This window comes from Patella vulgata, chromosome 4, assembly GCF_932274485.2.
Source record: "Patella vulgata chromosome 4, xgPatVulg1.2, whole genome shotgun sequence".
Taxonomy (NCBI): Eukaryota; Metazoa; Mollusca; class Gastropoda; family Patellidae; genus Patella; species Patella vulgata.
Genome location: NC_065882.2, coordinates 64,439,696 through 64,583,874, shown reverse-complemented (window position 1 = coordinate 64,583,874; position 144,179 = coordinate 64,439,696). Strand labels below are relative to the sequence as shown.

General features: G+C 36.5%; 6 protein-coding genes and 1 long non-coding RNA gene across 7 annotated transcripts in view; 1 reads left to right on the top strand and 6 right to left on the bottom strand.

The window, feature by feature from the left end:
- The window catches only part of LOC126819594 (uncharacterized), a 15,390-nt gene extending 13,597 nt beyond the window's left edge, over window positions 1–1,793 (bottom strand). The window contains exon 1 of the mRNA XM_050547714.1: window positions 1,713–1,793. Coding sequence (XP_050403671.1) covers window positions 1,713–1,770 — 58 coding nt within the window. The 5' untranslated portion in view covers window positions 1,771–1,793. The remainder of the gene's footprint in view (window positions 1–1,712) is intronic.
- Window positions 1,794–15,786: 13,993 nt separating this feature from the next.
- LOC126819599 (uncharacterized) lies at window positions 15,787–20,260 on the bottom strand. The gene is made up of 6 exons (XR_007679698.2): window positions 20,133–20,260; window positions 19,411–19,608; window positions 18,693–18,911; window positions 17,726–17,917; window positions 16,404–16,604; window positions 15,787–15,910 (listed from the first exon to the last, which is right to left on the bottom strand). It is a non-coding gene; the product is annotated as an uncharacterized LOC126819599 (long non-coding RNA).
- Window positions 20,261–41,936: 21,676 nt separating this feature from the next.
- Window positions 41,937–51,986, bottom strand: LOC126818005 (trace amine-associated receptor 5-like; the record flags this gene model as incomplete). Its single annotated transcript, XM_056100265.1, has 5 exons — window positions 41,937–41,958; window positions 47,005–47,066; window positions 47,442–47,498; window positions 51,399–51,516; window positions 51,844–51,986. Coding segments are annotated over 5 exons (402 nt in total), but the record flags the coding sequence as incomplete, so codon positions are not given.
- An 18,753-nt stretch (window positions 51,987–70,739) lies between these two features.
- Window positions 70,740–88,595, bottom strand: LOC126819596 (mitochondrial substrate carrier family protein ucpB). Its single transcript, XM_050547716.1, has 6 exons — window positions 88,457–88,595; window positions 84,524–84,686; window positions 82,487–82,626; window positions 77,989–78,194; window positions 75,481–75,646; window positions 70,740–74,982 (listed from the first exon to the last, which is right to left on the bottom strand). Exons 1-6 carry the CDS (start codon window positions 88,542–88,544, stop codon window positions 74,804–74,806), a joined length of 942 nt encoding a protein of 313 aa, XP_050403673.1. The 5' UTR covers window positions 88,545–88,595; the 3' UTR covers window positions 70,740–74,803.
- Window positions 88,596–91,053: 2,458 nt separating this feature from the next.
- LOC126818415 (endonuclease 8-like 1) lies at window positions 91,054–95,753 on the bottom strand. The gene is made up of 6 exons (XM_050545829.2): window positions 95,175–95,753; window positions 94,628–94,747; window positions 94,167–94,312; window positions 93,722–93,874; window positions 93,227–93,282; window positions 91,054–91,937 (listed from the first exon to the last, which is right to left on the bottom strand). Exons 1-6 carry the CDS (start codon window positions 95,648–95,650, stop codon window positions 91,383–91,385), a joined length of 1,506 nt encoding a protein of 501 aa, XP_050401786.1. The 5' UTR covers window positions 95,651–95,753; the 3' UTR covers window positions 91,054–91,382.
- Window positions 95,754–96,295: 542 nt separating this feature from the next.
- Window positions 96,296–123,819, bottom strand: LOC126818218 (HEAT repeat-containing protein 1). The gene is made up of 42 exons (XM_050545499.2): window positions 123,652–123,819; window positions 123,371–123,472; window positions 122,758–123,018; window positions 122,174–122,262; window positions 121,584–121,844; window positions 120,864–120,974; window positions 120,074–120,293; window positions 119,364–119,456; window positions 119,041–119,111; window positions 118,552–118,745; window positions 118,218–118,333; window positions 117,332–117,499; window positions 116,430–116,586; window positions 115,739–115,887; window positions 115,454–115,625; window positions 114,710–114,891; window positions 113,774–113,953; window positions 113,003–113,236; window positions 112,579–112,710; window positions 111,934–112,028; window positions 111,506–111,652; window positions 110,758–110,864; window positions 109,658–109,776; window positions 109,330–109,458; window positions 108,805–109,065; window positions 108,014–108,149; window positions 106,734–106,903; window positions 105,858–106,025; window positions 105,011–105,154; window positions 104,668–104,835; window positions 103,841–104,019; window positions 103,413–103,512; window positions 103,213–103,289; window positions 102,853–102,937; window positions 102,138–102,272; window positions 101,658–101,765; window positions 101,217–101,284; window positions 100,412–100,509; window positions 98,658–98,815; window positions 97,645–97,809; window positions 97,185–97,293; window positions 96,296–96,426 (listed from the first exon to the last, which is right to left on the bottom strand). Exons 1-42 carry the CDS (start codon window positions 123,817–123,819, stop codon window positions 96,338–96,340), a joined length of 6,075 nt encoding a protein of 2,024 aa, XP_050401456.2. The 3' UTR covers window positions 96,296–96,337.
- Window positions 123,820–126,179: 2,360 nt separating this feature from the next.
- On the top strand, window positions 126,180–142,307 carry LOC126818756 (regulator of MON1-CCZ1 complex). The gene is made up of 23 exons (XM_050546306.2): window positions 126,180–126,292; window positions 127,995–128,122; window positions 128,609–128,685; window positions 129,168–129,252; window positions 129,910–129,972; window positions 130,236–130,322; window positions 130,827–130,898; window positions 131,828–131,896; window positions 132,127–132,230; window positions 132,529–132,612; window positions 133,618–133,723; window positions 134,641–134,752; window positions 134,957–135,007; window positions 135,566–135,619; window positions 135,851–135,909; window positions 136,579–136,752; window positions 137,414–137,518; window positions 138,152–138,229; window positions 139,265–139,369; window positions 139,781–139,849; window positions 140,527–140,597; window positions 141,211–141,365; window positions 141,670–142,307. Exons 2-23 carry the CDS (start codon window positions 128,012–128,014, stop codon window positions 141,747–141,749), a joined length of 1,971 nt encoding a protein of 656 aa, XP_050402263.1. The 5' UTR covers window positions 126,180–126,292; window positions 127,995–128,011; the 3' UTR covers window positions 141,750–142,307.
- Window positions 142,308–144,179: the final 1,872 nt, after the last annotated feature.

Genomic DNA, 144,179 nt, shown 5'->3' with positions numbered 1-144,179 from the left:
CTATCAACGACAGATCATCTTTTGATCTATATAGCGTACATGTTAGACCATTCACCGCCTTCCCCATCCTCCATCCATGTGTCTATAGAAAAGGGTATATTCCTTTCAATAATTTAATGTAACTTGGTATGATCAATATACATCAACGAAATATTGTTATTTTTGCGAGGGTTCAAAATGACCGACACATTGACTGAGATTGTTTAAAGATGCATTATGTAAGAGTTAAATATGCCTAATTCAGGTCTTGTTTCTGGCTTTAATGGATTGAAACACGATCACCATTTAGTAATTTAAAAATGGATAATCAAGACTTTCTTTATTATTGTAAAACCGGTATTTGACAATTGAGGATATTTAATAAAACTGCACACTCATAAATTCGCTCAGAATAGAGTAATTTGACTGATATTTTCAGAATAATCATTTTTTTTTATTTATCTAATTTTAAACTGTATTGTAGCAAAAACGGCTAGCTCTTTATTATCTTGCATAATTCATCTTTAAAGTGAGACAATCTAATTAAAGGTATGTTATGGGAGATTAGATAATGAGTTGCCTTTTCTCGCTATAATAGTTAAGAAATACATAACTTAAATAGAATATGTTGAAAATTCCAGTCAAATTGCTAGACTTTCGACTTAGTCATTATTTTGTATTTATTGATGTCAGTAAGAAGGCGCCAACACGCATACCAAGCCAAAATGCAACTCGAAAAGTAGAAATTAGGAAATTAACACACCACGCTATTAGCCACTTTTCGCCTCGTAAGTTGTTGTAGTCTCAGTTAATTTCCTAATTTCTACTTTTCGAGTTGCATTTTGGCTTGGTATGTGTGTTGGCGCCTTCTTACTGACATCAATAAATACAAAAATATGACTAAGTCGAAAGTCGACAAGACGGTATACAAGCCAAAATGCAAGTCGAAAATAAGAAATTATGAAAAAACGAGGGGCGCTATTATCGCTGTGTGTTATTTCTTAATTTCCTATTTTCGAGTTGATTTTGGCTTCTATTGCGTGTTGTCGCCTCACATTTTGTCGCAACTTCTACTTTTCGACTTTCGTGTTTTGAAGAGGCGAAAAGTAAAAATTATGAATGGTAGTTATAGGCTTCCATAGTATATGGCGTATGACCGTCTTCATTATCCCAGTCGGTGCAGAACATTAGGACATTAAACCCCATTTCACCCATTCATATAGAAAACTTTCGAGTTAAGTTTGTTTTTGTGGCTTGTACCCAGTATACATTAAAATTTCGTTTCTTCGGTTCGTTTGTCCGCTTCTAGGTTTTTGTTGTTGTTTTTTTTAGTTATAAAGCACGAAATTAGAAATAATACGAAGCGAAATTGATTTTAATCAGTTTCAAAATCTGAAAACACCCCTATACAAAGATTCTAAAGGGACTGTGTGCATAGAATTCTTGGGGTTTTCTTTGACGAAGTATCGACATTCCAAAATTTTTATGCTGACATGAATTATTTGGAATTGTACGAATGTTCTTTGAAAAAAATGCAGTACCACATTTGGAGACGCGGTGGGCCAATTAATAAGGAACTGGATCAGTAAACTGGTGGCATAGGTTCACTCCCAGTTCCTTGTTTTCCCTTGGAGAAAGTACCAGTAGGCCAAGAGTAAGAGTAGACTGTGTATGCCCGTCTTCATTAGCCCGTTTGGCGCAGATAAGTAGGTCGTTAAACAGCTTGTACTTACCCCCGTGTGGAAGACCGACGCCGAGCAGCAAGATAGAAACTATTGGTGTTAACAACATATTTGCACCTTCGTCTTCTGGCTTTCAGAATGAACGCAAAATAAAACTCAACAACTTTATAGAAGAATGTATAATATGCTGTAGTCAGATGTAAATTATAGAAGGGGGCTGAGTTTCCATATTTGATTTAGCGCCGACAGTGAACAATACATACATTAAATTAAAAATGATTATTTAAATTTGACGATTGCCACCATAATTAGTTATCTGCATTATTAAATTTTAACTGGGTAAATTATACGAAAGAGAATTCTAGATTAATATCCTTTCCATAAAACTTTTTGTTATCCAACTTAAAGCTGCTGATTCAATTAAAAACGAAAATGTCTTACTCTTCTGCCCCGACCGAGGTAATGAAGGCTGGCACACACCATTCAATGACGGAATTTTGCCCAAAGGTTTTTTCGTGCACGCCAATGTGTACACGGGACCTTGTTTTTTCGTACCACACGAACGACTATATGTTGTCTTGTCCCAAGTCCCGTTTCCTTCACCACTGGCAAGGGGGAACCACGCCGGAAAATCCTCGTTGGAATTTTTCGGCCAACACCGGGATCGAACACGGTACCTCCAGGTTAGCGAGTCAAAGTCTTAGACACTGAGCCACCGCGGCACCTCCAGCTTGAATCCGCTGATCGTTATTTGAGGGATATAGAATGCCTTTCAAACTACAATATTTTAAAAGTATTATCAATTCAAAATGATCCAGTTCCGTTTAGTATTTACAAAATTCTGGCAATATTCGGTCTTCACTGTAAAAGATGTATACAAGTCAGCGAGAGGAAACCAGAAAACCAGGAGAAAACCCACGAGGATGGACAGGGGACTGTGATCCTTGTCACGTACACTCTTGGGATCGAAACCACAACAATTGCCACAATGACAGACCTCATGAACTAAAGCGCACGCATAAGACCACTCGACCATCCGACACCGCGTGATATGAAAGATGGGGACGGTGAGACGAAAAATATAGTTACACAAGGGTATGCATTGACAGTGACAAATCAAAACTCCCCTCATAGCACATTACGTATGCCCGTTTTCATTCGCACGGTTGCTGTGGTACCCCTTTTCATTTCACTGCACAGTGTAACCAAGGGTTCTTTTACGTGCATGCCAATGTGTACACGGGATTGCTCGTCCCATTCGAACCACACCGAAATATCTAGAAGAATCTTTTCGGCCTACACTGGGATTGAACACAGAACCTCCAAGGTAGCAAGCCAACGTCTTACTGCAGGGCGTTGGATGTCTGAATGGTTAGCGTGCGCGCGTTGTATCAGAAGGTCTGTCCCTGAGTCAACTGGTGTGGTTTCGATTCCCCGACTGTACGTGACATAGAGTAGGGTCCCCCTCCGGTTTCCTCCCACTGCTAAAGACCTCTACGCGCAAAGCGAATTATTGAAATAAAATTGAGCCATGTGTTAGTCCCGAAATGGCCAAGTTTTTGTCGAGTCGACGTTAAATGCGATTTCTCTCTCTCTTACTCACTGAGCCACAGAGCCACAGCGATTTCCCTTAAATCTGAAGTAAAAATGCCCATGTGCATCTGCCCGTTTTGTTAGTCCCAGAATGACGACGTGGTCATGCGACTTTAAATCTCATTCATCCCGTGATTAACATATTAGCATTCTGGCATATCCTAATATCAAATAACAGAAATTCGTAAAGAATTTAATTAAACTTTTAAAATCAAATCACAAAAGATCACATTTACATGAATAACATCTTCTAATTTAAAGGGACAATAACAAACTTGCTGGCTTGACAGCTCCAAAAAATAAAAAATAGCCTTATTCTAAGTACTAGATGTGTTATTGTCCTACCTGTTGACTAAATTATCCATTAAATCCTATTTTACTTGTCCAGAGGGTTCAAAAATATTTTTAAATCCAAGTCACGTTTGAAAAGCTTTACGTCAGGCTTTTCAAATCATTTAGTTGAATTTTTCCAATTTTTTAAATTAGGTGTGTTAAGATGAAATTTGTATCATCAATTAATTGGAATATTCTAAAATATTGCAATTTGTTGACAAGAATAAAAATTGGGACATATTATTCAGTTACAGCAATAGTGGTATTGAGCCTTTAATATATTCATTGTCTATGGTGCATAACATCATTGAATTCAATAAAATGAAATCAGAAAGGGTGGGACGATTAGATTTCTGCACGATTAAATGGAAGTTCATTTAGAACAACTGTTTTCATTACACACGCTCTATGTAAGTTGTAACGTTACTTTTTGGCTCATTTAATATACACGCTCTTGTTTTTATTAAAATAAATATCAAATAACAGAAATTTGTAAAGAATTTAATTAAAATTGACTAAATTCATTATACACGCTCTTGGTCTTGTTTTTTTAAAATAAAGACAAGTTTCAGTAATAATGTTAATATTCTGTATTTGGCCAACCAGTTTGTGTAATAACTCCTGTTGTGGGCGGAGAGTTCCCCGGGATTTTCCAGCGTGGTTTTCCATTTGTCGGTAGTGAAGGTTGGGTGGGGGGGGGCTTAAGAAGGAACGGTGTCTGTTCCTTCGGATTATTCGAAAAACCGAGGTCCCGTGTACAGTAATAAGAGCAGGCTGTGAAGCCAAAATCCGGATAAAATTTCCCCACAGCACACTATGACGTATGCCCGTCGTCGTTATCCCGGTTGGAGCAGAACAGCTCTGCCGTTAAATTCCATTTCATTTCATTTTTCATGGAGTTTTGGGGGGCATTATTAATCTATACCCAACTTTATTACGACCTCTGTCCTGGTACCGGCAACGCTCCTGTATTACAATATATAAGATATTTTTATTGCCTTAAATCTCCATATTGTACCGTGGAAAGTAATAAAGGTCCGCATCAATTGGACTGTTGAAACATTATATTTCGTATTATGTTTGATTGACAGCTGTCATGTGGCTGGTAGATTTTCGCCCACAGTTAAATACGATTCAAAGACTGGCAGTTTGACAAATATTTCCAGAGAGACGTCTTTGGATTGACTGTCAAACAACTGATAGCTTGAAATTTAAAACCCAGCGAAAACACGACAGGTAAGGAAGATAGCTGTGTACAAGGCCAGGGCGATTGGGGTGCAGATCACCATTAAGTTCCCCATTGACTTCAATGTTAATTCTGGTCTCTTTGCTGGGATTCAATTTTTCCCCAAAATTTTCGTTGAGCTGAAAACTTTTCACTACTGAAAGAGCAACAGATGGTCTGTATCCATTACAATATCTCTTAAAGGGTCATTTTGTTAGATTTAGATAAAGAGAAAATGAATACATGTATATTGAACATTTTATTCAAATTACTTTATTTTGAGGGAAGTTAACAATGGTTGTAATTTTGTCAAGATGTGTGCATTGATCGTAACCACCGTACTGGCCATTCTAGTCTTAGCCTCGCTTCTCCATTTTAAATCAAAACATTAAATGACCGAACCGTTCTAATCTATTTAACATCAGAGCCACCCGATGATATCGAGAGTTGATTATGGTCTTGTCATGTTAATAAATGTCTAATTAATAATTTATATAACATTTAAGAAGCAAAGAAAGACCTGCAATAGGCGGATTAGCTCTTATATAATGCCTCTTTAAAGTTTGTTCGCTTTGTGGCGTCTGATGTAAGACGTTAAATCCGATTTCATTTCACTTCACTCTTTCTCACTTCTGTTTAAAAATGTTCATATTCGAAAAAAAAAGTTAAAATTGGGCTTAACTTCTCGTCAACACAACTCTTCGGTCGCTTGATACTAATATATGGTAATGATAGCATAACGGCATCCCGTCTACTCTTCATCGAATCCCAACTGTCTTCTTCTTCTATTAGTGTTTAAAGTCTGCTTCCACCGAGGGTGATATTGCAGACAAGTTGTGTTATTTTTATCATCGTAGGAGTCTTTCCTGTGGGAGGAAACCGGCGTTCTCGGAGTAACCCAAGCCTAACACCAGGTATAGAAACCACGACTGCCAGCCAGAGGTGACCGGCCAGCTGTCAAGGTTTTTTCTTAACGTCCAAGTGGATGGGCGGACTTACCTTATATAATTACCATGAACATTCTAGTAAGCAATCTACTGCCCCTGCAGTGCTACTACCACGCCCCCACCGGAACCTTCCCTCCCAAAAAAGAAGCCGAAGCATGCATATATCTTTCCAAAGTACCACAGAAAAAAGACTCCCCTACCTGCAAGCGAATTATTGAAAAAAGAAATGTACCATATGTTAGTTCCGAAATGACCAAGTTTGTGTCGCGTGGACGTTAATGCAGGAAACTTTGCTCAGATATCGACTTTACGGTCTACTCTTTTATTACAAATTTCAACTGTTATGGGTTCTTTTACGTGTATACCATTAAGTATATGTTACATCAGTTTTCCGTACGGCTAGACGTAGTTGTCTGTCACATTCGCCGTCCTACTCCATTAGCAAGGAGAAACCTTGCATGTAAAATCCCGAGGAAATGTGTCGACGTCCTGGCTCGCCACCCAATGCCATACTCACTGAACCATCGCGGCTCAACGTGCTGAAAAAAAAGCGGACATGTGGCGTTTCCGCCTAATCATCATCGGATTCCAACAGTTAAACATACATTAAGCAAGAGCTAAATCTGCCTATTGCAGGTCTTTCTTTAGGCCCGACATGTTATTTAAATTATTAGACATTAATTAACTTATCCAGACCATAATCAACCCTCAGTGGCATCGCTAGCCTGCGATGTTTATTAGAATAGGTTCCGATTTCCTGTTCGACTTCCATTCATAATTTAATCATGAAATGGATAATCGTATTGACTTTAGTAATAATGAAAGAGATTAGGCAGACATTTCAATCGCTAAAAGCTCGGTTCAGACTGGATCAATTGGACTGAAATGTTCAGCAAATCCCCTTTACATCATCTAGTTTTTAACTATACTCTTCAAATAAAGTAGGGGATATTCAGAAACAATACGCACCGCTGTTTTTATTAGAGGTAACCAGTGTATGTTAATAACAGTCCAATTGCCTGCACATGAACATAAACAGTTCATATGGGCGGCCTATCTGATGGCCCCATTTAACTCGCAAATTGATACCCTGTCGAAAGTGAAAATGGACGTTTTTGATTTTTGTCTTAATAATGAGTAAATGTTTATATAAAGGTAAGGATTCCTTCTTCGGGCGAGACAGCAAACAACTGATGTGAATCCCCTGATTTATTTAAATTTTTTTATTGATTTCTTATATTTTCAGTGGATGGTAAACAAAGATGTATTTAGCTGTTCAATTGGTTTTACTGACGGTCATCAGCTGTTGGTCTGCGACTAGGGGTCAACCATGTACCAAGACATTTAGCGCTGGAACCTCAGTACCAGATGCGGAGTTGATGAACGCCCTGTATATAGCTGACCCCAACCCTGCCACCGGCTATCTTAGCTTCAGCATAGATCCTCTATATCCCCGACGAAACAAAATGATTGGAACCTTCCAGAATTCAAACTTGACCTATAACTCCTGGCTCTTGGGAGAACATGACGGTGTCAAAGAAATAGCGAATCTCTGGGTTTATCTGTCGCTTCTGGTGTCGTCTGATATTGATGACCTGAACGGCCATTATCGCTCGCTTTCAACTAGGGGCACAGGAACACCAAAGGCAGCCATTCATTTCAAGAATTTGGAAACGAAATTTCAGCAAGTCTGTAGTGATTTTAACAGTTATAAAACCGTTTGGCCGTTTTCATGTTTTGATTCCAGCTTCTTCTGTTCTTTTAAACAGGCACTAGAGAAATTATCAGCCGTAGTTCAGTACACGAATCCTTCATCATCTTCGCACCAATGCCAACTAACCACCCAACGTGTTAACGAGATGTCTAACCTGGCCGTAGATAATGATGCAAGGCACAATGTGATGGACAAGCTATACCAGACCGCTATTGTGGATTATTTTAGTGCAGACAGCGTAAAAAGGCCATTTGAACATTCGGGTCTGGTAAGACTAGGAACCAATTACCTTACAAATAGTGCCACTACCGAAAAATGGAGATCCAGAGCATACACTCGTATCACAGCTATTCAGAGTAGAATGAGTACTGCATGTTCCGGTGGAACTAACGCGAAACTTAAAGCTGAATATTATTGCAAGGCCAACGAGTTCATACAAAAATTGGACCAATGTCGAAATGACAAACACACAACAAAATGTGGTTTCAAAACGTACTTCCAGAAATACTTTGAAACTGGCCGCTTTATCAAGCCTTCAGATTTTGAGGTACTGAACGGCGTGATATCTGAATTATATGTACAAGGTAGTGCGATAGTCGCTGAGGTCGTCAAACAGTCAGATACCCAAATGAGTAGTTTGGTTACTACTCATAACAGATACGTAGACGTCAAAAGTGAGGATTGCAAGCACGACTGGCCAAACGCTTTTGATTGTGGCACCAACAAGGAATGTAAAGTAAAGACCATTTATCGACCAGATTGCGTTTTACGTTTTATCATCGATGCCGTGCAGAAGTTTATGGATAGGAAAGGAAATGGCGACTGGAACACTAAAAATGTTAACAACCTGAAATATGAAACTCTAACTATATTCCGTGAGCTACCTCTAACCTACTACTCCGGTTTGACCTCTGCCGAAATAAAAGATATTCTTCCATCCATACATAAGAAAGCTGAAGAACTTCGAGCTAATTTCGATTTGAAGGGATTTAAGACGTGGCTCGACGGCGTCGCACCCGTCACCTTCGTGCCCAGGTGGGCATATCAATTAGCCTGTGACAATCACATAATAAAAACAGAATACACAACATACTGCATAATGTCATCTTTAAAAGATGCCATTTTTCTGTTCATTAAGAGTTCCGGGGACGAAACAGGTGTAACAACAAAAACTCTGGATCCTATTACAAACTACATCCTACTTCTAGAACAACTGCAGATAAACCGTGTATCGGAAATTCTCAGCATGCAAGCAGCAAACTATTTTGATATTCTGAGTGGTAAAATTGATGATATTGCCAGCTACCTGCAGGATAACTTTTCTGCCCTCGGAAACTATTTCTCGTCCCTGGCCACCTATGATACTCAAAAATCCACAGCCGATGTCGCTTTTGTAGAAGGGATGTTAAATACCTTTGATTCTCAAATAAAACAAAAGTCAGGACCACTGACAAAGAAGCTTACCCTTCTTCTTCAATTAGCATTCGGTTCCACAATAGCCGACATTGTATCTAAAATTGCTGCATTGGTTTTGGCAATTGTTGGTGCATGCAATCCATTAGAGTATATTTTAGGGAGTCCCGATTTGACGGATATAATAGATCGTGCTAACGATGTGGCCCAAGCTGGTGTGAATATTGTTAGATTAGTAACCCTTACATTAACCATTTTACCTAATTTAGCCCAAAAGGCCCAAGATTTGAATACAGGCTTTGCTAAAAATAGTGCATTTTTGAAAATTGTCGGCGATTTGGCTTCTGGGTTGAATGGAAATGATCCTGGTATCGTAGACAAATCCAACATGTTCCTACGGATGTACAATGACTACAGTCCCGCAGTGCAACAAAGTCAAATAGCTGCGCTTGGTGCGGCTTGGGAGACAGCGATAGAAGAGGTCTGTGATATTGCTTTTGACGGTTCAACTGTGGCATCAGCGCTTGTTGAAGCTGGAATCGCAGGAAAGGGTGATTGTTTGACCATTAAAGAGGACATGGCCGAATATATTTCGATTAACGAACAGATTTTTGAATTTCAATTTGAACTGATAGAGTCTCTAGCAAAAGCTGTCAGAGCTAAATTAGCTTTCGGTATGGCACAAAATTTACAGATAGCTTACCAGAACACACAGCAAATCGATAGTTCGTTTTTGAAGCATACAGCTGTCGTCTCCCATTTGGTCTCTACTCTACACATTTGGGGAATTGTCAACGAATACTGCAATGTTCTAACCTACTCGAATGGCGGGGCAGAGGCGAGCGTGTGTACAACTGCCTTGAATTTGCCATCTCATACGGCTATCGCTCAGGTCATCAGCTACAGGTCTGACATAAGTTGTACCAACAAAGAATCCTTCTATATGACCATACCGACAACCCCTTCAGTTGCCGGGGCCAAAGATTATATTGACCTGGGCACACTATTCAAAGGCGATGAAGTCACTCTGAAAATACCAAACTTCCAGTGGTTGCAAAATAATGCACCGATCACATCCGGGGAGTCGGGGAATTCTTTCTTCGTTGAAAATTTTGAACTGTACTTGCCATTGGAGGTTACTAGGCAGATTTTGGTAAATGTCAAGGTCGATCCAGGACAGACCAACGTTCTACAACCAGGTGGTACCAAATACATCATTCCATTGAGCGGTTACGGCACTAAGTATCAGATGAACTCTCCCAGTTGCTATACGAACATCTTACAGTACTTACCCTATGATCTATGTAAGTCTAAAGACAAGGTCTGTATGATTTCAGAGGGTAAGAGAGTGAGGCCTATCCAGCCCTCTATATACAATACATGGACCTTCACAGCCTCGATACCTCCAGATACACCTGCTCCGGCACCTAAAACACCCAATTTTAAACTCCTTGCAGGTGTAACTGTCTGCTCTCAGGTTGCAGCGAGCGTATCAAAACGGTCTACAGTGCAGCAAGGACTGGGTATAATGGAAGATGGTCAGGCTTTTGAGGGACTGAGGAGACATAAACGTTCATCTTTTTGTTGCACAGATAACAAATATTGGGCTGGTGATAATTGTCAAAATTGTCCTGGTGGTTCTTCAAGAAAGCTATCCGGTTATTATTGCGAGTGACACGGTTATCCGGTTATTGGCCTCGGTTATACGGTTCTCCGGTTATATCATTTATATAACAAGCCTCTGGATGTTTAGACTGATTCGATTAAAATGTTATATGTGTAACAACAAATGAAAAGAAGCTCTAAAAATTGAATATATAAATAAAATGTGTAATTTTGTATTGATACCAGTGGGACACAGTGCCCTTTAGCCATCCTTCTGTTTACAATCCCGAACCCCTCCTCCACTGACGCGAATCCCGGACCTCCCTGAGAAAAACTAAACATAATACACATCAAGCATACTTAACCTGTTAAACACGTCCACTTTTACTAGCCAGGTGTTACCGGGTTAGACCCCAGTGTTGGTCGACTAAGTTACTATCTGGTTTCCCCATGCTAATAGAGGGTTATTCGTTCAGATGGGGCGAAAAACCGGCATCAGTTTTTTGAGTAGATTTCAATTCTGGGTTGTTAACGGGGGCTTTTCGGAGATATTTGGAGTCCAATGTCTAAAATTTGGTGGAAATGTGGTAATATTTATGATCATAATTTTAAATTTTAGGTAATGCCACATTTTTTGCAAACTGCTGGGCTAATGAAGACGGGCATACGCATAATTTTTTTTTAGAATTTAATTTGTCGGAGGAAAAAAGTTAATATTTGTTGCTCCTTAAGTCGCATCGATGTCATCTTTATCAGTGATTGTCGCGGCCTAGCGAATATTCACTCCGGATCATAACAGAAACCTGGAACAAGAAATTGAATTTAGAAACACGCAACTTGGGCAACTCTACAATTGTTTTAAAAAAAACTTGTAAAAGTAAAGTAAATGAAATGAAATGGGGTTTAACGTCCTACTGTTCTGCTCCTATGCTGGGCTAATGAAGACGGGCATACGCCATACAGTGTGCTATTAGGGAAATTTTGTCCGGGCAGCGGCACTATCGCCTACTTTTTTACGTGCATTCCAATATATACACGGGACCTCGGGTTTTCGTCTCATCCGAAGGACTAGACAGCTGTCCTTGTCAGGCCCTCCGTCCTGCATCACTGACAAGGGGGAACCACGCCGGAAAATCTAGATGAACTTTCTCGGCCAATGCAGGGATCGAACACCTGACCTCCAGGCTAGCGAGCCAGCGTCTTACCCACTTAGCCACGTGATCCCCCCCCCCCCTTGTAGAAGTAACATGAAACTACTGCTAGTATCATGTTCTTGCCTAACCCAAGTGTTTCAGAGATATTATTTGTACTAAACCAAAAGATGCCGTTCCTAACTATATAGTAAATGATAAAGTAATTTAAAAGAAAAAACGAACGTAATTTCTAAAGCTGCTGTAATAACCAACCAGCGGCTGCCAGGCAGGATACGCCCACATTTTCGAGAGATGGATAGAGAACAAGCTAAAAAGAAAGTGATTTTTCCTACAATCAAGGACCATAATTCCGGAAATTACAATTCGATATGCCAAATATAGAAAGAATCCGAGATCTTTGGGTTATAAACTTACATTTCAAGTTTCAACAAAATCGAATAAAAATTGTGACCTCTATAGGGTCCACAACTTTGATATACCATATTTTTACGCTATTGGAGGACGAGGGTCGGCCATTTTGCCAGTCAGTTTTGGGCCGATTTTCACAAAATTCGAACTCAGCCGTCCATAGGGTGTAACGACGATACATTAAAACGATTTTTAAATCGGATAAAAATTATGACCTCTATAGGGTCCACAAGCTAAAAACGCGATTTTCCCTACAATCAAGGGCCATAATTTAGGAAATTACAATTCGATATGCGCAAATATCGACAGAAACCGAGATCTTTGTGTTATAAACTTACATTTCAAGTTTCAACAAAATCGGATTAACATTCCGACCTCTATAAGGTCCACAATCTTGATATACCATATTTTTACGCTATTTGAAAACGAAGGGCGGCCATTTTGTCTGTCAGTTTTGGTCCTATTTTCACGAAATTCGAACTCGGCCATCCTTAGGGTGTAACGGTGATATAGTAATACGTTTTTTTTAAATCAGATAAAAATTATGACCTCTAAAGGGTCCAAAAGCTAAAAATGTGATTTTTAGTACAATCAGGGGTAATAATTCAGTTAAATTTCAAGTTTCAACAAAATCGGATAAAAATTGTGACCCCTATACGGTCCACAACCTTGATATACCTTATTTTTTACGCTATTTGAGAACGAAGGGCGGCCATTTTGTCTGTCAGTTTTGGGCTGATTTTCACAAAATCAGAACTCAGCCATCCTTAGGGTACAACGGTGATATAATAATACGTTTTTTTTTTAAATCGGATAAAAATTATGACCTCTATAGGGTCCACTAGCTAAAAACGCGATTTTTCATACAATCAGGGGCCATAATTCAGGAAGTTAATTCAGGAACCGAGATCTTTGGGTTATAAACTTACATTTCAAGTTTCAACAAAATCGGATAAAAATTGTGACCTCTATAGGGTCCACAACCTTGTTATACCATATTTTTACGCTATTTGAGAACGAAGGGCGGCCATTTTGTCTGTCAGTTTTGGGCCGATTTTCACGAAATTCGAACTCAACCTTTATTACGGTGTAACGGTGATATACTAAAACGGTTTTTAAAATTGGATAAAAATTATAACCTCTGGAGGAACCACAAGCCAAAAATGCGATTTTTCGTACAATCCGGGGGCATAATTCAGGAAGTTACGATCCGATATGCGCGAATATCGAAAGGAACCAAGATCTTTGGGTTATAAACATTCATTTCAAGTTTCATAAAAATCGGATCAAAATTGTGACCTCTAGAGTGTCCACAAGCTAAAAATGCGATTTTTTGTACAATCAGGGGCCATAATCCTTGAAGTTATGGTCCGATACATGCCAATATCGAAAGGAACCGAGATCTTAGGGAGATAAAGCTATGTTTCAAGTTTTGTTGAAATCGGATAAAAATTGTGACATGTAGTGTGTCCACAAACAAATTGTGGACGGACTGACGGACGGACGGACAAACAGGGGCGACGACAATAATATTAACGTCCACATGAAAATGTGGGCGTATAAAAAGCTAAATATTACTGTTATTCAGAATCGTCAAGAATAGATTTTTTACGGTTGTAATAGTTGATAGATGTATAGAGAATTTCACGTGCGATCGCTATTTAGAGACTCTAGCGCTTCGAGACAAACCACTGAAGAGTGCACATTCGCCGTGCCGGGTTCAACTTTCTATAGTGAAAATTTTCGCTGCACGGGGCACCCTATCAACGACAGATCTTTTGATCTATATAGCGTACGTGTTAGACCATTCACCGCCTTCCCTATCCTCCATCCATGTGTCTATAGAAAAGGGTATAATCCTTCAATAATTTAATGTAACTTGGTATGATCAATATACATCAACGAAATATTGCTATTTTTGCGAGGGTTCAAAATGACCGACACATTGACTGAGATTGTTTAAAGATGCATTATGTAAGAGTTAAATATGCCTAATTCAGGTCTTGTTTCTGGCTTTAATGGATTGAAACACGATCACCATTTAGTAATTTAAAAATGGATAATCAAGACTTTCTTTATTATCGTAAAACCGGTATTTGACAATTGAGGATATTTAATAAAACTGCACACTCATAAATTCGCTCAGAATAGAGTAATTTGACTGATATTTTCAGAATAATCATTTTTTTTTATTTATCTAATTTTAAACTTTATTGTAGCAAGAACGGCTAGCTCTTTATTATCTTGCATAATTCATCTTTAAAGTGAGACAATCTAATTAAAGATACGTTATGGGAGATTAGATAATGAGTTGACTGTTCTCGCTATAATAGTTAATAGATAACTTAAATAGAATATGTTGAAAATTCCAGTCAAATTGCTCCACTCTGAACCGAGATATTAGCCTTTGAATTTTAAGCCTAGCCTCGATCATCATTACTAAAGTCGCTACGATAAAAAACATTGTCTCGGTTATCCATTTTAGGATTTAATAATCATTGAGTGTTAAGCAGCGGATCGGATTCAAATCCAGTGAAAATCCGACACATAGCTATATAACATTTCAGGCCTAAAGAAAGACCTGCAACAGGCAGATTTAGCTCTTGCATAATGCATGTTTAATTTACTTTCGGGTTAGTGGCCACACTGGCTCGGTGAATAAGGCGCTAGCTCACTAACCCTGCAGTTACGTGTTTGATCCCGGTGGTGACCGAGAAAGTTTCCCAGGAATTTCCAGCGTGGTTTCCTAGTGGTGCAATACTGGCGCCGTGACAAGGAAAGACGCCTTGTCGTTCGGAAGTGACTTGTTACGCCTTCGCGTACTATTGTATGTACCCATTTACACTAAATACTTCAAAAAATATTTTAGAATTTAATTTGCAGCCGGATAAAGGGTAATACTGTGAGCGAATTTTCACTACTGATCAGTTTGGGCATGCATGTAAAAGAACCATTGACATTTAGAATCCAATTGCAGTCCGCGCAAAATTGTCATCATAGCTGTAATACAATATCATTTGGGATCTAAATTTTATTATTGTATTTTGAATTCATATTTTAAATTATATTTTTCATTTGTAACTCATTTTGGACATGTGACAGATTAATTGTAAAATGTAATCTGCATCAGGTGTGTGAGGGTTATTTCATAGTATTAAGTAAGATATAATGGGTTACTCAAACAATGTATAGCCGGCTTGTCTTAGACAAGTATATTATGATATAAGGTTTAGGTAACAAGCATTAACACATATTGTCTAGAGATAAGATGTGTGAATCTTAATAATTACTTTTCATTGTTCTGATTACTAATGGTATTAACTATGGCGTGCCTTGACCGATATCGAAAACCGCAACATATATTCAATTGGTTTTACACTGCGTGGACAAAAACCCTTAAACAAAATGGTAGGCGACATGGCTGGTCGCCACTGCGCACGCAAGGGAGTAGTGCAAATGAAGAAACTGGATCTGACTAAACATCCCGAGAATTTGAGAGAGTGTGATAACCTCCTAATCACCACCGATGGACGCCAGGCCGGCGGTAACCCTCACCCCCAAGTATCATCTTGACTAATTTTATGGGCGAAAATGTCAGTATGATTGACTAAATAACCGGATCGGCGGCGCCATACGAGGCCTCGTATCTTGTTCCGGGCCACCTCGTCCATGCCCAATGCATCAAATCCTCTAATTTCGTCGACAACACAAAACAAAAATCTTTGCTAGAAACGTGAACTTATATTTAGTATAGATCTCAGGAGTTTTGTTAAATCTCAACTTTAATATGCATATGTTTGGTCAGTTCCCAACAGTTTAAATTTACTAAGCTGCAAAACAATCACTAAAGATCTCATCTGAAAATAAAATAATTATAAATGAAAAGCATATTTTGTTGACCTGTATTGATATAATTCTATATGATAGATCAATGCCGGATTTACCTTGTCATAAGCCTTTCTTTCACGCACTGCAATCTTAAATGCCCGTCGTCATTCTTGATTTTACTAAATTGGGTTTAAAACACAACTTCATTTTTCTTTCTCTAGTCGCGAGGGTGACGGTTTGGAAGGGGTCCCGTCACATATAAACCCGACATCAAACTGACGAATTGCATAGTGAAGTCTGTATCATTACAGACCCGGGACTGTAAAACGCAATGGACGCCTAATTCTGGCCCCTTGATCCATTCACTTGATTTGATATTTGTTGCAATGCTTTTATAGTTTGCCTTGTCCGCAGGTTTGTCTTGTTGGTTCCTGCACTTACTAATATAGACAACAGGCCTACAGCGCATGCGTTGGGAAACTTTGTCACCCAACCTTCTGTAAATGTAACTAATATAATTACCTCCATTGATTTTGAGATCACAGACTGCTATTTTATTATTCCTTGCTACCAAATAAACTGATCTGGCTGCAAGCGGTACTGTGCTAGACGAGCATTTACCGATAAAGACATTTTCAGAAGCTGCTTCACTTGAACATAAGACCGAGGATTTGAAGCCTTCAGCACTGCAACTACTCTCTGTGCCCAACCTTACTTCAAATGCTGAAATTGTAATCAAACAAATGTTAAATGACGTTAAATGGACCAAATGCAAATCCTTGTGGAACACTGACTCACTAACTAAGGTTTCCCTTTATACCAATGGTGCAGGGCAGAGGGTCTGGCAAGGAATTTAACAGTATCTAGTCGAAAAGATGGCTCGCTAGCCTAGACTTCTCGGATTCGCTCCTGGTGTTGGCAAGGAAAGATGCTTTGAATTTTCCGGCGTGGTTTCCTCTTGTGAGTAGGGCTGGGCGGAGGGCCTGACAAGGACAGTTGTCTAGTCTTTCGGATGGGACAAAAACGAGGTATCTTGTATACATTGGCATGCACGTAAAAGAACCCTTGGCAGTTGGAATTCAATATCAGAATAGGCCATAGCTCTGCTGTCCTGCCAAAAATAACCTCATAGCACACTGCATATCACAATCCCGTTTTCATTAGCCCAGTATTAGCAGAACAGCAGGAAGTTAAACCAGGTTTCATTTCATTTCATTTCTTTAATTCAGAAATGTAATGTAAACACAACAAGTACGACCGAGTTATATAGAAACTAGAGTCCATACTGATCACATCACATGACAGTGTGCCTTAATGGGACCGTGTCGGCCATGTTAGTTCCTGGGAGTTTGAACGTAAATACCCGGATGTTCACTATGTTATTGCATCAATAAATCTGTGTCCAACTATTTTAAAACTTGCACAAATATTATTAAATTTTCCCACCTAAATATTTATTGTTTAATAAAAATGACAGAACAATTTAAATTTGACATATTGACATCTCGACCGCAGTGTTTCTATCTCTACTCTACCTTCACTTTCTCTTTTAATTTTTAGCAAAATATTGATCTTTTAAATTAGTACAATGTCCACAATATATATTACTATTCAGTAAATTTGCTAATTTTGCCAAATTGTTCTTGAAATTTTTGGAAATAATTTATAAAGATTGAAGAGAAATTGACGTTATTTTAACAATAAAAGTGAGCGGAAATCATTAGCCCGCAGAATTATATATTGATATCCAAAAGAAAGTATACACACTAAAAGTATGACTAAAAGTACGATTATAATCCAGGAAACAAGCATGGCGGCCTCGCAGCCATTGCGGAAATACGTACCTTGGGATTGTTGAGCTAAGGAAATGATGCTAATTTCGTAGTACCTCTCTAGATCAACACACAACCAAGCGGCTGCCTCGCTATTCGTACTACTACACGTGGCACGATCACTATCTATCGCTAAATCTGCAGCCAGGTTGCCAGCAGTGCTCGACTGTACAATACCTTTTCCATGGGCAAGATTTGTGGGCTCTTATCAACATAAAAAGTAGAAATAAAACTCATGTAATTAATTCAACTTGACCGGACGTTTACTTGGACGTGCGTTTGAGTTTAGCGGAGGGGGGGGGGGTAAGTGGTTTAAAGCGTGCGCGTGAAATCATTAGGTCTATCATTGAGTCAAGTGGCGTGACAACGAATGTTTTCTCCTGGTCTTCCGGTTTACTTCGCAAACAAATTATTGAAATATATTCAACCATATGTTAGTCCAGAACCACCATTTCCCCCTCTTCTTAGATAATGATTATGACTAAGCTGATCAGTCAGATTCCAGAACTTATGTGAAGGGGAGTAATGACGCGCTTTGCGTTCTGTGTTGGGGTATTTGCCGATAGGGCATACGTGACAAGGAGTGTAGGGTGGCTCAGTGACTAAAGTACTGACTCGGTTCGACACAGTTCCTCAAACTTTACAGCGTGGTTTCCCTTTGTTAGTTGTGCAGGAAGGAAGCTCTAGCAAGAAACGGCGCCTTGTTGTTCGGATAGGACGAAGTACCGAAGTCTTTGTACACGTTGGAATGCATGCAAAACAACCGTTGGCAAGTAGAATTCGATAAAGAGTGGACAGAAGCATGGTTGTCCAGGCAAAATTTCCTTAAGAGCACATTGTATGGCGTATGCCTATTTTCATAAGACCGGTTGGTGCAGAAAAGCAGACCGTTAATCCCCGTTTCATTTCAGAGTTTCGATATTATACTTACTAGACCTGTAACACTAGTTTGTCCTTTTGTATATATATTTTTGCTTACCTTTTATCAAAACCTGCATTTCTCGAAAGGATATGAGATTTGGGTTGGAGATGAAAACTGTCTGACCGGCAAATTCAATCTTACCCTGGTTACAACCAGATACTGTATATGTCCTCTGAACCCCGGTTGAATCACGGTAGCAGGGGGTCGATGAACTAAAAGCAGTACAATCATCAGTATAGCCCAGGTTAATCCTGAAGCCGTTTAGGTTGTTCATAGCTTAAAATAGGAGAAAAAATAAATATATCTGTGAAAGTTAAACATAAAAATAATAGAGGCGATGAGACATATCCCAATAACAGACAAATCACGCATTTTATCAAACATTTGAACTATTGATTGTTTCAACAACATTGGAAATGTCAAAATAAGACACGCCACCTCATATTATATCGACTACAATATATGGGTTATGACAGTTGCAATTCGAAATAAGAGTAGGCCACTGTCCAGGCAAAATCTCCCTCATAGCACACTGTATGACTCATGCCCATCTACACTGGTCCAGAGGAAATAAACGTTTAACTGGATAATTAGATTGTAATAACTCTTATAATTAAATTGTATTGACTGCTGTAATTAGATTGTAATGACTGTTATAATTAGATTGTAATAAATGTTATGATTAGATTGTAATAAATGTTATGATTAGATTGTAATAACTTTTATAATTATAATTAGATTGTAATAACTCTTATAATTAAATTTAATAACTTACTGTGATCTGTGTCTTTATTATTGATTATAATTTTTTCTATATTAAAAAGCGTCTTTAGATTGACACACCACCATGCAGTGGAACCCTTGGCCGTTGTTATGGTTCTATAATCACCATCGTTCCCATTAGTGTAACCATCTGGACCCCAAACTGTACTACTGATAACCGGGGGTTTGTTAAGTGCCACATTAGAGTACTCTATTTAAGAATAAAATTAAATCTTAAGACTATGATGACCTCCATGATTGAAAATTACAAAACTTGTTTAAAACCGGTTTGATCCCAAAAATAATTTGTCATACACAAACTTCGACACATTTGCTTTCAAAGTAAAAAGCCACACTCTCTACTTTAACGCGGAAAGATAACCATTCGGTTAACTCAACTAAAATTCGATTGTCTGAACAGAACCCATGCGGTGGCCCAACGAAGCTAGAGGCGGTGGTGTTTAATATTTGACTTTCTTTGTCGAAATTATATAAAAAAAAAATTTTTCAACAGAGAACACATTACTGCATGTTTGTGTTGGAAAGTGTTTACGGAAATTACAATAAAACTAGAACTAGGCAGTAAAACTATCTTCGTGAAAGCCAGATAATGATCCCTACTGCCGACGTATCTCACTATTAAATATCAAATACATGTTGGTTTTCAGCAATAATATCATAAAACATTCTCAGATTTTAACAGCGCTTGTGATCTTCACATGGTCCGTCACTTACCGGCATAAACTTCAAATTCGCCAAAATGTAGATATTCACTGGATCTAACCACAAAAACATATCTTCCAGAAAAGGCCCCGCCGTTATTACATCCGTTGATCTCATACTTGGCGGAACCGGAACTCGACGTGTCTGTGTAGCAAAGTCTAGCTTGTGAATATGAATGTGATCCGCTGTCAGTCACTTTGATGTGAAATCCTTTAATTCTGTCAAAGGCTAATAAAAATAATAATAATAATAAAATATTATTTTCAAAAATATAGAAATTATAACAAAATATAGAATTTATAACAAAATACAGAAATTATAACAAAATACATATATAAAATTATGACAAAATATAAAAGTTGTAACAAAATATAAAAGTTGTAACAAAATATAAAAGTATAGACAAAAATATAGAAAATTATAATAATACATAGACATTATAACAAAATATAGAAATTATAATAATACATAGACATTATAACAAAATATAGAAATTATAACAAAATATTATAGAAATTATTACAAAATATTATAGAAATTATAACAAAATATTATAGAAATTATAACAAAATGTTATAGAAAATTATAACAATACACAAACTAGGTCATTTCGGGACTAACATATCATTCAATTTTATATCAATAATTCGCTTGAACGCAGGGATTTTTTTTAGCAGTGAGAGGACACCTTAGGACCCGGAGATAACCCACGACATACCCCCCCCCCCCAATTATAACAATATATAGAAATCATTTCAAAATATAGAAAATTATATCAAAATTTAGAAAATTATAACAGAATATAAAAATTATAACAGAATATAAAAATTATAACAGAATATAAAAATTATAACAGAATATAAAAATTATAAAAATAATAAGAAATTATAATAAATAATAATAAGAAATTATAATAAATAATAATAAGAAATTATAATAAATAATAATAAGAAATTATAATAAAAGAAATTATAATAAATAATAATAAGAAATTATAATAAATAATAAGAAGAAATTATAATAAATAATAATAAGAAATTATAATAAATAATAAGAAGAAATTATAAAAATAATAAGAAAATATAAAAACAAATATAGAAATTTATTTACAATCATACATGGTTAAATATAATTGAAATCAGTGCCGGATTTACCGGGGTGAGGTCTGTGCCGGAATTACCTATATGCTTGGTAGGCTGAAGTCTATATGGCCTCAAAATCTAAGGTGTATATTCATAGCCTGTTCTTATACGTACTGCAGTCTTAAACATTCATCAGCATCCTCGGCTTTAGAACATACTTTCATATTCGTCTAGTCTTTTATGAGATCGTTTAAATTTTGGATATGATGCATAGAACCAATCTGATTAAAATACAGATCTATATTTCGTTTCGTTTTTTTTATACTTTCGATGGAAATGAAATGAAATGCAGTGGGATTTAACATCCTACTGCTCTGCTCCGACCTGGGCTAACGAAGACGGGCATACCCCATACATTGTGCTATGAGGGTAGTTTTCACCTGACAGCGGCATACTTTAATATCGAATTCCAACTATCAAGGGATCTTTTACGTGCACGCAAATATGTGCACGGGGCCTAAGTTTTTCGTCCTATCCGAACGACTAGACAGTTGTCCTTGTCAGTCCCTCCGTCCTGCATCACTGACAAGGGGGAGGGGGGGCACGTGGGAAAATCAAGATGAACTTTCTCGGCCAATGCAGGGAGAGAACACCCGACCTCCAGGCTAGCGAGTCAGTGTCTTACCAACTTAGCCACCATGACCCAAAGCGCCTGTAACGTGGAAAATATTTCAAAAATAACATCAAACTATGACTAAATATATGTCTAAAGTCTGTTACGTCTATGTTCGTAAGCGAGATAATCAAATAACTGGTCTGATTCCAATTTCTAATTCCGGGGCAATGTTTACAAATTGTCCACTTGACTTAAAGAGGGTCGAGTGGATAATTTTAAAAAGGCATCGAAGACTCGATTGTCTACCTAGCGAAATTTAGTGAATATTGCCACTAGTTGACGGAATCTAGAATAGTGAATTTGACCCCAATTATTTAATTCCAACCCGTTTCTCACCTTGGTATTATTATATCTACTGAAAGAGAATCGGTTTCAGACAAGTTTTTTGCCCCTGAATTAGAAATTGGAATAAGACCAGTTATTTGATAATATCGCTTACGAACAAGGACTGAAGAAATTAAACATATACATGTACTTAGGGATAGCTTAATGCTTTTTTTGAAATATTTTTCACGTTACAGGTGCCTCAGATCTTCTGCTTTTAAGAAATCTTGGTTAATCCCCAAGAACTCACACCAAACTTGCCGTTGTCTCCACTGCTGCTCTAATTTCCGAGCACATCCCTGAATTTAAATATTAAATAATATACTCACTAGCAGAATAGTCTCTATTGTACATAACAATCTTCTTAATCGTGTAAATGTCTTGTAGATCAACACGCCACCAAGGTGTACTGCTACTTTTGGTGCATAAATATGTTTTCTTAATTCCATCGTTTGCACTTTCGGGAGGGTAGTAGAACTTGTAGATACTCTCAGAGGTCGTGGGCTTACCGATAGCAACGTTAACTATATCTGTTCCTATAGAGAGGGCGAAAAAGGGAGAGGGAGAGAAAAATTAGATTTAACGTCCATTTAAAACAATTTTATTTCAACAATTGGTCCCGAATGAAACCCACGAGGTTTGACAGGCAACCCTGCTTCCTGTCCCGTACAAGCGTGGTCTCGACACCACACCACTTAACTCAACGATAGGGTGCCCCACCATAAATAAATATCTCCAAATATCTCGACAATTACACAAATATATATATATATATATATATATATATATATATATATATATATATATATATATATATATATATATACCAAGCCTTAAATCAGTTTCGCACATTTATAGGCACGAAATAAACGGTCATGTTGCACTTAATAAGCTATGGCCATTTAACCATCCATGAATAATAGACTGAAAAATGGTTACGAGTGTCGGCCATAACATCCGGGAACTTTTGAGTAACAACATGGGTTACGTGCCCTTGTTTTGAAATTAGTCTCGCTTAACCAGTCCACTAGTCTCTATCACCCAGAAAAATATTCTACGACTATTAGTCTGGATGCTTACTGGATGCGTTGTAAACAGTTGTGAAAAATAGGTCATCTGCTAGATTATCCGGTCTTTTATATTATCATAGACAAAGTCTAAGGGAGGTAACTAGTCTTAAAACAAGACGTTGACGCTAATGAAATCAATTTAAGAATGTCATTTAAAAAAATCCATTTGATTCCATTGCCAGTTCAATATCCAACACTCTTATTGTTTTTTATTATAAACTTTCTCTCTTCATGGGCCATATATATGTTTTTTTTAAATTAATCCTAATCGTCACGATTCATGTTTGTTTATATTAATGCAAGAATAGTGGGATTTATTGCGGGAAGGGGCAACACTCTTACTTGACTTGACCAAAGATACTGGATAAACAACCACATTAAAAATCAAGCTCCTGGTTACGCACGGCAATGGAACCTTTTGTCAAATATTGACAACGGTCCCAGACCCTCCGTACCAATCTGTTTCACAGAGTATTACGAAACTCATCTAATATCTCTGTAAAAGATGACTGCCTTAATACATGATGTCATATCACGCGGGCGGGGGGGGGGGGTCACGTGGCTAAGTGGGTAAGACGCTGGCTCGCTAGCCTGGAGGTCGGGTGTTCGATCCCTGCATTTGCCGAGCAAGTTCATCCAGATTTTCCAGCGTGGTTTCCCCTTGTCAGTTATGCAGGACGGAGGGCCTGACAAGGACAGCTGTCTAGTCGTTCGGATGGAATGAAAAACCGAGGTCCCGTGTACACATAGGCGTGCACGTAAAAGATCCCTTGGCAGTTGGAATTCGATATAAGAGTAGACCGTAGTGCCGCTGCCCGGGCAAAATTTCCATCATAGCACACTGTATGGTGTATGCCCGTCTTCATTAGCCCAGTTTAGGAGCAGAACAGTAGGACATTAAACCCCATTTTATTTCATTTCATTTCATATCACGCGGCGTCAATCATTGGCTCAATGGCGCGTGCATTGTTTACATAAGACATTACAACTGATTCGAGTAGAATGGTGCCTTTTACTCATTTTAATAAGCATTTACACTAAACTAAAAATGGAAATAATTTTTGCCTACACAAATACTTCAAAAGTCTTTATTTATTTTTCTAATGCATAAAATTGTTTTTAGAATTTAATTTGTCGGAGGAAAAAAGTTAATATTTGTTGCTCATGAAGTCGCAGCGATGTCATCTTTATCAGTGATTGTCGCGGCACAACGAGGGTCAATCCTGCTGAAGTGTGCATCGGTGGATGGTTCGTCCGTTGAGATTTATTTGTAATAAAATTTATGACTTTCTAGGCGTTTGTTTTCATCCTGCCTGTATAAAAGTGTTTGTCGGAAATGAACAGTACGTACTGTTCATTTCTGATACACGGATAGTTTTATGCTTGTATTGGAAATAAACAGAACAGTTTTATCAAAGGTTGCCACTGGCAACGAGGTAGAAGTGGGATGTAATTGTACTAAACCAAAAGATGCCGCTCCTAACTATATAGTTAATCATAAAGCAATTTAAAAGATAAAACGAACGTAATTACTGAAGCTGCTGTAATAGCCAAAAAGCTAAATATTACTGCAATTCAGAATCGTCAACAATAGATTTTTTACGGCTGTAATAGTTGATAGATGTATAGAGAATTTCACGTGCGATCGCTATTTATAGACTCTAGCGCTGAGTGTTATCGTACTGCATGATTAACTAGAAATCACTTCGAGACAAACCACTGAAGCGTGCACATTCGCCGTGCCGAGTTCAACTTTCTATAGTGAAAATTTTCGCTGCACGGGGCACCCTATCAACGACAGATCATCTTTTGATCTATATAGCGTACATGTTAGACCATTCACCGCCTTCCGCATCCTCCATCCATGTGTCTATAGAAAAGGGTATATTCCTTTCAATAATTTAATGTAACTTGGTATGATCAATATACATCAACGAAATATTGTTATTTTTGCGAGGGTTCAAAATGACCGACACATTGACTGAGATTGTTTAAAGATGCATTATGTAAGAGTTAAATATGCCTAATGCAGGTCTTGTTTCTGGATTTAATGGATTGAAACACGATCACCATTTAGTAATTTAAAAATGGATAATCAAGACTTTCTTTATTATCGTAAAACCGGTATTTGACAATTGAGGATATTTAATAAAACTGCCCACTCATAAATTCGCTCAGAATAGAGTAATTTCTCTGATATTTTCAGAATAATCATTTTTTTTATTTATCTAATTTTAAACTGTATTGTAGCAAAAACGGCTAGCTCTTTATTATCTTGCATAATTCATCTTTAAAGTGAGACAATCTAATTAAAGGTACGTTATGGGAGATTAGATAATGAGTTGCCTGTTCTCGCTATAATAGTTAAGTACTTAACTTAAATAGAATATGTTGAAAATTCCAGTCAAATTGCTCGACTTTCGACTTAGTCATATTTTTGTATTTATTGATGTCAGTAAGAAGGCGCCAACACGCATACCAAGCCAAAATGCAACTCGAAAAGTAGAAATTAGGAAATTAACACACCACGTTATTAGCGACTTTTCGCCTCGTAAGTTGTTGTAGTCTCAGTTTTCCAGGTCGCATTTGAATACGTGCAATCAGGGCTCAAACTGTATTTCATTCTTTTCCGTCAATATGGATAATAATTTTTATATAAAAAAATGTTCATATTTTTTTCCCGCCAACTGGGGTATTTTATCTGCCAAAAATGTCTGATAAAAAAAAAACACACCTTAGGCTACAACAATTTAATTAATTATATAGGCCTATTATAAAACAAATTTCCCGTACCAATATATACAATATACAACAACATACATGGGGATTGGGTGGTCTAGTGGTTTAACACGTGCGCGTGAAATCACAAGGTCTGACACTGATTCAAATGGTGTGGTTTCGATTCCCCGCTTAAACATGACAAGGGAGTAGGGTCGCTTGTCCAACCTTGTGGGTTTTCTCCGGATACCCCAGCTTCTAAAGACCCCTACGTGCAAACACGTGTGAGCCCTGATTACACGTATTCAAATGCGACCTGGAAAACTGAGATTACAACAACTTCCGAGGCGAAAAGTCGCTAATAGCGTGATGTGTTAATTTCCTAATTTCTACTTTTCGAGTTGCATTTTGGCTTGGTATGCGTGTTGGCGCCTTCTTACTGACATCAATAAATACAAAGATATATCTAACTCGAAAGTCGAAAAGACGGTATACAAGCCAAAATGCAAGTCGAAAATAAGAAATTATGAAAAAACGAGGGGCGCTATTATCGCTGTGTGTTATTTCTTAATTTCCTATTTTCGAGTTGATTTTGGCTTCTATTGCGTGTTGTCGCCTCACATTTTGTCGTAAATTCTACTTTTCGACTTTCGTGTTTTGAAGAGGCGAAAAGTAAAAATTATGAATGGTAGTTATAGGCTTCCATAGTATATGGCGTATGACCGTCTTCATTATCCCAGTCGGATAATTGATTTTAATCAGTTTCAAAATCTGAAAACACCCCTATGCAAAAAGTCAAAAGGGACTGTGTGCATAGAATTCTTGGGGTTTTCTTTGACGAAGTATCGACATTCCAAAATTTTTATGCTGACATGAATTATTTGGAATTGTACGAACGTTCTTTGAAAAAAATGCAGTACCACATTTGGAGACGCGGTGGCCCAATTAATAAGGAACTGGATCAGTAAACTGGTGGCATAGGTTCACTCCCAGTTCCTTGTTTTCCCTTGGAGAAAGTACCAGTAGGCCAAGAGTAAGAGTAGACTGTGTATGCCCGTCTTCATTAGCCCGTTTGGCGCAGATAAGTAGATCGTTATACAGCTTGTACTTACCCCCGTGTGCAAGACCGACGCCGAGCAGCAAGATAGAAACTATTGGTGTTAACAACATATTTGCACCTCCGTCTTCTGGCTTTCAGAATGAACGCAAAATAAAACTCAACAACTTTATAGAAGAATGTATAATATGCTGTAGTCAGATATAAATTATAGAAGGGGGCGGAGTTTCCATATTTGATTTAGCGCCGACAGTGAACAATACATACATTAAATTAAAAATGATTATTTAAATTTGACGATTGCCACCATAATTAGTTATCTGCATTATTAAATTTTAACTGGGTAAATTATACGAAAGAGAATTCTAGATTAATATCCTTTCCATAAAACTTTTTGTTATCCAACTTAAAGCTGCTGATTCAATTAAAAACGAAAATGTCTTACTCTTCTGCCCCGACCGAGGTAATGAAGGCTGGCACACACCATTCAATGAGGGATTTTTGCCCAAAGGTTTTTTCGTGCACGCCAATGTGTACACGGGACCTTGTTTTTTTGTACCACACGAACGACTATATGTTGTCTTGTCCCAAGTCCCGTTTCCTTCACCACTGGCAAGGGGGAACCACGCCGGAAAATCCTCGTTGGAATTTTTCGGCCAACACCGGGATCGAACACGGTACCTCCAGGTTAGCGAGTCAAAGTCTTAGACACTGAGCCACCGCGGCACCGCCAGCTTGAATCCGCTGATCGTTATTTGAGGGATATAGAATCCCTTTCAAACTACAATATTTTAAAAGTATTATCAATTCAAAATGATCCAGTTCCGTTTAGTATTTACAAAAATCTGGCAATATTCGGTTTTCACTGTAGAAGATGTATACAAGTCAGCGAGAGGAAACCAGAAAACCCACGAGGATGGACAGGTGACTGTGATCCTTGTCACGTACACTCTTGGGATCTGCCACAATGACAGACCTAATGAACTAAAGCGCACACAAGGGTATGCGTTGACAGTGACAAATCAAAATTCACCTCATAGCACATTACGTATGCCCGTTTTCATTCGCACGGTTGCTGTGGTACCCCTTTTCATTTCACTGCATAGTGTAACCAAGGAAATACTTTTATATCGAATTTCAAGGGATCTTTTACGTGCATGCCAATGTGTACACGGGATCGCTCGTCCCATTCAAACCACAGAAAGTCTGTCCCTGAGTCAACTGGTGTGGTTTCGATTCCCCGACTGTATGTGACATAGAGTAGGGTCCCCCTCCGGTTTCCTCCCACTGCTAAAGACCTCCACGCGCAAAACGAATTATTGAAATAAAATTGAGCCATGTGTTAGTCCCGAAATGGCCAAGTTTTTGTCGAGTCGACGTTAAATCCGATTTCTCTCTCTCTTACTCACTGAGCCACAGAGCCACAGCGATTTCCCTTAAATCTGAAGTAAAAATGCACATTTGCATCTGCCCGTTTTGTTAGTCCCAGAATGACGACGTGGTCATGCGACTTTAAATCTCATTCATCCCGTGATTAACCTATTAGCATTCTGGCATATCTTAATATCAAATAACAAAAATTTGTAAAGAATTTAATTAAACTTTTAAAATCAAATCACAAAAGATCACATTTACATGAATCACATCTTCTAATTTAATATATTCATTGTCTGTGGTGCGTAACATCATTGAATTCAATAAAAAAGAAATCAGAAAGGGTAGAACGATTAGATTTCTGCATGATTAAATGGAAGTCCATTTAGAACAACTGTTTTCATTACACACGCTCTATGTAAGTTGTAACGTTACCTTTTGGCTCATTTAATATACACGGTCTTGTTATTTTGTTTAATAAATATCAAATAACAGAAATTTGTAAAAAAATTAATTAAAATTGACTAAATTTATTATACACGCTCTTGGTCTTGTTTTTTTTTAAAGGACAATATTGGTGTCAGTCATTATCACATATGTGATAGAACTAATTAAACACGTTCCAAATATAATTTTAAAACAGAGATCATTGCTACGAAAGCTGAGTAATACAGCTTTCCTGAATCGGAAGTGACGAATGCCAAAGGAAAACACGAGTCATACCTCTATATAACTGACTGATGTGACGAGTAATAACAGATACACGGCCGAATTTCTGCTCACCAATAAAATGTCCCCACAGCACACTATGACGTATGCCCGTCGTCGTTACCCCGGTTGGAGCAGAACAGCTCTGCCGTTAAATTCCATTCCATTTCATTTTCCATGGAGTTTTGGGGGGCATTATTCATCTATTTCCATGGCTTATACACAACTTTTTTACGACCTCTGTCCTGGTACCGGCAACGCTCCAGTATTACAATATATAAGATATTTTTATTGCCTTAAATCTCCATATTGTTCCGTGGAAAGTAATAAAGGTCCGCGTGAATGGTCATCGCATCAATTGGTCTGTTGAAACATTATTTTTCGTATAATGTTTGATTGACAGTTGTCATGTTGCTGGTAGATTTTCGACCACAGTTAAATACGATTCAAAGACTTGCAGTTTGACAAATATTTCCAGAGACTTTGGATTGACTTCAAACAACTGATAGCTTGAAATTTAAAACCCAGCGGAAACACGACAGGTAAGGAAGATAGCTGCGTACAAGGCTAGGGCGATTGGGGTGCAGATCACCAGTAAGTTCCCCATTGACTTCAATGTTAATTCTGGTCTCTGCTGGGCTTCAATTTTTCCCAAAAATTTTAATTGAGCTGAAAACTTTTCACTACTGAAAGAGCAACAGATGGCCGCGTCTTTGCTCTGAAATTTGTATGGGGTTAAAAACATGTAACTATTCGCAGCATATATTACCGTGAATATTTACCCAATTCTTCCATTTTTGACCAACAAAATCAGCTAAATTGGCCATGCAAAAGGGTAGAAAAGGGAGATAGAGAGAATTTCAATATATAAAGATGTTGAAATATAATTGTGGTCTGTATCCATTACAATACCTCTTAAAGGGACATTTTGTAAGATTTAGATAAAGAGCTGGCTTTTTTCATTATAATATTTCAAAAAGAGATAATGAAAAATGATTACATGTATATTGATAATTTCATTCAAATTACTTTATTTTGAGCGAAGTTAACAATGGTTGTAATTTTGTCAAGATGTGTGCATTGATTGTAACCCCCGTACTGGCCATTCGAGTCTTAGCCTCGCTTCTTCATTTTAAATCAAATCATTAATTGACCGAACCGTTCTAATCTACTTAACATCGGAACCATCCGATGATATCGAGAGTTGATTATGGTCTTGTCATGTTAATAAATGTCTAATTAATAATTTATATAACATTTAAGAAGCAAAGAATGGTATAGAAACCACGACTGTCAGCCAGAGGTGACCGGCCATCTGTCAAGGTTTTTTCTTATCGTACAAGCCGATGGGCGGACTTACCTTATATAATTACTATGGATATTCTAGTAAGTAATCTACTGCCCCTGCAGCGCTACTGCCACGCCCCACCGGCCCCGAATAAGAAGCTGAAGCATGTATCTTTCCAAAGTACCACAGAAAAAAGTATGGTGGCTGATTGGTATCATGTCGTGATGTCGTGAAAACGGAAATGGTAGACTAACGCCACCTATGTTACTCCCCGGTCCGAGCTACCCTTATACCCCAAATTTCAGACTCGGGGCAGACCTAGTGTAGCGGCCAACCCCGAACAGACCGGCTTCGCTCGGGGGTGATAACTCCGAAACCGGAAGGGGTAGACTAACGCCACCTGGCCTATGTTACTCCCCGGTCCGAGCTACCCTATACCCCAAATTTCAGACTCGGGGCAGATCTAGTGTAGCCGCCAACCCCGACAGACCGGCTTCGCTTGGGGGGTCATAACTCCGAAACCGGAAGTGGTAGACTAACGCCACCTGGCCTATGTTACTCCCCGGTCCGAGCTACCCCTAGACCCCAAATTTCAGACTCGGGGCAGACCTAGTGTAGCCGCCAACCCCGAACAGACAGACAGACAGACAAACGACAGTCACAAATATATATATAGATTTCAAATGTTATGGGTTCTTTTACATGTACATCATTAAGTATATGTTACATTAGTTTTCCGCACGGCTAAACGTAATTCCCTGTCACATTCGCCGTCCTACTCCATTAGCAAAGAGAAAACATGCCGTAAAATCCCGAGGAATTGTGTCGACCTCCTGGCTCGCGACCAAATGCCATACTCACTGAACCATCGCGGATCAACGTGCTGAAAACAGCGGACATGTGGCGTTTCCGCCCAATCGTCGTCGGATTCCAACAGTTAAACATACATTATGCAAGAGCTAAATCTGCCTATTGCAGGTCTTTCTTCAGGCCTGAAATGTTATCTAAATTATTAATTAGACATTAATTAATTTATCCAGACCATAATCAACTCTCGATGGCATCGCTAGCCTGCGATGTTTATTGGATTAGTTTCCGATTTCCCGTTCGACTTCCATTCAAAATTTAATCATGAAATGGATTATGAGTCTATGTTTTTTTTATCGTTCTGACTTTAGTAATGATGAACAAGACTAGGGAGAAATTTCAATCGCTAAAATCAAGGTTCAGAGTGAATCAATTTGACTGAAATTTTCAGCAATTTCCCTTTACATTATCTAGTTTTTAATTATGCTCTTCAACAAAAAGTAGGGGATATTCAGAAACAATACAAAACTACAAAAATGCACTGCTCTTTTTATTAGAGGTAACTAGTGTATGTTAATAACAGGCCAATTGCCTACACATGAACATAAACGGTTTATATGGGCTATCTGACGGCCCCATGGAAGTTTTTGATTTTTGTCCTAATAATGAGTAATTGCTCCACCACACCTCGGACATTCAGCAATTCTTCGTGGCATGCTCCGAGTCGAACGTCCAATCACGATTTGGGGCAATCTGACCCACTCCTCTTGCAGTGCCACGTCCAATTTTTGCAGTATTGTCGGTTTACGTTGACGTCGCCGAACACGTCTCCCAATCATGTCCCAGACATGCTCTATAGAGAAAAGGTCAGGACACATGGCTGGCTAAGGCATATGGACAATAATGGTGACGCTGAAGATAGTCATTTCCGACACAAGCGCGGTGGGCACGGATATTATCATCTTGAAAGATGAAACGTCGACCTGCACGTTGAGCAAAGGGCAGAACTGTCGGTGCCAGGGTGTGGTCTGACGGTAACGTTAGATTCAGAGTAAATCTGGACTCATCTGAGAACATTACCAAGCCCATCGACGATTACCCCAATTTCTACGCATCCTACACCATTGACGCCTGTTTGCCATGTGCTGGCGAGGTAATGGAGGCACAACACGCCGTCGTCGCCCATGCAAATGGGCTGAATGTAGCCGATTTCTAATCGTTTTGGGTGTAACTCGAATTCCTGTAACTTGGTAAAAGTTTACAGAAAGCTGATTCGCAGGACCTGTGTACGAATCTATCGATCCTGGGCTTGTGTAGTGGCTCTAGGACGACCTGGACGAGGTCTATCATCAGCATTGTGTGCTTTGTACCGGTTCCACAATCTGCTGATCACAGATTGTGACATATTAAGCATGTCGGCTTCTGCTCGCACGTAGACGTTCATCATGTTGAAGACGTCTCATTGCAAATTAAACGTAGCACACTAAAGCAAAGATACGCTAAACAGTAAATCGTATGCAAGTTCTTCGTCTGTGAACATACTCTCATAGCATGTCAAGTGTCAATGACTATTTATCATATCACAACCTGCATAGGTATTTGCATTGCAATATCCCCTACTTTTTTTGAAGAACTGCCAGCTCTTTACCTATTCTTCCATAATGTATCTTTAAGCGTTCTTTTATGTAAACGGGGCCTCGGTTTTTCGTCCTCGCACTCGATTGATTAGACACTATTCATTGCACCCCTGATATATACGAAAAAGCTGGAAAATCCTGAGGATCTTTCTCGACCAACAACAAGATCGAATACGGGTTAGTGAGCCACTGCCCTAATCACTGTGCCACCGTGGACCACCAATCAGTCAGTCAGCTAACCTGGAGGTCTCGTATTCGTTCCGTCATTGGCCTAGAGAGTTCATCGCCATCTTCCGGCGTGGTTCCCCACTTTCTATGTCGCAAGACGCGGGGTTGGGGGGTTGGGGGTCTGGCAAAAGGAAAAGCGTATAATCGTTCGGATGGGAGGAAAAACCGTGGTCCCATATACACATTGGTGTATACGTAAAAGAACCCCTGTCTGTTGGAATTCAATATAAGAGTAGGCCGTAGGGCAAAATTTACCTCATAGTACACTCTATGACCTGTCATTAGCCCAGTCGGTGCAGAACAGTAAGACGTTCAAACGCCATTTCCTTTCATTTCAGTCATAATGCAACACTCGAGTTAACTTGTCTCGAGGGAATCCCCTGATTTATTTAATTTTTTTATTGAGTTCTTATATTTTCAGTGAATGGTAAACAAAGATGTATTTAGCTGTTCAGTTGGTTTTACTGGCGGTCATCAGCTGTTGGTCTGCGACTAGGGGTCAACCATGTACCAAGACCTTTAGCGCTGGAACCTCAGTACCAGATGCGGAGTTGATGAACGCCCTGTATATAGCTGACCCCAACCCTGCCACCGGCTATCTTAGCTTCAGCATAGATCCTCTATATCCCCGACAAAACAAAATGATTGGAACCTTCCAGAATTCAAACTTGACCTATAACTCCTGGCTCTTGGGAGAACATGACGGTGTCAAAGAAATAGCGAATCTCTGGGTTTATCTGTCGCTTCTGGTGTCGTCTGATACTGATGACCTCAACGGCCATTATCGCTCGCTTTCAACTAGGGGCACAGGAACACCAAAGACAGCCATTCATTTCAAGAATTTGGAAACGAAATTTCAGCAAGTCTGTAGTGATTTTAACAGTTATAAAACCGTTTGGCCGTTTTCATGTTTTGATTCCAGCTTCTTCTGTTCTTTTAAACAGGCACTAGAGAAATTATCGGCCGTAGTTCAGTACACGAATCCGTCATCATCTTCGCACCAATGCCAACTAACCACCCAACGTGTTAACGAGATGTCTAACCTGGCCGTGGATAATGATGCAAGGCACAATGTGATGGACAAGCTATACCAGACCGCTATTGTGGATCATTTTAGTGCAGACAGCGTAAAAAGGCCATTTGAACATTCGGGTCTGGTAAGACTAGGAACCAATTACCTTACAAATAGTGCCACTACCGAAAAATGGAGATCCAGAGCATACACTCGTATCACAGCTGTTCAGAGTAGAATGAGTACTGCATGTTCCGGTGGAACTAACGCGAAACTTAAAGCTGAATATTATTGCAAGGCCAACGAGTTCATACAAAATTTGGACCAATGTCGAACTGACACACACACAACAAAATGTGGTTTCAAAACGTACTTCCAGAAATACTTTGAAACTGGCCGCTTTATCAAGCCTTCAGATTTTGAGGTACTGAACGGTGTGATATCTGAATTATATGTACAAGGTAGTGCAATAGTCGCTCAGTTCGTCAAACAGTCAGATACCCAAATAAGTAGTTTGGTTACTACTCATAACAGATATGTAGACGTCAAAAGTGAGGATTGCAAGCACGACTGGCCAAAGGCTTTTGATTGTGGCACCAACAAGGAATGTAAAGTAAAGACCATTTATCGACCAGATTGCGTTTTACGTTTTATCATCGATGCCGTGCAGAAGTTTATGGATAGGAAAGGAAATAGCGACTGGAACACTGCAAATGTTAACAACATGAAATATGAAACTCTAACTATATTCCGTGAGCTACCTCTAACCTACTACTCCGGTTTGACCTCTGCCGAAATAAAAGAAATTCTTCCATCCATACATAAGAAAGCTGAAGAACTTCGAGCTAATTTCGATTTGAAGGGATTTAAGGCGTGGCTCGACCGCGTCGCACCCATCACCTTCGTGCCCAGGTGGTCATATCTAGTAGCCTGTGACAATCACATAATAAAAACAGAATACACAACATACTGCATAATGTCATCTTTAAAAGATGCTGTTTTTCTGTTCATTAAGAGTTCCAGGAACGAAGCAGGTGTAACAACAAAAACTCTGGATCCTATTACCAACTACATCCTACTTCTAGAACAACTGCAGATAAACCGTGTATCGGAATTGCTCAGCATGCAAGCAGCAAACTATTTTGATATTCTGAGTGGTAAAATTGATGATATTGCCAGCTACCTGCAGGATAACTTTTCTGCCCTCGGAAACTATTTCTCGTCCCTGGCCACCTATGATACTCAAAAATCCACAGCCGATGTCGCTTTTGTAGAAGGGATGTTAAATACCTTTGATTCTCAAATAAAACAAAAGTCAGGACCACTGACAAATAAGCTTACCCTTCTTCTTCAATTAGCTTTCGGTTCCACAATAGCCGACATTGCATCTAAAATTGCTGCATTGGTTTTGGCAATTGTTGGTGCATGCAATCCATTAGAGTATATTTTAGGGAGTCCCGATTTGACGGATATAATAGATCGTGCTAACGATGTGGCCCAAGCTGGTGTGAATATTGTTAGATTAGTAACCCTTACATTAACCATTTTACCAAATTTAGCCCAAAAGGCCCAAGATTTGAATACAGGCTTTGCTAAAAATAGTGCATTTTTGAAAATTGTCGGCGATTTGGCTTCTGGGTTGAATGGAAATGATCCTGGTATCGTAGACAAATCCAACATGTTCCTACGGATGTACAATGACTACAGTCCCGCAGTGCAACAAAGTCAAATAGCTGCGCTTGGTGCGGCTTGGGAGACAGCGATAGAAGAGGTCTGTGATATTGCTTTTGACGGTTCAACTGTGGCATCAGCGCTTGTTGAAGCTGGAATCGCAGGAAAGGGTGATTGTTTGACCATTAAAGAGGACATGGCCGAATATATTTCGATTAACGAACAGATTTTTGAATTTCAATTTGAACTGATAGAGTCTCTAGCAAAAGCTGTCAGAGCTAAATTAGCTTTCGGTATGGCACAAAATTTACAGATAGCTTACCAGAACACACAGCAAATCGATAGTTCGTTTTTGAAGAATACAGCTGTCGTCTCCCATTTGGTCTCGACTCTACACATTTGGGGAATTGTCAACGAATACTGCAATGTTCTAACCTACTCGAATGGCGGGGCAGAGGCGAGCGTGTGTACAACTGCCTTGAATTTGCCATCTCATACGGCTATCGCTCAGGTCATCAGCTACAGGTCTGACATAAGTTGTACCAACAAAGAATCCTTCTATATGACCATACCGACAACCCCTTCAGTTGCCGGGGCCAAGGATTATATTGACCTGGGCACACTATTCAAAGGCGATGAAGTCACTCTGAAAATACCAAACTTTCAGTGGTTGCAAAATAATGCACCGATCACATCCGGGGAGTCGGGGAATTCTTTCTTCGTTGAAAATTTTGAACTGTACTTGCCATTGGAGGTTACTAGGCAGATTTTGGTAAATGTTAAGGTCGATCCAGGACAGACCAACGTTCTACAACCAGGTGGTACCAAATACATCATTCCATTGAGCGGTTACGGCACTAAGTATCAGATGAACTCTCCCAGTTGCTATACGAACATCTTACAGTACTTACCCTATGATCTATGTAAGTCTAAAGACAAGGTCTGTATGATTTCAGAGGGTAAGAGAGTGAGGCCTATCCAGCCCTCTATATACAATACATGGACCTTCACAGCCTCGATACCTCCAGATACACCTGCTCCGGCACCAAAAACACCCAATTTTAAAATCCTTGCAGGTGTAACTGTCTGCTCTCAGGTTCCAGCGAGCGTATCAAAACGGTCTACAGTGCAGCAAGGACTGGGTGTAATGGAAGATGGTCAGACTTTTGAGGGACTGAGAAGGCATAAACGTTCATCTTTTTGTTGCACAGATAACAAATATTGGGCTGGTGATAATTGTCAAAATTGTCCTGGTGGTTCTTCAAGAAAGCTATCCGGTTATTATTGCGAGTGACACGGTTATCCGGTTATTGGCCTCGGTTATACGGTTCTCCGGTTATATCATTTATATAAAAAGCCTCTGGATGTTAAGATTGATTCGATTAAAATGTTATATGTGTAACAACAAATGAAAAGAAGCTCTAAAAATTGAATATATAAATAAAATGTGTAATTTTGTATTTATTCCAGTGGGACACAGTGCCCTTTAGCCATCCTTCTGTTTACAATCCCGACCCCCTCCACCACTGACGCGACTCCCGGACCTCCCCGAGAAAAACTAAACATAATACACATCAAGCATACTTAACCTGTTAAACACGTCCCCTTCTACTAGCCAGGTGTTACCGGGTTAGACCCCAGTGTTGGTCGACTAAGTTACTATCTGGTTTCCCTATGCTAATAGAGGGTTATTCGTTTAGATGGGGCGAAAAAACGGCATCAGTCTTTTGAGTAGATTTCAATTCTGGGTTGTTAACGGGGGCTTTTCGGAGATATTTGGTGTCCAATGTCTAAAATTTGGTGGAAATGTGGTAATATTTATGATCATAATTTTAAATTTTAGGCAATGCCCCACTTTTAGCAAACTGCTGGGATAATGAAGACGGGCTTTCGCCATACATATTGTGAAACGATCCTATATTAAAGGTACATTATGGGAGATTTTTATAGAGATTTGGCCATTCGTGCTATAACAGTTCAAAAGTAGACGATGAAAGAAGAATATATTGAAAATTTCAGACTAATTACTTTATTCTGAACAAAGTTATCATCGTTGTAATATTTGACTAGAAATGGTAGTCAAATATATCTTCACCTTGGCCGATCGTTTGATTGACAGGCGTTAGCTCCACCTACATAATCTCGATTATCAAGTAACGTTTTCAATGGCTTGAGACGGGGTTGCAATTCAATTTGTATCACATTTATTTTTACTACAAATTAAAAATAGGACTTTTATTATATAGATAAGAAGCGAAAGTTTGAAAGGAATGGACCAAATCAATGAGGCATAATTATGGCCGACTTCTTGTTAGCCTGCGTGTACACTTGTACTGTAACGTGACTACGTGACTCTCGAAGCAGACAAATAGGAAACACTACAGTGATCCAATGGGACGGCAATTCAACTAGGGTGATGTTAGCTACGACGTTTATCAATTTCCATAACTTTTCTGTAAACGCAAGTGACAAAAGAGTGTATAATACCAACACCCAAACTCTCATTTTAACCACAACTGAACATAATATCAAGGCCGTATATACCGAACTTTCAATCATTTGGCCTCGATCTAACTGATGACGTCAACGTAACGGTTAATAATCTCCGCATGGGGCGCCATTTTTGATTTAATCAATCAGTGAAATCCTATTTAAATCCAAGCTGTAACCGAGCCATCCGTGGGTCTACAGAGTTGATTTTGGGCTTGTTGTTTAAATAAAGATCTAATTTATAATTTCTATAAGATCTGAAGCCTAAATTAAGACTTGCAATAATCGGATTTAGCTCTTGCATAATGTATGTTTAAACATACATTATACAAGAGCTAAATATGCCTATTGTAGGGTCTTTCTTTGGGGCCTGAAATGTTATATAAACTATTAATTAGACATTTATTAACACGATTTGAATGCGATCTGCTGCTCAACGCTCATTAATGATAAAATCTAAAAATGGATAATCGAGATTAAGTTTTTTTTTATCGTACCGACTTTAGTAATGATGATCGAGGCTAGGCCTAAAATTCAATCGCTAATATCTCGGTTCAGAGTGGAGCAATTTGACTGAAATCTTAAGCATATTCCCTCTACATTATCTAGTTTTTAACTATTATAGTGAGAACAGTCAACTCTACATTTAATCTTCCATAATGCCCCTTTGAGCATGGATGTATAAAATGACCATGAACATTTTCACATGCTCTGGACTGGAGAAGAAAAGTAGGACGTTAAACCCCTTTTTATTCATGTTTCATTACTTGCCGGCTATTTAGATCCCTACGATCTATATAAAAAGGTATTTTCACTCTGACCAAGAAAATAAATAAATAATTTTGAATAACATCATAAATAATCCCCTAGACTCAAGTATGTATATTTAACATGTATTGGTCCATGTGTCATTGGTGCAGAGGTCCTGGCAAACAACCGCGTGCATCTAGTCGTTTAGATGGGACAAAAACGAGGGCTCCGGCAAAGAACGATATCTAGTCTCGCGGAAGGTCAGTACAACTTAAGTCTCGTGTACACGCTTGCGTGCACGTAAAAGTGCCCCTGGCAGCTGGAATTTAAAATAAGAATAGGCGAAAAACTCCGCTGCCCGAGCAAAATTCCCCTCAGAACACAATGCATGTTGAATGCCAGTTTTCATTAGCCCGTATGGAGTAGAAAGTAAGACGTTTTAAAAACACCAATTGCATTATATATATAGAGATAAAATCTTCTATTCGCACTCGTTGAATAAATTCGCACTTGTTTAAACGATGGGGTTTGACGTCCTACTTTTCTCCGGCCTAATGAAGACGCCAGACAGTGTAAAATGTGGTTTGACGCCCTACTTTCAGGGCTACTGAAGATGCCATACAAATTGATTGAATCATTCAATAGTCGTACCATTACCCAAAATACCAGTAGTTTATTCCTAGGGAGATAACAATCGTTGACAACTTTATGTGGGATAAACAAAAAAATATACGTCAAGATTCCAGCCTAGATCACCCTGAGCACATGGCTACGTCCACAAGACTAGAGTGGTCTCATCTTTGTGATCAATTTTACTGAACTATGGGAGGTAACCCCATTTAAGAACCCACTCCTAGGGGTCAGGCCTACATATAACTTCACTGCAAATTGCTGCAGTGACATGGCTCCTCTAACTGCTACAGATAGTAGTTACAATAATGGATTGCGAATTCTTAAGTTTTATAAGAATATCTGAATGGACATGATGTAGACGAAATTACCCCTGAATCAAACAAACATTTAAGATTTGTTATATCACATAAATCACTGGGTACATTTGCACATGACGAATATCTTGTCATATTCCCGAACGAACACAAATACTTACATTCCAAACCATAATATAGTACTAAGTTTATCATAATCATCACAATGGTATCAGTCAACAATTTTAATATAAGTCACAGCGAAATGCATCAATCTTTTAAAGGCTACTCCCGGCAACTTAATCACTATAGGGCTAACTTAATTTGACCGTTCGTGATTGGATTCCACATTAGGGTTTTCAGACTCGCATACATTTTCAACGTGTAAACAGAGCATATATTCCACAGTTGATAAATGCTCTTGGTTTAAAGTTTAAACAAGACCCGTACGGGCAGATGAGAATCCAGTGTGACCACTTCTCGTCTATGAGGTGGGTCTTCATAATTGTTTTAAGCGATATTTCATTTCGAACCATCTCATATCCGACTTCCCTTGCTGCCACAAGGCACAATTTATTCTGTTGTTAAACCCCAAATTCCTGCCCCTGGGTCTATAGCTTGCTGGAGCCACGGTGACCAAGTGAATAAGACGTTGGCTCGATAGCCTGAGCGTCGCGGTTTGCTCCCAGTGTTGGCCGAGAAAGGTCATCGAGATTTTCCGACGTGTTATCTCCCTTATCAGTGGTGGAGGACGAAGAGCCTGACACGGACAGCATCTAGTCGTTCGGGTGGGACGAAAAAACGAGGTCCCGTGTACACCTCGGCATGCACTTAAAAGATCCCTTGGCAATTGGTTTTCGATATATGGGTAGGCCGTAGCGCCGTTGTCAGGGCAAAACTTCCCCCATAGCACACTGTATTGCGAATCCCCGTCTCCATAAGCCCAGTCAGAGCAGAACAGCTGAACGTTAAACCACATTCCATTTCATTTCATTTCTATGTGTTGCTGTTTGAAAAGCACGTGTTACTATGGATAAATCAAAAACCCAAACCGACTTCAAGGGAACTGCACAAATTGCACAGTTTATTTTGATAAATTGATTCATCTGTTATTTTAAAGTTTATAGTATGATATTATTTCTTATGAAAAATACATATAAATCTATACAAGTTGATTTATAAATTTATAACGATCAACGACAAGAGTTTGTCAGATGACATTTCGTGTCGGTCAGTGGTCACAGCGTGTCGGATAACAGCTTGTTGTTAGTACGTAAAGAGATATATACAATTTAGTGCTGTAGTTAAGTTGTTATAGGCTATTCACACATAGCTTATTGATGTGTTTTTCATAATAACGGGACTTTTATGTTTGAAGTAGAATGGGTTTCCGCTACTAAATGGTGTTTTCAGCAAAAATTTTCATACTTTTAATATGTAGATTTTGATTCATTTCTACCGACGTAGGTGGTATTAATTCATACCGATGATTTATGCAACTGAAGAAAAATAAGTTCAAAATGTAAGTATGATCCAGCGGAAATTAGAACTTTATAAAAATTTAATACCACCTCAAGAGTAAAATCTCTAGCGTATATCCGAAAACAATAAATTCGGTTGAATCAAGAAGAACTGGAAATAAACGTGATTCTGATTGAATACAATCTAGAGTGAAGACATCGAACTCCTATTGGCTGATCTTAATGGCAAGCCATGGAACAGGTAAATTCTAGCAATCTCGGGTTTTATGAGAGACTGAGTGAGATTGGACACACGCTCGACGTGCAGTATTTATAGCGACACAACAACAAATCATAACTCGTATGGGTTTGGTACAATGTGTAGTACTATATTAGGTCGAGATTTGTGCAAAACAACACATAGTTCCAAGATGATCCATTCTGAATTCTAGTCTGTAGACAAAATACAAAAATTGGGTGGCTTTACTCCTGGGAGTAGGACATGGACAAATATAAATATCTACAACCCTATGATGGATCATACTGAACTGGGTCCAAATCTGTTAATAATTGCAACTTGTAGATTATTTACAGACAAAATATTAAAAAAACATTGCGAGTGGCTCTGTCCCTGGGGGTCGGGCATTCAACAAAGACAATAGTGGTCATCCTTTGGGTATAAGGAAGAGGTATGCAAAGCTTCAAAGGAATCTGTTAAGAATTGTGGCCTATAGCCGACAAAAAGACACGCGTGGCTCAGTCCCAGGTGGTCGGGCATGTACCAAAATAATACAGGTCATACTTAGCGTATATCAAATTCCAAGATCCATTAAAAATTGTGGCTTGTAGGCAACACACAGACACACAAAGAAAAAAAGAAAAATGAGCGTGGCTCAGTCCTTGAGGATCGGGCATTCACCAAAAACTATAGAGATCATCCTTAGGGTATAAGGAATGGATATGCAAAGATTCCAAGGGATCTGTTAGAAATTATGGCCCGTAGGCAACGCACAGTCACGCAAAGAGAAAATGGGCGTGATTCTTAGGGTATAGGGAATAAGTATGCAAAGTTTCAAGTTGATCCATTAAGAATTGTGACCTGTAGGTGACAAAAAAAACCAACCCAAATACAAAAATGGGCGCGGCTCTGTCCCGGGGGTCGGGCATGTACAATTTTTGGTCTTCGAAGGAATTATTAGTGAGCAGAAATTCGCCCGTGTTAGGGTGACCCCTGCACCCAAAATTTTCTCCGTACAGAAAGTTGGTCTCGACACGGCGAATGTACACGCTTCAGTGGCTTATCTAGAACTGATTTCTCGCTTACTACGCACTATGATAATACTCAGCGGTAGGGTCTATGATACTATAAATAGCCATCGCACGTGCAATTCTCTACATATCTATCAACTATTACAGTCGTAAAAAATCTATTGTTGACGATTTTGAATAGCAGTAATATTTAGCTTATTGGTTATTACAGCAGCTTTAGAAATTACGTTCGTTTTATTTTTTAAATTGCTTTAATATTAACTGTGACATTAGGAGCCGCATCTTTTAGTTTAGTACAAATAATATCTCTGAACTACATGCGTTCGGCAAGAACATGATACTAGCAGTAGTTTCATTTTAATTTTACAAGGTTCTTAAAACAATTGTTGAGTTGCCCAACGTGCGTGTTTCTAAATTCATTTTATTGTTTCAGCTTTCTGCTAGGTTTCGTAAAAAAGTAGTCTTGATTATCCCCGCCTGTTAATCAAACGTAGAATGGTCGGTAGACTGGTTAAGCGAGACTAATTCCAAAACAAGGGCACGTAACCTATTTTTTACTCACATGTGTTCGGATGTTATGGCCGACACTCGGAACCATCTTTCAGTGTATTATTTATGGATGATTAAATGGTCATAGCGTTTAAGTACAACATGTCCGTTTATTTAGTGACTATAAATGTTTGAAACTGATTTAAGGCTTGGTGTATATATAGATATTGTGGTGTAATTGTCGAGATATTTGGAGATATTTATTTATGGTGGGGCACCCTACCCGTGTATCTGTTATCACTCGTCACTTCAGTCAGTTATGAAGAAGGATAACTCGTGTTTTCCTTTTGCGTTCGTTACTCCGCTTTCTTGAAAGCTCAATAACGCATCTATCGTAGCAATGATCTCTGTTTTAAAATTATATTTGGAACGTGTTTAACCAGTCCTATCACATATGTGATAATGACTGACACCAATATTGTCCTTTAAAGATACGTCCTAACTATTAAAATATGTAGCAAAGAAGAGAATATGTGTCACACGTTGGATGTGGGGAGTTTTTACGGAATGAGCTTTCTCCATCTAACCGAACTGCATAGTGATATCTAGCGCCTTTTTTGTCCAAATTGAAATTTTCTCAGTCTTTTTATTTCTCAGAGCACGGTAGCACGATAAAATGGGCTCTGATGACAGCAGCAACAGTTGTTTTCTAAATAAAATCTTTCCTACTGGCGGCTCTTCGCTCCTTTGTTTTTGCCCCCCACCTTTCGAAGAAAGCAGGGAACTATTAAAATGGGTTCGTCCGTCTGTCTGTCTACCTGTCACATTTTTTTGAGACACAATAACTCTCTTGAGCTAGAATGTTCAAACTTGATGTAGGTGTTTATTAGGTCATTGCCTTGATTGAGTTCGAAGATGAGCATTTTTTGCTTAGGGTAAGCATAGATAAGCAATTTGATTAGTTGATGCTTTGGGACACGATAATTTTAGTTCTAATTAAAGATACATTGTGGGAGATAAGATAAAGAGATGGCAGTTCTCGCTATAATAGTTAAAAACTAGATAGTGTAAAGGTAATTTGCTGAAAATTTCAGTCAAATTGATCCACTATGAGCCGAGAAAGAAACCGGTGAAATTTTTGCATAGTCTCGGTTATCATTACTAAAATCATTAATATAAACAGCATAGTCTCGATTATCCACTTTTTCTGATTTAATTATCTTTGGCCGTTAGCGGCATATAGGAATCTAATCCAGCATTACATCGAAGGCTAGCCTTGACATCGAGAGTTTATTAATGTCTAATTGACAATTTAGATAACATTTCAGGCCTAAAGAAAGACTTGTAATAAGCAGATTTTGCTCTTGCATAATGCATGTTTAAGTGAGAGTGAGGACACTCACATCAATACCTTGACTAAGTTTGATAATGAGCACCTTCTGCTGAGTGTAAGCAGAGCGATAAGCAATTTGATTGGTCGAGTTTTTGGAACACAAAAACTCTCATTCTAATTGAGTTAGAATGTTCACAATTGGCGTAGGTGTTTATTAGGTGAATGCGTTGATGGAGTTCGAAGATGAGAATTTTCTGCTTAGGGTAAGCAGAGATAAATAATTTGATTCGTTGATGCTTTGGGACACGATAACTTCAGTTCTAATTAAGTGAGAGTGAGGACACAATCTGATAGATTGTGATGAAACTTAGTGTATAGTTTGATTGCTCGATACTTTTGAAGAAATTAAATATGCTATTAATTCAAATGTGTCATCTATTTAATTTGGGATTTCGGCGGGGGACATCAGCCTCACTGTTGGCTTGTTTGTTCGGAAATTTTGATTTAATAAAACAAACAATTCGCTCGGTCGTTCCTTTGTATTAGCTGAAAAACCCAAAAAACTAAAACGTAATATTGATAAATTCTACTCCTGCATGCCGGGTAACACAGTTTGTTTACTGATATACTCTTCAAAAAAAAGTAGGGGATATTCAGAAACAATACAAAACTGCGGAAATACACTGCTGTTTTTATTAGAGGTAACCAGTGTATGTTAATAACAGGCCAATTGCCTACACATGACCATAAACAGTTCATATGGGCGGCCTATCTGACGGCCCCATTTAACTCGCAAAGTGATACACTGTCAAAAGTGAAAATGGACGTTTTTGATTTTTGTCTTAATAATGAGTAATTGCTCCACCAATCCTCAGACATTCAGCATGCTCCTAATCAACCGTCCAATTACGATTTGGGGCAATCTGACCCACTTCTCTTGCAGTGCCACGGCCAATTCTTGCAGTGTTGTCGGTTGACGTTGAGGTCGACGTCTCCCAGTCAAATTAAACGTAACGCACTAAAGCAAAGATACGCTAAACAGTAATTCTTATGCAAGACCCAATAGGAAAGCAAACATGGATAGGATAAACCAGCAAGCGACAGTTTTCATCAACTCTTCCTTGAAGTGTCAAATTTGACAATGAACCCCTCCCAAGTGTATGGCGCTACTGCGTGTCGGACGAGCAACTCAGTGGCTCTGTTGGGGCCATAAGTTCTTCATCTGTGAACACTCTCAAAGCATAGGTATTTGCATTTCAATATCAAAACTACTTTTTTGGAAGAGTATATATAGAAATAAATAAATGTATATTCATGTTAGCAACAAGTAACCACTCAGTCGAATAATACTATATGCTATTTATTTGCTACTTTTTAAATGTAAAATTTAGGTCAGGTTAACCAGCCAATGTAGCTCCGTTGGTAGCTCCGTTGTTCAAATCATGGTTCAGGGGAAATACGACCTTCATCTTTCATTAGAATTTAGCAGAATGTACTGGTATACAATCAAAAAATAGTATTACCATACAGCACGCGTGTTCAACATACCTTATGACCATCTAAAATTCACATTAATTTTTACCATGTTCATATCGCCATTATTTTGGTCCTAAACTTGTAAGATAACATTGGGATTTCTATTTATAAACATGGAATGGTGGCATCTAACCCGCGTCTTTTACTTTAAAGATGCATCAAGTAAAATTTAGATGCAGAGCTGGTTGTTCTTGCTATAATAGTTCAAAAATAGATAATGCAAAATGTATATATGGAGAATTACATTCATATTACTTTATCCTGAGCGAAGTTATCACTGTTTGGAGTTTTGACAATATGTTTATTGATTGTTTATTATCGTAACAACGGTACTTGTTATTAGAGACCTAGTCTCGCTTCTCCAATTTTAAATTAAATCAGTAAATGACCAAAGCGTTCTAATCTACTTAAAATCGGAGTAATCCGATGAACTAGAGAGTTAATAAATGTTTCAATAACAGTTTATATAACATTTGAAGCCAAAATAAAACCTACAAAAGGCGGATTTAGCTCTCACATAATGCATCTTATCATCTAGATTACCATGTATTTAAAGAACAACATTTTGGTTAAGGGAACGTTTATTAGCCTTTGGACATTTGGTGTCTATCAGAAATTATTCCTCATTCTCCGGTTCGAACTGCTAATGTAGATTATCTGAACACGGTATAAATATCGTTATTTAATAGATGACCACTTATTGATAACTGTTACTGACAAGTTAATGTATTGATTTTTTTGGTTACATTAGCAAGACAATCAGCTGAATTGCCCCATGGTTACTATTAATCAAAATCATTTGCAAGAACAGTTTGATCTAATTATTTTAAAAAAAGCTTTTCTCATCCTCGGGTGTAAAAATGGATAAAGGATTGGATTTAATGCCGAGTTACACCACAATATCCAAAACCCGACTTCAAATAATACAGGGTTAATAGCAAATGGCCAGACACTGGACAACATGGACATAACTTCAAACGGCAACCAGCATACAACAAAGCAAAACACGAGAATAAATAATGCCTTAGCAGCCTTTCTGTCGCGACTAACTTCCCGTTGAATTGGTCTTGATGAAGTTACTACGCTGGTCCTAGATGGCAGCGGTATGGTTGCTACTTGGGGTTTTATTGGTCCAATTATTGTCCCAACTTTTGCTCTGCGACGGATATTAAGGAATATAATCACATTAAGTGTAGCGATAATTAGTAACGGTATGACGAATTCTACGAATGCACCAAGCATAAGATAAGGCAAGTTGTTGTAGAATGGTATCCTACACACTGTTTCTGGAAGGTCATCAACCCCGGCAACAATCTCCCACAGTACAATAGCCGGACAGTATACCAGAAATGTGATTATCCACGGAATGAACATCATCATTAGATGGACTTTGCGGGTCTGTCTTGCTTTATAAACTAATGGATAAACCACCAGACAATACCTGTCAATACTGATGACACACATACAAAGTGTTGAAGCCGCCGGGGTAACATAGTCGAGGACCAACCAAAGTTTGCAAAAGGCGCGGCCACTCGACCACACACCTGTTAATAGGTAAGGTATATAAGGTGGTATGCAAATAAAACCAATAATAAAATCGGCACATGCCAAATTTAAGATAAAGAAATCACTAAAAACCCGTAAAGATTCATTCTTGGCGAACGTGATGAGCACTAGAAGATTAGAGCCGGCCGTGAACAGGGCTAACAAACTTGATATTACACCAATGATAATTGTTGTTCCAATCGGAAAGACAAAAGCGGATGCGTTAACAGTATGGTTGCTCATCTTGGATCTGAAATAAAACAAATGAATATTGTTTAGAAATCGTAGGTACCACAAGCTCAGCTGGTTAATCTAACTAGGGCTCTGTCTAATTTCCGTTTACTAATCTGCGCGCGCAGATTTAAGTCTGCTTTGGGTATTTAGGTATGCGGGGGTGGTCGGTGTTTGGCCCCTGCAAGTCGGTCTAAACCTCCATATCCATCCAGCCCGCTTTATATCGGGGTCCTGCGGCAACCCGGACCAGACTGCGCACGCACGCCAGGCATAGCCCTATAAAGTAGCCTACTTGTGCTCAGTTGCAACGCCAGTGATTTTGCAAATTATTAAAACAAAATCACCACAGGACGCAGGACAAAGTCAATAAGTGGTGGAAAATTCTACACGGGACATCTGACACCCTACTTTCATCTTTAAACGAGAGCATCGCTAACGCTGCAATATACGTCCACATTCCAGCTTTAATTGATATGGTACTTTTTAAAATGAAGAGAATGAAATATAAAATGGCTGTAATATGACAAGAGGCAAAGAAGGCTAGGCGTTGGGTTTGTTTTGCCAAATTTACAGACAAAATATTAAAAAAAACGTGGGAGTGACACTGCCCCAGGTGGTCAGGGCAAGCACCAAAATAAATAGTTGCTGTCTTTACGGTATAAGGAATAAATATGCAAAGTTCCAAGATGATCCATTTAGAATTGCAGTCTGTAGACGATAAATACAAAAATGAGTGTAGCTCAGCCTCTGGGGGTTGGATATGGAACAATACAAATAGGTACCACCCTGTTATTGAAATGACAACATTGTGGGAGATAAGATAAAGAGATGGCAGTTCTCGCTATAATAGTTAAAAACTAGATAGTGTAAAGGTAATTTGCTGAAAATTTCAGTCAAATTGATCCACTATGAGCCGAGAAAGAAACCGGTGAAATTTTTGCATAGTCTCGGTTATCATTACTAAAATCATTAATATAAACAGCATAGTCTCGATTATCCACTTTTTCTGATTTAATTATCTTTGGCCGTTAGCGGCATATAAGAATCTAATCCAGCATTACATCGAAGGCTAGCCTTGACATCAAGAGTTTATTAATGTCTAATTGACAATTTAGATAACATTTCAGGCCTAAAGAAAGACTTGTAATAAGCAGATTTTGCTCTTGCATAATGCATGTTTAAGTGAGAGTGAGGACACTCACATCAATACCTTGACTAAGTTTGATAATGAGCACCTTCTGCTGAGTGTAAGCAGAGCGATAAGCAATTTGATTGGTCGAGTTTTTGGAACACAAAAACTCTCATTCTAATTGAGTTAGAATGTTCACAATTGGCGTAGGTGTTTATTAGGTGAATGCGTTGATGGAGTTCGAAGATGAGAATTTTCTGCTTAGGGTAAGCAGAGATAAATAATTTGATTCGTTGATGCTTTGGGACACGATAACTTCAGTTCTAATTAAGTGAGAGTGAGGACACAATCTGATAGATTGTGATGAAACTTAGTGTATAGTTTGATTGCTCGATACTTTTGAAGAAATTAAATATGCTATTAATTCAAATGTGTCATCTATTTAATTTGGGATTTCGGCGGGGGACATCAGCCTCACTGTTGGCTTGTTTGTTCGGAAATTTTGATTTAATAAAACAAACAATTCGCTCGGTCGTTCCTTTGTATTAGCTGAAAAACCCAAAAAACTAAAACGTAATATTGATAAATTCTACTCCTGCATGCCGGGTAACACAGTTTGTTTACTGATATACTCTTCAAAAAAAGTAGGGGATATTCAGAAACAATACAAAACTGCGGAAATACACTGCTGTTTTTATTAGAGGTAACCAGTGTATGTTAATAACAGGCCAATTGCCTACACATGACCATAAACAGTTCATATGGGCGGCCTATCTGACGGCCCCATTTAACTCGCAAAGTGATACACTGTCAAAAGTGAAAATGGACGTTTTTGATTTTTGTCTTAATAATGAGTAATTGCTCCACCAATCCTCAGACATTCAGCATGCTCCTAATCAACCGTCCAATTACGATTTGGGGCAATCTGACCCACTTCTCTTGCAGTGCCACGGCCAATTCTTGCAGTGTTGTCGGTTGACGTTGAGGTCGACGTCTCCCAGTCAAATTAAACGTAACGCACTAAAGCAAAGATACGCTAAACAGTAATTCTTATGCAAGACCCAATAGGAAAGCAAACATGGATAGGATAAACCAGCAAGCGACAGTTTTCATCAACTCTTCCTTGAAGTGTCAAATTTGACAATGAACCCCTCCCAAGTGTATGGCGCTACTGCGTGTCGGACGAGCAACTCAGTGGCTCTGTTGGGGCCATAAGTTCTTCATCTGTGAACACTCTCAAAGCATAGGTATTTGCATTTCAATATCAAAACTACTTTTTTGGAAGAGTATATATAGAAATAAATAAATGTATATTCATGTTAGCAACAAGTAACCACTCAGTCGAATAATACTATATGCTATTTATTTGCTACTTTTTAAATGTAAAATTTAGGTCAGGTTAACCAGCCAATGTAGCTCCGTTGGTAGCTCCGTTGTTCAAATCATGGTTCAGGGGAAATACGACCTTCATCTTTCATTAGAATTTAGCAGAATGTACTGGTATACAATCAAAAAATAGTATTACCATACAGCACGCGTGTTCAACATACCTTATGACCATCTAAAATTCACATTAATTTTTACCATGTTCATATCGCCATTATTTTGGTCCTAAACTTGTAAGATAACATTGGGATTTCTATTTATAAACATGGAATGGTGGCATCTAACCCGCGTCTTTTACTTTAAAGATGCATCAAGTAAAATTTAGATGCAGAGCTGGTTGTTCTTGCTATAATAGTTCAAAAATAGATAATGCAAAATGTATATATGGAGAATTACATTCATATTACTTTATCCTGAGCGAAGTTATCACTGTTTGGAGTTTTGACAATATGTTTATTGATTGTTTATTATCGTAACAACGGTACTTGTTATTAGAGACCTAGTCTCGCTTCTCCAATTTTAAATTAAATCAGTAAATGACCAAAGCGTTCTAATCTACTTAAAATCGGAGTAATCCGATGAACTAGAGAGTTAATAAATGTTTCAATAACAGTTTATATAACATTTGAAGCCAAAATAAAACCTACAAAAGGCGGATTTAGCTCTCACATAATGCATCTTATCATCTAGATTACCATGTATTTAAAGAACAACATTTTGGTTAAGGGAACGTTTATTAGCCTTTGGACATTTGGTGTCTATCAGAAATTATTCCTCATTCTCCGGTTCGAACTGCTAATGTAGATTATCTGAACACGGTATAAATATCGTTATTTAATAGATGACCACTTATTGATAACTGTTACTGACAAGTTAATGTATTGATTTTTTTTGTTACATTAGCAAGACAATCAGCTGAATTGCCCCATGGTTACTATTAATCAAAATCATTTGCAAGAACAGTTTGATCTAATTATTTTAAAAAAAGCTTTTCTCATCCTCGGGTGTAAAAATGGATAAAGGATTGGATTTAATGCCGAGTTACACCACAATATCCAAAACCCGACTTCAAATAATACAGGGTTAATAGCAAATGGCCAGACACTGGACAACATGGACATAACTTCAAACGGCAACCAGCATACAACAAAGCAAAACACGAGAATAAATAATGCCTTAGCAGCCTTTCTGTCGCGACTAACTTCCCGTTGAATTGGTCTTGATGAAGTTACTACGCTGGTCCTAGATGGCAGCGGTATGGTTGCTACTTGGGGTTTTATTGGTCCAATTATTGTCCCAACTTTTGCTCTGCGACGGATATTAAGGAATATAATCACATTAAGTGTAGCGATAATTAGTAACGGTATGACGAATTCTACGAATGCACCAAGCATAAGATAAGGCAAGTTGTTGTAGAATGGTATCCTACACACTGTTTCTGGAAGGTCATCAACCCCGGCAACAATCTCCCACAGTACAATAGCCGGACAGTATACCAGAAATGTGATTATCCACGGAATGAACATCATCATTAGATGGACTTTGCGGGTCTGTCTTGCTTTATAAACTAATGGATAAACCACCAGACAATACCTGTCAATACTGATGACACACATACAAAGTGTTGAAGCCGCCGGGGTAACATAGTCGAGGACCAACCAAAGTTTGCAAAAGGCGCGGCCACTCGACCACACACCTGTTAATAGGTAAGGTATATAAGGTGGTATGCAAATAAAACCAATAATAAAATCGGCACATGCCAAATTTAAGATAAAGAAATCACTAAAAACCCGTAAAGATTCATTCTTGGCGAACGTGATGAGCACTAGAAGATTAGAGCCGGCCGTGAACAGGGCTAACAAACTTGATATTACACCAATGATAATTGTTGTTCCAATCGGAAAGACAAAAGCGGATGCGTTAACAGTATGGTTGCTCATCTTGGATCTGAAATAAAACAAATGAATATTGTTTAGAAATCGTAGGTACCACAAGCTCAGCTGGTTAATCTAACTAGGGCTCTGTCTAATTTCCGTTTACTAATCTGCGCGCGCAGATTTAAGTCTGTTTTGGGTATTTAGGTATGCGGGGGTGGTCGGTGTTTGGCCCCTGCAAGTCGGTCTAAACCTCCATATCCATCCAGCCCGCTTTATATCGGGGTCCTGCGGCAACCCGGACCAGACTGCGCACGCACGCCAGGCATAGCCCTATAAAGTAGCCTACTTGTGCTCAGTTGCAACGCCAGTGATTTTGCAAATTATTAAAACAAAATCACCACAGGACGCAGGACAAAGTCAATAAGTGGTGGAAAATTCTACACGGGACATCTGACACCCTACTTTCATCTTTAAACGAGAGCATCGCTAACGCTGCAATATACGTCCACATTCCAGCTTTAATTGATATGGTACTTTTTAAAATGAAGAGAATGAAATATAAAATGGCTGTAATATGACAAGAGGCAAAGAAGGCTAGGCGTTGGGTTTGTTTTGCCAAATTTACAGACAAAATATTAAAAAAAACGTGGGAGTGACACTGCCCCAGGTGGTCAGGGCAAGCACCAAAATAAATAGTTGCTGTCTTTACGGTATAAGGAATAAATATGCAAAGTTCCAAGATGATCCATTTAGAATTGCAGTCTGTAGACGATAAATACAAAAATGAGTGTAGCTCAGCCTCTGGGGGTTGGATATGGAACAATACAAATAGGTACCACCCTGTTATTGAAATGACAACATCAGTAGTTGCCGTCCTTAGGGTATAAGGAATAAGTATACCAAGTTCCAAGATAATCCATTCAGAATTGTGGCCTTCGGGCACTAAAGACAAACATTGGGTGTGGCTCTGCCCATGTGGGTCGGGGCATTCACCAAAATCAATAATTGACGACCTTAGGCTATAAGGAATACATTAGTTCAGCTCTGAACGTAGGTCTCATTACACTCATCCTGTACGTTCAGGAACTGTCCTATTGGATCCTTGTCGAAAATCTAATGGCTTCCCAGTCAATTTTACTGGGCAACTTTTTACTACTAAATGGTCGCGTGTCAGTCCCTGTGAACGCCTGAACAATATAAATGAACATCTTAGTGAGAAAATAAGACCTTTTGCGCGACACAACACGCTGTTAAAAAATACGTCTCCGTCTTCTAACCGACTTGGCGGACTTCATTGAAAAGGTAACGCACAAATTTACGAACTGGGTGTGGCTCTGTCCCTGGGCGTTGGGCAATCACCAACAAACTATTGGGGGCATCCTTAGGGTATAATGAATAGGTATGCAAAGTTTCAAAAGGATCTGTTAAGAATTGCGGCCTGTAGGCGACACAAAAGACACACAAACAATGGGCGTGGCTCTGTCCCAGGGGTTCGGGCATGTACCAAAAATAATAGAGGTCAGCTTTAGGAATAAGTATAAAAAAGTTTTCAAGACGATCGATAAAAGCATTGCGGGCTGTAAGTGACAAACACACAAAAAGAAAATGGGTGTGGCTCTGTCCCTGGGGGATGGGCATTCACCACAAACAATAGGGATGTTGGTTAGGATAGAAGGAATACGTATTCAAAGTTGCAAGGTGATACGTTAAGAAATGCGGTCTGTGGATGACAAAAAAAGAAATACAAAAAATGGGGGGTCGCGCATGCACCAAACACAATAGGGACCATCCTTAGGGTATAAGGAATTCATATGAAATTTTTTCAAGACGATCGATTAAGAACTGTGGCATGTAGGCGACACACAGACGCACAAAAAGAAAATGGGCGTGGCTCTGCCCTTTGGGGTTGGGCATGCACCCCAAACGATAGGGGTGGTCCTTAGGGTATAAAGAATATGTATGCACAGTTTCAAGATGATATGGTAAGAAATGCGGCCTGTAGACGACAAACAAACTAATACAAGAAATGTGCGTGGCTCTGCTCCTGGGGATCGGGCATGCGCCCAGAACAATAGGGATCATCCTTAGTGTATAAGGAATAAGAATGTAAAGTTTCAAGATGATCACTTAAGAATTGTGGCCTGTAGGCGACACACAGACACTCAAAAAGAAAATAGGCATGCACCCCAAACGATAGGGGGATGTTCCTTAGGGTACAAAGAATAAGTATGCACAGTTTCAAGATGATACGCTAAGAAGAATGCACCCAAAATACATATATATTGGTATCATGCTTTTTCTGTATAGAGTGATGTTTGGCAATTCCAACGTGGATACGTGGATGCACAAAGTTGCTATGGTTACCTGCATACCCACGCTCTTTTGGTTTTCTCTTTTCAGAAAATTGTTGTGGAGGAATGTTTGGTGGACGAGGAAATTCCCCAGTGGATACATACACATTACACTTATGAAAAACAAATATTTACTTAAATCATTCAAGCATATTTTATGATCTATTTATTTACCCAGTCCCGCTATGACGCTGTAATTTATTCATAAAGGAGAAAATATAATGATGGAATTGAAATGTTAACATTTTGAAATAGCCAACTTTGAAAAGACCTGCAATAGGCAGATTTAGCTCTTACAAAATGCTTCTTTAATAACTTTGTTTTCTAATACACATTCAAAATGTTAATATTTCAATTCAGATCATTATTATTGTGAATAGAATATATCGTTACCTATTAAAGATGCATTATGTAAGATTAGATAAAGAGTTGGAGGTTTGACAAGATAAAGACCTGCAATAACCAGATTTAGCTCTTACATAATGCATCTTTAACATATCATACTTTGAATTTGATTTCATTTTTATTTATCTCTACCTCCCCCCCCCCCAAAAAAAAAAAAAAAAATCACGTAACACAATAAGTCTATATTTTCTTTCAGGCGACATTCTATTTTCTCAGCTCACATTTAATATAATAATTAAAAACATTAACACTTTGTTTGGATTTTGAATATACGCATTATTTGCAGTATTTGCAGTAATGCTCTGAATAGGAAGAAATCAGTGCGTAAAAGAAACTACGAGTATTTATAATTAGCGAAAGAAAAAAATGATAAAAATAAGCAACTCCCTTGTCGTTGGTACAAGTTAATTCTTTTTTTTACATTTGAAAAAAGAAAATAACGACAATGTTAAATTCACGTCCATATGTGATATGATTTAATTGTTTCAATATGAAATTATCGAGTGCAAGTAGGCTCAGACTTAGACGTTCTGTTAATAAGTCTATCAAACAGAGCCCAAGTTTTATTCATAAATCCAATATTCATAAATAAAGATTTAAAATACTGAAGGGAAGTATACTATTGTATTATTGTGTAGATTTTTCGACTCAACTTGTCAAGACATAAAATAACAATAGCAATAACGTGACGTCATGGAAGAATAATAATACAATAATAAAATAATAATGAAGTTTATGTATATAGCATAATAATAAAAAAAATGTTCTTTCGAACTCATTTTCATGGGATCTGCATATGCCATCTTAAAGATCGGGTATATTTTGAATTCGCCTTTACCGCAGATATTAAGGTGCTCCCTTAAAGGGATCTTCCTTATATAAGCTAGCTGTCTGCCCTCTATAAACGTCTTTAGAAATTAAAAGTCCCGATTTATATCAAGAACAATATAACACAATGTATGAATATCCAGGTTAAAAATATACATACCAGTTCATTTCTCAGAACTCCGTATCCTCTCGCTTCATGTAATTTAATGAAGGTACTGATTAGTAATAATCTCTGATCTTAAAGTGTGTATATTGATGAGCGTGGTTTACGGATCGATAAAGATCACCAATGAACTTTCATTTATACCTGGTGAGTTTAACAAAATGCGTTTGTTCTTACAGTCTTTTCGTGTGCGATTCTGTCGAGTTAATGAATGAAACAATGAAAATGAAATGAAATGGGGTTTAACGTCCTACTGTTCTGCTCCTATACTGGGCTAATGAAGACGGGCATACGCCATACAGTGTGCTATCGCCTACTCTTATATCGAATTCCAACTGCCAAGGGATCTTTTACGTGCATTCCATTATTTACACGGGACCTCGGTTTTTCGTCTCATCCGAAGGACTAGACAGCTGTCCTTGTCAGGCCCTCCGTCCTGCATCACTGACAAGGGGAAACCACGTCGGAAAATCGGGATGAACTTTCTCGGCCAATGCAGGGATCGAACACCCGACTTCCAGGCTCCATGAATGAAACAGGATCTGACGTCCTACCTTTCTGCACCTCCCGGAATAGTGTTGACTTGATATTGAGATAACTTTACGAATGACCCGCTTTGGGGAAACGACAGAAATAAAGACATAAATGATCGAGTAACATTTACTATAGACCGCCCACAATGTCCCGAAAAGGAAATATTCATCGAGAATTTAGTAGTTTTTCACCCCATTGACATTGTAGTTACTGTAATTTCTAATCAGTTAGGTTCGGCGAAATACGCCAGTATTCTCAATCGAATTTTAATCTCTAGCGTCTGTTTTTTTCCAGTTTACGCCGATAGTATTTATTGGGCATGCTCTCCAGATAAGTATATAGCGTCACCGATTGACATGACTTGTGGAATATGACTAGCCTCGTTTTTCGAGTCGCTTATTACAAATAGCGCTGAAACGCATTATGGTACACGATTCGTGTACCAATTGTAAAATGTTAATTTTGTCTTAAATGTTGGATATCAGAAGCCCATCTTTTCCCGGTAAGATCACAACATCAATGTTGATTTAAAGCGACAAATAAATCGTGTTTTAAATGTCGAAGATTTTGGATGATATTGAGTTAGAGACATAGCTAATTTAAGGCAAATGGCAACCAAACAAAACAGAGCATAAATCAGGGAGAATTATAAATGATTTTCTTTTGGTTATTAATACTATTCTTTAGATAGATAGATGATTCATTTTTGAAGTGCGCGTACTTTAATTTTTAGCGTGCCCGTTGCATCATAAGGTTTGTCATTGTGTCAGGTTTCGATTTCACCGCTTGTACGTGACAAGGAGCAGTGGCGCCTGTCCAGCCTCGTGGGTTTTCCCCGGGCCCTCTGGTTTCCTCCCACTGCTAAAGATCCCTACACGCAACTGAAATATTGAATAAAATTGAACCAAACGTTGGTCCCGAAATGACCTAGTTTGTGTCGAGTGGTCGATAAATCCTATTTTTGTAATATTTAGTTTGAGTTCAAAGATTGAAATGGAAGAAAAGCAAACGGTTAAATCAATTTGAAGATCAAAAGTGTCAGATGTTTTGGATACTGTGCAACCAATTGCAGGATGATCGCATTATATGCAAACAAAACCCACAAGATTAGCTTGCGGACAAGACAAACTGCCTACATATTAAGTCATTTGATCCATGGGCCAAGTGTAAGTGGCCATTGAGTTTGAAGTAGTGATACAGACTTCACTCAAGATGAAAAACATGATTTACAAGAAAGTCGTAATAGAAATAATGTGGCGAACCGCAGGACACAAATTATAATTTGTCCTCTGATATTTTCATGTCTGAAAAGTACCGTTAACGGTACCCGATTATATTATCAGGCCTTGCTATGAATGTAACAGTACATAATTATATCCCAATTGACGAGACACACACACACACACCTTAAAGATACATTATGGGAGATTTAATAACGAGTTGGCAGTTCTCGCTATAATATTTAAAAACTAGATAATGTAAACGCAATTTGCCGAAAATTTCATTCAAATTGATCCAAGAGAACTAAGCGATTAAAATATCCGCCTAGCCTTGATCATCATTACTAAAGTCAGTACGATAAACAGCATAATCTCAATTATCCATTTAATCGTTAAATCGTGAAGGAAAGTTATGCAGTATATCGGCCCATAATCCACTAAAGATCGCAGGCTAGCAATACCATCTAGAGTTGATTATGGTCTGGATAGGTTAATTAATGTCTAATTAATAATTTAGATAACATTTTAGAATTAAGAACGACCTGCAATAGACAGATTTAGCTCTTGCATAATGTATGTTTAACAAAGCCAACTGCTGATAATATAGAAAATTAATTTGATCCTGAGATACGTGGCGTTTGATTTGGATACCAAAAGTATATTGTCATATATTTTGTAAAATGTTAGTGGCGTTTGTATGTATTTAAAATCGTGACCTGTCATGTACAACACTGAAATATATAGTATCGAATATCTTTTTAAAAAAATGAGCAAATTGCACGCGAGCTCGGTGCAAAGTGAGTATATTTTTTAAAGATAAAAGCGAAAGTTGCACCAGACGTTTGTTACCACAAGCCCGAGAACCTACGGAAGACCATTAGGGTCAATCTAATGATACGTCTCGTCTGTATGAACAACTCTTACTTTTTCCCAAATGTGTGTAGGGTTGAACGCAACCACTTGCACAAAAACATATATGATGTTTACAATATAGATCTTGAGATACACAAACTGGAAGTAGCATGCTACTAAACATTCAACTGTCGACCCTGCATTTCAACATAACCAACCTCGACTTATCTATCTTATCCCTCCGCCTCAAAATCATGAATATTCACCAAAACCTGGCAAAAAATGTATTTTCAAACCCGTTTCTCAGACTCTGCACAAAATAGTCAACAAAAATAACCACGCAAAAGTGGGGACACGGGAAAGGAGGAGAAAAGACTATTAATAACTTTTGCACTATATTCTTGGTTAACCAGCGTATGAATTAATGGTGCTTTGTGTCCGTATGATAAACACAACAATTTCTAAAGCTCGCGCGCGCCTCTGTGTCAAAATCGAGTTGAAATGTGGGTATCATTGGTCCGGATCACCAGGCTAATGCAGCTAATGAATTAAAGATTCATTGTTCAAGAGCTAAATCTGCCTAATGTAGATCTTCGTTTGGCATCAAATGTTATATAAATTATTAATTCGCCATTAACTTACTTACATGCCAAGAACTACGGACATGTTTGATTTTCAACAGATTGGTCAGGATCACCAAGCTAATGCAGCTGTTGAAGTAAAGATGCATTATTCAAGAGCTAAATCTGCCTTATACAGATCTTCGTTTAGCCTTAAATGTTATATAAATCATAATTAGACATTAGACCCTCGGATGGTTTTGATTTTCAGCAGATGTAAATACGATTGGCAGTTGAATCAATGACATACCTTATGATACAACGCGCACGCGCTAACCATTCTTGGTACTGTATTTCCAAATATTAGTTGAACTCATTTTTTGTTTACTTACATGGTGCTATTGATGAAGAGTGAGCGAATATGTGAACACTACTTGAATGATTTGATGATATTCATCATCGATTGCCAATTGATGGATAAAATTCAGAGTGAACATAAACGCGTAAAATCTTCAACACCGTTAATTAGGTCCTAATAACAACATGTCGCCGCCATTCAAACGAAAGCCTCCAGATCGATATCTGCGCCTTAATGGGGAGGATTAATTTTCTTCTCGGTCTGTATCTGCGCCTTCATGAAAATACCGTTAACACCTTGAATACATTAATTAAACAAATGCTATTCAATAGCTCCATTGCAAACACAAAATATTATCATGATTAAATGTATTATCTGAAATGAAACGCGATAGACAATTCAAAACGGAATTTCTATACAAACCAATACATCTTGAATTGAATTTCAATGATCCATGCATGAATGTAGACATGACCAAGCTTAACTTCCCGGTTATTATCCTTTATCACCCAATAATACATTCTACAGTAGATATTGCTCGTGTGATAAATTTCATAATCTACTGCGATATCTCCTTAATTGGCCTTGATGGAAACACTGGGTAAATATAAAGGACTTTGCAATGGTTGAATTGCTGTCAAAAAATGATGTATCACTACGCCGTAAAGTAATCGGGTTCAGTAAAAGTGAAATCTATAGCAAAGAATTATATTTATTTATTTGTGGATGTAAGAAGGGATTGGGTGATAAATAAAATCTCCTACTCTCCTTTTTTGATATAAAAAAATATCAACACTCGTCGATAAAGTAAAAAAAAAACAAAAAAAAAAAAAACAAATTGGCAGAGCCTCGTTTTTTTATTTTTTTTTTTTATTTCATTGACTTGTGTTGATATTTTTTGATATCAAAAAGGACTCTTAGGAGATTCTATATTTTTCACTAATGCAGCCGTAATTAATCATCCTCGGTATCCCCAGTGGTTTCATTCCGTTCTACACCACTAACCCCTGGGTTAAACTATGGGGGAGACACGTTTTCAAATTACTCGCCCTTGATAAGTGTGCTATTTTTATCGACCAATCCAATGCATCGTTAATTGAAAAGGAAGTTGGCAAAGGGAAGTAACTCTCATCGGACAAGTTTAGAAGTTAGCCTAAATGACAGAAGTTCAAATTATTCTAAATGCGTTCTTACTAACAACAAATTTATAATATGAAATTAATGAAAACCGGACCAAATTGCAAAGTATAAGTTTAATAATAATAAACATAACAGAATGAAACATTTCAGATAAAGAACGAATAGTAATAATAATAACAAAAGTCAAACATATAGATGTTATACATATTTGAAATCAGCGAAATATACTACATATTTTGATAATACAATTAATTATAAAAGAAATAGAAATATATACATTATTTACATAAATCATTCAGTAAATGGACATGAATTTGGTTAATTACCCATATAACATCGAAGGCAAAACGACTGGTTTGTAAACTGTTTATTGATTGGTTCGTAGACCTTATCTACAATCAAGGCCAGGGCAGATAATTTGAAATCGTGGAAACCCTATGGATTACCTCAGGGTATAGTGGAGTAGAACGGAATGAAAACACGGGGGATACCGAGGATGTAATTAATTAGTAATATACTTATTGATATTCTTCAGGTAATGGTAAAGGGAGCTATATCTCTAAATTGGATCGAAAATTACATAAATTTTGTAATATGAATGTAGTTAAACTGATTTATATTCCTGGTGGATCATGTGATTTATGGCCCATTTCTGATTAGATAAAACTTGGCAAAATCATTAGCATCTCGGCAACATTTTTAATCTTGTATTTATTTCGGCAACATTTGGACAACATATTGCTGAATGTTACCGAATGTTTCCAAACTGTACAAAAAATCAACTTTTTCACCAACATCGCACCTGGTCAACATAAGATACGATCTTAGCAGGCAGGCATGATTCAAACCCAGGTCTTCTCCACCAACTTTGATATAGTTGCCAAAGTGATTTCTCTGTTCTCTGAATATCCCTGACTATCAAAGAGTTTTCACAATCGAAGCTCCAATCCTTAAGACGACTCTGAGAAAAAGTTGCTGAATGTTACCGAATGTTTCCAAACTGTACAAACTATCAACTTTTTCACCAACATCGCACCTGGCCAACTTGTTGCTCAACATGTTACCGAAAATGTTGACAGTGTATACCACATGCTATCGTATAGTCATTAGCTCACTGTTACTAATTATATTTAAGAATGTGATGCTATCTTTATCCTATGATATCATAATACACGGGCCACATGTACGTGTGCACTGCCAAAATATGTGGAATTTATTAAGTTTGTAATTAAACATAACTAACCAAAATATGTAGTGGTCAGTTGTTTATAATATTTCGTATTGAGTTTCGGTGCATGTTACTATTCACTGAGTTACCGGCCCTTGCCGTAAGAGACAAGTGTCCCAACTGTTACTTTGTCTGAAACTCTTGAGTAGTCAAGTCAAGTTCGCGCACAAGTTCACGATCTGTTGAAATGTCGCAAACAGCGTGGAACGGGAAATTAAATCCTTTGCAAATAAATTTCTGAAGGCGTTAAGAGGAAATGGTTCACCTCGAAGATATTGCTCAATATAGTACCTGATGTAAATACCGAAACTTTAAATGCAATACATGTAGATCGAAAAAGGTTTGCGACTGAACTTTGATAATGAACGGGCCAGAGAAAATCTTGGATGCTAGAATGGAGGATTATCTGGCATTATTTCTCGGCTATTAAAGTGTTCGACATGAAAGTATCTGAATCTGAATCTAGAAGGTATAGTAATAGCATAATAATATTATATGTATATCAGTATTTGAAGAAAAACGTTGATATGGGTCACGCACGTGCATGCGTCACTTGTGTTTAGCTGTGGTCGATTGATTAGGATGTATTAAATGTCTGTTTGTCTTTATTAATAATTTTGGGTGAGCCTGTTCGGCTTTGTTGTTCCGCAATATAATTATAACATAGAGCATCCACCAAAGGTTGTCTTATTTATTTCTACTGTGTAGACAAAGTAATGAATGTTTTCTTCAATAATTTGGGCGAGTCGTGCTCAACCTTGTTGTTTCGCGATCTAACATGGAGCACAAAATAAGGTTGTCTTAATTTATTTCAACTGTGTCGGCAAGAAGTAAAGCAAATGTTTTCTTTAATAATTTAGGGTGAAACTGTTCAGCCTTGTTGTTCCGCAGTCTAACATGGGACATACAATAAGTTTGTTTTAATTTATTTCTACTGTGTCGGCAAGAAGTAAACTGAATGTTTTTCTTTAATAATTTTAGGAGAGACTGTTCAGCCTTGTTGTTCCTCAATCTAACATGGAACATACGCTACGGTTGACCTCTTTTTTAGTATATAAAAGGGCTTTACCTGTGTGCAGGCAAGTAGTAAAGCTAATGTTTTTTTTAATAATTTTGGGTGAACCTGTTCAGCCTTGTTGTTCAGCAATCTAACATGGGACAGAGACTAAGGTTGTTTTAATTTAATTTAGAGTGAAACTGTTCAGCCTTGTTGTTCCGCAATCTAACATGGGACATACACTAAGGTTGTTTTAATTTATTTATTCTGTGTCGGCAAGTAGTAAAGTGAATGTTTTTCTTTAATAACGTTGAGTGAGACTGTTCAGCCTTATTATTCCACAACCTAACATGGAACATACACTAAGAGGGCTTATCTCTGCGCAAGCGAAGTTAAGGGGGCTTACCTGTGTGGAAGCAAATTAAGGGGGCTTACCTGTGTGAAAGCAAATTAAGGGGGCTTACCTGTGTGGAAGCAAATTAAAGGGGGCTTACCTGTGTGAAAGTTGTGGAAACAAAGTTTAGATGGCTTGAGTGGAAGCAATTTAAGGGGAGCATAGTTTAGATGGCTGACCTGTGTGGAAGCAAATTAAATGGGGTTTACCTGTGTGGAAGCGAATTAAGAGGCTTACCTGTGTGGAAGCATAGTTTAGATGGCTTCCCTGTCACGTTGAAGCAAAGTAAGTGAGCTTACCTGTGTGGAAGCATAGTTTAGCTGGCTTACCTGTGTGGAAGCAAAAGGAGGCTTACCTGTGTGGAAGCAAAATGAGGCTTACCTGTGTGGAAGCAGATTAAGAGGCTTGCCTGTGTGGAAACATAGATTAGTTGGCTTACTTGTGTGGAAGGGGGTTTACCTGTGTAGAAGCCGATTAAGGGGCTTACCTGTGTGGAAGCATAGTTTTTAAGGGGGCTTACCTGTGTGAAATCAAAGAAAGGTTGCAAAGCAATTTGGGATTTGGGTAGTCATCTATAATAGCCATTATGACCTTTATAATCTGTGGCATTAAAATTTAGCTAGAATCATAGTGGTTAAATTATCGGGACTGAAACCACGGAGATATTCAAAAATGGGAACAGAATGTATAAAAGTTCAAAGCCTTATGTACGGAATAATTGACCGAGATTACCAAAAATGGGTTAAACGGGAAAAATGTGTGGTGGGATGAAGTGTGTTATGGGGCGAAATGTGTTGTGGGGCGAAGTGTGTTATGGGGCGAAGTGAGTTGTGAGTTGAGATAGTATTGGATGTTAATAAAGTTCATATTGTTGTCATTGTCTTAGTTTTGATATTCGTAAAATGATTCCGGAGCAGAAGCACTGTGCCTGCAATACTTAAATCTATAGGCAAGACGGTAATTCAGTGGAAAGTATACTATTCACTGAGTTACCGGCCCTTGCCGTAAGAGACAAGTGTCCCAACTGTTACTTTGTCTGAAACACTGGGGGACAGTATATGTGAAGGGCACGAGTAGTCATATTATGAGGTCATCCGCATGCCTTTTAAGTAGAATACAGTGGGTTAAAGCCGTGTTTAAGAATTATCATAACCCCTCCTTCCAGGCAGCCTACATGGTAGTTAGTAAGATAATGCCAAATAGGGATCGGGCTCTGTCATTTGTCAGTAGTGTACCCCTCATAAGTAAGGTATTAAAAAAAAAAATAAAAAAAAATAGGGAGTTGCGTTTTGCCTATAGGACTCCTCACAGTAGAAGCACTGTGCCTGCAATACTTAAATCTATAGGCAAGACGGTAATTCAGTGGACAGTATACTATACTTTGTACTGTAATATAATATAGTCTCGGTTTGATAAATGTTATAAATTATGAAGCACTTTGTCACACACAGTGTTATTTAATTCAGTGAGCAATAATTTAGTGGATCTTAATTCACTTTAATTACTCCATTTTAATATATGTTACGCATTTCATATTGTCTAATATATTATTTCCCTAATAACTTGTCTCCAATAATCTTTGTTTTTTTACTTTTCATCTAGACTATTCAAAAAAAGTAGGGGATATTTGATTTTTAAGTGTTTTTAAAGTCACCTAATGAAACAGACGAAGAAACAAATGACAAAATGAAATGAAGTTCACATTCATCGATTTATTCCAAATGATCGTTAGACTAAGTAAGGCACAGACTGGCCATTATAAGGGTAAAATGATACCCGGGGTCAAACAGCAAAGTTACCACAGCATCACAACCAAGTCAGTAACGGGTAAATCCTCCTCTGTTTGCCAAACAAGCATTGATCCGACGTGGCATACTCCTAATGAGACGTCTAAGGTCATTTTGGTCCAGATTGTCCCATTCCTGTTGCAACGCAGCAGCAAGTTCTTGGACATTGGCAGGACGTTGACGTAACCTCTTTCCAAGCATGTCCCAGACATGCTCGATGGGGGAGAGGTCGGGACTCAGTGCTGGCCAAAGTAATGTGGTGATGTTCTGTTGTTGGAGGTAACCTGTAACGATCCTGGCCCTGTGACATCTTGCGTTGTCATCCTGGAAGATGAAACGGTGGCCATGACGTCGTGCGAACGGCACAACATGGACTGCCAAGATGTTGTCCCGGTAGTACTGGCCTGTAACACGCCCTGCAACAACATGTAAAGCCGTTCTTCCAGCAACAGTGATGCCTCCCCACACCATGACAGAACCACCCCCAAATCGATCATGTCTGATGACGTTAACGTCTTGGAAGCGCTCGTTTCGACGACGCCACACCCTCCTACGTCTGTCCAAAAAATCAACAGTGAACCTTGACTCATCTGAAAACATCACATTGCTCCAGCGTCGATTATTCCAGTGTTGACGATCCCTACACCAACGACGTCTTGCCTGAATGTGATGATCTCTCAAACAAGGGATCACGCGAGGACGTCGGGCGCGAAGGTGACCCCTATGCAGTCGATTCCGAATCGTCTGGCCACTCACTCTCACACCAGTGTCTGTTTGAAGACGAGCGCTGATCTGATTTGCTGTGATGACACGATTTCTCAAGGCCAAGGTACGGAGCGTGGTCTGTCCTGTACAGATTGTGTATCACGGTATCTGGACCATAGCCTGCTTATGACAGACTGAGAAACATTCATCGTCCGCGCCACAACCGCCTGTGTTGTGCCGATCTGTAGCATGCCAAGGGCACGTAACCTTTCATTTTGGGTAAGCCGACGCATATCAAAATTTGTTTTCTGGTCACTAAAACAATTAAACTGATGTTTCCACCCTGGAATTCAATGCCACAATGACTGTAACATTCAAAGTTAGAGTCGTGCAAATCTTGGGTTGGACCCCCATGATGACCCCAAGCATCACCTGTATTCCATGCGGTAGCTATTGGTGCGTTTGGGCGTCACATGTAACTGGAAATGTTTCTTCTGTTAGGTTCTATAGTGACTTTTTTCGTAGTCATTTGCATATTTTAGTATTATGACCCCAAAATCAAATATCCCCTACTTTTTTTGAATAGTATATTTTATAAATTGTATTTAACGTCTAACGGCGAAACCCTTTTAGTAACCGTACTTGCATACGAGATAGACTATCGGATTAATCCGATCTTGGTATAGACCCAAACGAATCAGTCAGGGGGGCCTTTCTACAAACCAAAGACAAACGTTATGTACCTGTATTTGGATATGTGGAGACAGACTTTTATGTCAATCCCCATATCCATATTTGAGTTTATCTACTATTAAGCATTTGTACCAAGATTTGTTGCATTCATTGTGTAGCGCAATTCATGTTAATTGTTACCCAAGGCAAGAATATAGAGAATTATCAACAACCAACATGATGCCTGTTTTTCGTTTATTATCCAGGATCATTTAAGGAACTATACGGTATCATGCCATTAAATATATGTTTAATAACAGTTATTTATTGTAATGTCCATAATTTGTGACGTGAAATTGATAATATATAGTTAATAAGGTTATTATTAGTGTTATTCTATAGCAGACAGGCGTTATATCTTTGTTATTTATACTAAAACAACACCCTCTTATTGCCAAAGGATTCAAAGTATTAAATTATCTCGGTTTTGAAAAACAATCTGGCCGCCTACGCAGGATTCTCGGGTAAGTGTTGATTTCTGTTGATGACCTGTGGTCTGCTAGCTCGTTCCCGTTCCATGGCATGACAATCCAGTTGGAAATGTGAAGATTGGTTTTTCAGACAGCTTTGTTCTTTCTCCACCACACTAGTATGTGAATGCAGCACGAGCTTAGGCGATCCTTGCTGCGGTATGCTCGTCAATTCTTCCACTTTTATCATGTCTGACCCTAATCGTTACGGTAAATGCCCAAGATAAAATATCTATTTTGTGGAGATGCGATCTTAGCAGGCAAGATTAACACCGGGTCTTCTCCACCAGCTTTCAGATAGTGATTTCTCTTTTCTCTGAATATCCCTAATTATCAAAGAATTTTCACAGGTGAACCTCCAATCCTTAAGGCGGCTCTGAGAAAAAGTCAGTTAGTGAATTTCAGTCCACTTCGTAACTCTTCATCGAGGCTTTTCCTGGTCCGTCGATCAAGATAATATTCTTCTGTTGGTGTTTCTGTCAATAGTTACTGTCGGAGCGTTTCTAACCACACACCCAGATTATCACAGCCCTTTTCTATACACAATGGACATTCGTATTATCAAATGATAGATATTTTCAATAGTTCAAAAGTGAACTTATGTAGTCAGATTGTGACCTTTTAACACTACATTTGCACAACTAATACAAATTTAGGCAAGCTCGAATTTCCAAAATGTTGTTCTTCAAGATCCCTTTTTTTATAAAATAATTCACCAATCAACCGCCGTGTAGAAGTTTAATATATACGCTTCGAATCTCGGATATCAAAAGAATATCGAAATTCTTGACACCACACAGACCATGGTCGTATTATCCATGGGACAGATACAGGGACAATGTGTCCGTCAAAATGTACTATCCAAAAATTAGGAGTAATTAAAGCCTTCAGAAGGCCCGCAAAATGGATATAGGGCAATATAGTTCGGAATGGTTTCTGTAAGCCGTAGTGGAGATAAGCACTTAAGTTTTGGAGGCGGGGGTTGGTAAAGTACCCCAAAACCTAGGCACCCTGTCTGGGGCTGATTTCTATAAGTTAAGATATCTCGTAAAATTTATCCTTATGACCTTCCGACGTTAAAATACAAACTGTGCAGAAGCGCACTACACAGCACAGCTGCGACATGCAATCTCAGGATAGTCATTTGAGAGATTTTCAATTACAATATTGTAAAAGTTGAATCTCTTAAAGGAATATCATTCCAAAAAATGGTTTTGCTCCGTTCACTATTTACAAAGTTGAATTGAAAATTCCCCAACATCAACACCGGAAAATGCAGATGACGATCGCTAGTTTTTTTTTATCTTACCTCAGTTTCATTAACAAGACCCCATGATCATGTTTATATGGTTTTTAAGTTAAATGGCAAAGGATTGTGACAATAATGCGAATCCCACCCGTGAAAAAATAGGTGCTCACTAGCAGGATACCCGGCTAACGCCACCTGGCCTATGTTACTCCCCGGTACGAGCTACCCCTATACCCCAAATTTCAGACTCGGGTCAGACCTAGTGTATCCGCCAACCCCGAACAGACCGGCTTCGCTCGGGGGTAATAACTCCGAAACCGGAAGTGGTACACTAACGCCACCTGGCCTGTTACTCCCCGGTCCGAGCTACCCCTATACCCCAAATTTCAGACGCGGGGCAGACCTAGTGTAGTCGCCAACCCCGAACAGACTTCGCTCGGGGGTCATAACTTCGAAACCGGAAGTGGTAGACTAACGCCACCTGCCCTATGTTACTCCCCGGTCCGAGCTACCCCTATACCCCAAATTTCAGACTCGGGGCAGACCTAGTGTAGTCGCCAACCCCGAACAGACTTCGCTCGGGGTCATAACTCCGAAACCGGAAGTGGTAGACTAACGCCACCTGGCCCATGTTACTCCCCGGTCCGAGCTACCCCTATACCCCAATTTTCAGACTCGGGGCAGATGTAGCCGCCAACCCCGAACAGACAGACTTCGCTCGGGGGTTATAACTCCAAAACCGGAAGTGGTAGACTAACGCCCCCTGGCCTATGTTACTCCCCGGTCCCAGCTACCCCTATATCCCAAATTTCAGACTCGGGGCAGACCTAGTGTAGCCGCCAACCCCGAACAGACCGGTTTCGCTCGGGGGTCATAACTCCGAAACCGGAAGTGGTAGACTAACGCCACCTGGCCTATGTTACTCCCCGGTCCGAGCGACCCCTATACCCCAAATTTCAGACTCGGGGCAGACCTAGTGTAGCCGCCAATCCCGAACAGACAGACAGACTATAACTGCCGACACCTCTTTTGTGGCACAAAATCGGAATGGAGGAGGGAGGTCTAGGTGTGGGCGGTTAGAATTTACATATCAGGTTCACAGGATAAATAAGTTGATAAGTCGAGTTTCATTACTCCTGACAAATTTATTAAAAGTAACTGTTCAAACTGGATACATACAAAGTTTACATCATATATGTTCTTCTTAAGTACTCAAATACTTGAAGCTTATGTAACTTTCATTTTAAATTCTCAAATACTAAACACTACCGGATAGGTATTACTTAGATTTCTACCACATCTGTGAATCAACCGTCACATCAGAAATTATGTAGACGTCATAAATAACAAACGTATGTGACTGTTAGAACAAAGTAATTGCAACAAATACTCAGGGTCTAAAATAAGATACGTTTACCGCTGATATCGTCACATCATCATAATCCAATATTATGAGTCCCACAGTTCACATATTGACGTCACCGGACCGAAGAAATATCTTGAACCGTTAGTCGGCCGGCATAAACACAATGCTAAGTGGTAGGGTGACCCACCATAAATAAATATCTCCATATATCTCGACAATTACGCCACAATATTTATATATATGCCAAGCCTCAAATCAGTTCCACACAATTATAGTCACTAAATAAACGATCATGTTGTACTTAATAAGCTATGACCATTAATCATGTATAAATAATAGACTGAAAACTGGTTCCAAGAGTCGTCCATAACATCCAGACACTTTTGAGTAAAAGATAGGTTACGTGCCCTTGTTTTGAAATTAGTCTCGCTTAACCAGTCTATCGACAATTCTACGTCTGATTGACAGGTCGGGATAATCAAGACTACTTTTTTACGAAACATAACAGAAAGCTAGAACAAGAAATTGAATTTAGAAATAAGCACGTTAGGTAGCTCAACAATCGTTTTAAGAAGCTTGTAAAAGTAAAATGAAACTACTGCTAGTATCATGTTCTTGTCTAACCTAGTGTAGTCGCCAACCCCGAACAGACTTCGCTCGGGGTCATAACCCCGAAATCGGAAGTGGTAGACTAACGCCACCTGGCCCATGTTACTCCCCGGTCCGAGCTTCCCCTATACCCCAATTTTCAGACTCGGGGCAGATGTAGCCGCCAACCCCGAACAGACAGACTTCGCTCGGGGGTTATAACTCCAAAACCGGAAGTGGTAGACTAACGCCACCTGGCCTATGTTACTCCCCGGTCCCAGCTACCCCTATATCCCAAATTTCAGACTCGGGGCAGACCTAGTGTAGCCGCCAACCCCGAACAGACCGGTTTCGCTCGGGGGTCATAACTCCGAAACCGGAAGTGGTAGACTAACGCCACCTGGCCTATGTTACTCCCCGGTCCGAGCGACCCCTATACCCCAAATTTCAGACTCGGGGCAGACCTAGTGTAGCCGCCAATCCCGAACAGACAGACAGACTATAACTGCCGACACCTCTTTTGTGGCACAAAATCGGAATGGAGGAGGGAGGTCTAGGTGTGGGCGGTTAGAATTTACATATCAGGTTCACAGGATAAATAAGTTGATAAGTCGAGTTTCATTACTCCTGACAAATTTATTAAAAGTAACTGTTCAAACTGGATACATACAAAGTTTACATCATATATGTTCTTCTTAAGTACTCAAATACTTGAAGCTTATGTAACTTTCATTTTAAATTCTCAAATACTAAACACTACCGGATAGGTATTACTTAGATTTCTACCACATCTGTGAATCAACCGTCACATCAGAAATTATGTAGACGTCATAAATAACAAACGTATGTGACTGTTAGAACAAAGTAATTGCAACAAATACTCAGGGTCTAAAATAAGATACGTTTACCGCTGATATCGTCACATCATCATAATCCAATATTATGAGTCCAACAGTTCACATATTGACGTCACCGGACCGAAGAAATATCTTGAACCGTTAGTCGGCCGGCATAAACACAATGCTAAGTGGTAGGGTGACCCACCATAAATAAATATCTCCATATATCTCGACAATTACGCCACAATATTTATATATATGCCAAGCCTCAAATCAGTTCCACACAATTATAGTCACTAAATAAACGATCATGTTGTACTTAATAAGCTATGACCATTAATCATGTATAAATAATAGACTGAAAACTGGTTCCAAGAGTCGTCCATAACATCCAGACACTTTTGAGTAAAAGATAGGTTACGTGCCCTTGTTTTGAAATTAGTCTCGCTTAACCAGTCTATCGACAATTCTACGTCTGATTGACAGGTCGGGATAATCAAGACTACTTTTTTACGAAACATAACAGAAAGCTAGAACAAGAAATTGAATTTAGAAATAAGCACGTTAGGTAGCTCAACAATCGTTTTAAGAAGCTTGTAAAATAAAATGAAACTACTGCTAGTATCATGTTCCTGTCTAACCCGAGTGATTCAGAGATATTATTTGTACTAAACCAAAAGATGCCGCTCTTAACGGTACAGTTAATGATAAAGCGATTTAAAAAATGAAACGAACGTAATTTCTAAATCTGCTGTAATAACCAAGAAGCTTAATTTTACTGCTATTCAAAATCGTCAACAATAAATTTTTTACGGCTGTAATAGTTGATCGATTTGTAGAGAATTGCACGTGCCATGGCTATTTATAGTATCATACTGTCAGAAAGTTGGTCTCGGCACGGCGAATGTGCACGCTTCAGTGGTAGTATCGAACTATCAGCGGTGGACTGTATTTCTGTGAGTACATGGGTCACCCTATAAGTGGCAACCATAGCTCTGTAATGCAAACTAGTTAAAACGGTCATATTTAATAATGTCACCGTGAAAACTCTTAACTTTATCACGCACAAAAATTCTATGGCTCCTCCATTTTTGCCCGGGAAAAACGTTGTGCGCTGGAGTAATCCTGGATATGCTAGAGCTTACCAAATCAGCTTAAATTAGTAATAAATGACCCAATTCATACTTAATGAAATATGATAACCTATTACAAAAGGTATATATATGTAACAAAGTAATATTAATTAGATATAAAGTAGAACGGTAATTAATTCTAAATTAACAATGAATACTCCAACTTTGAGCAAACACATAGACTTGCGTACCAAGTCTCAAATACGGACATTCGGCTCACCATTCTAATCTAATACATATATGAATCTACGGCAGTTACACAGACAGACAGACAGACAAACGACAGTCACAAATATTAGTATAGATGAAAAGTAACCAAATTATGAGTATTGTATTGACGAGATGAAACATTAAACTACATTTTATTAGATAACGTAATGATACAGTATATTACAATATAAGAACTATAAGTAAGATATGTATCGTATTATGATTATAATTGTTCATTCACTATATTTTTGTCATTAAATCAAACAAATAATCACATTGTTTGTATATACAGCTGAGAAGGGTGTTGCTATTTGTGTAGAAGCGTGACTAATTATGATACACAAATCTGGCTAATATTCACGGTTTTGACGCCTTAGTAACATAACACATAACTTATGACTACTGATTACTAAACAAAATGAAATGAAATGTGTTTTAACGTCCTACTATTTTGCTCCTACTGTGAGCGTGCTGTGAGGGAAGTTTTGTCCGAACAGCGGCGCTACGGCCTACTCTTACATCGAGTTCCAACTGCCAAGGAATATTTTACGTGCACGCCAATGTGTTTACGGTGCGAATAGACAGATGGCCATGTCAGACCCTTCGGACTGCTACCCTGACAGCAGGAAACCACGACGCAATATGCCGATGAACTTTCTCGGCCAACACCTGAAGCGAACCCGCGATCTCCAAGCTAACGAGCTAGCGTCTTACGCACTTAACCACCGTGGCTCTTGATTACTAAAGATTATGTATATAAAATGACGATTTCGGCCTGTTTGTGCCATATATTTTCATATATAAGAGATTTTTCTTTATTAGTGAATGATATAAAAGTATCTGGAATAAAATATCCAAAATAAATCCTAAAAAATAAAATGGGGAAAATCTACGAATCATTCAACCTTCACTATATCAACAAACCATATGCACGTGGTCATATACGCATCTAGTTTAAGTGTAAGTACATGAAATGTGGGATTATAAAAATAAGAAATTCGTAGCATTCTTCTCTGATATACAATATTATATATTAAAATATATTACAACTTTTGTGCTTATTTTTTTATATTAAACCACGTTTGAAAGACCTGGAAAGATCAAAAAGTACATACCCGTAAGATAAAGATAATACTTAGGGCCATAGGGGGAATGGAGATCCCCATTCTCTCTTGAAAGCATGAGCCGTTTACAATATATAGTATATTTTGCATATTACACTCTGCATTTTGCACAATAGACAAATGCGTAAATTATTAATTTCCGGCCTAGTCCGGAATTTTTTCCGTATGCAACTGAGCTTCGTTGCAGATCCCATATAATGTATGTTCTAATATGCTTAGTTTTATTATGCATTTTTCTCTTATGCAAATTTCAGAATGGAGAAGTGTAATGTGCAAAATAACTATTATACTGTATTTTTATGGTAGGGTATTGCTGCCAATATTAAATGCTCTGCAACAATGCCTTTTCCATTGATTATATGTAGAAAGTACAATGTACAAAGTCCTAAAAACGGGTTATGATAAAGTTAAAATACCTCTGCGAATCTAATATAGAAAATGTAGAACATCTCTTTGTTTTCTGTCCATTTTCACAAATAATATGGAATCATTTTCAGACTATGTTAGATCGCAGCAATGTAAAGATAAATATAAAAACACATATCAAACATCTTGGTTTAACTAACAAACCAGATTATATAAATAATACTGAATGGATCTTCATTAATCATGTAATTATTTTAACTAAGTTCTATATATATCGGGCTAAGCTACGAAACGAAATACTCAATATTAATAAGTATGAAAGGTTTTTAGTAGAACATACTAAATTGGAAACTAAGATATCTTCGGAATTATAAATAAATAAATTGAAATATCTTTTTAAGACTTCCTCCATACAGATTCCCCATTAATGGATACATGTACTTAGATCTCTGTATAGTAGGGACCCGTGTGATCAACCGTCAACTTTACATTTACTTTTGCCTTAGAGGTATTTTGACTTTATCATTATCGGTATTAGGACTTTGTACATCGTACTTTTTACATATAATCAATGGAAACGACATTGTCGCAGATCATTTAATATTGGCCGCGATACCCTAAAATATATTTTGTATTATTGAATAGTGCTTTTTAACACTGTGACATTGGTATTGTGGAGCAATGGAAATTGCAAATTGTAAAACTAAAATACATATTTTGAACTGCTGACATTATAATGCAATTTGCAACGTGAACATTGAAATAATATTGGCAACGTTATCCTTCCATATAATCTGTCCTAAATCTGGCACTGCCGACATTCCAAAAATATTACCATTAAAACACACTTATCTAGGAATATCTACATCACTGAAAGACTGATTTGTGTTTTGAAATTAAATGCGGTTTGAGTTTCTCATCAGTACTATAGTCATTAATCTCCATATAAAACACCTTACACCACATTATTTATCTTTATTAAAATCTTGTACGGAAATGCTGCCTTCGTTAGATTGGTCTCATACCAATACCGTGACGTAATTGTTCAAATATGAAAAAAGTGACTATAGTATGTGGACCAAGTCTCAACCAATTTGGTATAAAACCTTTGTATAATCCTAGAGGTCCTTCAGATCGAATAGTTTTAAACAAACAATCAAATGCCGACGTATATGTTTTATCAGCTCCTGTGAATAAACAAACATAGTTTACTTAAAATAATTTGCCTAATCTGGGTTTATAAATGTTAGAGAATAATTCATTTTCTTGCCAAATGCAAGATCTGTGCAACTGAATTTATATGAAATGGTGTTTAACGTCCTACTTTTCTGCATCGTCCGGGCTAATGAAGACGGGAAACTTCATTGAAAGATTTCCACATTTTTGCCAATAACTAAAACCTCCGTTTACTATCCAGGGTCAAGTCATTAAGTTGAGTGTCGTGGCTTCCATTCCCAGTATGTATGTGACAAGGGGTAGACTCGCCTGTCCTACCTCATGAGTTTTCTCCTGGTTGTCTGGTTTCCCCCAACTGCTAAAGACCCTTACGCACAAAAGAATTACTGAAATAAAATTGAACCATATGTTTGTCCGAAATGACCTAGTACAAATCGACTAGCATGTTCGACACAGCTCAAAATATCTCGGCGCAAGGAGGAAAGACAGAAAATCAACTTGGATCCTACCTGTTCCGTGTTGATTCATAATCCTAGTTTTAACAACATCAACAGGGGAAGTTGTTATAGCTGTAGCCAAACCTGCAACCATTGATGATACTATGTGTAGCTTTGGTCCTTCGTTCATTAATTCATGATTCAATATTGTATGTTTGGTATGATCATATGCTGGTATCTGAAAATGGTAAAATATTGTATACTTAGTATGATTATACGTTGGTATCTAAAAATGGTAATACAATATGCTTTAGTGCGATCATATGCTGGTATCTGAAAATGGTAAAATATTATATGCTTATTATGATTATACGTTGGTATCTAAAAATAGTAATACAATATGCTTTAGTGCAATCATATGCGGGTATCTGAAAATGGTAAAATATTATATGCTTATTATGATTATACGTTGGTATCTAAAAATAGTAATACAATATGCTTTAGTGCAATCATATGCGGGTATCTGAAAATGGTGTTTTTAAGTGTGATCATACGCTGGTATCTTTACAAAATAATAAAAATATTTTACGTTTCATATAATTATACGCCGGCATCTAAAAATAGTAAAACACTATAATGATCACACGCTGGTATCGAAAATCATATAGTAAGTTATTGTATGTTTAGTGTGGTCATGCCGATGTCTTTATAAAATATTATATAGAAAAAAAAATATTGCATGTTTTGGTTCTATGATCAAACGCGGGGATCCAAAGGGGATCACGTGGCTAAGTGGGTAAGACGCTGGCTCGCTAACCTGGAGGTCAGGTGTTCGATCCCTGCATTGGTCGAGAAAGTTCACCCAGATTTTTCGGCGTGGTTTCCCCTTGTCAGTGATGCAGGATGAAGGGCCTGACAAGGACAGCTGTCTAGTCGTTCGGATGGGACGAACAACCGAGGTCCCGTGGCGTGCGCGTAAAAGATCCCTTGGCAGTTGGAATTCGATATAAGAGTAGGCCGTAGCGCTGCTGCCCGGGCAAAATTTCCCTCATAGTACACTGTATGGCGTATGCCCGTCTTCATTAGCCCAGGTTAGGAGCAGAACAGTAGGACGTTAAACCCCATTTATGATGAAGGCCCCTTCTTTAGATAATCTAACGTTATTACGCTCTCGGAGCTCCAGAAAACGGGGTCATTACCTTGTCACTGGAAGGCGTGCTTTTGACTTTTAGGGGCGTTGGTGACGTCACGTGCTTCCACTGCATACTTTGACTTTTTTTTGGGGGGGGGGGGAGGGGTTCTAAGTGATGCACCCAGGTTTCATCCGGAATAACAATATGATGTTTTGCTAATGTCATTTGCAGTAGGTAACTGTCTAACGTAGCATCTACTTTATCTTGTATGGTCACGTTACAAGGGCCACGAGACCGTGGTTCGTCTTCAGTGCTGATCCAGCCCCTTGTAAATTCCGCACACCACTGTACAATACAAGGGAGTGTTTTCACCTAAATGGCGTCGACGTAAATTTTTTCAAATGAAGATACTTAATCATGATTCTGTATTCAGTTATCAATTATGAGAGCAAATGAGGTGGTTATGCAATTGGGCAGCTATATATAGAATTCATGTTTTGCATGTCAACCACGTGCTAACAGACTCTTCTAGCAACATGAGCAGGCGGGCTGAGTTTGGGCGATCCGTTCATGGCGAGGCCGGAAACTTTTAGAATGCAGTTCTAAATAAGTGGAGGATGTCCTTTTATGTAGTTCGTATCTTATTAATTTGTTATTGTACTTCAACATTTATTTTCTAAATGAGATAGATAAATGTATATATAAGTCTAATTGGGATTAATTAATAGGAGATGAATATCATAACTGTGACAGGAAATGACACTATAATGATCGCGATCGATACTAATTGATAGAGCTGAACGTCTTACATTTCAACACGAGCGAGGCTAATGAAGACGGACATACGCCATACATTGTGCTATTATGAAAATGTTCCCAACTCTCGGGGAAATTTTAATATGTGTTGATAATGGCATACATCGATACTCGGCTTTTCGCTTCATTCTAACATCTAGGCACTTTTTCATACTAGGCCTGTAATGGCGAGGGCGGGGGGGGGGGGGGGGCAGCCATGGTTATATCAGCTTCGTTAATGTGAACATGGTCAAAACCGATCTGTAGATTTATTAATGTTTCTGTACAATAAATATATATTAAAAGCTTTCATGGTTCTCTTACGTGCAGGCAATATCTACACAGGGCCTCGTTTTTTCGTTCCATCCGAGCAACTCGACTCCCCCAACATCCGCACCATTGACAAGGGAACACCACGATGGAAAATCCTGAGGAAATTCCTCGGCCATCAATATGGGAGGGAACCCGAAATCTCCTTAAGAACGAGCGTTTCGCTAAATGGTTGACCGTGGCTCCGCTTTAATATAAGCTACATATCTAATAAATAATCATTTTTTACGTTTTCTTAAGAATTAAGACAAGTGTTAGTGATCTGTGCTAAGGGTTAAAGTTAACGGTGAAGATTATACGGGAAAATAACACCCGATCTCACCTGTGTGGCTGTCAGTATGGCGGCTCTTTTAACAGTAGGTCCGATGCCAACATACAGACCCCGAATACCTTCTTTTTGTAGAATTTCTTTAAAAGCTGCTCGCATTGTGGGATATCTGGGCGTTTCTCCAGGCTTAGGCTGACGCTGTGCTTGTAACCGAACTTTGACCAGATCAGTGGGCGTTGCTATTGAACTTCCTATCGCACCTTTAAACAAACAAAATTTTATAGGCGAGCATCGAGAGTTGATTATGGTCCTGTTAAGCTAATAAATGTCTAATTAATAACTGTATTAATAATTAATACAACTGTATCTTGACAGATTAAAAGATAATAACAGTATGGTTCATTCAATAATGTACAGAAATATTTATGGCGCACAGTGTGGGTGATAATTAAGACACAAAGCCATGTTAATGAGACATTTGACATTACCTAGCAGGACATTCTCTGATCAAGTTATGTCAATATTTTATATCAGCGGAACAACATACTAATAAAATAAAACATTAATCGTTAGTCAAACATGGGAGATGTCTAAGGAGAGATCCCAGATATATTGCAGTAAATAAATTTGTTAATCCTAGAACCGTTTATTATAGTAACAAGCGCTGTGGTACGTTTCGAAAGAAATATCAACGCCAGGTTGTAAATAGAACAAAATAAAATGGAGTTTAACGTTTTACTGTTTTGCACCAACTGAGCTATAAATATAGGCGTAGGATCCCCCATCACCTTTGATGAGGCAGAAATTGGAGAACCCGAAAAACATTTTCCTTAGTGGCCGATTAAACCAGACGCAAGCGAGCAAAGCACGGCGTCGAGCTTATTGGGGAGGGGCGGGGCCTCTCACAGGGAATTTTGAAAATCAGACGGCGTAAAAGCGTTATGTGGCTTTGCAACCGAAAACCCACTGTATTACCACCTGAATTCCAGGTATTCGGGTAGAGGGAACAGAAATGGCCGAAAAAATTGTGTTTAGATTCCTGGAAGCCGCGGAAAACGGAGTCGGTTACTAGCGAAAGCTGGAGTGGACCGTCGAGGGATATCTTCAGTCATATCTCCCCAGAAAATTGATGAAATGTAGAAGACCACAAACGCGTTTTTCTGTAGTTATTCCAGCCCGTGAGTGCAGCAACAAGAATGTAGCCAAATATAGCCTTATTTATGAGGCTTTAGAACCTAAATCCCACTCTGTGCTCACTTAAATTCCAGATGCTGTGGGAGAGGGGGTAGAACTGAAATGACCGAAGCTGAAATAATTCCAGCTTAGATTCCTCGAACCCGGTCACAAGTTATTACACTAATTTTCAATGTTTTAGCTTGTCTAAAGAAATTCCGATTGCCGAAAAATTGATGACACATATAATAATCGATGTACGAATCGGTCGTACAATGCAGATTGGCTCAGACTAAAATGTCATGTGATTTCCAACACTTTTTTTTACCGACTAGACGGCAAACAGGGTTAATTTCCCAAATAATTTTGTTCCCACTTTACCATACCCGTTTTCCTGAAATATTTGCGCGAAAAATTTATGAAACAAATAATGATCGATGACCGAAGACTATCCCACAATCAATATTGACTTTTACTTGTATAAATTATTTCGAAACTTCAAACAATAAAATGCGGGCATCCTTTACGTTTTAGATGCCTTCACGTGTACAAACTGGATGATTTGATGATACATTTGCACTAAAAACATAATCACAGAAATTAATCCATCAAAACTTTGCTTCAAATCCCTCTCAAAACATTGTATTCGCGAGGAAATACCTCAAGCTTTAAAAGAAATCTATTTAAAGAAGTGGATACTAGCCAAGCCGAGAGAGAATCCATTGCATATAAAAGACGCTGTTGTCTTTAATCGCTGTCTATTTACCATAAATATCGAAGCTTAAGTAAATTCTGGGATTATCCCCAACCCACTTCTTTTTCCGCAGTTTAGTCTCTAAGAATCTGTTGTGCGTTTAAGTCTCTCACTTTTTCCCCGTCCGCTCGCCATCATATTTATCAACATAAACATTATAATAAGGCTGACAATTGACCTGTGCGCGCTGCCCAGGTGTTTTTCAGGGTATCCAGTATTTGTCTAGTAAGATTGGGTGGCTCTACTTACCATATATACCAAAATTGCCATACTTTTATTAATAATAATGATAATATGAACATTTGTATAGCACTAATTCCACACTTAGAATATGTTCTACGTGCTTTCTACACAATTTAAAACTAAATATAAGGTTTAAATAGGTATGTTTTAAGTCTGGATTTAAAACATGGAGATGGAGCAAAAAAAACCTTAAAGCTCTTCCCCCAAATATCTTCTATCTCCACTTTGGGGTTACCAATTGTATTTGATCACATGAGGGTAAACTCCGGGAAGGCTTATAACTTTGAATTAATTCAGTTAAATAAGATGGTGCTAGGTAATATACGTACAGATTGAAAAGTCAGTGATAGAATCTTGAAATTCATCCCTTCCTCTATTCGCAGCCAGTGTAAAGAGTTTAATATTGGTGATACATGAGATGACTATGAAGGACGAGATACTATCCGAGCGGCAGTGTTTTGTATCGTTTGTATCTTCTTGGTGGACTCTTTGAACACACCGCCAAGAAGGCTATTACAATAATCTAAAAGGGATAGGATTAAGGAGCGAACAAGTGTACTTGTTGCTTCAGGTGTTAGATAATCTCTAATCCGACTGATATTTTTCCGGTGAAAGTAACATTTCCGTGTAAGATTATTGATATGATTGTTTAGTCTTAAGCTGGAATCTATATGAGGACACCTGAATTTCTGACTGACGGGGAGAGAGTAATTCGGATTCTTCGACTACTATTAGTTTAAAATTAAGTTTATTCACACGAATGTGTGGTCCAATGACTATCGCTTCGATCTTGTCACCGTTCAGTTTCAGAATTTTGTGTCTTCCATGCTTTGATGTCTTGTGGATACAACATTCCAAGCTGGCAGGTCTAACTTTTCTATCAGCTGCGTGTCATCCACATAGAGGTGGTGGTTTACATCAGTATGGGTGTTGTGTTGATAAGATTCCCTAACTCTGACGTGTACAATGTAAACAGAATTGGACCAAGCACGCTTCCCCAGGGAACACCACATGGTAGCAAAACCTCCTTTGAAAAAGAATCGCAAACTAAAATAAACTACCTGCGACCTGTAAGGTACGAGATGAACCACAATAACACAACCATCCAATCCAAAAGATGTTTGGGGGCGGTCTAGGGGAATTTGGTGGTCGATAGTGTCAAACCCGGCTGAAAGATCGAGAAGATCCAACTGTCCAAGATTGCCATCAACCACCATCAGATTTAGATAGTTTAAAACTCGATTTAACGCAGTTTCAGTTCCATGTGATTGACGGTAAGTGGACCGGAATTTGTGTAGTAGATCGCTTTCAAGCAGATGTTCTAACAGTATCTTCTTAACTGCTTTTTCAAGTACTCTCGAAAGGAATGGCAAATTTGAAACGGGTCGATAGTTTTTGAAAATGTTTTATCAAGTGAAGGTTTCTTTATCAAGGGTTTTATGACTGCAACTTTACCAGATCGGAGCCTAAAATGGATTACTTTAGTTATTGCAGGAAGAAGGGTATCAGTACATTGTAATAAAATCTTTGAAGGAAAGGGATCCAGCAAGCACCAGGCAGGTTGGGTTAGATTCCATCAAGCGTTTTAGTCCCACGGTCTCTCAGAATGGCTTGGAATGATCTCATTTTCTACCTGAGAAATATTTGTCCAGATCAGCTCTTTTCGAATTTGTGGGAGTGCCGATTTCATTTCTAAGATTTACCTAATAAAGTAGATAAAGTTGTGTACAAAGCTTTTGATTCTTTAGATTTTAATAATAATATTTCATTGTTGTAATACGTTTGTCTGGTATTTCGAAAAAGATTATTCACATTGTTACGTTCACTGACTTCCTCCACTTACGTTCTTCTGATCGCCTGCACAGTGCAGGCCCTTGCATCACGGCGTTTGTTGCAATACCAGGGTGAATTGGGCTTCTTTCTAAAGAGTTTGACACTTTATGGTGCATGTTTATCCAACAAATCCTCAAGCGTTGGACTAAATAATTGCATTAAATGATCAACATCTTTAGGGGAATGATTTGAACACAGTTGTAATGAATCGAGGTTCTCTTGCAAGTAAGATGATATAATTTTCTTAAATTGGCGACATTTCACCTTTGTTTTAGATGGTAATGGTTTCTTAAAAATCTAATTTAAAGTTTACGTAGAAATGATCAGAGACTTGTCTGTCTTACACTGAGATGTCATGAACCGCAAATTCTGTGGATCTTATTATAATAAAGTCTAATATATTTAAACCATTTGGCCATCCAACCCCCCAGTCACTCAATGAAACACTGGAGATGAGCGCTGTATCAAATCAATCAGGACTACATGTAAGTGACTTAGTGACAACAAGGTAGCCTATCTCCAGTTTGCAAAGCACTGTGTAATAAATACCTGATATAGCACCGGCACATATCTTCTTCCATAACGGAGTGTGGGCGGGATCTGTAGCCCCGAAAAGAACTTTCATTGGTTCGTAAGCTCCAAGCCTGAAACCACTGTAAAACCCATCACGTAACATAGACGGTGCTAATCTAAAAAAAAACCCAATAGCTCCACTGTAAAGTTGATATCAATGACTAATGAACAAAAAAGTTAATAAATGAAAATATATGGTACAACAGACCAAAGTCATCATTTTATATACCTAATGTTTATTAGTTACTTAAAATTGTTAGTAACCGGGCTGTTTTGTCACTAAGGTGTTAAAACTGTGAGTGTTGAGTGATATATACCACTATTGGCGGGGTTTGTGCATTCAAAGGTGATGGGTATATTACTTAGTCATTTGACGTAAATAAAATACTGAAAATGTTTTGTTCAATACAGTGTGCGAAAATACTAAAGTCACCAAAAATCTGATCTTAGTAAATCATCTGAAAATCGGGCTATTAATGTATATTATATAAAGACGGATTTTGTAAGTTGTTCTATATTGAATATATACGGGAGCTTATAGGGGTCATGCAAAATTTTGTAGAAGACCTCGAGATCCTGCGATCTCAATTTAATGTTTTCGAAATCCCCTAATAATTTTCTCGAAAATCTCACATCATGAGAATGATTTCGATTATGTTTATGTGTGCGCATAGTTTTTAACATATTCTGAGCGCTACACGACCTGTCGTTTCGGAGTTTATCCCATTTCCCGAAAGCCTTAATAACCTGAAGTTTTTAACGGATTTGTTTTAATTTTGATTTGAAGCATTGGGGTTATGAGTGGACGATCCGTATCGATTTTCAGCGCTCATCATCGTCCTGGAGTTCCCACCCCCTCCCCTTTCAGAAAACCTTGTTAATAGAGAATACAGGTTTTAACTGATTTTATTTTTCAAATGTGGTGTGGAGCACTGGGGCCTTTCGATTTTCAGTGCTGAGCAAACTTCTGTTCCAGGGTTACCCTCTTTGTCCGTATTTTTGTTCAAATACGGGACGATGAGAGAACGAACTCTATCGATATTCAGCATTCTATAACCTTCTGTTCCTTCATATACGCCCCCCCCCACCGTAAGCCTTATTAATTCACTTTTCAACAGTTACTCTCCATTATTTGAAAACCTTGTTAACGCGACAGAAACATTTTTTTAACGGATTTTCGATATTCAGTGTTCCGCGATAAGGATGACCCTTGTTGACTTTCAGCAATGTAGACTTTTCTGTCACAGAGATATAACAAGCACGTGAACACAAAAATAGATTAGGCGCGGTTTATTTGGAAGATATAATCAGTATTTGTAAGAAAACATGTTCTACATATAACATAAAACGAATTATATCATGCTTCAATTCTTTTATATATTAACTTAGATAAGACACAAGAAATATGACATTTAATACGGAGTTGCCATTATACAAACATGTCCTTTATTATATAAAAATCTGAAAAGTATGTTTGTATTTCTCAAGCTTCAAAGATTTATCTGTTACATTGATAGGTTGAAAATAAACGCAAGCATCAAAGAAAAAAAACAAAAGCAAAGTCGACCACAAAATCAATTTGCTATAATAAACTGTTAGTGACATGTTTGTTTCCGTTTCTTCTGTTCGCTCACTGTTTTCGATAAGGAGAGAGAGAAATGGGGTTTAACACAAACTAGGCCATTTCGGGACTAACATATATGGTTCAATTTTATTTCAATAATTCGCTTGCGCGTAGGGGGTCTTTAGCAGTGGGAGGAAACCGGAGGACTCGGAGAAAACCAACGAGTTTGGACAGGCGACCCTACTCCTTTTCACGTACAACCGGGGAATCGAAACCACGCCAGTTGACTCAATGACAGACTTTATGATACAACGCGCACGCGCTAACCACTCGGCCATCCACTCCCCCATTGATTTGGGAGAATGGGTATAAACTTGTATGTAGCTCGTCTGAAAAGTTGTACAAATTTATAAACAATATTTCCCCTGGTTGTTTGATAAACAACTTACCCTTTATATAAACCTCTAATCCCTTCATCTCTATAAATAACAACACCACCATGGGCGAAACCTCTATAATATCTATCTTTAAATACTCCTAACTTTCCCAGTTTACTTGACAGTTCATTTTCTAGTTGCATCCGAATCTTTATCACATCTACGGGATTGGTTACTAAAAAAAAAGGAAAGTAGACTGACTGAAAAAATAAGGGTATTTAATTCTATCAACATTATAAACACCCAGTTCCTCCATAATTCCAGAGTTAGATAGGCGTTACCCCCACCGCCCAACCCCCTCCCCTCCCACTCACACAAACCCCTTCCCCCTTATTTGCCGGCCGAATGATTGAATTTGATCTTGACTGCACGCTGCTTTGACTACGCTTCTGTTTTCTTTTAAAAAATTACACCCACCGGCTCTCTATGATGTGCAACCGTGGTAGAGTTGCCTGATTATTCTTTATTTAGTAGGAATGAAATGAAACAATGCCAGCAAAATATATTTAAAAGAAAATTTGCCGTCGCTCCTGGGTCCTTGTCATATCCGCCTCTTTCCCAAGCTATTTAAAACATATTATGCAACTAAAGTGAACGTTTTTAAATCATTCAGTGTAATTCTATACCTATACATAGATTAAATGCATATTTATGTGATCTGGGTCGGGCTAACACGTCCTTCACCTGTAACCAAATAACCCTTAGAATTCATATTCTTGGGGGAAAAAATACTGCTTTGCAACGTGTCTGTGTCTAATATTATTTTTACACTGGTCGTCCCATCGATCCTAATTTCACACAAATCTACCACAAGGAATTGTTACCTATAAAAAAACTTTTGTTATAATACTGAATTTATAAACCATTTAAACATGCATTAAGGTGTAATGTAACATTATTTTTCGTGTAACACTTATCCGAATACCGTGTATTGGTTTCCACCAGAGAAGGGGGTAAGTTTCACTTTTGAAAGGGTCAACTCAGGCCAAAAATAGAAATAATATGTCTGCGTTTACGGTTATTCGGCCAAAATGGAACATGGTCAGTATAGGTCGGATTATTTTTTGTTTCTTTGATTTTTTTTTTAAAAATTAAAACACTTCAGGGCGCCGTTCTAATTATTCTGAAAAAATATATGAAATTGACATTGATTTTGTCGAATGTTCGAGTATATTATACATAAACTTCATTTTTGACATTGTTTGTGGTGTTTTAATTATGGTAAAATGAATTGTAGGCATTTACATATCAGAGCAACAATATAATACCGTTAATAAAATTTTGGATAGTGGATACACATCATGTTCTAATATCGTAGATATTTGATATTGTCAACTGTTTTCGTATATTATACCTAAAGCATATTTTTGGCATTGCTTTAAGTGTTTAAATGGTTAAACAAACCGTTAGTAGGATTAGGCCATCCGGATATGACTTTGGGGTGCACAGTCGGTTCTTATTATGCCATGGATTCATGCATTATGTAAGATCTGACATGTTATTTTAAATACGATAACATGTTTATAATTGATGTCCCAATCTGATTAAAATATCATCTATATTTCGTTTCGTTTTTTTTATACTTTCGATGGCTTACACTACAGACAAATAAAACGAAATTTTAAACTATAAAAAACGTAACGAAATAGGATCTGTGTTTTAATCAGATTGGGGATCACGTGGCTAAGTGGGTAAGACGCTAGCTCGCTAGCCTGGAGATCGGGTGTTCGATCCCTGCATTGGCCGAGAAAGTTCATCCAGATTTTCCGGCGTGGTTCTCCCTTGTCAGTGATGCAGGACGGAGGGGCTGACAAGGAAAGCTGTCTAGTCGTTCGGATGGGACGAAAAACCGAGGCCCCGTGTACACATTGGCGTGCACGTAAAAGATCCCTTGGCAGTTGGAATTCGATATAAGAGTAGGCCGTAGTGCCGCTGTCCGGGCAAAATTTCCCTCATAGCACACTGTATGGCGTATGCCCGTCTTCATTAGCCCAGGTTAGGAGCAGAACAGTAGGACGTTAAACCCCATTTCATTTCATTTCATTTCATTTAATCAGATTGTTGATTCCCTAACATCTCCAGCTTAATTACGGAGTAAAGTTCCGGAACATAATGCTCAATTGGGCTAAATATCGAAATTTCAGTGTTGGATTTTTTCTGCAGAAACACAACGAGCTATTTTCAAAGGAAGGCCCATAAACTAGGAACCGTCGGGTAACCGTGCACAAATGTAATTATTTGTTAGGCCTTATCACGAAACCTCGCGCACATAGACAATATTGTAAGCTATTTTCAATTGCCCGAAAATTGCGAGAGCATATCGTCCGTGTTTGACGCCTTGACCACGATTTCATCCGGTGGCAATCCCTGAACCGTCGTACATTTAGCCGTATTTCGACAGCATCGATAGTTTAAAAGTGCACGTTGTATGCACCAGGCTTAAGAAACTCCTGTACAGAATGCAGCGACACGCCAAGAGAGATCAGAATATAATAGCTGGTGTGGTTGGACATGATAGCTCACGGATTACATTTATTCCTTGAGTGAAAGTGCAGAAATACTTGACTAAAATGATAAGGATTATATAGTTGTCCTTTTATTTTAATTTATAATAAATGTTAAATGTAAATTTGTCGAATCCTTAAAGAAACATTCCAAATTGTTTTACCTGGATTCTGTTGATACAGGTATGGTGAGTAAATTAAAGCTGATGAAGAGATGCAAACATCTTACAGTGTACTTTGAATTCGAATTATCCCATTCAAAACGCATGCAGCACTGACAAGGGGAAATGAATAGGGGTTTAACTTCTTCCTGTTCTGCACCCTCCCGAATAATCAAGACGGGCATAGCCTACGCCATGCAGTGTGCTTTGTGGGGAAATTGCGCCCGGACAGCGATATTATGGGCCGCATATATTTCGAATTCCTACTAGCGGACCTCAATTTAAAAGCCGATATTTGTCATTGGGATTTTTCGAACAATTTCTAATTTTGTACGACTTCACCCACACTCAAATGTATTATTTAAAATCTAATTAAGCAAACAAAATCAAATTATCAACGGTAGTTAATGTCCTTGGTTAGATTCTATCGGATCAAACATTTTACGAGGCCCGAGAGAGGGTAGAGAAGGGGGTGGGGGGCACACATCGTTCCGGGGCCCATATCGCCCACTCGACACAAACTAGGTAATTTAGAACTAATGGTTCAATTTTATTTCAAGAGGTCTTTAGAAGTGGGAGGAAACCAGACACCGGTTTATTTATTATAAATTATAGCCTATACGTTTATACACGTAGATTAGTGTAACTTAAGACTCTTGTTATTAACTTATATAAGTTATGTATTTTTACCACTGGCCATTGACCGTGTGTAAAGTAGGTCCACAAACTAAATGAATTGAAAAGGAAATGGGGTTTAACGTCCAACGTTTCTGCACCAACTGGGCTATTGAATTTAAGACGGGGGGGGGGGGGGTATTAAAAGAACGGAAGTTTACCCCAGTATTCAGGCCAGATATGATATTGAACCTATCTTAATAAGTCGATATTCCTCTATAAGTAAGTCAATACCATTCGTAATTAAAATGTAGGTGGACCGAGGCTAACATAACTTTGCGCTTGCCATTCTAGCTAGAGGTCATTGCCCGTATACACACGATCGCGCCCCCTCAAATCTAGCCTATATGTAAAACTTTTCATATATAAAACTATGTCAAACCACCAAACGAAAAGATTGTGGATGCGATAGAGTTACACTATGGAAAACCCATTCGCCATAATTTACTCTGTGACGATTGCCCATGCGCATATTCAGTCGTTTCAGCTATCCACTTAGTCTCTCTGTTGATCAATACTACCCTCCGTTAAGCGCTACGAATCGGACTCTTTTGAGGAAAAGTTTTGTTGGAAAACAATGCGAATTAATACAAATAAATACCTACCAAAGGCCCCACACATATTGGACGTTCCAGCCAGAAGAAACCGCCATGCTTGTTCGTTCGGTATTTGCTTTGAAACTGTAGCCGACATTATACATATAGTCCTCTCCTAGTTCACCGTCTCGCTTGAGTTAACGCCACGCCATATTGCGCAGGTTTGCCGTGCGCGACTGATTATGTTTACAAGCAGACGAAAATAATATGTAGGTACATTGTATATGATTTACATGGTATTGAGTTACTATTACTGGTGAAAACTCATACTGATACATACACTGCGCTAAAGCCGCGCACACTTTGAGATTCCAGCATATTTGTTTTAAAATACAAACACTTTTAATTAAAAAAAAAAAAAAAATTTAGAGAAAAGCATGAAATTTTCTGTTTTGAATTATTTTGTTTTGTTTATTTTAAGAATTTATAATGGTCATTTGAGTTAAAATTAGTACTATGGTGTATACAAACTTCAAAGCTAAATGTAGGCTACATTTTCTAAGATAATGGTTGTAAAGTATGTATAGTTGGATCTATTAAATATAATTTCTTGCTTTGGTTATTACACCTTATGTACATTGCATTGCTGTATTTTAATTCTTCAGATAGATATTTTAATAACAAACAATCTGGAGAATGGAATAATTCACCTGTGCCATTTCCTCCGACAGAGCTGTAACAATAAACGCAGTCCATAAATTTATAGGCTGATCTGTTACTAAATCTCCTTTGCACAACCGTGGTTCGATTCCTAAATATACTACAGTAGTTATGTACCTTTCCTCTGCCCACCAATTTTGGCAAAAAAATTTACACCTTTTAAGAACCAGAAGTTATTAACAGAAATTGTTGAAATTTGACGGACGTCTCCAGTTTACTAATTTAGATAATGCACATAAATTCCATGCTGATCAGATTAAAACTTTTGTTATTCGAGCTTTCACAATATTCTACAAAGTGAAACAAGGGTCACAATTCCAGCAATTATTGACGAAAATTGTTGAAATTCGATAGGCGTCTCCATTTTACTCAGTTAAAGAAATGCATATAAAATTCATACAGATCGAATGATAACTTTTTTTATTCGGACGTGCACATGGTTCTACAAAGTAAAACAAGGACCAGAACTCCAAGAATTATTAACAGACTTTGTTGAAATTGGATATGCTTCGTTACTAATTTAAGTAATGCACATAAATGTCATGCAGAGCAGACAGTGACGGCGCTAGCCGTCGGTGATTGGGGGGGGGGGGCAAAGCTTGGGCAAAGTCCAAGGTCAAGGGGGTAAAGGCACGAGCTTCAACTAGGGGTAGTGGGGGAGGGGCTCCCCATTTTTTTTTTGAAAAACAGGTTGCCGGAAATGCAGCCTGACAGTATTTCAGGCACTGATCGTTGAGGTAAATTGTCAAACGAACGGACTTGCGAATCTCGACGAAGCCCACTCACGAGTCTTTACGGAGGGTAAACTGCTTTCTGACAGTATTCAGTCAGGCACCGATCGTCGAGATAAATTGATCTGACCGGATACCGTCCATCGCCTGATCACTAGTTTATCCGACCAGAGAACAAAATGTCAAACGAACGGACTTGCGAAACTCAACGAATTCCCCTTGTGAGCGCCAAAGTAGCGAGTACATTGGGGACCTCCCCAAGAAAATTTTGAAAAATAGACTGTCGGACGTTCTCCGGGATTTACCAACGTGGTTTCTCCTTTGTCAATGGTACCTGACAAAGAACAGCGTCCCGTCGTTCGGATGGGACCCAAAAAATCGCGAAATGAAATGAAATTTAACGTCCTACTGTTCTGCTCCGAACCAGGATAATGTAGACAGGAAATTTTGCCTGGACAGCGGTACTACGGCCTACTCTTATATGGAATTCCAACTGTCAAGGGATCTTTTACGTGCACGCCAATATGTACACGGGGCCTCGGTTTTTCATTCCATCCGAACGACTAGACAGCTGTCCTTGTCAGGCCCTCCGTCCTACATTACTGACAAGGGGGGACCACGCGCAAAAGTCTGGGCGAACGTTTTTGGCCAAAACAGGGATTGAACACCCGACATCCAGACTAGCGAGCCAGCGTCTTACCTACTTAGTCACCGTAACCCCCCCCCCCCCAAAAAAAAACCCAACAAAACAATCGTGAGGTCTCGTGTACAAATTGGCGTAGGCATTAAAGAACCATTGACAGTAAGAATTCAAAACGACTGATTTGATCTTATAATTATTTTGTATTAAGTTATATTTACAGAACGACTTTCATGGGTTAACAGGTTTAACCAGAGGTCTAGGCCGAGGGGTTAAACCTGTTAACGAATGAAGCGTGCTATAAATGACTTGTAACATGCTTGTTGTTATTGGACAAAACCCCCCACCCCACTTCTCTATATGATTTCTACTAAAACTAGTGTAAGCCATCAAAGGTGTCCAGTGCAATAACATTGAACATGTATAGTTATTGCACGGTTAAGATTCACCCAATCTGCTAGGGGGAAAGTAATCTGCTTATTCAATGAAAAGAACAAAGGAAGATTTCCCGTCCATGTTACAATAGTATTTATCCACTGTGCCGCAAACCCTCACTAAATCACTGTAATAAAAACTGACAAAATCTATAAGATTTTTAGTTTCAAATCTATTTCATTAAAATGTTGAGTACAAATCAAAACAAATAGTGCTAAAAATATATTAATATGATCATTATGAAAATAACACAATTAGAAATATTGAACACTTCGGGTATAAAATCTTAGTACATAATCTATATCGGAACATTCATTGCCAGGCAGTGTAAGTGATAATTATATTGTGAAATTCAATATGAAAGGAAATTGACGACAGAAAGAAATTCACGATTAAAAATAGTCCAGTATTCAATGAAAACGTTATATGATGGTTTGTTTATTGAGTTGTTCTATGAAACACCATTTTGTCAGAATTTACGCCTGGATAAAAGTTTTCGAACTTTAGTACTTGGTACTTTAAGTTTTCTGGTATTTTTATTATTATGTTGTAAGGATCGCTTGGTTCTTTCTAATTTATCCTTCAAGCTATCCTCTTTTATGACTACAACTTCTGACTTATTAGTAGTAATCGTTTCATTGTAATCATTTATTATTTCTTTTACGTCCTTCTTTGTACCTTTAACAACTGGTATATCCAAAGAACCGGGCGTCTGTGGCTGTTCTGAATCTTGCAGACTTCTTCGGGTGACTCTTTTTGTTTTTTTCTCAGGAGAATTTTGTTTTATTCCTTTACGCTTCGCACGTTTAACAATTGGATTATCCGATGAATATGACGTCTGTGATTGATGCGAATCTTTTAAAGTATTACGGGTAACCCTTCTTGTCTTTTTCTTGGGGGAATTTATAGCATGTTCTTGGCTATCTTTTTCTTCCTGATTAAAAGTTGTCAATTTTTTGTTCGACGTTTTCCTTGGTTTCTTTTTTGGACTTTCGTCTTCTTCTTGGCTCTCATCTTCTGTTGTCTGTTAAAATAAGAGAAGAATATAAGTCTGATTTCCATCGTCAACAACCAGGTGAAGTATCAGCAGATTGTTCGGAACATGGTATCGTTAAAAGAAATTGTCTAATTGTCGTTCGATTAACGGAAATTTATTTCACCCATGTTTATAATGGTTGATCCAACTATGAGCATACTACAACTACAAGCGGGCAACTGTCGTTCCAAATGGTCAAATTATATGTGAACAGGAATAGATTAAGATGGGCCATATACTAGGTCGCTTACGTTAAACGAAATCAAGTGATTAAAACCGAATTTCATGCCATTGTTGCCAACATATCAGATGTTGAATATTAAAGACACTACAAGCAAAGTGTTTACATATAAGAAGTAAAAAATATGTACTATCTTAATGTAAAGTTTTCTTAATATGTAATTAAGAACTTCCGAGTATAAAAACTGTCAAAATGAATGGGATGACTTGTACGAAAAAAATAGCATAATTATTATTACTATGATAAGGACAGCTGTCTAGTCGTTCGGATGGGATAAAGAAAACGAGGTCCAGTGTACACATTGGCGTGCATGTAAAAGATCCCCTTGGTTGTTGGAATTCGATATAAGAGTAGGCCATAGCGCCGCTGTCCGGGCAAAATTTCCCTCATAGCACATTACATGGCGTATGCCCGTCTTCATTCGCCCAGTCGGAGCAGAACAGTAGGACGTTAAACTCCATTTCCTTTCATTTATTATTAGTATGTCGATAAAGATGACAGTGTGAAGTCAATAGAAATTATAAACCAATGTAAACCTAGAATGGCCTTAAATGAAGTTTATCGGTATAGGCACCCGAGGGATTATCGGCGATGTGTACCAAAATATGGTGCCTACAGATTTTAAAGCCCTGCACTGTCGATAGGAAATGAGGGACTGACAGACGAATCGCTATGGAAAAACTATCGGGAATGATAGAACTATAATTATTTCAGAATACTGTTTATGTAGCGGTGCGATTTTCGGAACTGTATATGCAGATTTGTTTTTACGTGACGAGAAATCGGGTAACGTTTATTCCATGGTGCGCTCTGGACAAACTAGTTAGTTAGATAAAGAGAAGAAAATGGTAATATGATCAGTTGGAGTAAACGACTAGACCGCGTTTGTGTACACTTATTCCGCCATGGAAAAGGTTACGTTTCGATCAATGCAAAGTACTTCCTTTATGCACTGACACCGACGCTTCCCTCCCACTACATGTATATGATTTTAATATATATATATATATATATATATATATATATATCTATATACCGTCATTTCTTCTTTGATCTGTGCTGCTCTCTTTTTCATTCCCTTTGTCTTTATATCTGATAGTATAAACATATAATAGTCATGAATTAATACATTGTACATGCCAACAACAACTTAATGGAAGATTAAGAAAACCGTGTCGGTGTCGTACCACAAAAACAACAACACATATATCATTACAAGATGAACTTGACGACAGTGGTGCCAATCGTTATATCCCTATCCCCAGCCACTAATACATTTTGTCAGACATGCAAATATTTTACAGACGTTAGTAGTGGCTGAGCGATCATAGTCAGAAACACTAGGTAACGTTTTCTACGATCATCTGTGCTAGGTATAAAACCGGATTTAAAACATTAGTTATCCAGGGCGAATAAAAAATTCATCTTGAAGAAAAATCACAAAACGTTTTCAAAATTATGTCAACAATTCTAACGACAACGAGTCCGCATTAAATATGGGTGGTCGACAACACATTCCTACTAGCGTTACCTTTAGGTACCATAGGACCAGCATCTCCAGCATACCATATTGTTCTCTTGTTATGATCAACCATATTTTTCATACCAGGATTATAATAACACTGTAACCAAGCAGTAAATTTAGAATGATCTTCATCGGGACTTGGATTATACACAGTAGCACCTAATGTAAAAACATAATTGTTATCCTAAAGTATAAATTGAATGTGAATGTTCGTGTATCCACCCCACGTGGTCCGACATTTTAGAAAACGATGTTTATTTCATTTCTTGAAAACAATTTGATATTTCCATTTATCTAACAACCAACCAATCAATCAATCAACCAATCAATATATTAATCAATTTCAAATATCTTAAGGTAAAAATAATTACCACATCTTTCAATAAAACATCAACCATATACAAATTTGACAGATTTATGATGAATAAAATAATATTCTGGCCATATTTACCTAACTGAACTACTTCTAAAGCTAAGCGGTTACATAGTTCTAGTACGTCTCCATTTTCTTTCTTTATCTTTGTATCGCCACTGCAATTAGTATCTACCAATTCCTCTAAAACGGCTCTTGCTTGATCAAATGGACGTACACCAGCTCTAATATACAGAAGTAGAAAATAACAGGTATACACATTATAAACTATAAATTAACTACCGGGAATTTTTGTGCTATCTCTTCTCTTACAATGAGAAGCAACTGAATAATCTCCATTATAGCAGGATTGTATATAGAATCTAACAACATGTATTCTAGTCACATGCACGCGTATGTGTGTAATTAGAAAGACAATTATGGCAGGGCAATGAAATTATGTATATTAATAATCAGTATGCATCCAGGGAGGGCGGTTTTCTCCAAACGGCTATAGATAATTTATTTTTTGCCAGCATCAATTCACAATTATTATGTACCTGTAAAGAACTTCAGCTCTCAGATAGTTTCCGACTCCATTGAAATATTTCTGGTTTAGAAGAACTTCACAGATAGGTTTGTTGAATGCTGTATCTGACAATCTCTTTAACACATTTTCTCTGTTAAAAACAATAAAATTAATTTACCAAAACGCTTTGGTATCGGGGTTTGAACCCCTATTTTTTAACAGCCAAGAATTGATTTATCATGCTGAATCAATGTATTTTCATTGCCTTTTTATAAATCTTTGATCTGGGGTTTTATTATTACTGGTATAATAAATCTTTGATCTGGGGTTTTATTATTTTTCATTGTTACTCATTAGCCTATAGATTAAATCTACCTAGGTCTGAAGTGTGGTGAAGTCTTTGTGCTAATTATCGAATCTAGTTGATGTACAATACTTTCTAATCATATCGACATTTAACTGTAATTTTGGATTAAAATTTTGTGCGACACTACCTCAGTAAGAATTTGGATTAAATATGAGTTAGTTGATTGGGTGGTCGAATTCCAAAGAAACGTGATCGGATTTAATCACCGTACCTAAATTGTGGGTACTCCAAGATTACACAGGGCCCTCTGTCAGGGGCCCAATCGTCATCAATTCTCCATCTTCCAAATCTCCGATAGTCTACAAAACTTAGAACCATTGGCGGCTTACACCCAGTATAAAAGTTTAAATGGGAATGCTTCACCATCTCGTTAGACTCACAAAAATTAAACCGACCAGACATCCCAAAGTTGAAGAATATTTTTTGAGATTTTCCTGCATTTTCGGGGACCTTTAATTTAGCTATTTTCTTTGTATTCTTTTTTATATTGTTCCCGGTTGACGTCAAGGTTATTTGTAGTTCTTTCCCTCTGGAGGACGAAGAAATCGTGTATGACTTTTCATCCCAATCAATGTCCGGATTTTTCGTACTGACTTCAGATTTTACAACTTTTCCAGTGAATATTCTTCCACGACACACTGTATTGATGAAACGACTCGACAAATGCAGTTCTGGGCCTTCCGGCATTCTTGTTAACCCAACCGTTTATATTCACCAGATTATCAAATAATGACAAAAATTTGTTTTTGTTTTTGTAACACGCGTTGTTGTTTACCGAAAGGAATTCTGGGATCTTAAACGTATAAATCCAAGACGCGGATCTCATTACGTAAAGCAAGGGGAAACAACTCGCTTCAAGACTCAAGGGAGATAATTCCATGGACCTAATAATGGTTCAAATTACAAGAGATGAGTGCTGAAACTAGCTATTGGACGATGTGGAGGCATGCCTTTTCCCAGAAATCAGAAAAAGCAATCAAAGGCTTGTTCTTTAGGATTTTAAACAATAACTGGTATAATTTTATTCATTTGCCCAGTAACATACTTTTTGCCATAAGTGTGTGGGCGAGTCAACCAATGCCGTGTGGATGACTCAACCAATCTATTTTGATATCTGTGGACGACTTAACTAGACTTTTCGTGTGGACGAGTTAACTGGCATTCATTTGATTTCATAAACAGAAATCCCACCTGTGGACAATATTTTATGCAGCACTCGTTCTTGGGGCGCTTGAAGAAGTAAGCTGAGTAAGCATGTCCTGCAACATAATAGATACCGCTTTCTCCTACGGTATTTCAAATGAAAAGAGGTGAGAGAAATAAACAACTCAATACATGTAAATATAGATTTTATTAAGGAGATGATTAAGATATTTAGAAGTATTTTTGTAATGGTTCTCCAAGTGTTTTTTCCATCTCTATGATAACTTGTTGGCATTTCTTTTCTACTTCATCACTATCATCTGAAAAAATTGAGAACATTTTTTTAACATTCTTAGTTGAGAAAACAATATCTTATAAAATCTAGTATAGAGAAAGTAATTGTTTTTGTTAATCTTGCATTTTGTTGGTTTATCCTCCATCTACCAAAGATTTAGATAAAGAACTAGCCATTCTTGCTATAATAGTTCGAAAGTAGATGTAAAATGAATAATTTGAAAATTTCATTCAAATTACTCTATTGCAAGCGAAGATATTAGCCTTTGAAGGTTTGACAGACGTGTGCAATAATTTCAACCACCGTACTGGTTGATCGAAGCTAAGTCTAGGTCCTCCATATTTGATTAAATCAAAGTATCGCTGAACCATTCTAATCTATTTAAAATTGGAGAAATCCGATGCCATCGAGAGTTGATTAAGGCCTGGATCAGTTAATTGATGTCTAATTAATACTTTAGAAAACATTTCAGGCATAAAGAGAGACCTGCAATAGGCAGATTTAGCTCTTGCATAATGCATGTTTAAGTATATTTCCATGCTGTGCCCAAGGTGAATGCAACCCAGTGGACCTATGTTCAGAGGGAACTGGAGAAAACCCAAGCCACTGCAACTGGCTCATTGAACCAAATGTTTTAAGGTTTTAGTGTTGGTGATAAATTCTGTGATATCCTAAGAAATTTGTATATACTAGTACATGTAATTATTTTACTGTAAGCTATATGGACTAATAAGAATTTATTTTCTGGCTTTCCAGAATGGCAAAACTTTTGTTTAAATTTACCTTCCATAAGTTCTGCTAAGAAAGGAATAGTTTCCGGTAAGAGGCTCATAAAATCCTCTCCTAATTTCTTGTGAAATTCATCCACGACCTCTAGAGTGGCCATTCTTACCTGCAAAGTAATGCAAAAATATGACAACAACAGAACATGTAAATTCTGATATAATGATAATGCCTTCAATCTCTTACATATTAATACATAACAAAGAACTTATGGTGATTTGATTATCTAATAAATTTATATTCAATTAATACAAATATGCATTGATTGTATTATCTTATACATATAATGTTATAGTAGGGATGGTTGTTGTGCAGGAAACAGGTTATGCTCATCCTTTCTAGGACACCCGATAATGAATTGCTTTTCATGAAATCAAAAAACTTTAGTTGTCATATGTTTTATGTAGGTAATGCATATAAAAGATGTGAAAACAAAGACATTCAATGTAGGCCTACTTACAGTTTTAGAAGAATGTCTTGTTTTAAGTAGAATCTGATAGTTTAATTTTCTCCACAATGAGTCATCATGAGCAGCAACAGCTAAATTAGCAATACATGGTACCAAACTATTGGTTATTCTGTTTTCATAGGGTTTCTCACTTCCATTATATGGTAAATTCTCTAACTGTTAATATATAAGATAGCCTTAAAATACGCCCACTAGAATCATTGTCATCTGTTCTGTCAATGAACTAATTGAAAAGTGGTAGGGCATGATTATTACATTATACAAGGTTTCAATGTCAGCGTAAGGAACACTGTGAAAATATTAATGGTGGTTCTTAATTTCAATAGTTTCAATAGTAGTATGTGCAGGAGGACCACACCACACATAAACAATTATACATGACAATCTCAGGACAGACTCAATATACACAGACATTTTAAAATAAAACAACAAAAATGAAATGGGGTTTAACGTCCTACTGTTCTGCTCGGACAGGGTTAATGAAGGGAATATGCCATGCAGTGTGCTATGAGGGAAATTTTGCCTGGACAGCGACGCTACAGCCTTCTCTTATTCGAATTCCAACTGTCAAGAGTTCTTTTATGTGCACCCAAATCTGTACAAGGGACCTCGGTGTTTCGTCCCATCTGAACGTATATACTTTCTCCCTTGCCAGACCCTCCGTCCTGCACTACTGACAAGGGGGAACCATGCTTGATGAACGTTCTTGGCCAATGCAGGGATCCAGCACGGGAACCCCAGATAACCTAGTCAATGTCCTACTGACTGAGCCACCCTATAAACAACAAACATATAAATTAGATCAACTTAACAATAGATGTATGACTCTGTCTCTTCCCATGACCAGCCTAAGAATTGTGTTTGGACTGGGATGATTACAATATTCTTCTACAGATACTGGTTAATGTCTTAACATTAACAATTTTCAGATTAACCTCATCTCCAACCTAAAATTGATAGACATCCCCCAAAAAACTTTCCAAAATTTGTACCTATATACTAACCTGATCAACAATGGCAGACATGACTGTATCAAATCTATCTTTAGTAACAAATCCTTCATTATCATACAGAAAACATTTACTCAGACAATCCAATATGGCCGACAACAACAAGTTCTGTTTACTTCTGTTTATTTTTCCTTTACCAAAATATCTATCTTCTAAATAAAAACAAGCCAACAGTGAGGCTGATGTCCCCCGCCGAAATAGGAAAATAATTAGAGAGTTATTGTGTTCCAAAGTCTCAGCAAATCAAATTGCTTATCGCTCTGCTTAATCTGAGCAGAAAATGCTCATTATCGATCTTAGTCAAGGTATTACTGTAATGAAACTATACACCAAGTTTCATCACTCTCACTTAATTAGAACTAAAGTTATAGTGTCCCAAAGCATCAACCAATCAAATTGTTTATCTCTGCTTACCCTAAGCGGAACGGACAGACAAACAGACAGACGGACGAACCCATTTTAATAGTTCCCTGCTTTCTTCGAAAGGCGGGGGACAATAAGCATGAACATTTACTCAATTCGAAGATCAACCAATCAAATTGTTTATCTCTGCTTACCATAAGCGGAACGGACAGACAGACAAACAGACAGACGGACGAACCCATTTTAATAGTTCCCTGCTTTCTTCGAAAGGCGGGGGACAATCAAAGTAGGAGAGTTATTGTTTTCCAAAGTCTCGACCAATCAAATTGCGTATCGCTCTGCTTACCCTGAGCAGAAAATGCTCATTATCAAACTTAGTCAAGGTATTACTGTAATGAAACTATACACCAAGTTTCATCAATCTCACTTAATTAGAACTAAAGTTATCGTGTCCCAAAGCATCAACCAATCAAATTGCTTATCTCTGCTTACCCTAAGCTGAAAATGCTCATCTTCGAACTCCATCAAGGCATTGACCTAATCAACACATACACCAAGTTTGAACATTCTAGCTCAATTAGGAAGAGAGTTATCGTGCCCCAAAGTATCAACCAATCAAATTGCTTATCTCTGCTTACCCTAAGCGGAAAATGCTCATCTTCGAACTCCATCAAGGCATTGACCTAATAAACACATACACCAAGTTTGAACATTCTAGCTCAATTAAAAGTTATCGTGTCCCAAAGCATCAACCAATCAAATTGCTTATCTCTGCTTACCCTAAGCGGAAAATGCTCATCTTCGAACTCCATCAAGGCATTGACCTAATCAACACATACACCAAGTTTGAACATTCTAGCCCAATTAGGAAGAGAGTTATCGTGTCCCAAAGCATCAACCAATCAAATTGCTTATCTCTGCTTACCCTAAGCGGAAAATGCTCATCTTCGAACTCCATCAAGGCATTGACCTAATAAACACATACACCAAGTTTGAACATTCTAGCTCAATTAGGAAGAGAGTTATTGTGTCCCAAAAAGTGTGACGGACAGACAGACGGACAGACAGAAGGACAGACAGACGGACAGACAGACAGACAGACAGACAGACGGACGAACCCATTTTAATAGTCCCCTGCTTTCTTCGAAAGGCGGGGGACAATAATCAAAACAAGAATAATTGATAACGGTAAGGGTGGAAGCTTATAATGATACCATTAATAACTTACTTGAATGCACCAAGTGATAATTTATTATGTCTAACTTTGATCTATTTCTCCAAATTATGATGGAAGTAAGTTTCCATATGTTCTAATTAACACAATTAATTATAAACTTCATGATTTTCTTGTATTCAACAAGTAAACAGAAGCATGATGGACTCGCCTGTTTTACTAGAATTATTAGCATCTAAAACTTCAGCGGCATGGTTGACAACTTGTCCTGCTACGATAATAAATAAACTTCGTAATGTGTCTACCAAGCTAGAAATAAACGGAAACAAATTTAAGGTGATTTATATTTCAGAATGTACAAGTCAGGCCTGGGAAAATAAAAACCTTTAAGAGAATGAGATAATACTGGTAATATTCATATAACATATTCTTAACACAAGTATCAGTACATCCAAAGCACATAATTGTCCTCAAGGTTGTCAATTAGAGAAGCATCCAAATGACCAATGGGTATTATGGAGACTTAAAATACAGATGTTACATCATCCTTTGATGTTGGTCTACCATTATTTCACATAATGGTACGGGCAATGTGCCAAGCATACATTATTTATACTAGTTGAAATATTGGACCCGCATGACATATTTCATTGAAATGCATGTGCTGGATAGTGTCTGTATTTTAAGCTGTATAATGGTCTCATGCAAGAGATTGCGTAATATATAGATATAGCCCTCGTGCAATATCAATATATTAGTTAATGTCTCGCACAAGACCATTAAACTACACATATACAAATCCTTTAATCAGATAAGCTCTACAAAATAAAAGAAACAGCATCCTGAGACGGCACCAATTGACCACAGACAACACATAACACCACTGTGTATAATCAGACTTTATAGATATCTAATAGAAAGCTATCCATTCCTAAATGATGGAAGTCAATAAATATTTGGTATGGTCTAAAATCGATCTCCTGCAATTCTATTAAAAATATCATTTATATACTTACTGATCACTTAATCTATATAATATAAGTGTTCTGTCTTTTATACCATCTCTCGTTGCCCAATCAAATACCTATAAATACAATTATATAAAACTCCAGTCTTTCAATGTAAAAAACAAATCAAATCAAAAGTAACATAAATATTATATTCAAAAAAAAAAAAAAAAAAAAAAAAAAAAAAAAAAAAAAATCGAAATTAAAATAAAAGTAAATTAAAACAAAATCAAAGTAAATCAAAAATGAACTCAAAATAAAATCCAGGGAATTATGGGTTTGGTTGATGAAAGAAGTGAAGTTGGTCATAACACCAAAACCGTATCTGAGGTCAAATGTTAGGATTTTCACCTTATTCATGTAAAATTAACACTAAGCAAAAACACTGACATAACATGTGACCTCAACCAATGTATTTCTTTATATTCACAGTGTGGAACATCATATTACCTTAAACATCATTGGACGAAAACTAGCCTCTGACATTTTCATGACCATACTAGTAATAGTCTGGATAACAGAGTCTTCAATCTTGATCACACCCTCTTCACCCACCTGCTATAATTATAAATATAAAAAAAGTTTTCAATCAACCATGTGATACAAACTTAAGATTAAATGCAAATTCATTTCCTCTGGATTTCCTTGTGAGTGAGTGAAGACGGCCATTGAAATATTTCTTTCCACTCTAGTATTCAGGGGTGGTGTTACCTGTAATATTCATATGAAATTGTGATTTGTGTATACATGTAGCTGGAACAGCATTCATTGTACAGTATAAATTACAATTAAATTTATTCATAATAACCCTGTGGCTATTTCTAATTTATTTTCAGATTGGTTTCATATCTAAAAATTTGTAATTTTGGAGACATTCCAAAAATTATTGGTACACATAAACATATTAAAGCATATGGTTGATAAACTTACCTGTGAATAATGGAGACGGAAATCAAGACAATTAAAGAAGAATAATAGTAGTTGATTATGATGATTCTCTAGATCTTCTTTCTTCATTTCACTGATATGTTCTTTTAAGATCAACATCAAAAATACCAAACATTCCTACAAATATTCAATTTTAACAGCTTATTGATCTTTGCTTATTCTAGTGATTTTGGGCTCAAATATTCAATTGTAATGGCTTATTGACCTAGGCTTATTCTAGTAATACTGACCTTCACTTATTCAAGTAATCATGCGCTCAAATAGTTAATCATAATGGCTTATTGACCTAGGCTTATTCTAGTAATACTGCACTCAAATATTCAGTCATAACTTCTTATTGACTTACACATATTCCAATAATCGTAGACTCAAATGTTCTATTCTAATAACTGCTCAAGTATTCAATCAACCTCCACTTATTTTAGCAAACTGGGGCTCAAATGTTTTTTTACAATTAGTTAAGTCTTACTACATATCTTTCTTTAATTTCTTATGTTGTATGCCTTATTATTATTTCAATGCTTAGATATAACAGAACAACAATATTTAAAGGCATTTGTATTGATATGCATTTTGTCATCCGAAACATTTTACTTGGAAAATTTTAATAATTTGTGACAATAAAAAATATTTAACAGCAATAACTAATAAAATTAAACATAGTAAGTAACAATCAGTTTCCAACTGTACAACTTACCCAATCATATGTCACTAATTTATCATAACATGATACAATACAAGGAATGATAACTCTTGATGGTAAAGATGTAGCCAATAAATGTCTGAAAATTTTAAAACATACCAGTACTATTCTTATTTTTTTTATGTATCATAGTTTAATACAAGGTTATAATATGACTTATTCACCTTAAAGGGATCTAAAGGTAATTTAAACAATTAGGGAGCAAACCGACTCTTTACAAAAGAATAGGAATTTTAAAACACTTTTATAAATAGAGACATATGGAAAGGTTAAATAGTAATGCAACTCCTTTGAAAAGAATTGAGATTAAATAAATGTAGCTAGTTCTAAATACAATAACGGGTACATACTGACCTCACTAGTTGTAATCTAACTTGTAACTGTGGTCTTTGAGGATTATCTCCGTCAGCAAATGTGGACAAACGACAAACCTACAGAAAAACAATTAGGATATTATCATCAAAAAGTCTGAATGACACATATAGTAAAAACAAACTATATTTTGTGATATTCACACATAGCTAAAGACACCACATCACTACTGTATAACATACCTGTATGAGAATATCTAGAAGATAAGGACTCAGGAACTGAGGTAAACTTTCAACAACACACAATAATGCTGTTGCAAAACTTAATGTTAATAATTCATTTCTGAAAAATAAAAATGAAAAAGAAATGTAGCTTGAATTTTAGAAATTACAATATAGTAATTTTTAAGACTCCTTAAAGTTTTGCGTCATAGATAAGACTAAAAAAGTGTTCCCCTTAAAACAGTTTGTTAGTTATATATAGCTAATTCTCAAAGCTGTTTGCCTAAAAGACATCAAGCATACAACTGGCTCTAGAAGTCATCATCTATAGACACCATGTGTGTGGTAGAAACAGTATACATTAGGTATATATAATTTACTCTAGAAGTCATTCATTTATTAAAACCATGTGTATAACTGGAGGTAAGAACAATATTTATATAACTTACTCTAGAAGTTGTTCATCTATAGAAACCATATGTATAACTTGTGGTAAGAATATTGGTAGATGTTGTATTATATGTATTTTTAAACATGTACATAGTTCAGCTATACACAGTAATACTGTAGCACATATAGGAGCACTTTCAATTCTTTCATGTAAAACATTACTTGATACTTTCAATACCTTTTAATATACAAAATAAATAGGTTTCACACAATGTAAAAAAAACCCAATTACATTAAAGCTTCAAGTCATTTCATTATTTATATTTAACAGTAAGGGCTGTAAAGTAATCTATTCCATTAAAAAAAGAAAGAAAAAGGTTAGATGCCATCTTGATCTTGACTTTCATAGATGGATACAAATTATTCTTCAGGAGCTGGCTGTCATCCCAAGCCAGAAAATTATGATTTCATGAAATTAACAGAAAGTGATGGGAACTTGTATAAGTTAATTTAGCACAGGTCGATTCTGGACCAGTGTGATTTTAGACTAATTTTTAATGTGTACTGAATGAAAGTCTTTATTTCCCGGAATATTTTGACCATAATAAAATAGTTGAGGATTAGAAATTGAATACCTTCAATTAAATGTTACCATACAAATCAGAACACAATTTTATTTCTATTGGTATATTGTTAACTTTTATAAATGGATGATTGTACATCTTGTTTTAAAGGTTACACTTTAATCTTACAATTTTGAATGTAACAAGATCAGATCAAGTCGATAACACTTAAATAGGATAGCAACACTATCTTGTCTTATGACTGTGTCACCAGTTAGGTATTAATACAGACCAAGATCTGTGAAAATGAATTAATTACTGACCTCCACAAACGGTTTAGGATTTTTACTTCCAAGCATTCTACATAATAATTTCAAACTATACAAAGCTGTCTGTCCATTTACTGCTGTATCTTCACATTCCCTTTCATCAAGCAGAGTTGTCTTTGCCACTTTAGTTAGTTTGTCTACTAGGGGGAGCAACATATCAATCTGAAATAAGAGAAAAAAACATTATAGACAGCCTATTATGCTTCCAGCTCTTTTGACAGCTTTCTGTTTGAGAAACATCTCTCCCATGATGGAGATAGTGACTACAGAAACAGCTGTGAATGATAAGCAATAATTAACATTCATAGGATAAATCAATGTAAAATTGAATACTGACTTGTGTACTATGTTGGTTTTCTTTTAGTTGATGTAATTTAGTGTTAAGTAATTCCATTGATTTTCTCTGCACAGCGGGTAAATCATGTTCCAGTAAACCAGTTATAACATTAACAAACATCACATCTGGTAGTAGAGATACAACCTGAAAATAACAACAAAATAATCACACTAGAATATCTTAGCCACAAGTGACTGGGTCATGCACGAGGGATGGTATGTTTAATATTTACAGAACACCCCATATCATTTACTACTAGGTTCATCATTCTAGAGCTAAGACATGTTATTGCTTACGGAGGTTTGGATGGCCGAACGGTTAGCCATGCGCGCTGTATCATAAGGTCTGTCATTGAGTCAACTGGTGTGGTTTCAATTCCCCGGTTGTACGTGACAAGGAGTAGGGTCGTCTGTCCAACCTTGTGGGTTTTCTCTGGGTCCTCCAGTTTCCTCCCACTGCTAAAGACCCCTACGCGCAAGTGAATTATTGAAATAAAATTGAACTATGTGTTAGTCTGAAATGACCTAGTTTGTGTCGAGGGGACGTTAAACCCCATTTCTTTCTCTCTCTTTTTAGACTAAATTTGACACTTTGAGTTAGTGCAGTTTTGTCATGATTTTCAATTTACGACTGAAGGATAGTTACAATTTTGGTCTATTTTATTAATTTTGTTAAATTGTATAGTAAAGGAAGAAAGTAAACAATAAAATACTATATATTTAATAACTGTACTGAGTTGTAACAAGCATAATTTTAATCTGAACAAATAATAAACAGGTATCTAAAGCCAGAGCCACACCTGCACAAGGAGGTGACAGTACCCACCCTCTCACATGATGAGACATACCTTGTCAAGTAAATCATAAACTTTATGAAGTAAAACTCGGTAGAATTTAGCATCTGGTTTATGTTGTGTATTATCACATGTTTTAGCAGCTTGTGTTATATAGTGTAAAACACATTCTAATAAACTCTGAAAATGAACCAATAAATCTTCTTCTCCTTGTGATGATATCTGTAAATAGAAAAATAATACTGAATTTTTAAACATACATTATGCAAGAGCTAAATCTGTCTATTGCAGTTCTTTCTTTAGGCCTGAAATGTTATCTAAATTTTTAATTAGACATTAATTAACCTATCCAGACAATAATCAACTCTAGATGGCATTGCTAGCCTGCGATCTTTAGTGGATTATGAGCCAATTTACTGCATAACTTTCCTTCACGATTTAACGATTAAATGGATAATCAAGACTATGCTGTTTATCGTACTGACTTTAGTAATGTTGATAGAGGCTAGGCGGAAATTTCAATCGCTTAGTTCTCGGTTCATAGTGGATCAATTTGACTGAAATTTTCAGCAAATTGCCTTTACATTATCTAGTTTTTAACTATTATAGTGAGAACTGCCAACTAATTATCGAATCTCTCATAATGTATCTTTAAGTATAGTAATTTGAGATGTTTAATGCCTGTGATGTACAAAATCATGACTTTGGCCAGTTGTTCTTTTCAGTAATCATATCTAACCATAAATGCTTATCCCACCAATCTATATCCAAGAAAGGTAGATATTAGCATTTAAGTATGTATTTACCTGCCAACAGGACAGACAACCAGATATTCTAATTAAATTGTGTATCCAAAACAGTTCACAACCTTAACCCTAGTGAATTGGAAATAAATGTGACATAAATCTAATTCTTCAAACTCGAACTAACCTGAGAAAGAAAAGGATCAAATTGTAGATGTTGACACAGAACGTAGAATGTTGTATATTTAAAATGCCGGAGTTGTTTGGCCGTGTGTGATGATATGTTGAATATTTTAGCTTCATCAGTTATAACATCATCAGTATATTTAGTTCGGCCAACTTTCTGTTTCACAGGTTCTAAAACAAAAAATAAGAATTTATTCAAAATAAAATGAAAGACAAAATGTATGCTATAACAAATAATAATGTTCATTTTATAACTAAAATGTAGATATGGTTTAATAAACTTAAAGAGAGAAAGAAATGAAAAGAAATGGAGTTTAACGTCCTACTGTTCTGCTCCTAACCTGGGCTAATGAAGACGGGCATACGCCATACAGTGTGCTATGAGGGAAATTTTGCCCGGACAGCGGCACTACGGCCTACTCTTATATCGATTTCCAACTGCCAAGGGATCTTTTACGTGCACGCCAATGTGTACGCGGGACCTCGGTTTTTCGTCCCATCCGAACGACTAGACAGCTTTCCTTGTCAGCCCCTCCGTCCTGCATCACTGACAAGGGAGAACCACGCCGGAAAATCTGGGTGAACTTTCTCGGCCAATGCAGGGATCGAACACCCGATCTCCAGGCTAGCGAGCTAGCGTCTTACCCACTTAGCCACGTGATCCCCAAAGAGAGAAAGAAATGGTTTTTACAGTAGAGAGAAAGAAATGGGTTTTACAGTAGAGAGAAAGAAATGGGTTTTAAAGAAATGGGTTTTACAGTAGAGAGAAAGAAATGGGTTTTACAGTAGAGAGAAAGAATGGGTTTAACAGTAGAGAGAAAGAAATGGGTTTTACAGTAGAGAGAAAGAATGGGTTTTACAGTAGAGAGAAAGAAATGGGTTTTACAGTAGACTTGACAGTAACCACATCATTTCTGGGCTAACATATATGCTTTACTTCAATAATTGGCAGTAGTCTTTAGTAGAGGGAGCAAACAAGAGAACCTGCAGAAAACCCACAAGTCTAGGCTGGTGATTGAGTAGGGACTCTTCTCGTCATGTACAAGCCGGGAGCAAAATCACTTACTTAATTACATACCTCATGACGAAAGCGCATCCTCGCTCTTGTCATAAACTTATACAAGGTTCAATACATACTAAGATGAACATGCAACATTTTTGGAAATTTTCCTAATATTAAGAAAACACTACCGGTAGTGCACTTTGTTAAACACCAAAGTTATCCAAATGTATACACCATATAATGAGGTATATCTTTTAAAGTTTGAAACCAAAATTTACCATCATCTTTTTCAACTGGAAGTGAGGCTACAAAACTAATCATAGTTCTTGCTGCCATTATCTGGGTTACAACAGGAAATGATGTAGCTAATTTGAGGATAAATTCTAAATCATTTGTAGATATAGGACCAGCTTGCTGAAAGACATAACATTAGGTCATAAATGTTAGATATTCATACATCAATTACTAACAGGATATAGAGACTCGTCAGATAGTGGATTAAAAAGAAATGAAATGAAACTGGGTTTATCATCCTACTGTTCTGCTCCGACTGGGCTAATGAAGACGGGCATATGCCATACAGTATGCTATGAGGGAAAGTTTGCCAGGACAGTGGCTCTACAGCCTACTCTTATATTGATTTCCAACTTCCAAGGGATCTTATACGTGCACACCAATGTGTACACAGGACCTCGGTTTTTAGTCCCATTTGGATGGTTTTACATTTATCCCTTGCCAGGTCGTCTGTCCTGCACCACTGACAAGGGGGAACCACGCCAGAAAATCCCAATGAATCTTCTCAGCCAACACCAGGAATGAACACGGGACCTTCAGGTTAGCGAGCCAGCATCTTACTCAATGAGCCACCACAGCTCCCTCAGATTAAAAAAAGTCTCTAGCCATTCCCTTTGACTGTAACATTTGATCTTAAGAATGACAGCTCACTTTAGTAATCATGTACTAATTTAATTACAAATGTAGGATTAATATGACCCAAATTTTATCCCAGCATATTTAGTTTGCAAAATATCATAGTAAAGAAATTTAATATACTGTAGAGTAATCTAACCTTATGGTCGTCATCTTCATCATCATCTGCTGGTCGCTTGTTCTTAGTACCAACATGTTCTATAAATAGCAGTATACAATGCCATAGATACTGTTTCTCTCCCACTATATTCACCAGTTTCGAGAATAACATCAGTTTACGATGTTCAGGAATATGTGGATAAGCATCAACAAATATTCGTAAAATCATCCCAATTATCATCTCTGGCTTGTTCTTTGTTTTCTTAGGAGATTTTGAAGCTTTAGATTTCTCCTCACATGCCTTTAAACAAAAGATAATTAGTTAGGTTCTTCATTTTGTGTAAAATCATTTATTATTTGAAACGCAATGTATTCATCAAATGCAAACTTTATAATCAAATTATTTGCCAAAAAACTTAAAAGGCTATCCATAATTGGCAATACTTATTACTTCTTTCCAATGAGATATATTCTACAATTCAGACAATATATCCCTAGTCAATGAAGCTCTCTTGATTAAATCTGCTTGGAATAAGAATATAATCTATTTAAATAATTAACTTACAGTAGTAATAACAGGTATAACATTCTCCAATATTTGACTGATAACATGGAAGCTGTAGGCGTTATCTTGACGTAAAATATTGGCACCCATAAACGTAAATACAGACATTACATTGTGTAGTAATTGTTCCTGTAATATAAAAGAAGGATTTTAATGTAAGATTCAAAATAAATATATTTCTTACTTCAAAAAATTGGCAACAAAATCATTTCTTACTTCAAGAACATCTGTTTATGAATTAAATATTTGGTATTTGTATTTTCTATTAAGTTAAGTAAACTTCAGTACATACAAAAAAGTTTTAAGAGAAACATGTATATTAACATACTGGTTGAATTTTAGCTGCTATTGTCAAGACGAGTAGAGCTTGATGATGTGTCTGTGGATTATCAGACGTCCTGATGCACTGGACTATTCTCTCCAGATTAAACTGTTCAGGTTTTAAAGCTACAAATAAATAAATGAAATTAAATACGACATGCATTAAATGATAGATAACATATTTCCTGGCAAAAATCTACCTGTATCTGTATATTTATTTTAATGCATTAACTGGAGCTTCACTATTGATATTGGGGTTTATGGGAGCCATGGTACACCTTATACTGAAACCTACATTTATATGAGGCCCCAGTGTAATATCAATAAGCCAACAGTAGGCTTAAGCTGATGTTCTAAGCCTTAACATAAATAGATGATGTTCATTTGACTATTTACATATCCATCTTTTTATAAAATGTTTTGAGCAATCAAATTGATGCTTACAGTCCTTAGAAAATGAGTAGAAACTGTTCATTACAAAACTTATTGATATAATGAAACTATACACCAAGTTAAACAACCCTCATTAAATCAGAATCAAAGTCATGGTGTTCCAAAGAATTGAAAAATCAAATTGCATCTATACGAGGTTTGAAAATTCTACCTCAATTAGAAGCAAAGATTCTATGTTCAAAATGTGTGACAGACATATGAATAGAAAGACAGACAGAGGAAAACCAACTGTACAGATATCAAACAGCCTATAAATGAAATGAAATGAAATGGTGTTTAACGTCCTACTGTTCTGCTCCTAACCAGGGCTAATGAAGACGGGCATACGCCATACAGTGTGCTATGAGGGAAATTTTGCCCGGACAGCGGCACAACGGCCTACTCTTATATCGAATTCCAACTGCCAAGGGATCTTTTACGTGCACGCCAATGTGTACACGGGACCTCGGTTTTTCAGACCATCCGAACGACTAGACAGCTTTCCTTGTCAGCCCCTCCGTCCTGCATCACTGACAAGGGAGAACCACGCCGGAAAATCTGGATGAACTTTATCGGCCAATGCAGGGATCGAACACCCGACCTCCAGGCTAGCGAGCTAGCGTCTTACCCACTTAGCCACGTGATCCCCAAACACAAACAGTCTATAAAACCAACCTGATTCTTTGATCTCATCTTGATGTCTCGAACATATAAAATATAATGTAGATAATATCAACTGTTTTATATACTCAGCTGATAAATGATCTTCTGCTTCTAATATTCTGTAAGAAATAAACACTAGTTCATAATCTCTGTCAATCAAATACAAATCAATCTGATTAAAATACAGATCTGCATTTCATTTTGTTTTTTATACTTTCGATGGCCGACATTACTTGAAGATCTGACCAGTTGTACTGGGAGGTCGCTTCAGGGGTTATACAAGCGGCTTTAGATCCTATGACATCAGGCATTGATTAATCAATCAGCGTTGACGTTTCTAGGGGTTTACCCACAGTTCCGTGCAGGACACGCCAAGAGCTAGCCGTAACAGACAATTTCATTGTCTAATTGCTCACATCAACTAGAACGCCTGTTATATAACAACTCTTCCAGATTCTAGTGTTATGAAGACAAGTAGAACGAAATTTTAAACTATAAAAAACGAAACAAAAAATAGGATCTGTTATTAGGATCTGAATATTATTCAGAATGATTTAAAACAAGATTTAAAAATCTTAGGACAGGACAGACCTGTGCTGTGTTGCATACTTGGTACGTTTTTTTTTAGCCCAGAACAGAATGTGATCTATTCACATGCATATAATATATATGCTCTAATTTCTGAGTTAATCTGAACTAATTTTATCAATATAATGCTGTACTCAGTGAAAAAAACACTTCCCACTCTAAGTACACTTACTTAGCCAGTAATTGAAATGCTACAGGAACAAGTTTTGGTGCCTGATCAATTTTCTTCTTTTCTTGTATAGCTTCTAGAACAATAACAATTCTTTTCCACATCTCACTATCAAAAATTGATTCTTTCTCTATTTCAGGACTACTTTGTCTGGAAAAGAAACAATAACTTACATCACATATCAACCATGTTTAATCATGTTTGAAATGCATAGCATAAAATGAAATTGTAAAATATATTAAAACAGAGAAAATAGGTTATTACAATATGACCTGATACACTGATCCTCTAGAGATCTGTTTTTCCATCAAAGGTTTTTAGAAAGATTCAGAAGCTAACGATGAGCTGACTATTAGACATTGGTGAGGTGATTATGAGCTGATCATCTGTGATAACCTGATTTGATAGAGTATATTCATTTTTGTACTTACTTTCTGAGACGTTTACTTTCTCGGACTGTATTAACATTAGTTGTTTGTAAAACAGTTGATAGTTCTACTATTATATTATCAGCATCTAGATTCATCTATAATAAAATACAATTATGTTTTATTAATGTGAAAACAAGCCAACAGTGAGACTGATATCCCCTGTCAAAATAAATAGACGACACTCATTAACTACTTGAACATTTATAATTGGTTATGACTTGTGTAATCTGAGCAGAAAATGATTGTTGCTGAACCGACATAATGAAAATACAAACAAACTTTCATCACTCTCACTCAATTAGAATCAAAGATATTGTGTCCTAAAGTATCTACAATCCAAACCAAATTGCTTATCTCTGCTTAGCCCAAAATGCTCATTATCTAACTCAGTCAAGACATTCAACTGACAAGCATTTACACAAAGTTTGAACATTTAATCTCTTATCAAAAAATGTTAATTGCCAAATAACCATTAAAAATATTGTTGTTTCCATGATATCTCTGTGTGAGAAGCAGACTACATGATTCATGTAGTCGTAGAATAAGGCAGCAATTTTATAATATTTCTGGTCTCATAGATTCCTTCAAGAGCACCATTTTCACCTAGAATGTATCTGATATACTAATACAGAACATTAAACTTACATGTTTTAGATTGCGTTTGACCATATTAGAAGTAGATACACTCGTTGAATTCAACCAGGCTGTTATCAGGGACTTCAGAATGACTTGTTTGGATTCTAGACTTGGCAGACAACTGTAAAATTCTTTATTGATCTGTAAAATACATATAAATTGTACACTAATTATATGGAATGCACACTAATCATATGAAATGTTCACAGATTTGGACTAACAAGTATATTTGTTTAATACAGACCATTAAGGGCTTGATGCTGGATGTAAATTCATTTTATCTATTAAGCGTAAAAGTCGTATCTTATAGTTACATTCAGCAAAGATGACATTTTTTTTTAATATTGACCATTAAGGGCTGGATGTAATTTTATTTTATCTATTAAGCGTAAAAAAATGTATTTTAAGTTACATTAAGCAAAGATGACATTACCTTGGGAATGGCTAGCTCTTGTATCATTGGTCGAGTATTATTTGGTTTTCTGGACATACATATAGCTTCTGCCAGTAGTTCTAATTCTTTTGTTTTACAGTTTAAACTACTAGCCACGTCTGGTGTGTATTTATCTAATAACAGGGAAAGACAATCCATCTCTATGGCTGTGGCTGTTGTATATTTATTACTCAGATATCTTTCTAAGAGGGGAAGACTTTCACAAAAACACTCCTGCAAAAAAAGCAAATAAAGTAATAAAAAGAAACTTTCAAATGAAGTAAAAACAAAACGATAAAAATATTAATTTGTAAACATGAATCTGTATATATTCAAAATCTCGTAATAAAAAGTCAAAGAAGATTTGGTACACAATCAACTCGACTTTTAAAAAAATAATTCACAGCCTCTTCTTGCACTGAAAGTATATATTATTATTTTACATGATTAGCAATCAAATTTTGGGAAAGAGGCCAGTGTTAGATAATTGAACTATAAATAAGCCACTTATTAATTTTATATCAAAAACGAATTGCCTGATAATACTGAATATTATTATTTAAAATTTCAGAATACTACTAAAGCAATGGGTTGTGATTTAGTAAATGCAAAGTTTAAAAAAAAAGATCTATTTATTTATTTCAGATTTGTTAATAGGTTATTTGATAAACATCAGTTGTCTACTTACCCTACCTATTTTGAATTCTTCCATGCTCCCAAATAAAAACCGAATTTCTTTGAAGAATTTAAAAAAAAAGTGAGAATTCTTACCACGTTATCTATATCTGACATCATGCTGAGTATAGATCTAGTGACAAATGATGGTGTCTCCTCATCAATAGCAACCTCTAGTAGGATAGTAGAAAAATCTTTATCACCATCAACAACTGATCTTCTTTTTTTCTTTGGTGTACAAGTTATGATTTTATTCTCGTAAACTGATCTAAAACACTGAAATATATAATAAATATTCTTATATGCATATATAATCATTGTCAATAGGTTTACAGATTAGAATTTTATGTATAATTTAAAACTGCGAACCAGATCTAAAACTGTACAAAATTCAGCACCCACTTCTGTGGAGGATAGAGATACAATAACTACCAGCGGCTGCCAGACAGGATATGCCCACATTTTTCCAGAGATGGATAGAGAACAAGCCAAATAAAAAGCAATTTTTCGTAACATCAATTCAGGAAGGTATCATTAGATATGTGCGAATATCGACAGGAACCAAGATCTTTGGGTTATAAACATGCATTTCAAGTTTCATCAAAATCGGATCAAAATTATGAGCTCTAGAGGGTCCACAACCTTGATATACCATATTTTTACACTGTTTGCATTTGAGGGGCGGCCATTTTGTCCAGCAGTTTTGGTCCGATTTTCACAAAATTCGAACTCAACCGTCATTAAGGTGTAACGGTGATATATTCAAACGTTTTTTTAAATCGGAATAAAATTGTGACCTCCATAGGGGCCATAATCCATGAAGATATGGTCCGATACATGCCAATATCGAAAGGAACCGAGATCTTAGGGAGATAAACCTATATTTCAAGTTTCGGATAAAAATTGTGACCTGTAGAGTGTCCACAAACAATTGTGGACTGACGGACGGACAGGGGCGACGACAATATACGTCCACATGAAAATGTGAGCGTATAAAAATGTGATGACTGTACCATTTAACACAGCATTTACCTGACATAAGTAAGAAGGATCATTAATAATTTCCTCTTCTGTATTTAACAAGTTACGTAAGAACAATCTACTAGCAGTTTCTGTATCAGGTAGTATGTGTACCATTATATTTAAACTAGCTGTAGCTACTTCACGTAATGTAGAATGACTGCTACTACAGACACTTAATAAGTTGATGATCACTGGAAAAAAACAGAACCATTTCAGTTGCAACCACAATATATGCCAACTTGTCCCACCATTGATAAAAAGCTAATCAAAGATTTAGATGCGTTACAAATACATCAAACCATATTCTCTCGCTATTCACAAGGTTTGAGAAGCAAGGTAGATAATTCTGGCTAATCTTGGATATTCTATTTATGTAATAAAACACCTTGCGTTTAAAGCTCCATACTTCGGTTTGTAAATAAATTAATATGACAGCTATCCTTCAACATTTTAAATATTCAATGAGTCACAACTTCGATACTTCATTTGAAGTTTCAACATATTTAGTTAAGACCTCTTGACAGCTTGTACACAAGATATCTTAAATGGAGAGACATGGGTGAAAAAATATACATCCACTTTTACAGTCAACATATAGACAAATATAAAATATTGTATGATTTTTATTTATTTAAAGACCGATGTTTTCAACATAACAACTTCTTGAACTTGAACACTTTTAAAATCCAATTTACAAAAAGCACATCTCTACAATAACATTGTGCAAATGGGATTCTTTGTAAATGTACATACCTGATGTTGGTGAGACTATTGTCTGTAATGATCTCATGTACATCTGACCTAACTGTAAAACTCTAGCTTGTAATATGGCCGTTAGTCCTAGTTCCTGACTATAATTATTGACATGTTCTGTCCAAATTAAACCAAATAATTTAAATCGGGTCGATGAATCTGGGAATTTTGTCTGAAAAAAAAAAAAAAAAAAATGTTGAGATTTGTACACCTTCTACAAAATATATATTCCTCAGAAACGTTAAATTGATTTTCAAAGATTGTAATGCCTGATATAGGACTTACCTGAATTAATTTCATCAGTAATTCTTGACTTTGATTTTTAATGTCAGAATTTGCTACTTGTTCTAATAAAATATCCATAAGTTTAATAATTAGTTTTAACCAATCATCTTCAGTTGAGCTATCGTTTCTGAACTGCCAAAATACACTGTCTGAAATGGGAAATAAACATTTAATAGATGGAGGCTTACAATTCACAAAATTAGATCATAGCCCTAGTTATTCTGATCTTCCTCTTCAATGGAAGGAAATAAAATGGGGTTTCCTGAATCAATCGGTCTAATGAAGACTGGCATATCGTCAGTGAAGTGTCAAAAGGGTGTATGTCGGGAAATTAGTCAAATATACATTTTGGCATTTTTAAACTCTCTCAATTAATATGCACATTTCTGTCTAAGCTGTGTATCTCTACACCAATTAGAACTGTTCTGGGTATCATGTGTCCAAATATTGTATCTTGATTTGTGGAAATTTTGAAATGCAAAAGGTTCTATTTCTTAATCTTTAGAAAATCTTAAATAGACCCTTTTGACACTTCACCAACGATATGTCATGCAGTGTGCTATGAGGGACATTCTCTGGAAATCTCGAGGAACAGCACAGACCTCCCAGTTAATAAGCTCCATAGAAATTTTGGACATCTATGCTCTATGTTGAGAGAAGTACAAAAAGGGTGAAATATATTTGAACCTACCTTTAAAAGTTTTAGGTATATTGATGTGATCTACTAACTGTGATAATAAACACAGATAAAAACACCATGGTAGATGCTGACCCTGTGTTAAACAGGTCAATGATTTTTGTACCATATCTTCTACAGAACTCCATTCATATTCTGTTGATTTATTTTCCTGTGAACAGAGAAAATATCTTAAATCAATGCTATTAATCATCAAATGGTCACTCTTAACAATATTCAATTTTTCATTTATGCTATTGTAATTAAGTATTTTACAGAATAAAGTAAAAACACCTATAAAAATTTTAATTTGTAAACCTGAATCCGTATATATTCAAAACACATCATATCATTTCTTATGGGTTTGAATAGCTAACAAACTTCTGTATGTTTGTATTTCACAATTCAATGCATTTTGATGAAATATACATTGATACATCTGGCAAGGAATAGCGTATATGGAGTTAATAGAAGATATGATAATAATATTCTGCTACTGGGTTAAATGACTTCTCAAATCATCACATTTCAAACCACTACAGTTATCTCATATTGGAGTCATATGTTTGAGCAATGTATGATTATCCAGTTTCATTTATGATTGCCAGAAACATTTATCAAGGTTGTGTACTTGATAACTGAGCCTACAGTACTCTTCCAGTTTCATACAAACAAACTTTTTTATAGAGTTGCTTCCTGTAACCAGAGGGAAATATTCACATGAGGTAATAAATGAGATCGTTTTTATTTTTTGATGTGGGAGTATCTGAGAACCAGAATATTTCTTTTGTATGGCCTGATTATTATTAAACAGTTTTCTACTGTCTACGTGTATTATTAAATATAAAGAGATTCTGCTGATTATTCTGACTGCATATATTAAACATTTTGTTATGCCTGTGAATTAATATATTTACCTTTTGACTAAACACTTTCTCTAAAAACTCAGATAACAGTAGACTTGATTTGGTGACAACACCAGCATGTTTCTTGGATTGAACAAGTTTTAATAAAACAAGATTTACGATAAATAATAAACGTTGTGGACAAGGACTGACATCAATCTGTTCATATATAGATGTGATCTGAAACAATAAAAGCTGTGAATAGAACGGTGATAGAGAACAGGACAAAATGATAAACAAGATGGTCCAAGTATATTTTAACTATATATATATATATATACATAAATGATGACATGTACTTGAACCAACCAGTTGCCTTCATTCAAAATCCCACCCTAAATTTTAAAAAAAATTGTGATGGTCACTAGTATTGCTCAATTGGAAAGACTAACTACAAAAATTTGACTAAATCGTCCAATACACCACCGTATATCAGCTAAAGGAGATCATACTAAACATCTGGTGTAGTTGATGATGTTTCGAACATATTCTTTAACTGTGGGTAGCTGTATATCAGCTAAAGGAGATCATACTGGGGCCTGTTTCATGAAATTTTAACTAAGATAAAATCCAAATTTTAGTAATTTGATTGGATAAAATTAGATTGATTTTAGTGCTTAGCCAATCAAAATTGAAGTATCTCCCAAAATTTGGATTTTATCTTTAATTAAGATTTGGAGAAACAGGCCCCTGGTGTAGTTGATGATGTTTCGAACATATTCTTTAACTGTGGATAGCTGTCATCATAGTCATTCATAATTTTATAATTAGTAGTAAATTAATGTTCGCTTCCATAGAGACCCTATAAAGGGCAAATAGTTATCATAATGTGAACAGAACTTGGTATTATATGATCATAATAATTGACGATATTAAAAACAGTCATTGCATAACTTACAACTGATCTGAAGTCTTTATCACTGTCAACAATAGTTTCACCAACAACCTGGGCTAACTGGATGTTCATTGCTACTGCTGTTATATTCTTTGTCTTTTTCAATGGAGTCAGCCATTCTAAATAAACCAAACATAGTACAAATTAAAGTTTGTACTTAGCACAGATGGCACTGTAAATAATTTATCATTAATAATAAGAGATTATCTTAAATGTACCACATCAGATGGGTGGCCAAACAGAACACACTCATGTTCAAACATCGCATTGGTGAAGAGCTCAAATGTTAACCATGATACTCTCTGATCACTTAATCCAGAAAACATTAAAAGCTTACTTGATTTCAGTTGAGATAATGGTAAATAATCTCTTGCTAATGGTGAATTCAAAAGCTTCTCTAAGAAATCAAGACTGAAGTCTTGTTTATCCAGGCAGCAGAGATATGAAAGTAAAACAGGTCCACGAATGTGAACATCACAGCCATCAATAGCTACCATTGTTGTTAGAGCATCTTGTATGATATCTTTATCACTGAAAATAAATAAACTGTTTTCAACATTTGTAGAATGAAAAATAAGCCATAATTTCTACTTTAAAACTCACAAGGTCCATATTTCAAATTACCATAGTACTTACTATAATGTAATGTTTTCTTATTCTAAATTGTAAAGTTTATATATAAAAACCATGGACATGATGTGAGGAGTTAGCTAGAAAATTAAAGTCGTTTAATATTGAAGACCAATATTTTCCAGTAGCTCTGGAAATTCTGCTAACAGAAGACAATAAGAAGATTAATACCGATAAAGAAATATAGCAAACATACGTGTGTGTTTTAAATACTTGTAAAAGGTTTGTTGTTAGTTGTTGTTTATCACTAATCACACTCTCTAGATCCTGTAAAATAATACTTCAATTAATGATACCTCTTTTTAATCAAAACATTTATAACTAATTTATTTTACTTAATATATATGAGGGCAGGACAATTGCTGTGGGTGCAAATCACTCAGAAGAGCTACTATTGCTTTAAAATTAAATAAATTTGAAAAATCTTGGTAAATGCTCCACCTGCAATTGTCAATTTTCAGAACATTTATTAAAATGAGTTTCCAAATGACAGGTCATGAACAATTATACTTTTCTTACCTTACAATTTTTGAAAACAGTTTTAACAACATTCGGGCTGTCATCTACCATTCTAGCCAATAACGAATCACATAGAAAATTATCATCATTACACTGTAACACAAAGAATTAGAATTCAGTAAAGCAATTCAAAATAGATTACACATAAATGTTTCCAGTGCAAATCACACCATACATATATAGTTTTAATTAACTTTTCTCTCTTAAACAAAAGTCCAGATTGTAAATTTTTCGAAGATATTTTTCTCCTTGTAGATTGCCAATCATGTTAACTGCTGTTGACAGTTCATTTAATATATCATACCCATAATGACAACAATAGCTTCAGAAATCCAATCTATGGCTCCAAACAAAGGTGGTTCAATGAGTAAGGCACAAGTTCTCTGTTGGCCGAGAAAGTTCCCCAAGATTTTGCAGTCCGATTTCCTCTTTTTGTCAGTGGTACCATTGACAATTCATCAAAAAGATCCCATCACAGTTGGAAATTGAAGAATAAGACACATCACCACTGCCTGGGCAAAATTGCCCCTATAGCAAACTGTATGAAGTGTATCTGTCTTAAATAGCCCGGTTGGTGCAGAAAAATAAGCAGGACATGCTTACTCTTTTTAAAACACCAATCTTCAATGTTATTTCTATTATACTCTCGTATCTCAATGCACTTTTAACAAAATATAAATCATAAGCACAAAAATAATCAATTAACTGACCTGATCTTTGTTGCGCAATAAATGTTGAACAGAACGAATTCTAACCATTTCACTTCTATGATTTAAACACAGGAATAGGTTAGTGTCCATGTCAGGTACAATCTGTCGTTTAACTGAAACTACAGATTGCTGCAAAAAATAATCTACTGATTCTTGTTGATCAGTATCTTCTACTCTCCCTCGCATTTCAGCAATGGCCGCATCAAGAGAATCTGGATACCTGGAAGAGACGATATATAATGCTTCAAATAAAATTAACTATTTGACTACAAGTACAAATTTTACTTCAAATCAAATGATCTTACAGGCTGTGTTTGAAACTTAATCACTTTTCGGTCAGCAAATCCAGTAAGCAATTTTAGAATAGAAATTCTATTATTTAGTTATTTGTAGCAGTGAAATGAAATAGGGTTTAATGTCTTACTGCTCTAGCTGCACCAACAGGAATAATGAAGACATACATATGCCATGCAGGGTGCTATGAGGGAAATTTTCCTTGACAATGACGATACAGTTTACTCTTATTTCAATCTGCAACTGCCAGGGGATATTTTATGTGCTGCTAATTGATTTTTGTACCATTCAATTAATCAGCTAAGTGCTTTTCCTTGCCAGGCCCTCCCCCAAAACTACTGATAAAGGAAAAGCAGGTTGGAGAATCCCAAGGAACTTTCTCTGCCAACACAAGGATTAAAACCTAGACCTCCTGGTTAGTGAGTCAGTACCATATACACAGAGCCACCATGACTTTGTCTTAAGCCAAAATCATAACAATAATTAATGAACTTACTTGGTTTCTAAAGAAGAAACAATGGTTTTCATATTAAGATTAATAGATTCACCACTTGGATCATTGGGGTTCAGATCACTGCCATGCTCAATATAATTCTCTAATATAGAACTGAAAACCACAAATTGTGAACAAACGTATCATTAAATATATTGGTCTTATTTGCTTTATTACTTAAGTAGATTAAAAAAATGTATCACACTTCCAAATGGTCTAGCATTTTGTATAAAAATGTACTTTTCCTGGCAAATACAACACTGATTTAGATTATTTAAATGTTAATATAAACAAGGATATGAGTACAACCAGATTAACTGAAAATTAGAACTCGGAAGGAATACTGACGTGTTTCGGTAAGTCAGGTCACGCCTTGTCACGTCAACAATCAAGTTACACTATGAACTATTGAGTTTAGTAACATCCAATACCTATTAAAGCGGAAAAAACTGTTATTTTGAACTCCTAATAAAACCAGAAGTTATACTTCAAGACTGAACTTTTTGATATTAGTTGTTAGTAGACATCAGGGTCATCATATATGCAAGGTTCACTGAAGGACTAGGTCACCATATAGTAGGTCAAAAGTCGAACAAAGTTAAACCAGAAGTGCACAAAATCAAAATTCAAAAATCGGCTCTCTAAGAAACACGTAATAAACATTTTCCTTAAAAAAGATATAGCTTCTAAAATGTCATTAGAAAAATAAAATTTGTATACTACCTTGCCATCTCTGTAGCGATATTGTCATTTAAAGTCAATCTTGACATTATTTCTCGTATGATAGCTAAAAAAGATGGTGGTCCACCACTACCCTCGTCATCACTTGTATCCATGGTAACAACACCGGTCATTGCTTGCTTAACCCCAGCCGTAATTAGCTTTAATAAGAGGGGTTTTAAGAGAGCATCTATATTGTGTGTAATGGCCAGCTGTTCTAGTACTGAAACAAGTCGATTCTGTCTCGATAGATATTTAAAAGATCTGAAAAATAAAATGCATTTTAGGATGTACAGTAACGTTAGCTAAAGTATTCTATTACTACAAGCCATAAACTCAACTTGCTAAGACAAACCTTATAATGTCAAGGGTAAATATATGACAATGACAGCTATTGAATGCACAAAACCCATGATTAACCAACAAAATATCAGGTTATTTAATCTATATCCTATTTTTATTTATCTGTGTAAAAGAGCATATATCCTATAACCTTTCTACATAAATTGCAAATACTTATTGAGGGGAAATAATTTCTTCAACCCATTTTAGCTTCAACATCTTTGTTATTGAAAACAATAGATAAATCTTACTTTTTGGATAGTTTGTTTATATTGTCCTGTGATTGAAACATAACCAGAATACAGATAATACCCTCTGTTAACAAGGATGGTAGTAAATACTGAAAAATATAAAATATAATATAAAATAAAATCTAAAATAAAAATAAATTTCAAAAAATTATATTATATGGGCATTAGGTAAGATTAGATAAAGAGCTGGCAGTTCTCGCTACAATAGTTAAAAAAATAGATAATTAAAACAGAATATGCTGAAAATTTCAGTCAAATTGCTTCACTATGAACCAAGATATTATATTTAGCAATTCAATTTTAGGCTAGCCTCAATCATCATTACCAATGTTGGTATGATAATAAACACTTTTACGTTAAATTATCCATCATAAAATCTATTCAAATCCAATAAATACCACAGGCTAATGATGGTTTCGAGAGATGATTATGGTCTGAAGAAGTTAATTAATTTCTAATTTATAATTCAGATAGCGTTTCAGACCTAAAGAAAGACCTGAAATAGGCAGATTTAGCTCTTGCATAATGCATGTTTAGTTTATAATTTACTTAAATTAAATCAAGTTAATAAAATTTGATCCAACCTTTGATATAGTGTTTTGGAGAGTCACTAGTAGTTTCTCCTGTAACTGTGCTTTATAAAACATTTGTCCACAGATCATATATGATGCTGCTTTATATTCTTCAGTTGATGATTTGAGACCTTGTGTTATATATGGTATTAAACCAGATACAATCTTCTCTGTAATTGGTCGATTTTCCAACACTCCCACAATCGTTGTTGTGTAGAAAGAAAAGACAACTCTCAATTGTTTTACTAAAATCACATCATCAACTGTATGTGCCTGAATTACAAATAACCAGTTCAGGTATATAAAACATTTAACAGAGAAAAACCAACAAGAAATTGCATGTTTCTGTGTACTCTTTAAGCCAAACTCATCTATTATACATCAGATTTTCAAAGTAACTCTGATTTGTTTGTTACACAATAATAATTATAACAAAGAAATATCAGTTTATAATTCACTATTTATGCAGCATGACTTGGAGGCAAACTTGCATAAGTTGCGCAAAATTGTCATTTACTCGAACACATTCCTCTTTGGTGATTTACTAAAAATTTTATGGGTTCTGTTTTTTTGGGGTCACCCTGTATATAAATCCATATCCATTAAAACATGTCATTATACTCACATTGATATATTTTGGTACCATTTCACAGATAAAAGCAAGAAATGCTGGATTAGTACCACAGTGGTTTATTAATGTAGATCTTGGTAAATAAACACCAGATTCCTGTAAATATACAAATAAACCATTTAAACCAGTATCTTATTCACAGAATATTATTAAAATTCTATTCGAACACAGAATTAACAATCAATCACCTATGTGTACCAAATTTTATAGTTACACCCACTAATGATAACTGTCAAATAACCTGAATAAATAAACAAAGTCATGCAGATTCTCACCTGGATTGGGTGAAGCCAGTCCCACATGGTTTGGATTTTTGAATCTAATTTTAACAGCTGGAGAGCTCTAACAAATATTTTACTTTCATGATATGGTAAAATACATAACATTACATCATCCATATTATACACATGTATTTGATACCTGTAAAACAAACAAACACACATAATTAAAGGCCAAGACTCAGTTTACAAATCAAAACAAATTACTTACCTTGTCTGAAGGTTGCAACACAAAATATTGAGATCACTAAAACAATTTACAGTCATGTTAACTCTTTTAGAGTGCTGCCCCCCCCCCCCCTTTTCCCTGAGTGTTCTGATAAATACAACAATTTCTAAAATCTACCAAAAGTTATTAAAACAGCAAACAGATGCAAAATTCTAATACTCACTGGATAACAAAAACCAGAAAATATGGTGGGAAGTTGTCCAGACACAAGTTGATTACTATATAATATAAAGCTTGCATGACACAATTTTATTAATCTGAGGTAAAGAAAGTAATAATACCTGTAAATTAGCCATTCCAATGTTTTATGTGCAGGTTTCAATAAAAAATAAGGAGATAATTGAAGTAAAAATTCTGATATTGTTTCATTCAGTCTCTTGTTCACTTCTTTTGTCTGCACAGACCTTTGAAAATTTTGAGCATTTTCATTAAAAAGGCTACTTTCAAATTCTCTTAAAGTTGGCTGAATGGCAGATAACTCCTCCAATCCATTTATTCCTGAAAATTTAACAGATAAAATGATATTTGTATGAATTCAAAGTCATGAATTTGATTTGTTAAAAATTACCTTGACTTCGGCACTGTTTTGATGACCACCACTTAGGTTTGTGACACAGTCACTGCTTTTGTCAAAAAAACCTTTTTGCTTGATGTTGAATTAAAAATGGCCATTGCAATAAAATGAAAAATCCAATCAGAATCAATGTAGTAAAAGAGTATTAAAATAAAGTGTTTTATTACCTAAAGCATAAAAAGTTTCTTTATCTAGACTGGCTGCTTCTTTCGGATCAAATAAAAGAGATTTCCTTTCTTTGTCATGAAGTGTTAGATTAGATGTCTGAGGAACAGCCAACCGCTGCAACTGTTGAGCTAACGTAGACATGATACTTTAACTCTTTCTATGCCTTTATGAATTACTTAATATATGTTGTGTAATTGTGGGCAGCACTCTGAAAACAAAAAGAGAAAAAATGAAATTAATGACAAGTATAATATTTCTTGAAAATTAGAAATAGTAATACAACCATTTTTTACAGACCTATCAATTATTCTAAAAACGATTAACCCCATTGCTAAAATTCACATTCTCAGATCGATATAGTCTTAATTTGGCACATTTTAGTGAGAGTGCTACCATGGACCTTACTATTACTGTTTATATAGAAAATAATTTAGAACCGTTCAACTTCCAGCGCCTACATGTACTTTGATATTGACAAATAATAATAGGTGATATTGATGGATATGTGTGCTTGTCTTGTATATGGTCGCAATTGTACAATTAGATATCCTTTCTGCACATCATTAAAACTGAATCCAAGAGTGGATAACTTTGTCTAGTTTCTATTGACTCTACTATTCAACTTCTACTCTTAATCAGAATTAAGTAGATAATCATAATAGTAAGATTTCCAAAATGCCATGATATGGGCTAGCGGGCTTCTGTAATCAACGGTGCATATTTTCACATTTTAACCACATAAGATTTCTAAACTCTATTTCCAGATGTATGTATATGTGTGATAGTGATATGTAGCCTACTTAGTACTTATGTCTTTATCGATTAATAATAATTTATCATCATTATAATGACTTTCACCATGATACATTATAATAAGGTCCTTGTAGTTGTACACCTTGTATGGACACCTTGTACATCATGTATGTTAACTTGTATGTGTATGTCTAATGTCTATGAGTAAATGGTAATGGCATGAATGATTACATAATGATGATCTCTAGATTATAATATTTGTAAATTGTGTAATTGTAATACCACATGGATGCTCATTATAAGGTCCATGATCATATGAATTGGCATTAAATGAATATAATTAATAATAATTATATCCCTTTACAACATTTGATCAATATCGTATTCGATTTATTTCTAGTCCCGGATCCCCGATAAATCAGCGTTTTGTTATCTAGATGGCATGGAAAGTTGGTGTTATTTGCAGTAAACATTTACCGGTAAAATTAAACGTCAACAAACCAAACACGTGCTTTAATTATACAAACCGGAAGTTAAAATTTGTAGACTGGATTTCGGGTTAAATGGATTTACCTCCCTTATACCAGCAAAAACATAATACATTTTAACGAAATTTGATTTACTGTTGGGTGGTTTATATTTTCATCTTTAACATCATTTCATTATATAAGATTACCCGTTTGTGTTTCAAAACCGAATATTTCCCTATTTTAAAATCACATAAAAAGATATTATTTATTCTTAAAATATCGTTGAATCCAAGTCTAAAATTTAAACATTTTTGATTATTGGTAGTTATTTCCCTTTGACATAGAGAAATATTGTCATCTGACATTTTCAGAATTATGTTTGTTATAAACTTTTTTATGAATGATTGATCAGTTTTAATTTAACAGAGTTATATAATTGTAGATGTAAGTTGAGCGTTTAGATACCAATCACCCGTTCTTATGTAGAAGAATAGGCATAAACTTCCAACACCTTCAGTGTGTTTAACTTTTAAGTAAAATAAGTAATATATAATATTAGGCCTAGCTAGACATTAGTAAGGCGCTTTGCAGTTTGCTCGAACACTATTATATATAAGTTACCTGAGGCAGACTGAATCAGGTTAGATAAGAAACCTCATCTCTCAATCCCCCGGTGCTGTATAGTTCCACGTAGCAAAGCCCAACGCAAATCACATCAGGTCTCAGTAACTGAGTAAGCAAAACTGACAATATTTTTCATCAAACCGATTGATTTGTCATTTCTAATATTTCTCATTCTGCCACATCCAACTACAATTAGGCATATAATCCTACCAGAAACGGGTGTAAATCATCGTTTTTATAATCGAAGCGTTAAGGGAGATGTATGACGGTGTATGTCAGATAAAAACAACGCTTCATTAATTTAAACACAAATATTTGGAGTTAGGCGATAGTTGTGCCACTACATTGGCCTCTGTAAGTTTAATTAGTCATAATAGTATAAAATTATCTTATTTTTAAGATGTTCGATGCATTAATAAAGAAAAAAAAAAAACATTAATAATAAAAACAAGCACATCAGTATATCTCAACGTTTTTAGCTACCGGTACGTCTTGTAGCTATAACCAGGTCTGTGGTTCCATACCTATGTAGCTACGAGAACTGATGTGCTTGGTTTTAGCTACGATTGGGTGCATGTAACATCTTGAAAATAAGTTAATTTTATACTATTAGGACTTATTATTTATTAAACATACGCACCCCACTCTAGTGAAACAACTTTGGTTTATCTGCAAATATTGTCAATAAATTAAATCAAGTGTTGTTTTTATTAAAATTGATACGGACATTCATATTATGGTGTATTATTCCTGTGCAACTCATCAGGTTAGTACTTTGATTGGCTGTTATACACAACGCCCCGCCTTTATGACGTCAAATTTGAAATGTCTGAGGTAGGTAGGATCATATGCTCAATTGTAGTTGAATGTGGCAGAAATGTTATGAATAACAACAATCAATCATTGTTTTGATGAAAAATGTTGTCAATTTTGTTTAACGAGGCCCGATGTGATACCTGTTGGAGTTTGCCAGATGTAACTATATAGCACCATCTCTTATCTCGAAGTTTCCCCTTGTCATTGGTGCAAGACAGATGGTTTGGCAAAGAAAATCGTCTAGACGTTCATTGTTGGCTATTTCTTATAATTAGTCGAATAACAAGATATCACGCAAGAGTACAAGTTGTGTTGACGGAATTACATATACCTTTGATTGAAAATGAATCAAGTTCTGTCACAATGCCCGTACTGATAATAAAACCTATAATCAGATGATCTTATCACATTTATATTTATTTACTCCCTATCCCCAATATTCTAAAATTTCTCACAAATGGTACCCAAGAAAAAGTTAATCGATCAATTTCTAATCTAGTCTGAAATTAAAAAATTACACCAAAATGTGTTGATACTTGAGACATTATATTTTGTTCATAGGAAGTGAAAATAGGTTAAATTCAGGATAGGGGATAGGGAACCAGCTTACCATGAAGTACCGGTATGTAAAACCCCTTTCTTTGACAGTTTACTATTTTTTACCCATTGGAACATGAATTTATTAAATGATTTGGATTTATTACAGGAAATTAAACCTTTGTAATGGCATCACAAGAGATCAGCACCCATTATATTGAACTCTGTCCAAACCCTATCAGATTTGAACCTGTAGGTAAAGCCAACAGTGTTTTCTTTGACGATGCCAATAAACAGGTACCCTTTTCAACTCTCATCTTTCAAAAATCTACATTTACTTAGAATAAACTACATAATGAGGGAGTGAAAAGTGGCATGCTCAAGGCAGAGTATGTCTAGTGGAAACACCAACAATTTATATTATCATTTTAATTGGTTGTTCATTAGAAATTGAAATACATTGTTTAATGATTTGAAAGATAATTAAACAAGACAATAGATACAAGTTATATACAACCATTCCAGAATCTCATTAACCAAGACTGTGGAATATTAGGCATGCGCTTTTGTGACACTAGCTTTTTATCATTTAGGATTAATCAAAGTTAGAATTGCAGTTTCTAGGACTATTTGCCCCACTCCTGTGTAAAGTTTTATTAAGTATGACTTTATTTTGTTTTTATAAATGGCCAGTCTTCAAAAGACTGTTTTTTTCAAGAACAATACACTTTTTATCAAAAACAATTTAGGTTAAACTGAAATATAATTTTGTTCTTCATTTAGGTATTTGCTGTACGATCAGGAGGAGCCATGGGTGTGGTTGTAAAAGGACCAGATGATAAAAATGTAATACAGGCTAGGTAAAGTATGGTTTATGCTATGTAGTGTGTCTATTACATGTATTGTATTACAATTATGATAAATAAGCAACCAAGGTAGAAATCTAAAAAAAAAGAGCTTGCCTTGCACTGATGGAGCTAAAATTGCTTGGTGAGTACAGTGCTAGTTCACAAATCAGGAAGTCGCTGGTTCAATACTGGTGTTGATCGAGAAAGTTCCGCAGGTTTTTCCAGCCTGGTTTCTCCTGTTCAATGGTGTTGGATAGAGTGTCAGAAAAGTGTTTAGTCATCTGGATGGGACAAAAAAAGAGGTTTCTTTGGAGAACATTGGCATCATGTTATGGAAATAAGAATAGGCCATAGTACCATTGTCAGGGCCAAATTTCCCTCATTGTACACTGCATGATATCACACCTGTCTTTAGTAGACCGATTAATGCCACTCAGTGTTTTGAACCTCATTGACTAATTTAATTTTTCGTGTACTAATGGATTCATTTTTAGACTAGAAGACAGAGGGGATGTGATGTCTATCAAGTTTTCTCCAGATAAAAAAATTCTAGCTGTCCAAAGATCCTCCAAATCTGTGGTAAGTAGGGCCTACAAAATGTTGTAAAGCAATTTAGATTAATTGTTGACTTTTTAAATGTTGTTCCAGCATTTAATACTTGGTACATTTTTATACGCCCACATTTTCATGTGAACGTATATTGTCGTCACCTCCGTCCGTCTGTCGACAATTTGTTTGTGGACTCTCTACAGGTCACAATTTTATCTGATTGATCCGTTTATCTTGGTTCCTTTCAAAACTGGCATGTATCGGACTGTAACTTCCTGGATTATGGCCCTTGATTGTTCGAAAAATCACGTTTTTAGGTTGTGGAACCCTCTAGAAGTCACAATTTGTTCTCAATTTTAAAAACTGTTCAAATATATCACAGTTACACCCTTGTATGCAAATAGTGTAAAAGTATGTAATAGCAAGGTTGTGAACTGTCTAGAGGTCACAGTTTTTTTTCCAATTTTGATGAAACTTGAAATATAGATTTATATCCCAAAGATCTCGGTACCTTTCAATATTGATCATGATTTCATGGATTATGGCCCCTGATAGTACGGCAAATCATGTTTTTTAGCTTGTGGACCATATAGAGATCACAATTTTTATCTGAGTTTGATGGAACTTAAAATGTGCGTATCTTACATGGAACAGTTTGTTTTTTAAATATATTGTTTTTTTCCCCAGGAATTTATCAATTTTTTAGAAGATATGACAACAGATCAATTTGAATATTCACAATCATGCAAGGTAATATCACTTTAAAAAGAAGTTATTCCTATTGTATTCGTCATTGTTTCAAACAATTATTATTAAATTTATGTCTTCAGTTATAAATTTTGTTCATATTATTATCAATTATCTGCAAACTGTTTCTAAATTTTTGTTATGTTAGCCAAGATAGTACACATAGATATAAACTTACTAACCATAGCAGTTATTGGCATTACAAAAAATTTAGTCTTAAAACAGTTGTTCCAATGAAATGAAGTATGATATTATTGTATTTGTAGGGAAAATCAACACAGATTATAGGATTTATATGGACAGGTTCAACAGAGATCATATTTATTACTGATCATGGACTTGAACAATATCAGGTAAAAATTCCATTAAATCATTCTGATTACCTATGTTTTATGCTGATATTACTATTAAAATATAATTGAATATTCAGTTGAAAGGATAAATTTTTGGACAGTGTTGGTGCATTTTCAGAATTCTGGAAATTTTTTTTTTTTTTTCAATTTCGAATATTGGTTAATTTTATTGAAGTAGTATTTGTAGATTTTGTAAATATTTCATATCTCTATGCAGGATCAACTATTCCCCTGCGGATCATCTACCACGAAGGATTAAATCCAAAGAAAGCTTTCTGCATACATCTAAGGGAGAAAAAACCAACACACTAAAACATGTTTCAATTAATTTTGCCAATACAGCTCATATTCTACAGTCCGCAATGTATCACCATTTTACCCATAATACAAATGAAATTCTAATTGTGGCGCTCTTCCCCCTTGTAACCATTCTGGACTCTGAATAACTGCCATTTGTTTTCATTTTTTCTTTCACAATTGATGAATTATTTTTGGGGGGTATAGATTTTTCCAGATAAAAGAACGTTAAAATGTTTGAAAACAGTGAGTCATCAGGTGAACTGGTTTGTTTGCATGGTAAGTTTACATGTATATATATATATATACCAATTCTCACACCATCATCATTATCATCATCTGTTAATTCTCATATTATTGGGGTTTCACACATTGTCAGTGTGAAACACCATTGAATTTGATTGGATTATTCTTCTTATTTTGGGTAATTTTGCGAATTAGTATATCACGAATTTTAAGAATATTTTGGCCTTTGTTTTACACACACTTTATTTAATTTCTTGTTTAGCAGTATCACATAACTACAAATTCGACGAGTAGAATAAAATTTAAATTCTTCTAAGTTAGTCTAGTTTGTAATATAACTTTACCTAAAAGGTATGTACCCCTACATAACCACAACATATTCTCTGATCTGAATCCATGTCTGTATGTAGCACCTGATACATGTGTTACACTTGAAGAAACATGTATATAAAGTAAATTATTATTCAGATACAGTGTAGATATGAATTTATTGAAAACAATAGAAACTAAAAAGAAGAGTATTATAAATGTGAACATTACCTGATGTTTATCTATTATATGTCATCACAAACTGGGCTGAATAGAATAAATACTGGTAATATAGTATGATGAATGTCTCGACCAGAATAACAAAATAATAATTATAATTACAAGAGCAAGTGAACTTTGTAAATCGTTGAAAACCATTGTGCTAGCTCTTCACATTCGCCTATATAGATAACGCATAAAATGTTCTTGGACCTATGAATATTTTTAGAAAGATTGGCTAGGCTTTAGAATCTGTCAATCACTCAGATTTATATTACATATACAGATCATTGTTACAGTGGGTTAAGGTATAGCACTCATTTGATCACTAAAAAAAACTTCAATGGAGCTAGTGCTTGTATTCTGATAAATATTTATAGGCAATTCTTCTGTGTTCTATTTATCATATATCAATCAATATTTGTTGATTTTAGCCTGAGAATGGTATCTTGTTGTTGTCATCAGGAACTTTGGGTAATACTTTATATCCTATTCAAGTCAGGGTAAGTTCCTTGTTTACATAATATACATAGCTTTGATATTTTAACTCTATAATCAAAACACAGGATCTGTTAAATTCCAATATTTGGGAAGGTAGTGGAATCATAAACTAATTTATTAATTAATTGGATTTAAAAATTCCCAAGCCTTTGTGTTATAATAAGATGCGACTGATTTCATTAGAAAATGTCAAATAGCTAATCCTATGTAAGATGTTTTATTTATATTACAGCCAGGGGTCTTGAACAGATTACCTAAATTTGAAGTTGATTTGCCGTCTGTTCCTAAACCAGCAAAACTCAGTTTGTTGGAACGTGACGTCACACTGGCTAGCATGTATGTTTATTGTCTCTTAAAACAATGGATTTAAAATACAGGCAATCAAACATTATATGAATTCCTTTAATCTGATAGTAACTCAATTTCTCCATGATAGTGTAGAGCACAAAAAAATAATATATTAATAACAAAAACTTTATATTATCTTAATAATATTAAATAGATTAACACTGAATCATTTGAATAGCGCCCCATTACTCTTTCTTCTGATCTGAAGAGACACACAATAACTAAAACATACATACTTTAAATTAATATGGCTTTCTGGTCTAAATCTATGATTTTTATCATTCAGATATAATCAGCTATACATTGTAGTATTACGACATCAACCAAGGGCTTCAGTTGGAGCAGAGATAGTTCTTTACCAATTACAGAAGTAAGTTATTATACAATTATTTGTTAAAGCTCTCAGCGAATTAGTTATTTTTCGACACACACAGCGGAATGACGGGTCAATCTCCTTAAGTAATACTTGTCATCGTTGTGATGCTGTGAATTTCTAGTTTGTAAATATGGCCAAAATATTACCGATAACCCCAATTTTAACGAATATAAATGAGTTTTAAAACCCATACAATACGTAAATATTTTCAGCCCAGACACCCCACGCGGTGCATTCGTGCATCATGTCTGCGTTCATCATTCTATCATTCCATCTGGGGTTCAGATTCTGATAACATTACGGTACCTGAAAATAACAGTACACGCAAAACCTTATTTTCATTGAGTCGTGTGACGAAGAAAACAGAACATAAGTATAGCTTTTCAAGCTTCTTGATAATCAAGAAACTGAACTTGATTACCCAATCAACAATCTTAATCTCCTCAGCACTAACACCAAGGTACTAATTAATTGGTGAGATTAACAAAAGTTATTCCCTTAAAAGTTATAATATACAAAACCTATATTACTAATGTATGGACTATTCTCTTTTGTTCCAAATTATAACACTGAGAGAAATATCAAACAAAAAAATAACAAATATATGGCATGGTTGCTATTTGATTTCGTATTTGAACATACCGACATGTTTAACTTGTTTTTTTTTTTCAAAACTACCTTTTCTGACTTGGGCAACTTCAAACAGATATAGCTTAGTCACCTTTTGCCTGACTCATACCAACTATACATCATTTTGAAGGTATTAAGACTCGGAATGTGAAAATAACAATAACTCAATTTTCAAAATTTCCTCATTGCGACTCAATTTGCCAGTACAGGTCACATATTCCCTTTTCATTAGCTTTTTTTTTTTTTTAACTATTTTAGCGACAAATGTGAGCTCTTATTAGATATTGTCAGAAAAATGCAAATAATGATCAGCTGCTTTAATATATTGTAATGTATATATATGACAAGTTATTTGTGTATTTGTTTTAGAGAGAGTCCAGCTAGAAAAACAGATGTATTAAAGTTAGATATGAGCGGTAGATTTGCTATAAATATAATAGATAATTTAGTCATGGTTCATCATCAGGCTTCAAAGGTTAGTTAAAGCTATAAATCAGTCCAAACAGAATTTCATTTTGTAATCCATGACACGGAGACAGTATGTGTATTTATTACATATACTTCAAAGAATCTTTTCTTCATCAATTATACTTGGCATACATGTAGTTCCATTCTTAAATTGGTGATTGTCAGAACTTTGCATTACTAATATTCTATTGACTTGTTGGGGTTACTTGATTGAAAGTTCTGAATTGACAGAATTTCAATCCAAGTGACATATTCAAACTTTGTCATAGATTGTGACGTTATCAAACTCAGCTGACATGTGTTCCTTATTTAGTTGGTGCTGTGTTGCCCAATATGTATACATTTATAAGTTGTTATAGTTTGTGAGAATGAGATAATTCCATTTCAAAGTGCATGTGAATGTTTTCTTTGATAATGCCTGGGATAAATTTATTGTAAATCAATGAGTACTAAATTATTTAATGTTAACCTTTTATTGAAGTTTTAACATTTTAAAATATGTAGCTACTTACTTGTCTAGCAGGGGGATGGGTGACCAAATGGTTTAACACATGCACATTAGATCATTAGGTCTCTCATTGAGTGAAGTCATTGGATTCCCGCTTGTACATGACAAGGAGTAGGGTCACCTCTCCAATCCTCTGGGTTTTCTCTGGGTCCACAGGTTTTCACAGCTCAATACCCCTACGTGCAAGCGAATTATTGAAATACAATTGAAAAATACATTAGTCCGAAAATGACCTAGTTTATGTCGAGTGGACATTAAACCCCATTTCCCTCTCTCTCTTTTTCTAACTGTAGTATGTTTTAATACATGTATATTGTTTGGGTGTACGACCCATTAAATTTAAGTAGCATTGGATTTTTAGGTGCACCATCAAATGAATTAAATTATTATTATGACATAAAATCTATTATTTTCAGACCTCTGTGATATTTGACATACAACAAGGCAGTGAAACTGATGGATTTCTTAAATATCATTATCCTGTGTTGTCTCCCCTTCCTATTAAACCGTTTAAACTTCTGTTACCCAGTAAGTAGAAATGTCATTATTTTTTGTAATGTTTGTTTATATTCTGAACTGGTGTGTTTAATCAAAAAATTACTTAATATGGAGATGCACTCATATTTTCCACCATTATATCATATTAAATGTTTAGCATTATGTATTGGCTTGTGTAATTAAAATGTTTAATATATTTATTACATAAATTTATTCTATACTTTCTTTCTATAGCTATAAATGTACAAGCTGGTACAGAGAAAATGGAATATCTGTGTGATCTTTGTATCCTTTTGACAATAATTTGTATTATTAATAATAATATGTTGTGAATGCTCTAGCTAGAGGCTAAAGTTATCACTAAAGAAGCATATTGTTGCAGTTATGGTCCTTGATCAATTTGAAAAACCTTGTGGACACTCTTGGGGCTGAAGGCATTGACTTGCAATTTATATACAGTGTTTAATGTTGATGAAAAGAAGAAGTTGATGATTCCTTTCATTGATATTGCACTTGACTTAAAATTTATACACAGTTTTATATTCATAATACAAAGAAACTGTATTTAATATAGGAGTTATGATCCTTGATCAGTTTGATAATTGTTGTGAACCCTCTTGTGGTATTATTAGATTGATTTAGCACACAGTGTTTATGTGCATGACTTGTTACCTGACAACCTTTAAATGTTGATATCAAATATTGATTTGATTCGTACACAGTCTTTCTGCGTATCTCAGTTGTGTTGGTGGGGGGGGGGGGGTCTTGTTACCTGGCAACCTACATTTAAATGTCAATGTCAAGTATTAATTTGTTTACACTTTTCCTTATCACTATGATTAGATTCTGCTAACTGGATTGTTTTTCAACCAAATATTGTTATAGATGCTAAATTGGGTAGGTAATAATATTTTATGTAACAGAACTGACTTTCTTTCATGTTTAAGCAGTGTTTCTTCATTTATAATCTGATAAAAACTCAAATTTGAACACAATGTGGTTTAAACTAATGTCTGACATTTTTTTACTGCAACATGATATTACAGATTTTTTCTTGTATTATGAAAATTTAACTTGTGTAAAACAAATAATAAATGGAATAATTACATGTATATTATTTTATATTAGGTTGTTTATGGTATATTAAAATAACCCTACAACCATTGGTGGCAATGATCTATGACAAAGTATGTAATAATCCAATATTTAAAGCTTCTGACTGTTATTAGAAAGATTTTGTGAAAGTTGAATATCTTAAAGGAATATAATATGATCAGTCTGAAAGAAGTTTAAATTCATTAAGTATTTACATAGATATGATGGCTGAAAACTTGACAACATTCTGCATCATCTGCAGTTAATATAAACAAGTCAGTGTCACCTTTAAGTGTTGGGCAAAATCTTTTGGAAGATTATCTACCATTGGCATTTCTCACTATAATAGTTAAAAACTAGATAATGTAAAGGCAATTTGTTGAAAATTGCATTCAAATTGATCCACTATGAACTGAGAACTAAGCGACTGAAGTTCCTATAAGCCTTGGTCATCATTACTAAAGTCAGTACGATAAACAGCATAGTCTCGATTATCCATTTAATCGTTTAATCGAGAAGGAAAGTTATGCAGTAAATCACCTTACAATCCACTAAAGATCGCAGGCTAGCGCTGCCATACAGAGTTGATTATGGCCTGGATAGGTTAATTAATGTCTAATTAATAATTTAGATAACATTTAAGGCCTAAAGAAAGACCTGAAATAGGCAGATTTAACTCTTGCATAATGTATGTTTAATGCAACTGCAATTTCTCTATTTATGTTTTGTACCTCTACATGTTATACCATTCTGATTTTCAGGCAGTACTAATAAGTTTTTTATTAAATCGTCGAGATAGTAAAATGGTGATATTATCTGTCTGTCAACAGATGTTAGTACCAGGACATCAGGCCAGTCTACATACTATAGCTCAAGTTTATGATATGTTAAATACAGTATATAAATCTTATAGAGATACAGAAACACAGGCTATGGTAATTATATGTTAATAAATACTAAGCAAAACATCTACAATTCATTTAATTTCACCTCATTTTTACAAGAGCCACAGTGGTTTAGTGAGGAAGGCGCAGGCTCTCTAACCAGATTGTCTGTGGTTTGATCCCGATGTTGGTTCAAGACGAGACGTTCCTTGTTTCCATTTGTCAGTCGTACAGGATGGGGAGAGCCTTGCGAGGGCAGCATATAGTCGTTTGAAGGGAATGAAAATCTGAGGTCCCGTGTACACATTGGGGTGCACGTAAAAGAACCCATGACAGTTGGAATTCGAAATAGGAATAGGCCGTAGCACTGCTGGTCAGGTAAAATTTCCCTCTTGGCATACTGTATGGTGTACACCCATCTTCATTAGCCCAGTCGGTGCAGAAAAGTAGGACATTCAATAAACCTGATTTCATTCATTTTACCTCATTTTTACATGTACATGAATTTAAATCAAGACTTATATATTAAGAGAAACCTATTCCATTTAGAGCAACACATTGTACTACCACATTCTGTTTTATTCATTTATTTCTTGAGTAAAATATCTGTGAGTGTGACATAAGTATAAGTATTATCTTGTAATATTGATAAACGTGGTGTAACAGTGTAATTGAAATGACTAGTGTTTTCTTTTTGAAATTAATATTGTAGAATGGTGAAGTGCCACAGAGTGTTTTTAATGGATTAAAAAAGAAAGTTATAATCGATCAGTCAGATATGTACACTCATGTTTTCTCTGTATATGAAGAATGCAAGGTAGGTCAAAGGTTATAACTTTTTGTTTCTAAGTATTTTCTTAAGTTTTTTTGTAAGAGTAGGATTCAGTGTCTTGTGTTTGTAATAACACAGTCCAGGTGAAAGTATTAAAGAAAAAAGAACTATAATATGCAATTATCTCAGTTTGTAGCAGTAAAGTCAAGATTGTGTATTAAAGGTCATAATAGTGTATTATAGGTCATGATTGTGTGTTGAAGATCACAATTGTGTATTGAAGGTCACAATTTTTAAGGGCAACCTTCAGCTAGACTGGGGGGGTTGGATGGCTGAATGGTTAGCGTGCGCGCTGTATCATAAAGTCTGTCATTGAGTCGACTGGCGTGGTTTCGAATCCCCGGTTGTACGTGACAAGGAGTGGGGTCGCCTGTCCAACCTCGTGGGTTTTCTCCGGGTCCTCCAGTTTCCTCCCACTGCTAAAGACCCCTATGCGCAAGCGAATTATTGAAGTAAAATTAAACCATATGTTAGTCCCGAAATGACCTAGTCTGTGTCAAGTGGACATTAAATCCCATTTCTCTCTCTCTCTCTCTCTTTCAGCTAGACTAAATGTTTCAGCTAGTTCTATCTACTGATATTATGTTTAAGAGAATTTATATCATATATTGTTTTCAGGATATCAAATATAAGTTTATGGTGGCTGTTTTAATAGAATATATTAGATCATTAAACCAGTTTAATATATCTGTACAGGTAATGATACTTTCTTTTACATATAGCCCTTCTCTCATCACAATCATTTACAGAAACTAGAACATTTATCATTGTTATGTATGTGTGTTACTAAATGATGGCCGAAGAAAATTGCTCTTGATTTTTCGGCACGGTTCCTCCTTGTCAGTGGTGCAGGATGGAGGGCCTGATAAGGACAAATGGTACGAAAAACCGAGATCATGTGTACACTTTGGCATGCACATAAAAGATACCTTGGAATTCAATAAGAGTGGACTGTAGCACCACTCTCCGGGCAAAATTTCTCTCATAGCACACTGTATGCTGTATTCCAGTATTCTTTAACCCAGTCAGAGCAGAACAGTAGGACGTTAAACTCCATTTCATTACTTTTTCTTACAAAGCTCACTGTAAACCATGGGGTTGTTCAAGATGGATTCAAACTTGTTAACTGCATTTCTTAGATAACATATTAACCATATTCTTTTTATATGTGGTGCCCACAAGTTCATGTGAAAGTTGAAAATAAAATCTGCACCATGTTTATTTGTTCTGCTCCTATACTGGGCTAATGAAGACAAGCATACGCCATACAGTGTGCTATGAGGGAAATTTGCCCGGGCAGCGGCACTATGACCTACTCTTATATCGAATTCCAACTGTCATGGGATCTTTTACGTGCATGCCAATGTATACATGAGACCTTGGTTTGTCAGGCCCTCCGTCCTGCACCACTGACAAGGGGAATCCACATCGGAAAATCCAGATGAACTTTCTCAGCCAATGCAGGAATCAAACACTCGACCTCCAGGCTAGCGTGCCAACGTCTTACCCACTTAGCTACTGTGGCTCCCTTTAAAATACACAAGCAGTGATTGAAACTGATTTTTATATGAGATATATAATAGATTTATATAGTTATCTGAATAGATTGTACAAATGGTATGTACAGGTCCTGCTTATGCCCTGGATGTTAATTTCATTGAACATTTTTTGTAGTTAATCTTTCAATATCACTGAATTTGAAATGAATTGACTGTTTTCTATTTATTTCAGCATTATCTGTATGAATTAATAATAAATATATTGGTACATAATAACTGTTTTTATCAGCTACATCAATTTTTACAGTATCATGTACTCAGTGATAGTAAACCACTTGTAAGTCAACAGCTTGTCATGTATTTTACACCATTTTATCTAATCATTTAAAACACACGCCGTGGATGTTTTTTTTCAGAAATAACACCTGATTAGATACAGGGCAGAGTGTCCTGTTAAAAAAACTGTTTTTCCAATCTGAAAAAAAAAATGACTGGCTGGTAAAATTTTGGTGTAACAGCCCTGATCTTCAATGCAAAGTAAAAGTAACTAGACTAGGGGTGTTAATTTAGGCACATTTTAAATTTCAGACTATAGACTGAGAATTCTACCCATGCTTTAATGTCTATTATTTTCATTCCTGAAAACAATGAAACTTACATCAAGTAACAAATATGATATTTGTGTTAATATATTTGCAAGTATTGAAATAGGTTATACTGGTAGTTGTGTAATGTTTATATTATTCAGGCTTGTTTAATGTTATCATTAGAGAGTGTTTATCAACCAGCACACCAACTAGCTCTAGATATGTTAAAGGTAATACATGTATTATATAATATAGGCTACCTCTCTTCTCATAATTTATGTTAATATTTCATAAATGTCCAGTCCGAAACTCCATGTCATAATGATCAGTACACTACAGTCATTAAAATTTTTAATGTTACAACTGAAATGAAAACTTGTTAACAGAAGTCTTTCCCCCTTTCCCAGGGCTGGACTAAGATATTGTAGGTCCCTGGACAATAGGTACCGTGAGACCATAGAGTCAAGTTTTGTGTTATGATTTTAGGAAATTTTTGCCCATCTTCCACCTCTTGTATAAAGTACATTGATAGTATGTTTACTGCAATATGAATTTAACTTTTTTGTCAACAAATAATATAGAATATTCTTACATTGAGTCAGCATTTGCAAATCAAGTAACTTGTTACATAATCTCTAGAGGCCCTCCAGCTGTACGAGGCCTCTGGCTGCGGCCCCTAATTTCCATGCCTTCATTCAACCCAGCCCTTCAATTATGGAAAGGCAATATTAGTATCAACCCAAAATAAAACACTTCACTTTTCAATGTTTATTTGAAAGAAGTTTGTGGGAAGGAAATCTAGTGTATAAGTATGCAATATGCACAAGGTCTTTTCAACAGTGTTACAAAAAGGCTGAAGATTCCTGACTGATGTATCCCTGTTGTTGACTATTGTTCATATTTTCAGAGACTACAGACAGCCAATGAAGAAATAATAGAAGTTCTTCTATCAAAACAACAATTACTTCCAGCATTAAGGTATTTTTCAATACTTTTAAAAGGAGTCTTTCATTTAAATGAGACAATATCTTTGATTTATTTGAGAATAACACAATTTATTGAGATTTACATATACATATTTAAAAATCTTTTGTGCGTATCAGGTTCTATGATTAATCTAGTGTGGAATTTGAACCCTTATGAAATTAAATGGGGTTTAACTGCTTTAATGTCCTACTTTTCAGTTCTAACTGGGCTAAGAACTCTTCATGTATACGGGGGATCACATGGCTAAGTGGGTAAGATGCTGGCTCGTTAGCCTCGATCCCTGCATTGGCCGAGAAAGTTCATTCAGATTTTCCGGTGTGGTTTCCCCTTGTCAGTGATGCAGGATGGAAGGCCTGACAAGGACAGCTGTCTAGTCGTTCGGATGGGACGAAAAACCAAGGTCCCGTGTACACATTGGCGTGCACGTAAAAGATCCCTTGACAGTTGGAATTCGATATAAGAGTAGGCCGTAGCCCGGGCAAAATTTCCCTCATACACACTGTATGGGTATGCCCGTCTTCATTAGCCCAGGTTACTAGCAGAACAGTAGGACGTTAAACCCCATTTCATTTCATTTCATTTCCTTCATGTATATATATTTTAGGTTTATTAGAAGTGTAGGAATTGTAGATACAGTTTCATCACGTAAATTTCTAGAAGCTGGATTAAATACAAGTGATGACATGCTGTTTTATACTGTGTTTAAGTTCTTTGAAGCTAGAAATCTTCGACTGCGCTCTAATCCAAGATTTCAACAAGGTATTTTAATTGTTTGGTAACATTAGAACTATTACGACTTAAAATCATTTGATGAAATAAATCGTGAATTGTCAATCCAAAATGTTGATTCTCTGAGAAAATTTTTTTATTTTAATAACATAATTTTGTGGTTTTTTGATGGTACCACACCAGGGTATGTAGACAAGACATTTATGTTTCATTTACATTTAAATAGAATGCTCTCTTTTTTTTAATTTGGCTGAACTCTAATTAACATATTTGTATTCATTCCATTGTTGCTCAGAAATAGTGAATAATAATGTAATTTTTATTTTGATTGCAGGTGAACATTGTGAACATTATGTCAAACATTTTGAATCAGTTTTTGGAATAGAAGCATTGGCAGCGGTACCAGTCAGCTAAACATCGGACAACAATTAAATTATATACAGCACAAAGATATTTACTAGTGTAAGCTACCCGTAATAAAATTCCATAGTGCAGCAGTTAAATATTACACTAGACTTTAAAATTGCCATTGCAAATCTAGAATTTTTACCCTGGAGGCTGACATTCCACACCTACTGGTGCAAAAACACCCATCTAATATGTAATATGTTGATTAAAGTGTCTCAAAAATGTTTTAACATTAATCATGACATAACAACAGGTCAGAATATTTTCAGTTTCTTGTTTTACAGTATTCCTTCTTGTACGATTGAAATTATATGAAGTCTAAATTTTTTTGTGCAATAATAATGTTAAGAGTTAAAATTTTGTTATATATTTTGTATATAGTGATTTTTTTTATTATTATTTATGAATTGTGTTAATATGAATCTTTAATGTATATATCTGTACAATTTATCGTAAATGCTAATAAATTATAATAACAAAATGAATTGGTTATGTAATGCAAAAGGGAAGAATATAATTTTTCCAAAATATCAGTTATTCCTCCTGCCAATGTTTTTTTCTTATCTTGCAAGATGTCACCTGAATTAATAAATATATATTATGTTCCTCTTATTATTTACTAGCAGGATACCCGGCTTTGCTCGGGGGTCATAACTCCGAAACCGGAAGTGGTAGACTAACGCCACCTGGCCTATGTTACTCCCCGGTCCGAGCTACCCCTATACCCCAAATTTCAGACTCGGGGCAGACCTAGTGTAGCCGCCAACCCCGAACAGACCGGCTTCGCTCGGGGGTCATAACTCAGAAACCGGAAGTTGTAGACTAACTCCACCTGGCCTATCTTACTCCCCGGTCCGAGCTACCCATATACCCCAAATTTCAGACTCGGGGCAGACCTAGTGTAGCCGCCAACCCTGAACAGACAGATACCCGGCTTCGCTCGTGGGTTAGAACTCCGAAACCGGAAGTGGTAGACTAACGCCACCTGGCCTATGTTACTCCGAGCTAAACCTATACCTCAAATTTCAGACTCGGGGCAGACCTAGTGTAGCCGCCAACCCCGAACAGACCGGCTTCGCTCGGGGGTCATAACTCCGAAACCGGAAGTGGTGGACTAACGCCATCTGGCCTATGTTACTCCCCGGTCCGAGCTACCCCTATTCCCCAAATTTCAGACTCGGGGCAGACCCAGTGTAGCCGCCAACCCCGAACAGACAAACGACAGTCACAAATATATATATATATAGATGTATATAGGGGGTGCCACGCTGGCTAAGTGGATATGACACTGGGCTCACTAGCCTGGAGGTCGCGTGTTTGATCCCTGCATTGGCCGAGAAAGTTCATCAGGATTTTCCCACATGGTTTCCACATGTCAGTGGTGAAGGATGGAGGGTCTGACAAGAACATCTGTCTAGTCATTCGGATTGTATGAAAAACAGAGGTCCTGTGTATACATTGGCACACTGTATGGTATATGCCGGTCTTCATTAGCCCAGTCAGAGCTGAACAGTAGGACGTTAACCATCATTTCATTTTTATGTATATACAGCGGTATCTTTCACACCCCATTACGAATCCATATGTCGAACCATTCAAATGACTAAGCATACTTTAGATGTCAACTGTGGCATCACCATTCCTAACAAGTGTAGTACTATCCTGGCAAGATTTGTGCTAAAGAACAAAAATGTATATTATATATTGTATAATAATAATATGGCCTTGACTAATTATTCACGATTGTCAAAATATTAGCTATGGTATGAGTTTATTTGAAAATGCATATTAAATTAGTTATGAAATATTGTGACATTAACAGGTGGGGTCTAAGGCCAAGGATAACTTCTATTGTCTAGAACACTAATGGTTGGAAAATTCCTATTGCATCATTTGGCTTAGTAACCAATCATCAATATCTGTTGGTCTGTCTGAGACCCCCACTTCTTTTTCCAAGAACTTTGTGAACATGACAGAGGCCATAGTTTTTAAGGGATTTTTTTCAAGTTTGATGTGAAGCATTAGGACAATAAGAGGATAAGGTCTATCAATTTTCCCCATTCTCCATCCTACTCATGGAAAATGTTGGCGTATTGGAGTGTATAGGCCACAAGATGGCCTGGATTGTTTATGACAATCAGAAGAGCTAATTAAAAACAGCCATCTGCTGAATGACTAACTTCACACAAATGGAGTTAAATCAGGCCTCACTAGGTCTACTTCTGATGAAAGTTTACTCCTCAGAATAAAGTAGATTCCCAAAATCTGTTGACTGATGGGAGAATGTGCTCCACAAACTAGAGTCCAAATCTCAAAACATGCTCCTCACATCACAAGTCAATTCTTGGCAACAAATCAAAAATATCACTTGAAAACTAGTTCTTCACATTCTACATACTAGAAATGGGAGTTTGGCATCTCCACCATGTGGTATTT

Excerpts from the sequence above, each read along its gene's own strand:
- LOC126819596 (XM_050547716.1), bottom strand. The coding sequence starts at position 88,544 with ATGTCGGCTACAGTTTCAAAGCAAATACCGAACGAACAAGCATGGCGG. Across the intron at positions 82,627-84,523 it reads ATTAGAGGTTTATATAAAGG|ATTAGCACCGTCTATGTTAC; the intron begins GTAAGTTGTTTA and ends GTTTTTTTTTAG. Across the intron at positions 75,647-77,988 it reads CCATACTGACAGCCACACAG|ATACCAGCATATGATCATAC; the intron begins GTGAGATCGGGT and ends TACCATTTTCAG.
- LOC126818415 (XM_050545829.2), bottom strand. The coding sequence starts at position 95,650 with ATGCCGGAAGGCCCAGAACTGCATTTGTCGAGTCGTTTCATCAATACA. Across the intron at positions 94,748-95,174 it reads TTGGAGTACCCACAATTTAG|AGAAAATGTGTTAAAGAGAT; the intron begins GTACGGTGATTA and ends TGTTTTTAACAG. Across the intron at positions 93,283-93,721 it reads TGGTCCTATGGTACCTAAAG|ATATAAAGACAAAGGGAATG; the intron begins GTAACGCTAGTA and ends TTATACTATCAG.
- LOC126818218 (XM_050545499.2), bottom strand. The coding sequence starts at position 123,819 with ATGTGTGTTTGTTTGTTTTACAGGTATCAAATACATGTGTATAATATG. Across the intron at positions 114,892-115,453 it reads AATAGTCTCACCAACATCAG|TGATCATCAACTTATTAAGT; the intron begins GTATGTACATTT and ends GTTTTTTTCCAG. Across the intron at positions 113,237-113,773 it reads TGTCAGATATAGATAACGTG|GAGTGTTTTTGTGAAAGTCT; the intron begins GTAAGAATTCTC and ends CTTTTTTTGCAG.
- LOC126818756 (XM_050546306.2), top strand. The coding sequence starts at position 128,012 with ATGGCATCACAAGAGATCAGCACCCATTATATTGAACTCTGTCCAAAC. Across the intron at positions 132,231-132,528 it reads GACGTCACACTGGCTAGCAT|ATATAATCAGCTATACATTG; the intron begins GTATGTTTATTG and ends TTTATCATTCAG. Across the intron at positions 135,008-135,565 it reads GGAATATCTGTGTGATCTTT|ATTCTGCTAACTGGATTGTT; the intron begins GTATCCTTTTGA and ends CACTATGATTAG.